The following is a 137,465-nucleotide window of genomic DNA, read 5'->3' as shown; positions in this document are numbered from 1 at the left end:
TGATTATTGCTATAGTCTCCGCAGGTTCCTACATCTTTTATCTCTTCTTTATATATATTTCAGAATGATATAAATTCTCCGCTACGAGCCCCGCTGCGCGAGCACAAAAGAGGAGTTGCAGGCAGGCCCGAGAGAAAGGGAGGATAAAAAAAAGAAAAAAAACCCACAAGAGAAAATTAATAAAGCACTTGCGAAAGGGAGGGGGCGGCTCGCTGGGAGAGCGCGTAGCGCAGGGCTCCCCAAAGCACATCAAAGCCTGACTCTGAAATTAGCCCAACTGTTGGGAATGCAAAGCAGGGGCTTCTCCCACTGGGCTGCGGATTGAGAGCCCCCTCGGGCCGCGAGGCACTGACATTTGTATTTATCCAGCCCAGAAGCTCCGTCGTGGAGCTTTTCAAAGGGCACCGCTGGGACCCAGCAGGCCACCGCCCCAGCACGGCAAACGCTGCGCTTTTAATTACTGCTCCGCAGCGGCACATGTGCCCGACCCCCACGCTAATTCTTGTTGCAATTACAGCGATCTAATTGAGTTTATTCACTCTCCGCCGCTTTTGTGCCTTTCTTCCTCGCGCTCCCCGCCGGTGAGAGCTGCGGCCTCCCTTGATCCGCTCGGCGTAGCGGGGCGACGCCGGAGCACGTCCCCTCGGGGTCCCGCCGGCCGCTCCGCGCTCAGCGCCTGGCTCGGAGAGGCAAGTCTGCGCTCTTGTAGGAAAATTACTTCCAATTAGCAGGGAAACGAGGCCGCGGAGGCTGCGAGCAGGCGCACGGGGACGCGGGGCGGCGCAGCCCAGGTCCCGCAGCCGAACCTTCGGGCTCCCCGGGGACGGGGTCCCGGTGCGGCGGCCGCCCCGGCACAGCCTGGAGGAGGGCGCCGCGGGGAAGGGGCCCCGTGCGCCCCGCCGCCCTCCCGCGAGCCGCCACACGCCCGTGGGAGCCGGCAGCAAGCCGGGCGGCTCTGCGGTGCCCGGAGCCCTGCCCGGGCATCGGCGCCGTGCAGCCCCGCGAGCGCAGCCCGCGCCGGGCCGGCGGGTCCGGAGGAGACGGCCCCGCTCCGCTCCGCTCCGCTCAACCCCCTTCGACTAACGGCACCGACAAAACGCGCCGACGCTCGCGCGGCCGGAGGAAGAGGAGACCTTCTGCAGGGGAAACCGCACCAGCTCATCCCCGAGGGACGCACCCACACCGCTGGGCTTGGCGAGGACCCCGGCGAGCTCGGCACAGGGCCGCCGCGGGGCAGGGGTGGGAATTAGCTCTCATTTCAGTCCACTTTTGTTGTAAATAAACTATAATCACTTCAAACCTTTCGCTTAATCAGAAAAGGATGTTAAACTTTGAGCAAACACTCGGCAGGCTTGTCTTACGGCTGGATTAGAGATACTAAATGCCAACGATACTTGCGTTCTTTAATCTGTCCTGCAGCTGCATTATTAAAACAAACACATTTGCAGCTCTGCAAAAAAACCTAAATGAAAACAAAAGATGAGATTGAAGCTTTCCCAGGGGCAATATCTGAAATCTGAACAATTTAAGATCTACGTTTAGTCTTCATCTTTTGAACCAAATAATGGAGGGAAATGACACGTAATAAAATTAACCACTGGAATTAGCGGTGCATTCTTTAACGGAGCCAGGTTAAAACCCCGGGGCCGCGTTCGGGTGCTCGCCCCCCGCTGAGACCGCCGCCTCCGGAGCTCGGCACCACCGCTGGGAGCAGCACCCGGGCCTCGCTGCACGTCTGGTTTTCTGTCAAGAGCGCCAATAGGCTTTGATATTACAAGGATGCAAATCTTTTGCAATAACCAGTGTTTTTAACTTGGAGCTCCAACTTCTGGAATGCAGTGAATGAGCCCAGAGAGACTCTCTGGAGAACATGAAACTCTTGCTTTTACTTGAAAAAAGGATTCGAGGGTCTAGCTTCCTTGGTGGCAGAGAAAAGCCTGAAAACACGACCCCCAAGGAGCCGGGGCACGGCGGGGTGTGAAGAGAAGCACGTATTCATCCTCCTTTCCCAAAGTCGGGTCTGGAGCGCTCACGGCAGCAGCTAGACCCGGACACCCGGGGGAAGCCGACGGGAGGGTTGCAGCCCGGCTGGGCTACGAGCGCGGGGCCGGAGCTCTGGCTGCTGCCCCGGGTGCCTCGGGGCGACGAGGACGGAGGCGGCACCGCGGGCGCGGGAACTGGACCGCCGAGGCGCTGCCCCGAGCCCGGCCGGCTGCAGAGGGCCCGGGACGGCGGCCGGGTCCTGCCCTCGGAGCGGGCACCGGCCCTCCCGGCCGCCCCTTCCTCCCGGGGCGAGTTTAAAGGCGCCCAAGGAAAACGCCGGCTCCGCGAGGCTGGGACGTGCCGCTGCCGAGAGCGGTGCCAGCCAGCAGTTTATTTTCCACATTAATTTTGGTTATGGGTTCTTACACGATTATGAAGTCCAGCTCTCACAAGGGAAACTTCCCCACACGCACACACAGGACAAGTCAGATTGACCTCAAGTCGTTCTTTCCAGTTGTTCTTTCCTAAATTTCTTGTGGAGTCTTGGCTGGATGTGAGTTGTCTCAGACACAATTCCCCTGTCATAAATAATTTTCCACCTCTTTTTTCTGTCTCAACCATCCTGCTCCCCTGGGGTCAGTGGAAATTTCCCCCTTTTATTAGGTTAGACTAGTTGGCCCTGAGAAGCGCTCTGCGCTCTTGGCATCATTGTCTGCACTAGCCAAATCCTCGGCCACCTCCCTCCCGCTAGCACAAAAGCTGGACTTTCTAACCCCGGCTGGGGCCGTATAATGAAGCTTACGGCTGGGTGTCGGATGCCCCCAAACAGCTTCCCTTGCAAGGGGCTGCGGGCTCGGAGCCCTGCTCAGGGAACACCTGAGCCCGTCATCAGCTTGAAGCACCCGCACGAACCTCCCGGGAGCTCACGAGCCTGGTGCACCAGCTCTGCTCTGAAAATGCGTGGATTAAGGCTCATGCCTCAAGTCAAATACGTACTAAAAACCCCTGCTGCACTTAGACATTACCGAAGGGTTATTACACGTTTCAGCCAAAACTCGCTCTTTTTCTAATGCCTTTCCCGTTCAGGAGCCATTTGCTGTACTTTTCTAGCAGCAGGGCCAGGGTGTATGTGACTGAGGCTGCCAGACACCGGGCGATGCGACCAACGTCTGCCACATGTGGACACGTCCTCCTGCTACTTGGCACTAGGCTGTTCCTCCTCGCAGCATCCTTCACGCAGGCTGCGTCTCCAAACCACTTCACAGGGCAGACGAATGCGAAGCGTGGGCACGAAGCCACGCGGGGAGGAGAGGCTCCCGTTGAGCTCCGCAGAGCGCGGGGCGGGAGGGCACGTCCAGCCCCCGGGCTCCTCCTCGGGCGCGCTCATGCCCACGCAAGAACCCAGGCAGACGGCGCCGACGCAGCCCCCCGAGGGCTGGCAAACAGCCCCGAGGCCTTGCCGGACCCCGGCCCGCGCGTCGCTGGCGGGGCGAGCCGAGGCGGCTGCCTGCCGAGCGGCGAGCCGCGGCCCGCGGGTGCTTCCCCCCCCCCCCCGTTTGCACCAGGCGCCCCGTCCCCACCTCCGTGGGCTGCAGCTGGGGCCTTTCGGCAGCCACGGGGACGAGTCGGCGCCTCGGGTGCAGACCAGGCTCCCGCGCGCTTTGCAGGGCAGGGGAGCTCCGTCTCGTAGAATCAGCAAGGTCGGAAGGGACCTCTGGAGACCATCTAGTCCGACCTCCTGCTCAGCAGAGTCAACTAGAGCATGGCAGACAGAAGCCTCTGCCCCTCCCGCGATGGCTGGTTTGGATTCAGACCTCGGGGGTGTTCAGGAAAGCTTGAGGCAATTCTTATATAGAGGGTAAAAAAAAGCATTGGGGAAAAGAAAAATAAGATCACCCGATGGAGCTGTGCTGGCCAACATTAGCAACCCACCAGCAGGGGACGGGGAGCCGCGGGCCGACAGCCCGCGCCTGCAGCCGCCCCGACCTCGGCCCCCGCCGGTCCTCGCTTTGCTCCGAGCCGCTGGCACGACACATCATTCGCGAAGCGGCGAGAGCACGAGCAGCAGGGCCCCGCCAAGCTTAAAGCACTCTTCGCCTGACAGAACGAGAGTTATTTTAACAGGAGTATCCGAAGCGGAGACCCCGCGTCCCGGACGGCTTTGCAGAGCAGGCGATGAGCGGAGCTCGCGAGCGCGCTTTCTTCCCAGCCAGCGCACGCCGCCAGCGTGCTTCCCTCCGCCCCAAAACGGGGGCGTCTGGTCTGGGCGACCCACGAGCCGTTCCAGCAGCGCGCTCGGAGACGGGGGTAACGCGGTCCCAGGAGGTTCCCCTCGGAGCCGCGGCCTCGCCGCGGGCTCCTTCCCCACGGAGCCGAGCGGGGCTGCCGGAGACGGCCCGGCTCCCTCTGCAGCCGGGCAGGTGCCTCCTCGGGGCACCCACCTGACTTCTCCGGGGGTCAAGCGCAGCGGGTGGGAGCCGACAGCCCTTCCGGGGCCGCCACCTAAAGCGCCACCTGAATCCAGCTGACGCTGGAGGAGTTGCCTTCATCAGCTTAGCGGTGCATTTCTCCCTTTCTCCTCTCTTTGCCCCACGCCTGCCATGCGGGAAGAGCCCCGGTGAGCTGCCATGCACCATCCGGGAGAGTGGGGCTGCACCAGGGCCCCAGGACAGAGAAACACAGCAAGAGCTGCCAACTGCTCTGTAAACAAGAGCCACAGCTGCCTCTGCTTCCTTCCTGCCACCCACTACAACCTGGTTATTGCCAGGACCCAAAGTCAGTGGAAACATATGATGGGTTGCAACCTTGCAACAGGAATATTTTTCACATGCAAAAGCCAGTGCTTATTTGCAGCTATGCTGCCCTGCAACTCTGTGGCCCACACACTGCTATGTTTTTGCATGCAGAGACCAAGGAGACCAGATGATCTGTTTCTGACAACTCAGAAATGACCTGTTGACACTAGAATTTTTTGCTTTGCTTCCTTGTCTGGGCCAAATTCAGCCAGCGGGCTATTTGTGTTTGTTTCTCCCATAGTTTAGAATGCCAATTGCTTGCATATTATTTTTGTTTGGAATTTCATGTCAGTTCAGTATGCTACTGAAATGTATCCTCCCCACAGACGAAGGCTGTTGGGAAACCACAGGCTTCGTGAAATTCAAAATTGGTAAGCAACAAAATTATGAAACCACAGGAAACCAAATGAGCAATTCCTGCAATTCCTGCTTTTCCCCTTCAACTCCTCCTTTGCTTTCAGAAAAAAAAAAAAAAAAAAAAGCGCATTAAATGGGATGTTAGCAAATGCTTCTTGTCCTCCAGTAGGATCTCTGGTTTTCCAAGTGCGAAGTGGGTGCCGAGAGGGATTGAGGGGAACAGCCAGAGAGGATAACACTTACTCATGCTGAAGGAAGGACAACACAAAGTGTAGAGTTGAGGTGTGTGTGGGGGGAAATAAATAAAATCAGGATGAGTGAGAAAAGGGTGACAAGAGACCCCTGTGCCTGCAGCAGGCAGCAACGTTTGCAACCTGCTAGCATGAGGGCAGGCACCAAAGTAGGAGGCACGTGGTGCGGGGGGAGCCCGGCAGCCTGCAGAGCTCGACTTGTTGCTCTGTTTTATGGGCCTGATACTTTGCTTTGCTGTTAGCACTGCTGCGAAAACACAACTAAATACTACTGCTCTGCCTGGTTACTTGCTGTTTGCATTTCCCCCCAGGACGCAGGACACAGCAGCAAGCAATGCTCAACACCAACCATCCACCTGGCCTTAAGCAAGTCACTGGACCTTGCTGTCAGATGGAGACATTGGTCCTTCCCCGCCTCCCGGGGAGAAAGCTCCCCGTTTTGACATTAGCCACCGTGACAGGAACCAGGCCCGAGGACGCGTAGCATAGTTCACAGCCCGCTCTCTCCTAGAGTGCCACCTCACCTCTCAATGTGGAGACCTGGAGTCCCTCACCCTCTGCCTCTCCCAACCATCTTTCCATCACAAGTGTAATTATATACTGTGAGGCAGGAGCGCTAGCTAATGTGATTCTGACTATGGTTGTGCTTCTCTACTGAAATTTGGTTTGCATTTGACTGTTGACATGTTTATGGGGTGATGATGCTGGGGCAATGGCCCGCGTGGGTAATTGAGAGACATCAGCATTTTTTCCTGTTTGAAGAACACACAGCCATTTGCACGCATAGCCAGAAGCTGGATGTTGTGGTACGACTGAATCCAGGACTCCGTTATGCTCCAAGGCATGATTCCCCACAGCTTCACAAGAGCAGCACCCGGAGCAGCCTCAGACCTTTTCAACATCAAGGTGCAGCTCCCATCTGGCTTTGGAAAAAGCCAGCAACAGTCAGCACCTCACAAGTAGCAAATCAGGAGGCCAGCTGTCTTAGTCCTTATCCTTCACCTTGCTTTGGAGAGGAAGGCAGCGGGGTCTGTGATGAGGTTAAGCAGGACTGCAAGTGGCCATGCATCTTCTCTGGACTCTGGGACTTGAGGGAGGTAGGACATTGCCCACTTCCACATCCTGGCTTGCGGACCAGTGCTTTATCCTTTCTGGACAGATCTAGTTCATTTCTTGAACTTTGTCAGCCACCTCCAGGCCCAGGAGCCCTCCCAGAGCAACTGCAAAGGGGAAGGGGCAGTGGCACCAGAGCCAGCAGCCAGGCTTGAGCCCCTTGCCCAGCTGGGCGCAGATAACTGCCATCCCACATGGAAGGCACCAGCACAACAGCAAGGACTGGGGGGAAGCAGCTGGAGGAAGTGATTTTGCAGGGATATGCAGTTACATCTGTTAGGAAAAGCTCCTTTCATTGATGGCTGCTCATGAGAAGAGGCAGGTCAGAGGCACCTTGCTGCCCAAGGCAGGGAGCTTCGGCCCTGAGGCTTTTGGAAACACAAATTTATGAAATATGCTATTACCAGAAAACCTGACTGTACAAGTACACTGGATTTGTGCTTCTGTGCCTCTGCCCTCAGACAGCCTGGCAGAAACTCGGGAACCAGAGCGCCTGGGTACACACAGAGCCCCTAGTTTGTACTTAACCACGCCGGGGAAGAGGCAGGCAGAGCTCCAAGCCGGATGACTGCTGTTACCTGAGCGGTAGGGAATGCTCAGAGCCGAGGGCAGCGCAGCTACAGCGTTACGGCTGCCGAGAGCGGAGCAGGCGCCACCGACCCGCTGCCGCCGGGAGCCCAAGGAGGGGAACTCGATATCGCCGCTGCAAGAGGCAGCGGTGCCGAAAGCCGCTGACCCGGGGGTCAGGAGACCTGGGCTCCGTTTCCCCCGCCGTCGCCCCGGCGGAGCCGTTTCCGCCCGGAGCCTCCCCTCTCCGGGCCGGGCCGGGCCAGGACGCGGCTCCGGGAGCTGCCGGGACACCCCGAGCCTGCTCCGCGGAGCAGCCGCCCACCTCCCGCGGCCGCCAGCGCGGGCCGCGACGCCAGCACCCCGCGGGCGCTCCTCCCACGGCTGCTTTAGCAGGATGCCCCCGTGTCTCGGGTGAGCTCAGTCTCCAGTGCTCCCTCAAGAAATGTCGAGGGACAGAGCAGAAATGATGCTTTTCAATAACAAGGAAATACTCCTGAATGAAACCAGATCTGTTTATTTTGAGTTCACTGTTGCAAGTCATTGCACAGAGAACTTGGTCCTGCAGGATGGGTCCAACATGCATGTGAACCACATGAGGCATAGGTTTGATCCAGTGCAGAAACATTCTGAATTTGCTTTTTTTGAATCTAATTTCTTATTGAAACAATGTGGTTCGCATGAAGGTTTTGATGTTTTGATTTAAAACCACACATCTAATTTTAAATGTTTAAGACTTATAAATATTACAGTAATTTGGATGCAGCCAAAGAAGATCTCATGCAAGAAACAGATAAATCAGTACCTCATTTACATGTTTAACATGTGCCACATTTTATTCACTATCCTCCTTGGATGGGACTCAAAGGGACTCTCCAAAGAATTTGCCCCCACATCCCTGCTTCATCCCAAGATAGAAACAATTCCACTTTGGAAAAAAAGAAAAAACAGCTTTTATCACATGTCAGTAAATAAGTTGTCCATTAAATACATTTGCTCACCTTATTTTTCCCCTTTTGTCATTTGCTAAGATAGGGAAAGGCGCATCGTTTAACACACCTGTGCATCCCCTGCTCTCAGCACTCACCTCCATCCCCTGCGAAGGAAGTACAATCTAGTTTAACCTCTTGCAGGCTTTTCACCAGAACTGCCCATTTGCACCTGCTTTCACACCTGCCTGAGGCTATCCAGTAATTACTAAAACATTAACTAACTTCCTCCATCCCACCAGCCAGAAGAGCTGTTGTCCCGTGCACAAGGGTTAATCTCAGTCAATTAATTCAACCACTCCAGCTGTGAAAATGAAACGTGCCCCAATTACTGTCTCTCCTCCTATGGTGCAAGAGTAAGATCTCATTAGCACTTGAGTACAACCAAGAATGCACTAATGGGGGTGTTAGATGTGTTAATGGAAAACATTTGCCTTCATCCTTTGGCAAATCAAGCTGTTTTCACCGAGTAAATGTGGAATTTGATCTGGAGAAGTCTGCACGCAGCTGCGCAGCCAGGCTTTACGGACACAGAGTCTTAAAAAAAAAAAAAAAAAAAGCACTGAGAAGGCACACTAATCCAGACTCACTCAGCACCCCCTTATTTCCCCACTTTGGGGCCCTGACTAGCACTACTGGATTTTTGCAAGGCACAGAGACCTGAGCTTTGAGCCACGTCATCTGTTGATGCAAGCCAACACAGAGCTCTCAGCCTTACCAGAGCAGCACCTTTTAACATGAGCTGAAGATCAGGCTGATCCAAGAAGAGATCTACATTTAGAAAAAGCTATTATAAGTAACACAGTTTTGGCAATGTCAGTATTTTACCACACAAAGCAGGTGCAAGAACACCTGCAACTGATGGAGTATCACTAGAGAAGTTGGTAGGAATACACTTTAATAAGCTTAAAGACTTTTTCCAGAGCAATACAGCAGACAGGGCAGTGGTTCAGTGAATGCAGAAGCACCCCACAGAGCCTGAGAAGGGCTGCATGATGCCAGGTAACACAGCAACATTAACCCCTGCTCTTAACAAGCCCCAGTGTTCTCACACTGTGAAAAACGGTGGTTTTCCACAAATCAACTTATTTCCAGATGTGGAGCACAACTGTGTCAGCTCCAGAGCGCTGTGCAAAGTGGGGACCTGAGCACAGCAGAGGAGCCAGCAGGGAGACAAGAGAAATCCTCTGGCAGGGACAGAGGAATCACAAGGAAGCAAGAAATACAAGAAACAAGTAAGTCTCTTTATCCTAACAAGACAGCTCAAAAGCTTCTCATATCAGATAAACCAGAGTACACATCATCAAGTAGGCAAAAAAGAAGCAATCAAAGATTTTTCTAAGGTTCAGGAGAAATAGCTGAATTTTTAGCTATATATTCAAAGAATTAGCTATAAACAATTTCCAACACAGAGCATGCCTTACCTCATACCTACTCCCGGCACAGACACCTCAACACTGCTGAGCCTTCCAGGCACAGGACTGCTGCAGGCACCATCCTTCCACCCAGACACAGGGAACACTGCCTGTGTGTGTGGGGGGGGGTAATTCATATAGAGCCCCTCCTGTTTTGCATTTAAGGCTAACGATGCTCACGAGAACTTAGGGCTAATGCAAAGAGATGATGGTTAATCCCCCCGCACTGAGGTGAAGGGGTGTCCCGGCCGGGCTCTGGGGCGGGCAGATGCCATGCGACTCCGGAGCGCATGCTAGCTGGGAGCCGTGCACCAGGGCTGGCAACCTTGTGCGAGGAATGAGGCAGGGAAGTGGTCTGGTGTTGCAAAGGGATCAGGAGAGCTATGAGTACGCTCCCAGGCCTGCTCCTCAGGCTTGCTGAAAGTCTCTGAGCTCAGTTTCTGGATATCTATTTCCAAAATTCTGCATCTTTGCATTTCGTTAAGGTTACAGAACTACAGTGTGTTAAATCTCTCATGCGCAGAGCTGCCGGCAGCACAGGGGGACGCGGCAGGGCACGGCCACATGCATGGGCACTGACCGGGGAGCAGACGGCATGGCTTTCCACCGAGCCTTTGTAAAAGGGTAAAAGTTGGCCCAGTGCAGACATGCATTAGAAATAAATGAAGCAGGAGAGACGAAGAAGCTATCTTTTAACTTTTATTAACATTTTGGGAGGGATATGGGCCAGTATAGCTCTCGTTTTTACTGACGGAGGTGCCGCTGAGCGCTGCGCTCCCCGCTGCAGGGCGCAGCGGGCAGGGCACGGGAGCAGCACCGTGCCCTTGGCGCCTGCTTAATGGGGATCCTGGAGCCTCCACCAGACAGATACTGTTTATTTAGTTTGGCAAGGAAATCCACTTTTCTTTCAGCGTGTTTACTGATGTATGAATCAGCGCTGGCACGGAGAGCCGGGACTCAAGGGGGTACGCAAGCAAGGGCGCGTACGTCAGGCAGCGCAGCGGGCGCTGCAGCGGTGAGACCATCCCGTCGCTTCCCATCAGCGAAAGCACCAGCCCGCGGCGCGTGAGATGCTGCCCGGCCCCAGCCCCGGCAAGAAACCGTCGTGAGGTGTTGAGACCTGCAGACAACGCGGATGGCACCGGGGCGGAGGCGACCGCCGGCACGGAGAGGCCGCCGAGCCGGAGCGACCGGCCGGGATGCGCCCTGGAGCATCCCAACCCGGCAGGCGCGGAGGACCCCAAGCAGCCGGCGCCGCCGGAGCTGGCAGCGTGGACGCGGACCCGTTCCGCCCTGTTCTGCACGCCTTCGCTCGCGCAGGCGTCTCACCCCGCCACTCCCTGCTGAGCTTTTCCAGCTACAAAACCCGGCAATTCTCATTCAAGATTAATAGACATTCAGTCACTGTTCTTCAGAACTCGAGGGTTTTTCTTTCATTTGATCCTGGTGCATAAAAATCTCCTTCAGGGAAATTTCCAGCAAAATTATTTACCTAAGAGGTTTGCCTGTAAATCCCAGCAGAAGCATTCTTTTTATTAAATGGTGGAACTGCTGGGAGAGTTTGCAATGTGAGTTTCACTTTGAGTACAAAGCTCAGCTTGACCTTGATTATGGAGCTGTCCCTGCTGCTTCCTTAAACACAAAAATAATAATAAAAAGCAGATTTACTTAATGTCACTGTGGAGTTGATGGAGCTAATATCAGTGTCTATGCTAATATCTTAAGTGTAATAAATAATAGTAGTTATTGTATGTAGTGGACACAATGCCACGAGAGCAGGTAAAACTGCAGCTGGGACATTTTGCCCTGGTAGCTTTTGCCCTGGGCCCTCGGCTGCCTGGCAAGGTCTCGAGAGGCTTCACCACCCGTGTCCGGCAGAAGCAGTGTCCCAAGAGGTCTCCAGCCAAGCTGGTGCAGGAGTCGGGTGCTCTGCGGGAGATTTTAGCCAGGAGCCACGAGTGCAGTGCTGAGGACCCACGGGTGCAGCACCCCGGACCCACAGACACGACGCCGCCGGCCCTTGGTGCAGCACCCAGGCGCGGCGGGCGCAGCCCCGGCCGTGCCGGCGCGGGCCGCCCTGCGCGCGGTGCGGCTCAGCGCGGCGGGGCCGCCGGGGCTGAGCCGGCCCACAGCAGCTGAGGATGCTCCGACTCCGAGTCCACCGTCGCTGCGCGCCCGGGGGAGCTTTGCGCAAGGCAATCTGCTGGGAGGATTTGCACATAAGTCGCAGGGTTTAACTGAAATCCAATTTGCCGGAGAGGAGTGTTGGTTTAGATTAGGGAAGAACAATTCGCTCCTGGAGCTGTTTTGCAACCAGGGAGTGAAGCAGTGCGTAGGAGGGGCAGAGGAGAGGGCAAAGGCCTGAGCATAGCGGGGCTTTCCCTGCCCACAACGGGGATTTTGTTGGGAATTCACAAAGCCTGAATGAAAACAAATGTAAAAACGATAGGTACATTTGCAATCTATTACCACACGAGCTTTATGAAACCCTAAACTCGCTGGCACGGGCAGGGAGATGGTGGCTTCCAAAATATTTTTTTCTTAACTGAGAAAGTTACTTCAGACCAAGCCGGTTCTCATGCCGGCGCTCTTGGACGAGGCCTCGCTCTGCATCGGAGCGGCAGTCGTCTAAGGAAAACGAGCCCCGCGCTGCACGCTGGAGCCGGGTGGAGGGCGGAGGGAGCGGGGTAAGGCCGTGTCGCTCCCCCGCCGTGTCGCCGCGCCGTGCCCTCGCCGTCCTGGGCGGCCGCGCTGCTTGTTCTCCGAAGGGGAGCAAAAGCTGCGTCTTTGGCGTGGAGTCCACCCCGCTGAACCCCAGTGCTCCGGCGCGGGGCACGAAAGCGCGAGAGCTTCTCGAAGAAGGCGTTGCCAGAGAGGGTTTCTTTAGGCGTTATAAAATATTCTCCCCAGTCTCATTCTCAGATGCCACTGAACCATTTCAGGTGATGCTTGCCAGCAAAAGAAACAAAATGCATTGACGTAAAATGCATCCTGAGGCCGGCACGCGGTCTAGAAAACGTCCACCCGGTTGGCTTGTGTTTGGCAAATTCAAAAGCTGCTGCTTGTAGCTGGTTATAACATGTTTGGCCGCCGTAACACTGGCCTAAATACAGTGGATTTCCTATTGTAAGAGCTAAGGAAGGATTTTGAATTTTCTAGTTCTAGAAATAGAGTAGAAATAAATAGAAGATAGAAGAAAAATTGCCCCGCGCAGGAAGAGGGACGCCAGCTTCCCCGGCGGCCGCCGCGGCCCGGGGTCCCCGCTCGCGCGGTGCCCGGGCGGCGTCTCCTCCGCGGCGCGCCGAGGATCCCCGCCCGGGAGACCTCGCGGCACGCGAAGCTCGCGGGGCAGCCGGCAGCCGCCCTCCCCGCCGCGGCTCTCGCCGAACCCCTGGCCCGGGCCGAGGGCTGGGTGCTCCAGGCGCCCGGAGAGCCGGAGCTGCCGGAGCTGCGACGTCCACTGGTCCCTGTTCTCCTCTATTCACGTCATTTTGCAGTCTTCACCGGTGCAAAACCCAGAACTCTTCAGGCACGTTAGGTCGTTCACAGTTGTGTTCGGGGCTGTCCTCAGCCCCGAGCTGGGTGGAGAACGTGGATGGGGTGAATTTCTGCCATGAGTGACCTGCCGCAAGCACTGCAATTTGCTTTGCCTCCTGGGCACAAGCCTGTATCAGGTTCCTAAGGATGCTACCTGCCCGTGCATGAGCTTTTTATGGATGTACTCACACCCAAAAATTTGACCCTCAAATCCTGTGCAATGCACATGAATTTTGAAGGGAGAAATATTGGGCTTTATTCCTTAAAGGAAAATAAATGTGATTTCAGAATAAATCAATAGAACATGACTTTGCTCTGTGGAATAAGCCAAGTGGAGACATGGAAAAATAAACTCCTTCTGACAACTCCTGCTGAAAGACTCTCATCTAGCCGGGTCATGGGATCAACAGCAAGCATGGCAGCCACTTGAACTCTGGCAGCAAGCCCTTCGTGGCTCTGACAGATGTTTCTGGCACGAGCCCACGAGGACGCGCTGTTGATCGCTTCTGGTATTGACAGCATTTGCTCCCGGGCAGAAACAGCGGCAGCGTGCCGCACCGGGACACGCGCCCCGCAGCGGGGCAGGTGCCACCACCGCGGGCCACCGCCTGGCCGGTTCTGGATGGGGACAACGTCCGGGACCCCCGCGTGGGAGCAGGAAGCCGCGGAGGCGACGGGCTGCGCTGGACGTGGGCACGCGCAGCTCGGGCTCCGCAGCGCCGGCCGGCACGGTGCAAGCGCCGGGACAGTCTCCAAAGGCACCTGGGCATGTCCCCGCCGAGTCCCAGCAGCCCCAGGCTCCCCTGCCTTTCTCGGAAATGCATGCGGATTCCCCGGGAAGGCCGCGGCTCAGCCAGCGGAGCTGCCGGCAGCACCTCGAGGTGAAACGCTCCCGGGGGAGGCTCGGCTTCTCCATCGCCCCTCCGCCGGCCGACGACGCTCCCGTTACGGAGAGGAGAGCAGTCGGGGAAGGCTGGCGGGACAAAGTCCCTGCTGCGAGCTCCAAAGGTGGCACCTGGAGTGCCGGTAAAGTCTCTAAATGGAAGAAATTCTCATTTAACTTGGTTCACTTGCTATAATGATTCTTCACTGTGGGCCATATTAAACACTTCAGCGATTTTTGTCTCTAAAACCCTCTTGCAGGGATTGTGATGAAAGGTATATTTATTGTACTTCAGCTGGGAAAGTTGTTTCAGATGTTTCCAATTCATCAACCAGTTCAGACATCTGTTCCTGGTTGGGGCAGAAAAGCTTAACTTGCACACGCAAAGAACCCGTTCATTTTGGAGATTTTTTTTTTTTTTTATGGCGAGCTTTCTAATCCCAACAAGTTGTCGGATAGCGCTAACGGCCAGGTAACGCTCGGCACGAGCCACTCCGGCGGCTGGAGGCTCCGCGGGAGCCCGGCGCATCCCGCCAGGTGCCCAGCGGCTCCAGCCTGGCTGAGCGCCGGGGCAGGTTCGCGCCCTGGGGCCTCCAGGACCAGGCGCGGGGCTTCACGTTTTGGCGTGGTTATGAGTCAGGATATATCTAAAATATTTAGAAATTTTCCATTAGGGGAAATAAAACATTAGAAAAAAAATTTTTTTTGGGGGGGGGAACTTAAACTAAATGTTTAGTTGAGGCCAAAAAAATCAATCATTTTGTTTTGGTTACAATTTTTCAATAAATATAGTCTGTTCCACTCTACCAAAAAAGGGAAGTGAGGTCACATTGAATAAATAAAAAAAAAATCAAAATGATTCATTCAGAAAATATCAAAACAGGATGTTTGATAGTGTCAAAGCTCTATTTCCAGATTTCTTGCAAAGTTGTTTTGGTCGAAGCGACCAGGTGGCGGGCGGACGAGGTCCCCGCGGTGCCGGCGTTCCCCTCCGGCGGGCGGCAATCCCAGCCGCTCCGTGGCCGCGGCACGGCAGAGCGCTGCCGCACGTCCTCGGAGCCGCAGGCGAGGCAGGCACTGCGTCTTTGGATCCCCCCCGGATCCAAACGGGATCCCCCTTGCCCCCCAAACCCCTTGACGGATGCCAGCCGGGGATCCGTGGCCAGCGCGCAATCTCATTAGCACCTGCAGCTCCCGCTGCTTATCGGATCGGGATGCTTTGCATTTTTAGCGCGCGGCCGCCCGGGTTCGCAGCCGCCGGCAGACCGCAGCGTCCCTGGGAGCGCGCGGATCGACGGGCCGGCTTGCGGGGGCGTCAGGGAAATGGCAACAACGCCTGCGCCAGCGCCTCCGGGCCCATCTCCCCCCAGCGTCCCAGCTGGCGGTTAAAACCCGAGCAGTCTGCTTTTGCACTAGTTATCAGATTTGCCTGTGCTCTGCCAGCCGTACTTGCAAACTGAATGGGAATCAAAACAGTCCCGCTGCAAAGCGGGACAGGAAGGGCAGTGCCGCTCGCTCAGCTGGCGGAGGAGCTGAAGTGCGTCCCGAGGAGCGGAGCTGCCGTGCTGCGCACTCTCTGCGCCGCGCGCCCTCCGCGCCGTGCACCCTCCACCGTGCACCCTCCATCGCGCACCCTCCGCGCCGTGCACCCTCCACCGTGCACCCTCCACCGTGCACCCTCCACCGCGCGCCCTCCGCGCCGTGCACCCTCCACCGTGCACCCTCCACCGTGCACCCTCCACCGCGCGCCCTCCGCGCCGTGCACCCTCCACCGTGCACCCTCCACTGTGCACCCTCCACCGCGCGCCCTCCGCGCCGTGCACCCTCCACCATTCACCCGCCGCCGTGCACCCTCAGCGCCACGCACCCATGCATGCTTCTGGCCCTGCAGCCCTCGTGGCTTGTGGCACGAGGACAGAGCCACCGGGGCCACTCTTGGCCCTGCAGCGCCGGGCAGCGCTTGCCGAAGCCGCTGCTGTGCTTCCAATTAGCCCACATCTGCTCCAGCTACACTCGCCTCCAGCCCCCACCTCGAGTGCCTGCAAGTGATTTCATGCAGTAATAACAGAAATCACGAAACCTGAAATGAATCTAAACAAAAGGAATCATTCAAATTACCCTTAACCCTTTGAAGACCAGGCCCTGCCCTGAGCATGGAGGCTCAGGTTAGACGGGCTCCATGGCCTGGATGCACCATGGCCTGCTGGTTGCCCAGTCGCTCCGGCCGACTCAGCGCGGGAGCAGTGGTGCTGGGCATGGATTCACAGATGCACGGATGCGCGGATTCACGGATGCGCGGATTCACGGATGCGCGGCGCAGCGCTGCACACGGGGGAAGGTGCCCAGCCTCCTCACTCTGCGTGCAGCAAACCTGGCCTCCGCTTTGCGGCGCAGGCCCAGCATCCCGTCCTGACACTGCACTTCATTTCCTGCAGGGCTTTGCTGCTGGCAGGAACAGGTATTTTCTACCTTGGAAAAGCTGCTGCGGTGCCTGCTCCTTTGCTTCCGCCGTGCTCTGTCGTATGCACTGTTAGAAGACCTCATTTCCCCGGAAAGTGGTGCGTGCTGGGGCTGGGCGTGCTCCCGCGCATTTCGCACGGCGCTTCTGCTGCAGGCCGGCGCTGGCCCCTCTGGACGGGCGGCCGGAGCGTTTCTGCCGTTCTCGAGAGCAGCAGGCAGGAAGACGGCGCAGCCGGCGGTGGGCTGCCGGAGGCGCGGGAGCTGCCTCCAGCCCGCGGCGCTCGGCGCTGACCGCACCGTCGCCAAGAGCCGCTGCGGACTCGGCGGCGCCGGGACCTGCCTCGGGGCGCCCGCGGAAGCGGCACGGCCGAGAGCAGCCGCCCACTCTGCAGTTCCCCTTCTGCAGCCCTGCAGACCCACCGATAAATGAGTAAATAATGAAGCTTTTTCTTTTCTTTGGGAACCCACCGGCCTCTTTCCGCCAGCCGGGTTCCGCGGCATCGCCGCGGGCTGCCGCGGTGACCCCCGCGCGGGAGGTTAATGCCGGTGGTTGTGGTTAGCAGTCACCCACCAGCTGGAGGCTTCTGACACCGCTAACGAGGCCCACGTGTGCGAGCGGGGGACGCAGCGCGCCGCAGCGCCGGGATTTCCGGCGCTCGGGGCTGCCGGAAGCGCTCTGGCACGGCGAGGCGGCGCGAGCCCTCGGGTTCGTCCCGACCCCGCGGCCCGGCCCGGCCCGGGCGGCTCGGCCGAAGCTCCCCGCTCGGCGGAGCAGCGGCCCGGCGGCCGGTTTTGCCGGCTGCTTCCCGCCCCCGGCGCAGGCGCACGCCGGCGGCGCGCATCCCGCGGTGGCCCGGATCCCGGCGCCCGGCGCGCGGTCGGTTTTGCCCCGTTTCTGTGCTGCCCGCTTGCACGGTCCCGAATGATCCCCCCCCGGAGAACGGCCCTGGCGCGCGGCGCCGGCAGGGAGAGCGAGGCGCCAGCGTTCCCCGGCCGGCACGGCGACCGCAGCCGCAGTTGCTCGTCCGACTTTGTCCGCGCGGGAATACCGATCCTACGTGAGCGCCCGACCTCCTTCAGGAAGGAGAAGGGGGCACTGAAAGTGCTGCGATCCAGAAGATCAGCATCCGCCTCTCCGGAGAGACGAGGGAAGGCAGAAGAGATCCCTGGAGCCGGGTGGGAGGAGGAGGGAGGCGTGCTGCGGATGAAGGCGCTTCCCGAGGATCGGGGCACGTCCCCATGTATTTGCAGAGCCTGTGCTCAGCTCTGTCAATCAAATAAATTGCTCTGAACGCAGAACATTGAGGACGTAGTTTTACAAGCGCTGCAGCGCTTTGAGGAGCTGTACAGCTGAAGAAATGCCATTTTCGCAGCAGTAGTATCACATTTTACATCACACTGTCACAGTTATTTTGCAGGGGGATCTACACTCCTTTTCCTCTGCTGTCACAGTAAATGTGTTTTTCACTTTCTTACCATGCTTAAAAATAGCATTAAGTTTTTGCTGATCACATGATTAAAAAAAAAAGCTAATTGAATGATGCAGGGAGTAAAAACATGTGGCACAGTAAAAACAAATTAGGTTCGCATATGTTTTGTGTAACCCTCAAGACTTGTCTGTATTAGATATCAGTAATGAAAAGAATATTAAACTCTAACACACATATGCTTAGGAATTCAAAGAGGAACAATGTATTTGCGTTGGATGCTCCTGAACGGAAAATGCCCACAAATAAACCTTTTTTTCTTAGCTCTGGAAAAAAAAACCCCCACCCCAGCCACCCTTTCCTGCACGGGTCAGGGAGGGCTGCGCCGCAGCGGGCGCGCGGTGACCCTCCCCGGCGAGGGGCTGCGAGGGCCTTCGCTGCCAGCCGCAGCTGCAGCTTTGCAGCGTAGGTCGGAAAGGGGGGGCGGGCGGTGCGAGAGGGAGGAAGAGCTGGAAAACGTTAGGGAAAGGCAGCAGAGACTCCAGAGGGGGAGCAGAGGCAGCTGAGAAAAACAACAAACAGTCTTAGAGGGATATGAGCATTTTAACGAGAATTCCTTTAATTTAATCACAATAGGATTCACCAAGAGAAGCAAGAAACAGAAAGCTTCACCCCAGCCCCGGCCCAAGAAAGTCTTTATTCGCCGGCCAGCGCTCCCGAGCCGAGCCCCGCTCGGCGCAGCTTTCCCAGGGCCGCGGGGTCGGCACGCTCGTCCCGGCTCCCGGCGGGGGCAGTGGGAGCTCCCGTCCCGCGCCGGCGCTCCCGCACCCACGCTCGTGCATTGGCACCCCCACGCTCGTGCTCCCGCACCCACGCTCCTGCATCGGCACCCCCACGCTCGTGCTCCCGCACCCACGCTCGTGCATTGGCACCCCCACGCTCGTGCTCCCGCACCCATGCTCGTGCTCCCGCACCCACGCTCGTGCCCTGGTGCACCCGCGTTTGTGCTCCCGCACCCACACTCCTGCATCGGCACTCCCGCACCCGCGCTCCCGCACCACCACTCCTGACCGCTTCGGCTGCAGCAGCGGGGCCAAGTCCGAGGCACGGGAGCGATGTGGCCGGCGCCTCCCTTGCCCTGCCCTGCCCATAAAATAAACTCCTCGGGCTTTTACGTAGAAGCAGCATTTTACGGCCCCTGGGCTCAGCCGTGGCGCAAGGGAGCCCCGGGCAGACAGCACGAATGACATGTCCTAAGCGGTGTTTTTAAAAGCTCGAGGCAAGCTTGTAAAGGTTTTATCTGCATCGGAGGCTGCAGTGAATAAAGGATCTTTGCTGCCTCCCTCCAGGAGCCTGTCCCAGGTCACTGCGCCGGGAGCGGCGGCCGCGCGCCCGAGAGCAAGGCACCTCACGGCACCGCTGGCCCGGGAGATGCCCCGTGCCCGGGAAAATGGGCAGCTTTGCTTCCGCAAAGCATTATAGCAGTGTGTTATTTCACATTTCACCAACTTGCATTCAGAGCGGCTCGGGAAGGGCCTCTGGCCGCCCGCGGGCTGTTTCACGGTGCCGCACGCGCGGCCGCTCCGGCGAGAGCACGTCCCGCCTGTGCCGCGGCCCCCTCCACGCAAAGCGAAGCGCTGGCGTTTCCCAGCGCCCTTCCCGCGGCTCCGCAGGGTGATTGCACCAAGCTAATCCCGGGCAACGGCTGGGCCTTTGTCTGCCCAGAGCTGAGCCAGGATATTATGGCTGGAAAAGCTTCCTTCCGCATGCAAGCTGTGTGAGCACAACCTGCTAAAATAGCTGCTTGAACAAGCACACGGGGCCGGCGCCCTTTCCACCGGCACCACCCTGCTACGACGCCAACATTCCCACGCGGGCGCTGGGAGCCCTCTCGGAGCGAGCGCAGCGGCCGCCGCGCCGCCCACCCGGGCTCCCCGCAGGGCGCCGCAGGATCCCGGAGGGCTCCGAGGGGCCGGCCGCGAGCGGGGGGCTGCCCCGTGCCCACGGGAGGGGCGCTGGGCTCCGAAGGAGGGTCCCTTCCCGAGCGCCCGCGAAGCGCAGGCGTCCCTCGGACGGGCTTCGGAGCCCACGTTGTTTTCATCCGCATGTGCTGTTAAAAAGGAAAAAAAATGTCCCCGGGGCTCCGGGGTGCAGGCTGCTGCCAGCTCGCCGCCACGCAGCCTCCCTTCCCAGGAGGAAGGAAGGAAAATCTCCCTAAGGAAAATAACTCCTTTGCAGGAGCAGCTCCTAACGGGGTCACCTCGTGCCTGCGAAGCTCAGCATGCAGCTCACCGCGGGGCACAGCCGATCCCCCCGCGAGCCCGGGAAAGCGCCGCCTCTCCCTGCCTGCACCAAATCCAGCTGTGCCCATCTCTGCCTGAGCTGGTGGAAAAGGTGGAGGCAGAGCAGGGAGGGCGAAGACAAGGAGGTGCCTCTCGACCCGGCCCGTCATCCCCCCGGGAGCGTGCCGCTGGCAGCCGCGGCAGCGGCCGGCGAGCTCGGGGAGCTGCATGGCACGCTGCCGCCCAGGCTACGCCAGGAACTGCCCTGCGGCGCGGTGTCAGGCCCTAATTGCAAACACGGCCGGGCGCTCCGCGCAGCGGTGCCGCGGCCGGCGGCAGCGGCGACCCGAGCCCGGCACTGCCCAGCTCCGGGCGCCTCCCGGGCAGCGCCCGCGGGCGGCGGGAGAGGCCGGGGCGAGCGTCCTGCTGCTGCGCGGGGGGGGGGGCTCTTCCCAGAACTTCCCCTAGGAGAGACTCACCAGTTAATTAATCCTGGAGTTTCTAAGCAGAGACATATTTATGAGCCTTGCAAGAGGCTGGGGCCCTCAGAGATGTTCCTTTATTCTTCCTCCAGCTCAGCTGAAGGAAACCAGAAGGGGAAAGAGCAACCGAGCCACGAAAGCATGGAAGATGAATTTTGGGCTGGTGATGGGGAAAAAAAACGCCCGGCTCGCCTGGGCGGCAGTGGTGGCCAGTGACAGCTCCTGGCCCTTTCCTTTGCCTCCTCGTCCTTCGCACCAGGCGCAGCGCAGCAGCCGCTGGAGGCAGGTAGCTGCCATGCAGAGCACACACGTGGGATGCCTCCAGCACACTGCGCCGGCCGGCTCCTCGGGCTGCAGGCACGCGGGATGCCTCCAGCACACTGCGCCGTGCCGGCTCCTCGGGCTGCAGGCACGTGGGATGCCTCCAGCACACTGCGCCAGCCGGCTCCTCGGGCTGCAGGCACGTGGGATGCCTCCAGCACACTGCGCCGGCCGGCTCCTCGGGCTGCAGGCACGTGGGATGCCTCCAGCACACTGCGCCGGCCGGCTCCTCGGGCTGCAGGCACATGGGATGCCTCCAGCACACTGCGCCGTGCCGGCTCCTCGGGCTGCAGGCACATGGGATGCCTCCAGCACACTGCGCTGTGCCGGCTCCTCGGGCTGCAGGCACGTGGGATGCCTCCAGCACACCGCGCTGTGCCGGCTCCTCGGGCTGCAGGCACGTGGGATGCCTCCAGCACACTGCGCCGGCCGGCTCCTCGGGCTGCAGGCACGTGGGATGCCTCCAGCACACTGCGCCGGCCGGCTCCTCGGGCTGCAGGCACGTGGGATGCCTCCAGCACACTGCGCCGGCCGGCTCCTCGGGCTGCAGGCACGTGGGATGCCTCCAGCACACTGCGCCGGCCGGCTCCTCGGGCTGCAGGCACGTGGGATGCCTCCAGCACACTGCGCCGGCCGGCTCCTCGGGCTGCAGGCACGTGGGATGCCTCCAGCACACTGCGCCGGCCGGCTCCTCGGGCTGCAGGCACGTGGGATGTCTCCAGCACACTGCGCCGTGCCGGCTCCTCGGCTGCAGGCACGTGGGATGCCTCCAGCACACTGCGCCGGCCGGCTCCTCGGGCTGCAGGCACGTGGGATGCCTCCAGCACACCGCGCTGTGCCGGCTCCTCGGGCTGCAGGCACGTGGGATGCCTCCAGCACACTGCGCCGTGCCGGCTCCTCGGGCTGCAGGCACGTGGGATGCCTCCAGCACACTGCGCCGTGCCGGCTCCTCGGGCTGCAGGCACGTGGGATGCCTCCAGCACACTGCGCTGTGCCGGCTCCTCGGCTGCAGGCACGTGGGATGCCTCCAGCACACTGCGCCGTGCCGGCTCCTCGGGCTGCAGGCACGTGGGATGCCTCCAGCACACCGTGCCGTGCCGGCTCCTCGGCTGCAGGCACGTGGGATGCCTCCAGCACACCGTGCCGTGCCGGCTCCTCGGGCTGCAGGCACGTGGGATGCCTCCAGCACACTGCGCCGGCCGGCTCCTCGGGCTGCAGGCACGTGGGATGCCCCCGGCACGCTGCGCCGTGCCGGCTCCTCGGGCTGCAGCAGCAGCCGGCGAAGCCATTGCTCTCCAGACCTCTCCGCTCCCTGAGCCCCATCCCATCGCCATGGGGCAGCAATGGGCTGCCCCGACCCCACTGCTCCATCCTGAACAGGGGCAGGTTCATGCCTGGCCTCTTCACTCTGCTCAGCTGCAGTCTGGCCTCTCCAACCCATGCTCAGGCACATTTACGTGCATTTGCAGCTCTTCAAACTGCATCATAAATGGACTTTTACACAGTGAAGGTGTTAAACTAGCTTGTGCTTCCTTATGCTTCCCATGTGCAGACTCTGAACACCAATGAGCAAGACTCATCGCTCAGGAGCCTGTTTTTCTTTACCAAAAGAATCTAATGAGCTCTTCTTTGAAGAGACTTGGGACATCATTGTAAGCTAGTATGAATTGCCATTGATCTCTTGAAGCCAGGGGAGCACAGTCAGTGCAGCAATGCTGATTGCATTAGCCAAGAAACTGATGGGAAATCAAGAGCAGCATAAACATCCACCGTGCTTTTGCTGGGCTTCCCTGCTACATCACGAGTGGCCTAGAAAGTGCCTGATGGGGACACGCAGATGTCTCCCTGGGCAGAGCACATCTTTTCTAGGGTAAGGGCTTGAACAGAGCTCTATTCTGCTTTATCCCTTTCTTGGGAGCGAGCTCCTTACGACATTCCCTGTCTTTCTACAATTACTGGTTTATCTATCCACCTCAAATGATGCTTCCTCTGCTTTGCTGAGCATCTTGGCCAATAGCAGCAGAGAAATGTGGCCACCACATGTTGGCAGCAATTGAATCCTGGGCACATTTTTTTCTCTGCACAGCCTTTAAGCTGTGGGAACCATTTCAAAGGAAACCGTTCCCCCTATAACATGCTTGTGATCTGAAGATGTCTATTTAGATGGCAGCCCGGCATTAATTTAGCAATTCACTACAGAGTTTGGCGTGATGTTTAAAGCACTAAAATAAATTGTGGTGAAGTCGTTTCCCTCAAACCACATTGTGTGGTTTACATTATTTGTCAACCTTAAGTACAACTGGCATGTTTGTATCACTCATGCAAAGCCCCATTGTGCCGCTCTCAAAGGGGGAGGAATCCGCGGAGAAAGGGGGCCAAGTTCCTGCCCCACGTCCCTGGGAGATCTGCCCCCGGGGCGCCAGCCCAGCCGGCTGGAGCGCAGCCTGGGCTTTCCTCTGGATGATGGGTGTTAAGTGCAGGCTCATATAGGTTATATTACAAAGGGCAGTTTTAATCAAATGCAGATTTGTACTTTCTGCCTGCAGTGCCTGAAACCCACTGAACTACAGTCGTTTAGGCACGCACACACAGGCGCGCACAGAGGCAGCGCGCCGCGGCAGCGCGGGCTGCGTCGGGCTGGCGGGCACTGGGCGGACGGCTCCGGGCGAGCGGTCGCGGCCGCTCGCACCCCGCAGCCGCCGGCTGCCGCGCCGGCTCCTCGCCCACCCCTGCGAGCCCCCCGCATCCCTCTTCCTGCAGCTGCGGACGCCTGCGGACACACACCCGTCCTGGGTGCGCGGGAGCAGACGTGGGCACCTGGGGCGTTTTCCCCGCAGTGCGGCACAGCACCGCGTGCTGTCGGCGAGCAGAAGCTCGTCAGCTGCGCTGCTGCAGAGCTGTCTCCTGCCTGAATTGCAAGAGGCACCCGATTTTCTGGAAATTGAACTCAGACAATAAGAAACTCCGCGGCTCGCAAGAGCCGTTGGTGAGTGCTCGAGCCATGTACATGTTCGTGCTTTCATTGGATGGCAGCAGAACCTCCCCTGCTCACGCTAGAATTCAAAGGGACGGAGCAGAAGCCGGGCCGAGCCGCGCAGACATCTGGAAGCGCCGGCTGCAGCCCGCGAGCGCAGCCGCCCTCCCGTCGCCAGCTGCGCGGCGCTGGCAGCAGGCAGGGCGAGCAGCGCCCAGGTCGGCTGCGCGGCGTTCAGCCTTGGCAGCTGAAGCGTTGCCTAGTGCAAACACATCAGCACAAAAGCTCCCGGCCGCAGCATCAAATAATTGTGGCATTTTTCTGCCGTAAGGATTAGCGTTCCTGCTAACCTTGCAACCCTTCGCTGAACTCCTGACACCCCCCGAAACGCCGCACGGCCGCCAAGGGATTAGCGTGTCTGTGGCGCAGCCTGTGCTCGCTTTGTGCAGCGCCGGCGAGGGAGGAATCCTGCGGCATCAGCCCGTGCGTCCCCCGCGACGGGAGCTGCCGGCTCCGCGGCCCCGGGCGCCGGCCCCGCTGCGGGCGGCGAGGCCGGAGCCGGGCTCGCGCCGGCGGCCCGCGGGTCCGGGCTGCCCGCGGCGCGGGGAGCAGCGTGCGCCCCGCGAGGGGGAGCAGGGCGCGGAGCCGGGGGGCCAGGCGGACCCCGGCCCCTTCCCGCTCCCGCCGAGCTCGCCCCGCGCTGCCGCCTCGGCGCCTCTCCCCTGCCGCTCCGGGGCCAGACCGCCCGAAGCCGGATGAGTGTGTTCGTAACCATGAATGTTGCAGAAACTCAATAAAAATTTAACGGAAATACGGAGCCGTGAAGGGAAGCGCTGGGCATGTCGTGCCGGCTCCGCAATGCCCGCGGCCAGGGCTTCCTGGGACGGAGCCGGGTAACGGCCGGTTCCCGCGGTCCCGGCCCGTGGAGCGGGCGGCGAGGCGTGCGGCGCAGCACGAGGCTGGATCTCTCAGGGAGCAGGACGTCGGGTTTTCAAGACCTCAGTGTCGCAGATCCACAGCCCAGGCAGAGGCTGAGACGCGAAGATGCAGGAGAGGAAGAAGACACTAAAGTAAATCCAAGATTTGTGCCTGTGGGTCCCAGGAGGGCCCTGCAGTGCCATAAATGACAACACATCCTGTCATCCGAAGCCCCGTGTTCAGGGAAAACAAGGGAAAAAAGCAGAACGCCTCTCCAGCCCGGCGCCGCTGCGTCGGGAGGGCGCGTGGCGCACCGGAGCCGAGCCCAGCGCCCTCCGGATGCGCCCGGCTTGGCCGGCCCAGCCAGCAAACACGAGGCGCCCGCTCACCGCCCGGCCGAACTCCTCCAGCAAGGATACAGAGAAGTCTCCATCGCGGACGGAGGAGTCAGTCTGGGGCATTCACTCCGGCGAAGGCTTGAGCAGGCTCTTCGGCACCCTGCGGAGGGGTGGCTGGGTTCGGGCTTCTCTCTTACAGACCTGCCTGGAGAGGAATCGCCGTGGCCCGACCCAGGTCCGGACCACGAAGCCCGGCAGGACGCCTACGAGCCTGCTCTCTGGCAGGGCACTCGGGAGCATTTGGTAGCCAGCACTTGCTTGTTGTTACTGCTGTGCAATGGGATTTCATGGTAGTTTTTCATCAGCTTTGCATGTTTGATCATATGAACAGGGGCTGAATTTCCCTACAAGTGAGAGCACTCTGGCAGCCCGAGGTCCGCTGGGGTTTTAGAGGAAAGATGTCCGTTCTCATCCAGAAGCTCACTGTATTCCTGGTGCTTGAGGGGGTTGGAATTTGGCTGCTCTTTTCTGATGTCGTGTGAGAGACACTGCTTCTTCCCCTGCCCTGGGGCAGTGCAGGTGGCCACGCGTGGGACAAGAGCCCTTGCAAAGTACGCTCCTCCAAACCCAGGCGGTCGGAAGAGCAAATACGCACGACGGGACGGAAGGTCACCGGAGCCCCAGCGCGTTTGGCCAAAGCTGGGCCGTGTCGGCTGCTGGGTGACGCCACCTTCTGCAGCGCCGGGCCGGGCCGGGCCGGGGTGGCGTAGCGGCTTTTCCGCCAGGCGATCCCTTCGGATCGCCGGTGAGCGAGCGGAGGAGGTGGCGAGGAGCCCGGGTTGCTATTCCGATTGCTGCGCGGGGAATCGCCCGGCCGGGAAGCCCGCAGCCCCGGGCTCATCGCCCGAGTGCTGCAGCGGGTCAGGACGGCTTCCCCAGGCGACTCCCTTGCAGGGAAGATCCCAAGGTCCCGGCTGGGTGTCCCGCCCGGGAGGAGAAGCAGTCTGTCCCCGGCACAGCAGTCCGATGCGTCGCATCCCACCTGGCTCAGCGTGAGTGACGGCTAGTGGCGATGCCGGAGCCGGTTGCCATGATTTTTTCGTGAAAACATTGAACAATTCTGGATTTGTCCATGTGGAACAAGAAAAATTTTGAAATCTTGAACTTCTTTGAGGGCTTAGAGGCAATTTCCCACCCAGTTGCAGCCACCAGTCTGGTCAGGGTGTGTTTGAAGCAGCCCCAGCAGGAGCTGAGCTGAGCAGAGCTGGTCCCAGCTGGATGCCACTCTCCACCAGAAGCGCCGTGGTCAGGGGTCATGTTTCTTCAGAAAAAATATCTTCAATAGCTCAGGAAGTCAGTGTCTGCTAACAATGAGAGCTTTGGACTGATTCAATAGATGCTCATTTTAATTGTAAAATGCCAGAAATGAGAAATGTGCCATCCAGTGATTCTTTTTCCCTCGGGAAAGTCGCTGGCCATTTTTGTTAGTTTTACAAATGATGGGACCGCGCACTTCTGCGAACACTTTGTACGAGGCTTGCACAAGCCCGCTCTCACAAACCGTGTCTGCGGCGGCACCCGGAGCCGCGGGAAGGGCAGCGGCGGGAGGGCCCGGGCGGCGCGGGCAGCCGGGCCGGCGGCACCGCGCGGCTCCCGGCGGCACCCGGCCTTGTGCTGCACGCTCTCCGGGGGGCTTGGGAAGGGTCTGAAAGCTCCTCCGTCCCTCCAGCGTCTCTTAAACAAGACAGGAGGCAGAGCGGAGGCAGGAGGAGGAGGAGGAGAGGCAAGGTGGGAGGAAGGCAGGCGGGGAGAGGGCGCAGGGGAGCCTGCACCCGGCGAGCGCTGAGCCGCCCGGCAGAGCCGGCCGAGCAGGGAGCCTTTCTGCTTCCCCCAAGAAGGCTGCTCGGACGAGGCCGTGTTCTGCTACAAATTTTAGTGACTTCTCATAGGGAAATAATTTGCAAAAGGGAAAAAAAAACTTATTTTGGAGACTTTTGCACTTCAGCATTTCATATCTCCTTTCATGTTGAGCATTATTTGGGTTTTTGCTTACGTGTGATGAGCCAGCTGTAATTCTGCATAGTGTACCATGACCTGGCATGATATGACATAATGCAAGAGCTGAGACAGCCTCTTATTTCTGTTTCGGTTTGGAGGATATTTTAAACTTTATGTTATCCAGGAAATTGCTAAAATATTTGTCTCCATTCCAAGCCAGAATGAAAACAATTTTTGAAGTGTCAAAAGTTCCCGTGAAACAAGTAGCGAGCTGCTCCAGCTCCGTCACTGAGCGTGGCCGTCGGGGAGCCCCAGCACGGCGGGAGGGCGGCAGCCGGCGGCGCTCCCTCCCCGTGCCCGCGGCAGCTGCACACATGCTGCGTTGCAGCAGCAGGGCTGCAGGAGTGCCGCTGGTGTGCCGTTTGGCACAGTGCAGCAGTGCACTGCGATGCACGGGGTGAAAGCACTGCCTGGGGCGGCACGTTGCGGTGCACGGGGTGAGAGCACCCTGCGGGGCAGCACATGGGGGTGCCGGGGCAAGAGCAGCATGCGGGGTGGCACATTGCAGTGCATGGGGTAAGAGCACAGTGCGGGGCAGCACATGGGGATGCCCGGGGCGAGAGCACCGTGTGGGGCAGCACATGGAGATGCCCGGGGCGAGAGCACCGTGCGGGGCAGCACATGGGGATGCCCGGGGCGAGAGCACCGTGTGGGGCAGCACATGGAGATGCCCGGGGCGAGAGCACCGCGCGGGCTGGCACATGGGGATGCCCGGGGCGAGAGCACCGTGCGGGGCAGCACATGGGGATGCCCGGGGCGAGAGCACCGCGCGGGGCAGCACATGGGGATGCCCAGGGCGAGAGCACCGTGTGGGGCAGCACATGGAGATGCCCGGGGTGAGAGCACCGTGCGGGCTGGCACACTGTGGCGGTCTGGGCTACAGTTTCGTGCATCAGCAAAGCAACAAAATCAAGACTGTGAAAAGCGACGCCTTCCTCTTCGTGCGCGGGGAATCTCGTACTCTGCGCGGGGTGGTCCCTGGGGCCCCGGCAGCGCCGTGCCCCGTGCGCGGTTGCTGGTGTGCAGCTGCTTCCCGGGGCGGCTGGCGGGGCCCGCGCGAGGCCGCAGCGGCCAGCCCAGCTGGGACACCCCAGCACCGCCCGCTTCGCACGGGAAGGGCTGTGACTTTTAGCAAAACCCATTTTGAAGCTGACTGGAGCCTGCTGGAGCAAATGAGTTGCAGTTTCTGATGGCCACTTGTTTCTGCTTTAACCCTGGGAAAGCAACTGGGCTGCAAATGTTTACCTTATGAGGTAAACCATCAATATCCTTGAAACTTTGATTAAAAAAAAAAATACTGGACTAGAGCATCTTGTGTTTTGGGTTTTTTTTCTCCGATTCGTTTCACAATATGCCAGAAGCATGGCTTGTGTTAGGGCTTTGGCAGGGGCTTTTATCATGATGGATATAGTGAAGGATAGAAAAGAAGTTTGGTTATCAGAGGATGCCAGAACTTGACTTCCTAACACATACATTCAATAATGCAAAAGTTCACCTTTAACGGTCTCCTCAGAGCAAATCCTAGTCATCACAAAATCCACAGAGATCAATTAAATTACATTTTCATAGTGGAGAACTCATTCCGGGGCCAGGTGCAGCAGTGAAAGTATGTTCTCTCGCAGACAAAAGCAGCCGCATCTCCCATCGAGGCGCCGAGCGTTGCCGCGTGCAAACCGCGACCGGCACCGGAGCGGGGCCTCCGCGGGCAGCGGCACCGCGCGAGGCGGCTCGCTCGTGGCGGCTCTTGGGGACGCTGCAGTCGCTGCTGCCCAGCTCTCCCTGCTCGCAAAAGAAAAGGCGTCTGCAAGGAAGAGCGCGTCGCGCGCGGCCCGCGGCGGCCGCCGAGCACCGAAGGGTTCGCCCGGGGCGCCCGGGCGGCTCCTGCCTCGGGGCGCAAAGCCGCCGTGCGCCGCAGGCAGAGCCGCGGCCCTTCCCGCCCGGCTTCCCGCCGCGCCGGCTGCCCTGGCCCACGCAGGAGCCCCGCAGGGCGGGAACGAGATGCTCCTTTCCTGCTGCCTTGCAACAGGATCCGGCTCCGACCTGCCCTTCGCCCCTCCGGCAACGCCGCGGCCGGCGGCGCGAGCACCGGAGCGGAGCCCCGGGCACGCTGAGGCTCGGCACGGCGTTCGCGCTGCTCCTGGATTTCACAGCCCGCCTTTCGAGCCTCGCGGGCAGCGATGCGCTCGCAGCGGGCGGGAGCGGGGGCGGGCGGGAGCGCGCCGCGCACCGAGGCTCCGCTGTCCCGCGGCCGTGCCGGGGCGAGCGGCAGCGCTGCGCCGGGCCCCGCGCGCCCCGCGCGCTGCGCCGCGATTCCCCGGGGAGCGCCGGGGCCCCGCGGCGGCCGCCGCTCGCCGCGCCCTGCCTGCCGTCTCTTTCCCAAGCCGCGCACGATCCCGTCCGCTGCTTCACACTGTCATCCTGAAGATATGTAAAATATGCACGAATACTTTCCGTAGCGACGCAGACAGCTAAAGCGGACGGCGTGTGCAGCCAGCGGCACGGCAGGAGCAGCGGGGGCCACTCCCAGCCTGATCCCGGCACGGGCGGCATGGCCGCGGCACAGCCCCGGCACGGCCCCGGCACGGGCAGCTCGGCCCCGGCCCCGCACGGCCCCGGCCCCAGCCCCACGCGGGCTGCCACGCAGCGCCCGCGGGTGCATGCAGCGCGATGAGCGCGTGGGAAACGGAGAAAGAAAGGAAGAAAAAGCGAGGCATACGGGGAGGGGTGGGAAGGGCCTGGCCGCAGGCGCCGCGTGGGGAGCCGCGGCCGAGCCCCCGCGCGTCCCTCCTCGTCCCGCCCCGGCGCCGGCTCCATCCCTGCCCCGCGCTCGCCCCCGCGCTCGCCCCGGGGCTGATTCGCGCTCTCCGCCCGGCTGCAGCGCCCGGCTCGGACACCCAAAAGCTCCGGCGGCTTCAGCTCCTTGCAGGGCGCCGCCCCGGGATGCGCACGTCCCGCACACGCGTCCCGCACACGCGTCCCGCCGGCGGCAGCCTGCCCGGGGCCCCGAGGGGCCGCGCAGCCGTAACCCCGCTCCCCCCGCGCAGCCGCCACGCAGCCCGGCCACACGACGCCGGCCCGGCCCGGCGGCGGTTCCCGCTCTCGCCACCGCAGCGGGTGCCGTGCAGGGACGGGGACCCCCGCCGCGGCCAGCGGCCTCCGCGGCTCTGCTCGCCCCGCGGGTTCGGCTGGGCGGTGGGGAGGGCAGTGCCATTTCCAGGCCAAGCTGCAGCTTTTTTACCTCCAGCCGTTTCAGGGTTTATAGCTATTGTGTTTTTTGTGTCTCTGTGTGTGTGTTGCAAGATTTTATATTAGGAAAAAAAGTGCTTTTTCTTTTTTTTCCCCTTTTCTCAATGCCCTGGGAAATGTCATCCAGAAGGAATGTTCCCAAGAGCAGTTCATGGTGGAGAGGAGAATGGGCTGGAGCGGCGGCCGCGGTCCCAGCCCGCCGCGGGAGCTGCTCCCGGCGGCCCGCGGAGCCCTGCCGCCCCGTGCCCTCGCGCCTGTGCCGCTGGCTCCCCCAGCCCCGGGGCCTGTCATCGTTTAAGCTCCTCTTTAGCAGTGTCCCAGAGCAATTTGCTCCCCCAGAACAGCGAAGCGCCCCGGGGCGAGCGCCCTCCCTCTCCGTCTCCCTCGCCCCCGCCGTGCCGGCGCCGCAGGAGCAGATTCCTGCTGGCGGGGAGCAAGGAGCCCCTCCGGCCGCCGGCCGCGTTCGGGGCTCCTGTTCTGGCCTGTGGACCAGAGGCTGCTTGGTGCTGAGCGGGAAGACCTGGCAGCGGGTGAACACGGCACGGGAGACGCGGGCTTCTGCGGGGGTTGTTGGACAGCTGGAGCATGAGCCGGGAGAGCCCAGCACATCCCAGGCAGGGCCACGGGGCGCGGCGGGGAGGAGCAGAGGTGTTATGCATGGGAAGAAGAAGAGAAAAATTGCACATTAAAAGGCAGGAGGGGAAAAAAAAAGAGAAAAGTGGCCTTTTCAGTGGGCTAATTAACTGCATTTTTCCCTCTGGAATGAGATGTTGCCTAACAGGGCAGGTTCTCTGCTCCTTGCCCTGAAGTGCCGCCGCGGCTGGGCACGATCGGGAGGGCGGCGCGGGGCGGGGGCGCGGGGCGGCCGCCGCTGCAGGCGGCCTCGGGCCGCTCACGTGGCCTCGGCATGCAGGGAAAGGCTCCTGCAGGGCACCCGGGCGTGCGCGCGACTCCGGCGCCGCGAGCAGCCAGGCGCTGCCCCGGCCCCCGGCCCCACACAGCAGCCGCTCCCTGCACTGCACCACAGACCGATTCCAGGATTTGCAGCATAAGGGAAAAGGCTCTGGGCGTGAGCATCCACGTTCACCAGCGGGTTTGCAGGGTCGCACTCCAGAAGACTATGCCTGGTGTGTGGGGCAAGAAGGAGGAAAGAAACCAAGTTGGTGGCGGAGAGAAGGACAGAGAAGGTGTCCTTGCAAACCCGCTGGGCTGGTGGGCTCTTACAGGCAGAAGAAAACTGATAAAATCAGAGATAGCCAGCAGAGGGCAATGCAGAGGGCAATGCACAGAGCGATGCACGGAGCGATGCACGGAGCGATGCGCCGAGTGATGCTCAGGGCAATGCACAGAGCAATGTGCAGAGCAACGCGCAGGGCAGCGCACAGAGTGATGCACAGAGAGATGCTCAGGGCAATGCACACAGCAATGTGCAGAGCAAAGCACAGAGCGATGCACAAGGCAGCGCTCAGGGCAATGTACGGAGCAATGCACAGGGCAACCACAGGGCATGGGGCAGGCGCCTGGCTGTGGCTGTCGCCAGCAGTGGTGACAGTAACACCCTGTAAAAATCCAGCTCCAGGAACAGGTACAATGGGAGAAAAGTAACACAGAGAAGGCCTCACTGCCACGCTGTGCCTCCGTTGTGTCCGCAGGCACCCGGAGCATCCTCATCCCAAGAGGACGCTCGCAAGACACCGGTGAAGCAGCCGCTGGCTTCGGCCGCTCGTCCTCCCTCCTCCCCAGCATGAGAAATTCGGTAGGAAAAGATCTGCAGGAAGAGTTGCAGAGGCTCCTGCTCTGCGAGGCTGCCGTGCTGCCGGGCTCGCTGCTGGCTTGCCTCAAGGAGCCTCTGAGATCCGTCCCGCTGTGATCCGTAACAATATTGGGATTAAATTAGCTTCCCTGAGTTGCAGAGGGGTCAGTGTGAGGCCCCCCGGTTAATCCAGCCGGCCAAAGAGCACAGGATCCTCCCTGCACCGGGAAAGGAAAACAACGGGGTCTGTTTGCAATCCGCGGAGCTAATTCAAACAGCATTCCTCAAACAACGGGGAAGAGGGCTGGCGGAGCCGGCGAGCGGGAGAGCAGCGCTTCCCGACGTGCCCCGAGCATCCCTCCTCGGGAAGAGGCAGGAGCCTGCGAGGGGCCCGGGGGGCCGCGGCGGGTCGAGTCTGGCACGGGCGCCGGCGCTGCCGGCTCGCCTGCCCAGTGCGACTGGTGCAACTGGGGCAGAGGCTCAGGCACCGCTGGGCGCTTGGGAGAGCCGTGCTGTGGGCACCAAGGACTGCAGGTGTCCGGTGGTATTAAAAGCGACTCAAAGCGCGCGGAGCCCCCGGGCCGGGCGGCGGGCAGCACGGCACGTGCCGGGGCAGCGCGAGAGCCCCGCTGGGGTGGACGGGGCGGGCGGCCCCACCGCCTCCGTCGCTCTGCGCTGCCCCGCGTCGTGCTCCCCCAGCTCTGGGGCGCCTCACCGTCCCCTCCCTGGGCACGTGCCCTGGCATGATGCCGGCTCTGGAGATGCTCCGACTGATGCCGCGGGGTCCCTGCCTCTCCCGCCCCTCCCGGAGCAGCGTCCCTGCCGTGGGCCCCACGGGGCGCCCGGCACCGAGCGGCACCAGCCCCGTGCTGGGGCCCCATCACCTGGAGACGGGAGCACCAGCTCTGCGCTGCGCCGGGCATGGGACCGGCTGCGGGTCCCACGCGGAGGCTTTTTGATCTTGTGTGAGTAAAGCGTGGGCTCGGCCCTGGCACCTGCCCGGCGGCGGCAGGAGGCTCCGGCGGCAGCTCTGCTCCCCGCGCAGAGCAGCCCGGTGCTGCAGAGACCGTGGAGTTCTTGTCCTGTCGTGCAAGAGGGAAACAGGCTGTTTAGGATTAATTTAGGCTCAGCCTTGACAGCCATTAGCTGGCGGAAAACAAAACAGTAAATGAGCTGCCTGTCAGAAGGGGAAGAAATGTGGGACTCGATGCTGGATTTATTGTGGAGGGTGTTAAGGCAGGATTTAGCATGATTTACTGTGCTCTGCAGCGGCACCTTGCAAGTGCGGGGAGCTGGCGAGCCCCTCCGGCCGCCGCAGCCAGATGCGCGGCCGCGCCGTGCCCGGCAGCCCGGGCGCCACCGTCTCGGGCTGCTCCCTTGAGCTCCGGCTGCTCCACGCGGAAACTCGTCTAGTGCTGTCAGCTGGCGTGGCAGCGCTCCGAGAAAGGTCACGGAGAAAACGCCCCGGCTAGCCAGTGCGAGCCTGAAAACGTAAGATCTTCCTGTTTGTGAGATTTACAGTGTTACGATCAATTAAGTGATTTTGTCCCGGAGCGACATTTGATGGTAGTTACAAATCCTGTAACAGAAAGTAAAAAATCCCAAATATAAATAGAAAGGAACTTCGGTATGGAGAAGAACAAGAGCGACCGCCTAGCGTCTGTCTGGTATTCCAAACAGACTCGCTAACGCTCTTGCGAGATAGCAGTGATCTCAGAAGGTATCATTTACAAGTCGGAAACTGGGGACATTTAACAAGGTGCCAAAGAAAACTCGGGCTGAATAAAACTTCTGTGTACATGTGCATTAACACAAGCACGGCGCAAGGGAGAAGCTGCAGAAGCGTGAGTTTTCCTTCTTGCCTGTTTTGGGTTATTTTGCACATTTGTGTCGCCTGCTGCCTGCACCCGAGCGCTGCGCAAGGCGGTGGCGGCGGCGAGGAGCTGCAGGCTGCACCGGCGGGCTGCGCGGCACGGCAGAGCGCGGCACAGCACGGCACGGCGCGGGACGGCGTGGGACGGCACGGCACGGCCCGGCGCGGCACGGCGTGGCATGGGTGCCCATCCCGGTCCCGCGCGGGAGCCCCGAGCGCCGCCGCCGCCCGCCAGCCCCCCGCGCCGGGCCGCCGCCACGTGCGAAGGGCGAGCGGGCAGCGGGGCTCGGCGCTGCGTCCCCGCTCCGGCGCCCGGCGGGGCTCTCTCCAAACCGCCTCCTCGCAGGGAGCGGGGACGCTGCCGGCTCCCGCAGCCCGCTGCCACGGGCCCGCGGGACGCCCGGCACAGGCGGGGAGGCCGGGCAGGCTCGGCGGCGCGGCCCGCGCCGGGGCCGGTCCTCCCCGCGCCGGCGCCGGGCGGCCCGCGGGCGCTGCTCCCGCCCGGCCCCACGCCGCCCCGAGCGGGTACCAGCCCTTGGCCTCGCCGCCGCGATCCTGCTTCCCTTCGCGTGAGCGTTTCCTCCCGCTGCGCAGCCAGAGGCTGAAAAATAACCAGGCTTTAAAGCTCCTCGCCTTGGTGTCTTCCCCCCTCCAGAGGATAATAAGCTGCTTTTAATATTTGACATGTTTATTAACAGATGCAGTTGTGACAGCTGATGACTTCATATGCCAGTTACCACTGAAATGTTAGTAATAACTTGAAATTAACAGTCATAAATAAAGGAGACTACAAAGCAAACTAGATGTTGTGTCACTCTGCAGTAACTTACTGAGACCCTGTTGGCTCTGGATGCAACGCTGGAAGGTCCTTTGTGCAGCTCCAGTCCGGGTTTTGCAACAGCCACAATATTTTGGCTGGATATTGTCTTAGGAGGTGGTACTAGTGGGGTGGAATTCCCTCATGCAGGAGTTTGCACTGGATGCCTTTACAAAGCTGGATACTCTGGTAATAATAATAATAAAAGCCCCTACTCGCTGAATGGGGATGGAGTTGACGGCACTGAAACCAGGATTTATTAATGTGCAAATTGCTCTGATATGATCACATACTTTCTGCTTTGCATACGCAGGGAGCAGCGTGGGCTGATGGAGCGTGAACCAGCCCGGGCGATCTTTACGAGCTGAAATCCTGCACCTCGCAGAAGGGTTCGTTTCACTGCGCAAAGCCTGCGGAGCTCTTAGAAACCTGCCGTAGGAGACAAGTGAACAAAATCCCCAGACCCAAATGCACCAGACTTCTCCATAAACTCGCCATGAACGCATTTTTTATTTTTTTTGACAGAAATGTGCATGTAACTTTCTCTGGAGGAACCGAGGATTTTTGTAGTTTGGTCTCGTAGCATTTTAAAACTGAGACACCAGTAGAGTCTTTTCGGCAGGGATGAGTGAGTGACGAGGCGGAGGTAAGGGTTTCCGAACGCGCGCTTGCTCAGACGGAGCACCCGCACCGCGGGCTGCTCGCGAGGCAGGCGAGCCCCGCCGGCGCCGGGGGCGTCCCCGTCCCGTCCCCGTCCCGTCCCCGAGGGGAGCGGCGCTGCCCGGCGCCGGGGGAGCCCGGCCCGGCCGGCTCCCGCAGCGGGCGCGGGCGGCTGCTCCGCGGTGCTCTGCGCCCGTGGGACCCGTCGCCGGTGCGGGACGCCGAGCGCGGCGCAGCCGGCGGAGGCACGGTGCCACCGGCGCGCGGGAGAGCCCGCGGCTGCAGAGCGGCCACCTCGGTGCGGTCGTGGTCGCGGTCGCGGTCCAGCCTCCCCCCGGGGATGGCACCCGCGCGGCGGGGACGGCGCGGTGACGGCCGGCAGCCTCCGTGGCTGCAACCAGGCGCTGTGCTGGCGCGTGGGGCAGCGCTGCCACGTCTCGCGCGGGGGCTCGGGCTCCTTTCCGGGGAGGCGCGGGGCTCCGCTCGCCTCTGCCGCCTCCGGAGGTCTGGAGCAAGGGGAAGGCTCGGATTAGCTCCTATGTGCATATTAGCCCAAACCGTCCTCCGCACCGGCCATGCTGGGACGGCAGCATGACCCAAAAGGCGGGCGTTTGGGGAGCTTTCGTCCCTGGATTCCCATGGTGTCGCATGGGCTCGGGCTGCTGCGTGCCTTTGCGCTGACTCTCGGGAGGAGGGACGGCTGATGCAGCCTGGGTTCGTAGTGCGGGCAGAAGCACGCGCTGCATGGCACGGCATGGCAGGGACGGAGCCTTGCCCTGGACCAGCGCAGAAAGCCCTCTAACCTGGAGGCCCGTGCTCTACGGACAGTGCTGAGCAGCGCTCTTGTGGTGGCACCGTTCGTGCTGGGCTCTCCAGGGCTCGCCGCTGGGTCCCTCTGTACCGATGCTGCCTCAGCAGCATCCTTCTGGCTGGCGGCAGGAGCTGCTGCGAGCCCAAGAGGCACAGGACAAACCTGGGTGCAGCTCAGCTGGCACCCATGCCTGCTCTGGAGAAGACTCGGACTGTCCCTGCCCACTGCCTTCCACTAACTGACTTCCCTGTCCCGCCCAAAACTGAGGTTTATTTTTCCCAGTTGTGTTTTTCCTTCTGCTCCTGAAAACAGTACCGTTCTCTGGGGCTCTGCACGGCTCAGGTTTCCGAGGCAGTGGTGTTCTGAGGGGAGAGCCAGCGCACTGGCAACCCTTGCAGGAATCTCGCACTTGGCAGATGCTTCCTTTGCACATGACTACAGCGCTGTGTGGAGAGTCCCAGGTGCTGTTTGGGGCATTAGCCCCCTGCTTCATCTCCACCTTTGGCTGGGGAAGCAGATCAGCACAGTGGCTTGCTGCTCACTGGGCTCCTGTGAGATATTTTTTGCTTGTGAAAAGCATGCATTCAAAGCTAGTTGTATGACATTGCCCTTGTTTGGACGCATTTATGCTGAACTGAGAGGAGAACCGCACATTGCCCAGAACAGGTGCATGCTTCGGTGGGAGGATGCTCTGACTTTGCACTTGACCACTGTGGTCCTGTGCTCTCAGGTCTCAGGGAGTGGTGCTTGCACCCCAGCACAGCGTGCATCAGCGCTGCGTCTCTCCCCAGAAGTCTGTTGGACACTTCGTTGCATGGCAATGTGACCTTCAAGGGTTGTTTAGAAGCTCTTTTGATGGAAGAGCTGCATTCTTGGTCCCACCTGCTCCTACTTTGGTCTGAAACTTGGTCTGGTCTGAAATCACTGGTCTGCAATCTGATTTGTTTGCTACTGCAAGCAAAAATCTCCCAGTAAAAACTCCCTGAGCTTTTACGAGGCAGAAGCACGAGGACTCCGGGGGGGGGGGGGGGGTGGCAGCGACGCTGTCGGTCCCGGCGGTGCTTGGAGGAGCTTCTGTGCAGCGGGCAGCCGGCGGCTGAGCTGTGCCGGGCCCGGACGCTCCGTGTCCGGGAGCAGCCTGGCAGCGCCCGGCCGGGACGTGCTTCCCCCACAGACCTGAGGAGCAGCCGTGCAGAAGCCGGTAGAAGGAGTCAGACCTCAGCAATGCTGCGGAGAGCTCTGCTGACGGATTGCTTTTTATTATTTTATTTTTTCAGTGAAGTTTATGGGTTAGGGATTTTGCAGAACTTGGCACTCAGATATCATATCAAATGAAGACCTTCTGGTTCAGAAATTTGACTTAATGCAGTCTTCTTTTACTGCTTCAGGGATTAAGCAGAACAAAGTGGCTCTGCATGTGCGTGCAGGAGATGCTTGCTGGCCGGCAGGGCGGGAGACACCCTAGGCAGTGGTGACGACCAGGCACGCACGCATGGGACGTGCTCCTACGCAGCACAGCAGCACTCTCTCTGCTTTACCGGCAGAGAAAACACCCCTTAGAAAGCACTGCTCTTGGAAAGATAGGGAGATGTCCCCAGTGAGCATTAGAAACTCGGCAGCAGCTTCTGCACGGGGCTGGGGCCACCTCGTGCCTCCTCGGTCTCTCCCTCCCCATCCTAAGCTGATGCATGAGAGATGCATCCGTGGGCTCCTTCTTTTCCGTAAGGTTCCTATTCCATCTGAAAGGATGCTGAGCCGTGCTCCTGGAGCCGCTCGGCCCCTGCCCAGGGCAGGGCTGCCCGGGAGGTATAAAATGAGATGCCGAACGCACCCCCTGCCCGGGAGTGTAGGGCTGGAGGTGGGTCCCGTCCAGGGGCCACCCGGGGAGCAACTGGCCGCTTCTTGTTAGCAACTCTTCCCCGATGCCTCCTCCTCCTCCTCCTCTTGCCCCAGATCTTAGGCCACAGGCTTGCGGAAAGGGTATACAAAGCTTGGGGAATATGCAAAACCTTGTCTTGTCTTTGTTCCTGCCTGCAAACAGCTTTGTGGGTATAGGTGGGAGTTTTCACTAGACCAGTAAATTTTAAACAAACACTGCAAAAATTAATGGCAAGCAAATTCTGACTGTTTTGTTGCAGGAGCCGATGTCGTGCAGCTGCTCTAAACACTGTGTTTGCACTGGCAGCCATGTGGGGCTGTGCAGCAAATCATTCACACGCCAGAATCAGAGCAGCCTAAGCTTGAAATACGCTGCAGCAAGGGGATGTGAGGAATTGAAAACAAAATTGGAAAAATGAATAGTTATGGAATCTGATCTCCTTGCATAAAAACAGGCTGCCAAGGTGAAATTCATCAGATAGAGGGATGCAATTCAAGTTATTTCTCCAGCCCTAGCTCCTGGAGACTCACATTCCCCAGGATTAACAGCTGATGGCTCTGGGCAGCCAACCTGGATTACCAAGTGCCCTTCATGGGGCTGTTATTGCTGCTGCTGCGATCGGACTTTGTCCTGCCTCCAGTCCTCACCCAAGCATCTGGTCCTTCTCTCCTGGCTTCAGTAAACCTTTGGAGAGCCCGTTTACATTACTGATAGCTTGATACATTGGGCAAGAGGCAATATATCAGCAATTTAGTTATTGTGGATTAGGTCTCAAATATCCCAGAGATACAATGTTGGTCTGTCTCACCTTGTGTGTAGGAGGACTAATGGTAAATTATCTGGATGGTTTACATTTTCTGGTTTGCATTGGAGCTCCCAAGGACCAATTTATCCTGATTGAATTGCAAACAAGGCTTACTGTCATCTCAGATGCAGGGGCCAGGTCTCTCTATAAATGAATTCAGAGCAATCCAGGTTACCCCAAATTCTTCCTGTCAATGGGATAATGGCATAAATCCTGCTGTTTAGACTGGAAATTGTTTGCAGCAACCTGAGCTTGACTGATGGCCTCAATAGTGTAAGAACCATAATCTGTGTCCGAGGTGAGGGTAGGAAGAGCTAGAAACCCAACTCCCGCTGCAGCCTCTGCCGTGGGCATGGCGTGGACACAGGCGCCGCGCGGGTGAGTTGCAGGGGAGGTTTTGAAACATGGGAAATCTGCTAGTGGCCGATCTTGGCACTGGCTTTTCATTGCCTGGGATGCCGGTAGATTTGCTGTGTGAGTGGGCAGCTGTTGCTGGAGGACCAGGCTCCCTCTGGGCTTGAGTGCAAGGAAATAGTAGGGGAGAAGCATTTGTTCACACGGTCTGGGTTCATGGGCTCTGATTTTCCCAGCGTACTCCCCTGCCCCTTGCGCTGAACAAGCCCTGAGACACGGGGATACGTAGCTGAGGCATAAACTTCATGCTGGCTCTTGGCACGCTGGGGAAGTATTTGCTCCCTCAGACGATTCCTGCTGCTGTCTCTACAGAAAACAAAGTTTGCCTCAACTGTGAGTGTTGTGTAAATACTGAAGAACCGGAGCAGGTTCAGCGTGTACTTCCTGAGAGTGCACGCTTTACCGGGAAGCCTGCTGCAATTAAAGCACGAAGCTCCCTCCAGCTCTGCTAGCTCTAAGCACTAATTTGGGGGAATGTAGGCTGTGCTGCACTGCTGCGGCGCTGCTCGGGCTGGTCAGCAGCGCCCGGGCTGCGCGCGGGAACCCCGCTGTGCTCCGGCCTCTGTGCCCGGCTTCGCGGGCGCCCGCCGCGAGACCCTCCGGCGTGCAGGTCCGTGCACAGGCGCAGGGGCCGCGGGGAGAGGCTGCGCCCACCCGAGTCCCACCTTGAGCACTTGGTCGTGTTTGCAGAGCAGCTTGCAGCAAACAGACTTGGAAGCGCAGGACAAGTTGGTGTTTACACAAGTGACTAATTATTTATTTGAAAACCCTCTGGGTGATGCCGTGGGATGTGACGACGAGCGTGTGGAGAGCACGGTGCAAAGCCGCTGGGCTGGGAGGGGGACGGCAGCGCGTGGCGGAGCCTCGCCAGCGCGCCCAGCCCGCAGCGCCTGCACGCAGCTCAGCCTCGGAGACGTGTGCCCTTGCAAGGTGCCGGCAACACATGGGCCACGTCTTCCTCCAGCAGCAGCTTCGAGGAGCCACCAACCTGCTGCTGCTGTTAGGAATTGCCCTTCCCCTACGTGTATTTTGCTGCTGGTTGCAACCTCCCTGCAGCTTCTGCTGGGGCAGAGACAGCTTCTCCTGGCCCCTTGCCGGACACCCTTGTGCCCACGGTGTCCCAGTGCCTCTGCGGGAGATGACAGCAACGGGCTATCGTGTTGCGGGCTCCTTGCAGCCTCAGGGAACAGGTAGTCTGCAAACCAGCAGCTGCATTTAAAGAGCTTTTATAACGCACGTGCGGCTGCAGTGGCTCTCGGAGCTGCAGGAGGTGCTGGCGGCAGAGCTGCAGCGCGCGGCCCCGGGGCTGCAGGTGCGTGAGCGCGGCGGGGAGCAGCGCGCCGCGAGGCAGGCGGCTGCACGGGGCCGCGGCGCTCTGCCCTCCCCTCGGCGGGCACGAGGACCCTCGCGGGAGCGGGGTGCATGCGCCCGCCCTCCGGGAGCCCCGGCCCCCGGCGCCCCGCAGCCAGCGTCCCTCCAGCACCACCTGCACCGGCCGTCTGGGCGTCGGCGGCTGCGTAGCTGCTGTGACCGGATTAGGACCATTTTCCTTCCGTTTGCTCTCCCAGAGCGAACGTTGCTGCCTGTGTTCCCACACAACGGCAGCAGCCGGGCGCTGGAGCCGCCCCGGGGGGTCTGCCGCCGGCGGGACCGGGCTCCGCGGGAAGCGCCGGCCCTTCCCAGCCGCTCCCCGGGAACGGGGCGGCAGCGGCGAGGAGCTGCCGGGGAGCAGCGAGGCGGCGTTTCGGCCGGCCCCATCCCTTTCCGGAGGCTCCGTCCCCTGGCGCGATTGCCCTGCCGCCAGCCCCGGCGCTGCTGCCGGAGGGGCAACAGCTCGCGGGCTCGGCAGTCCGGGAGGCGCCTGCCCGGCGGCGAGCGGAGGCCGCCCGCTCGCTTAAGCGAGTTACGGCTCTAACTGCGCGCAGCATCAGCAGATGGCAAAACTGCATCACACGCTTCCGCAGGAAAATCGTGCGAGAGTTGCTGTTGAGCAGAGCAGCGACTTGCGAACGGGCCGTCTCCTCCGCATGGCCCCACGTGCTGCTGCTCCCGTTTCAGCCCAGGGCTTTTGTGCTCCCTCGCTGCAGCGCCCAACCGAGCCCTCGCAGGAACGGTGCAAAGCAGCATTTGTTTTCTGGTCAGGTTAACGTTCTGCTTTTCCTTTCCAGTTCCTGTGCATGCACATGGACACGACACGCAGCTAGCGCTTGTGGCCCAAGCCCCCAGGTGGGACCAGACCCACACTCCTGCGCTCCTTATGGGGTTGACTGCAGAATCACGTTACCCGCTACCTAAGCTGTCTGTGGCTGACCTTATAGTTTGCGGATATGGTCCTGCACCAGGCTTCGCGCACAGACATTCAGTCCTGATTGAGCCCAAGGCTTACTAGCAGAAGCAGACCGAGATCCCCAGCTGCGGACTGGACCCCTGACCGCCCTGCAACATCGGGGCTGCAGCGCTGCAGAGTTACTATGCAGCTTGGACTCTTTGTGGCGGTGGTTTTTCTAAGCTCCATGGATCTAACAGGCAGCAGCAAAGTGCTCAAGGGCAAGAGGCAAAGACGAAGTACGTATGAAATGCTTTTCTCCTCTATCTCACACTCTGTATCAATAGCACGGCGTGAATTTAGCTAAGGCACAGAGCTGGCCAGAGCCACCCAGGGCCCAGCAAGGCCAGCGTGCTCCCCTTCCCCGCTCTCACGTTAAAGACACACGCGAGCTGATCCTGCAGGCGGTTCCCTGTGCCCTGACAGCAATAACCCCACGGTTATAGCTGGGAAGGGCACAGGATGGTTAGGAGCCGCGCCAAAGGCTGGGGCGCTCGGCCGGGAACGGCCGACGCTCCCCGGCGCTCGGGCGAGCCGGGAATCGCAGCCGGGCAGTTCGCTCCTCGGAGCGGAGCCGGGGCCGGCTTCTCCTCTTCCCACAGCACGGGGGCTCACCTCGACCCTCGCGCCGCCCTGCCGCCCCGCGGACACGGGCGCTGCCGCACACGCTGCTGCCCGGCCTTCGCCGGCGCTGCGGCGGGGAGCCCCGGCGGCAGGAGCCAGCTGCGCCCCGGCGCGGCACAACCGCCTCCACTCGTGCACCCCCAAGACGAGAGAAAGAGAGCGACAGCAAGAGAGAAAGCAAGAAAACAAGCAGAAGCACGCGCGCGTCTCCAGGCGCTGCTCGCTGGCCCAGCGGCGCTCCCAGCCCTTCCTCCCACGCTCACCATCGGCCAGCCCCGCAGCCCCGCTCCCGCTTTTACGGCCTCAGCGGGGCCAGCTGGGCGCCCGCCCTTGGCTCGTGCTCCGGCTCCAGCCCTTAGCCCAACTCCAGCCCTTATCCCGGGACAGCGCTCGCCCCACACCCCCCAAGGGGAAGCAGCCCAGCCCAGCCCAGCCCAGCCCTGCCCGGCCACTAGGGCAGGAGGCAGAGCCAAACTGCAGAGCACAGCACAGCTGACAGTGCCTGCTTCCAGGGGGTCAAAAGGCAGGTTTTAGTCATCCCCAGCAGCTGGGGTGTTCCCTGGCCCGCTGCACTCAGTGACTAATGCAGGCAACCTGTGTTGATCAGCTCAAGTGCTGCCACATGGGTTTGCCTTCATTTACGCAAGCTGGTTGCATTAAAACCAGTTTAAACTAAGTTTTATGGAAATCATCTTATATTAAAACTGTGAGTGTTGAGTGTGGTGAGAAGAGTGGAAACTGGTGTTGTGGCCCCGTGATGCACCGTGCGCAGGGATGCGGCAGGGCTGCTGGTGCCGGCACGCTGTGGGCCATGGCGCACACCTGCCGAGGGGCTGCTGGCCAGCACCGAGCATCCGCATCAGCTCTGCTTTCTCTTTCATTTTCTGAGGCTGGAGCCGCCTCCGTGCCCTCGGCAGGACCCTGCGCAGCCCCAGCCGCATCACTGCCGAGCAAGCGCGGGAGCCGCTGGGATTTCGGATTGCCGTGGGAGGGAGAGGGAAGTTTTCCTGCCTCTCGGTCTGGCACGTGAATGCTCTGGAGCTCCATGCTTGCTTTTGAAGGCTAGTAAACACAGCATTCAAAACAACACACAGGCAGCCCTTCCGTAAACGAGGACGCTGCTTGCATAATAAACTAATAAAAATAACCTGCATTCTAGCCTGCAAAGAACGCTATTGCTTTCAAAACAAGCAGCGTTTTGTGTGATAATTGAAAGCAGAAAATTCTCAAGACACGGGATTGAGTATTTTTCTTGGACTGAAGCTAGACGCTGAGAACACATCTCTATTTTGAGAGCAGCGAAATCTCCGATGTTGCCAGGCACGATTAACGTAAGAGGGGACACCGCGCGACCTAACCGGGGCCGCTCGCTGCAGCCCCGCGCGAGTCCCTGCTCGGGAGCTGCCCCAGTGCGTGCCCGCAGCTCGGCCGGGAGCGGGACCCGCCGAGGTTCTGGCCGGGCTGCGAGGGGTGCGGAGGAAGCAGGGCGGCTGCAGGAGCGAGACCGGGTTGCGCGTGCCCCGGTCCTGCCGGGGGTCCCCAGCACGTCGCCGTTGCCCGGGTGCAGGCGCCTGCGGGGGCGAGCGGAGGCGGGTTGTGATTTGTGGCCGCTTTTGGATCCCGGCGCTGATTGCTGCCGTGGTCCCGGCGCCGGGGCACGCGCTGCTCACCGCCCCGGCTCTCTCTTGCCGTTCCAGTTAGCGCTGAGCTCAGCCAGGGCTGCGCGAGAGGCTGCGACCTGTGCTCCGAGTTCAACGGGTGCCTGAGATGTTCCCCCAAGCTCTTCATCCTGCTGGAGAGGAACGACATCCGACAGATCGGGATTTGCCTGCCATCTTGTCCACTGGGATACTTTGGCCTTCGCAATACGGACATGAACAAGTGCATCAGTGAGTACCGGGGCCGGGAGGGAGAGGCAGGGCTCTGCTCGGGGCGCCAGTGCCTTGGGGCAGCGTGTGCCGCCCTGCTCGGGCAGGAGGAAATGCCGTCATTACGTCAAGGGGAGGAGACGGTGCTGAGCGCCCCAGGGATCCACCCGGGGAATGATCCCCGCAGGACGGCTCCCGGCGGCGATGCTCGCGCGCGCGCTGCCGTCGGCACGGCTGTGCCGGGGCTGGGGTGAGCAGGGCACCGCCTGGGAGGCGGAGGAGGAGGGTGCTCCAAGGAGCCTCCGTCTCCCCCGCTGCCCGCTGATAGCTCCTGCCAAACCAAGGTCAAGAAGAGCGGTAAAATTAATTCATCTAGGCTTGGGAAAGCTCATATAAATTGCCAGCAGAGAGGGAGAAATTGCAGGATATTGGCCTATCCGTGACATGAAAAACCTATTGATTAGGTTTAGCTCGGTTGGTTAGAGCACGGTGCTAATAATGCCAAAGTCAGGGGTTCAATCCCCGTATGGGCCAGTTGTTTCCCTGCAGAGCAGGGGGGTTGGACTAGACGAGCTCCAGAGGTCCCTTCCAACCTTACTGATTCTATGATTTCTGTCCTGCTCCCCTGTTTGGGGGGCAGGCTTAGCTCGGTTGGTTAGAGCGTGGTGCTGCTAATGCCAAGGTCGTGGGTTCAAGCCCCGTATGGGCTATGCTGAGGGTTGGACTAGATGATCTCCCGAGGTCCCTTCCAACCTTACCATTCTACGACCTATGATGTACACTGCCTGTACATCAGCCCCTCCGGGCAGCTCCCGACTGCTGCGTTGGGCTCGGTCTCAGACAACCCCTGCGATGTCCGTGCTGCCGGCACGGCTGGTCGTCCCGCAGAGCAGAGTGCCAGCAGCAAAGTCGCAAGGGCTGGCTTTCCCTCTAGCAATATGCTCCCACCTTGCAGATACCCTGAGGACATGACTATCTTGCGGGGCGTTTGGGTAGCTCTGTTACCAGACTGCCAGGCTGGCATCCTCTTTCTTCAGGAGGAAGCAGGAGGGAAATCTGAAGAATTACTTGCACAAGTACCTTTTCTTCTGTCTTCTGCCCGTTCCCTGTAAATAAGCAGCTGCCTGAAAGGGATCCTTGGCCTGGAGCTGCCTCTTTCAGCCAGAGCACCAGAAAGGAAGCTGGACATGGAAAAATACGATCATTTCCCTGGCAGCTTCACGCAAACCACCCTCATGGCCAGCTTTCCAGCTAACTCAGTTTCTTTGCAGCCTATACTGAAGCTGCAGCTGAAGGAGTTGATACCGGCCTTTGTTCTTTGCACTTTTCTGCTTTGGCTGACTGATGCTCAAGCTGAACACCAGCCCAAACCCTTTCCACCCTGCCTGATTTCGATCTGGCGGTGGCTGCTGTTGGCTCTGAGAGCTGCAGCACAGTGGCTCTGCCCTGCACCCGGGAACAGTGCAAAGAAAACTGACTTCTAAGTAGCACAAGTCAGCCTGGCAGGACATTCAGAGACTCGCCTGGCTGTTTGCAGACCCCTTGGAGCCAGGAGCGAGCTCTAGTTAGCTGTCAAGGGTGTCCCGAGCCTTTTGGGGTTAGCTCCACCTGCTCCTCGCCTGCCGGACTCGGGTCTGCACGCAGGTGCCTGGGCTCAGCTCGGCGTCGCGGCCTCGCTCCGTACGCAGCACGCGGTAGCCTGGCCTGCCAGCTGGTTTGCTCACATCAGACTATGTGATGGCTTTGTTTTTTCTTCCCAGAATGCAAAATTGAGAACTGTGAGTCCTGTTTCAGCCGAAACTTTTGCACAAAATGTAAGGAAGGTTTGTATTTGCACAAAGGGAGATGCTACGTCACGTGCCCCGAAGGCTACTCGGCTGCCAACGGCACCATGGAGTGCGGCAGTCCTGGTAAGCAACGCTCGGGCGGCTGTCACCCACCTTTCTACGCGCGTTTTGGGCCCTGTAGCACCTCTAGGCCCCCGCCTGTTCTGTCTGTAAGGAGGCAGTCACTTGTTTGCATTTTTCTGCTTGCGCTCTTAGTCTTTTCTCCGGGCAGTCGAGGAGTGTAGCATGCCGTCTGTGGTGCGAGCGGCGGTCTGGCCAGCAGAAACGTGCCTGACCCCCTTCTCCAGTACCTGCTCTGCAGAACAGCGGAAAGGGGAACTGTTCGCTCGCTCTTCAGCGTGCAACTGTTGTTTGCACGCACAAAAGCCTTCAGACCTCTCCGCCGCACGGCGCTAGGTTTGCCGTTGCAGCGTAAGACGCAGTTTCCGTGCGGCCGCCCCAAAGGGGCACGGGGGGTCGGAGGCTGCCAGCCTGCCCTCCAGCCCCGTCTCGCGGCAGCGTGCTCGGGGCGATGGCCCGCGGAGCCCCAGCGCCCGGGAGCCGCGAGGGCAGCACCGCACCCGTGACTCGGGGGCTCCGCGTGCGCTAGGGAGGAGGGTGTCTCGCAAACTGAAGAAGCTGCTGGGGAAAGGCGCGCCTCCTCCGAGCGTGACGCGGGGAGGGATGCGGGAGGGCCACGGCGGTGCGGAGGGGCTCCCGGCGGTACCGGGCGGCGGCGGCGGAGGGAGGATGACGCCCGGCCCCTCCCGTGATCCGGCAGCGCAGTGTGAGATGAGCGAGTGGGGCCCCTGGGGGCCCTGCTCCAAGAAGAGGAAGCTGTGCGGCTTCAAGAAGGGCAACGAGGATCGGACGCGGAGGATCCTGCAGGCCCCCGCCGGGGACGCGTCCCTGTGTCCCGCCACCACGGAGGTGCGCAGATGCACCGTGCAGAAGAGCCAGTGCCCCGAAGGTGAGCGATGCTCCGGGGCGGGCGCGGGGCAAGGAGGCGGCGGGGGGCAGCTTGAGGACGAGCGTGGCGTGGCCAGGCTCTCACGAGGCGCACGAGGGTTGCAGTCGGGGCGACTGTTTTGAGGGAAGCTGGTTCTGAGCAGCGACGAAGGGGGAAGGGGAGCGCTGCGCGCCGTGCTGCGGGGCTCGCTGTGCAGCAGCAAAGCGCAGGTCTCAGTTCTGCTCGAGACTGAGAAGCACACAGCTGGCCCCAGATTTGGGCTTTCTGCCCCGTTTAAATTTAGGCAACAGCTCTACATATAAGTAAGTCTGGCAGCGGGCCTGCTGTTCCGCCACCTCCCCGTCCTCGCAGAGGAGGTGTGCGTGCCCGTAGCATGCCCCTCGAGCGCAGGCAGGAGCCCGCGCGGCAGCCGGCCGCCGTGCCGGCTGGCGGGGCGAGCGCGTCCCTTCTGCTGCAGAGCCTCACTGCTGCCCTTTGCTCGACTGCAGGGAAAAGAAAGAAAAAAGAGGAGCAAGGAAGGCAAGACAACGCGAATGGAAGCAGAAATCGGAAAGACACCAAAGATGCTAAGTCTGGCACCAGGAAGAGGAAGAGCAAGCAGAGGGGGGCTGCGCTCCTCGCGACGCCTGCTAGCCCTACCCAATAGCTGCCCCTTTACGTCGCCCGAGGGCAAGACTTCGTTGCTGCTATGTATATGAAAGCTTTATTGAACCGGAGCACTGCTACACAGCACGTACACATGTTCAGACAGACAGACATCTATCCCAGACGCGCTCACAGACCCGGCAGGAACCACGCCCGCAGGTACTTGGGGAGGCTGCAGACGCGCAGCGCGGGGCCGCCCGGGCAGCCCTCCGCCACGGGGCTGCGGGGGGACGCGCCGGTCCCGCGGGACGCCGCGCGGCAGAGGCGCGGGGTGGGTCAGAGCCAAGAGCACGGGCGCGAGGACTCGCGACAGAGTGCCTCGCTCAAGATCAGCCGCGCAGCCCCGGCACAGAGCGGCTCCCGCCAGGCGGACGAGGCTGGAATTGAATTTCTGCGCTTCCAAATCACGGAGTCCTGCAAAGGCGGCGGCCTCGTTCTCTTCCCCCCATCCTTTATTTTGTGTTTTAAGCTGTATGACTTTATCATTGAGAATACATGTTAAACGTTTGTGATAAGAGGTCAGTGGTATCTGCCCTGAATCTGCTTCAAAGGGTTATTTCAAATTAAAAAAACAAAAAACAAAATGACAACCAGCTTCCTGAGCGTGTGGTTCATGCCTTGGCCCCTATGGAGGCTGGTGTCCCACCGGACAGAGACTCGCTTGTGGAGGAGAAACTCTCAAAAGCTTTAAGAAAATCCCAGAAAACGTTGCCAGCTGCATTGTAGCCACAAATCAGCCATAATTCACTCTCAGAATCCCAGCTGTGTTCCAATAAGCCCCCTGAGGAATTTCCCATTAAAGGATCCAGTTAACATGCAGCAAATTGAGAAAATGAGAGGTTACAACAAACCACAGGTTGCTTAAACATTGCGACTTTGCCTGTGCAGTCACAGCTACCAGGCGCCGTTCCTGGGCTCGGGACACACTCGTCCATCTGTCCAGGCACCACTCAAATGCATGGTAGGAGGGGATGAAGCGGGAGGGGGAAGGCACAGTTCAGGCTCTGCAGAGGAAACACAAACTTTCACGTTTGATAGAAACTACTAGTCTCCGTGTCACCAACCGGAATTTCCTGATCCAGCACAAACGCTCCTTCTCGGCAAGAACTGATGCCTGGGCAGAGGAACCAGGATGAAGACTGGGCTGGACAGAGAATTAGTGAGCCTGGAGTGGAGCACACACTCCACGCTGCCTTTTTTCACATATATCCTTGACAGTGTAATGAGGTGGCATATTGCTCAGTTTCCCTTATATTTCAAAAAGAGCTTCCGTGATATAAATATCTGCATACGTTTAATTCCTTTAAAGTTCAGCAAAAAATCTCTGATCTCGAGAAACAGAGCCGGTGAGCTGCTGTGGTTCCCACGGGTGAGCTGCTGGAATTCCTGGCTCCCGGGAAGGCAACGACTCCAAGGCTAAGCTTGGGGAATGAAGTTAGCACTCTGCTTGCTTCTGTACCACCTTCGCTGCCTCGTGGTTATGGCAGAGGGCAGGAAGAGCCGGGAGCACGCTGAGCACCTGCGGGAGACAGCTCCCCGGGCGTGCGGCGTGCACGACCCCTCGGTCTGAGAATTTGCCTTCCCCTGCTAGGCCAGGGCTGGGGCTCTTCTACGGGGGGTGCGCGTCCTAGTGCGCTTACGGAGAATTCAGACCGTTACAATTCTAGCAAAAGACAGCAAAACCCTTTCCTTGCCCCGTTCACTTTGCTGCTATTTTGGCTTAGTTCAGCATGTGGGAGCTGCATAGCTGTTTCAGCTCCAGAGCTGTACCAAGCTCTCCGTGACTGCTTTGCTGGAAGCAAAGCCTTTCAGCCCATCATCCACTTTATGTTTAAGTAAACAAGAAGCCGTTATATCTTTTAAAGGGGATTCCATTTCAGCACAATGATAAACGACCAGCATACCAAGCAGAGAGAGAAAGAGGCTCTTAAAAGTCATCCTTCGAATTGTTTATGGATCATGTTCAGACGATTCCTGAAGGCCTCCCAGTTGAAAGATCAGATCTCACTTTATTTTCTAGCCTCAGCTAGCCTGTGAGATAAGTATTTTGTTTGTGTCATGGCATTGCATGTAACCAGAATATTTTTTCCCTTCTGCTATTTAGCAGCAATAATGAGTAACCCTTTCATGAACCTCAGCTTGCTAATTCATACACTACTCCTTCTTCCCTCCTGCTTCAGTATCTCAATCCAGTTCTCAACAAGGATTAAAGAGAAGAGAGAGTGCATTAGCAATGTTTTATACTACTAAGGTTCTGCCAACTGACTGGATTCCCTACAGTAACTCATGTCAATATTAGCATAAATATTTCAAAACTAAACTACCTATAATAAATCAACACAACATATTTTAAAGAACATGCTAGAGTTTTTAGAAAAACTGAGCTTCTCCTTTCTGTTGTACCCTTTTCCCTTCTTTCTTCCTTTTCATAGCACAACAGGGAAAAAAGGGAGAAGGGCAAAGGAAAGTTTAAAATGTATATTAAGAAAATCCAAGATTTTTAAGTAAGGTTGCTTTTAAAATGAAATAGTTTTAGAAAAATTAGGAGGAAAATATTTTAAAAAAATCAAATTTCTTCCTCTTCTTCTTTCAATCAGCTTGAGAATTGTGCTTATTTCCACTCCCAGAGAGCTGGTTTGTTTACGAATTTAGAAGCATTTTGTCTTTAATCAACTTGATTTGCATGCTGGGCTCAACAGTCCAAACTTGAGACTTCCTTACATGGGTTAATGTCATTTCAACTCACATGCACATGAATGCTCTCTTTCAGCCCACCAAATAAAATCTGTTGTGGTGTTCTCTCCATGGCATCACTGTAAAATATGCTTCTTTAAATAAATGGGTTTGCTGAGTAAGTTTTGTTTGCTTTATTCACCAAAACTGGGGTCAAATCCCAACTGATGAAAAACCATCTGGAGAGTAGGAAAGTCTCTTCTAGTGTAATTTGTCTACTCACTGCCATCCAGAAGTTAAATGTACCTGTATAGATCTCGGCATAGAAATATTACTGCTGCTGGATTCTGCATGGGTTCACATTCTATAATCTGACTACCTATTTGTGGAATTGGACAAATAGTTGCTAGATACATAGACAGCTAGATAGATAAATCCATCATGAGAAACTCATTTGCACAGAATATGCTTTTATTTATCCTGTTGAACAAACTGATGTTTACCCACTGGAGAGATTTCTACCCTAAATTTGCAGGATAGTTTCCAGGTAGTTTACTTAGATTTCGGTAATTCTTTCTGCATAATGGGTAGAAAAGGGCAAGGCATATTAACAGCTTACAGTCATGGGTTTGGAACTGTTTAATTTCTATCTCATTTGCTGAGATTTAGGAGCTGAGACAGACAAATTTCACCAAACACATTGGTTGTAGTATGTTCTTACCCTCTCTGTATAATATAAATCCATATTTTTCATCAGCTACAGTCAAATTAAATGTGTGCACACACACTCCTCAAGCAATAATTTACTAGCCCTATACTTCCACGGAGAAAGAGATAATGTATATACTTATTAGCTCATGTTTATGTTAAAATGATTTCTTACTCAGAAGAAATCTTCACTTTGATTACAGGCAACACAGTAGTATAGCGAAACAGGTCATTCTTACTACTATTATTTGGATAATATTGTCTGAAAACATGAGAGGAGATATTTTATATTAAGTCAATAGTCTTCAGAGAAAGAAGTGTTAGGGCTAACCCTTAAAAAAATCTACTAAAATTACAAAAAATCATATATATATAACAATTCACTATAAATAAATCACTCCAATGGCATTTCTACACATGATAATGTATTATAACCAACTGAATGCCAAACTATAGTTTGGATGGAGCAGTTTGCCAGAATCTCTATGATTTTTGAAGAGCAGCAGGATCTTAGTGAAGAAAACCAGACAGCCAGGTAGATAATATATTGTTACTTACAGCAAAAGCAAAAATGGCTGGTTAGAATCTTGTCTGCCATTCATCATTGACATGGCCTGCAAAAGGCCACAGGAAATCGAAGGACACACAAGCCTAAAATATATGGTGCAGCACGTACTGTGTACAGCTTCCTAGAAAAGAAGTCACCTTTCATGACTATTAAAATCATATCACAAAGGTAAAATATTTATACATAAGTGCTTTAACTTACAGATTCCTAATGACCATTTAAGTCCCATAAGAGATGTGCAGCACTGGTGCAACTTGATGGAGCAATGCAGGAGGCTCTATAATCATGAGAGAACCGCACTGGATGAGTGTGACCAGCTCCTTTATTTCCGAGGGCTCAGTTTGGACGTGCACTGAGCAGCCTGGCTGGTCAATGTCCTTTTTTACCTTCCTGTCTTTTTTCATAGAATCACAGAATCAGTAAGGTTGGAAGGGACCTCTGGAGATCATCTAGTTCAACCTCCCTGCTCAAGCAGGGTCACCTAGAGCATGTTAGACAGGGCTGCGTCCAGGTGGGCCTTGAAGGTCTCCAGAGAAGGAGACTCCACAACCTCTCTGGGCAACCTGCTCCAGTGCTCCGTCACTCTCACAGTGGAGAAATTCCCCCTCACGGTCAGGCGGAACTTCCTGTGCTTCAGTTTCTGCCCATTGCCTCTTGTCCTGTCACATGGGACAACTGAAAAAAGTTTGTCCGTGTCCCCTTGACACCCTCCCTTCAGGTGCTTGTACACATTGATAAGATACTTATACACATTGATTTTTACTTGACTGCAGTGTTCTTCTTTCCTTCCTTCATCTAGCTTTCTCGTGTTGCTTTTAGTTGCAGTTTTGGGAAATCTAAATCCAAGGCAATGAGATTTGGGAATGCTTTTTTTTCTTCTGTTAAGCAGTCATCAAACTTAATCGAGTCTTTTACCAAGGAGCCCTGCCTCCCACTCTTGTAAGCTTTATCCCTGAAAACCAGTTCCTGAGGAACTGAGTTGCCAAAACAATTGTGGTGATAAATGATCTGAGGTATCTTCTGTCAGTGCTTTGGAAGATTTTGAGGCTAGCTATGAAACCCAGTTCGGTCTTTGTACTCTGCAGGGAACCACTGCAACAGGGAGAGTAAGATGGCTGATGTTGCCTATTAAAATAAAACAAAGTAGCTCAATACCACACTGAAAATTTGCTCTGAGTACAAGTCCAGTCTTGTTCTGAAGTCTTGGAAATTTATTTTTCCTTCATTTAATTGACAAAATCTGTGGCTCATACAAGGAAGATGGTCCTTGCCAAAAATCAAGCATCACTACTTTTTAATAATACAATGGGAATAACCCCTCAGAACATATGTAATTATGGCAATGAGTCATTTTGATGGCATCACATAACCACATTCACTGGGATTTTGACAAGGAAGAGGCCACATAAAATTCAAAATGATTACAGCTCAACAACGGTTGGGCTCGTCTTGTCAATGAAACTAAGACAGTTTGGCAGCTTGATGGGCCTGGTGTGTATTGCTAAGCCCCCTGTCCTGTCTGGTATGCAATAAGGACAACATACCACTGTAGCCAATTTAAAAAGAAAAAAAAGCAAGTTAAAAATTTAAATGGACGTATGCATTTACAGAAGAACACAAAATTTGTGAATTGTGCATCAATGTATAATTAGTTTAGTAAAGTATCTGATTCATGTTATCAGATGTACAAGTCCAGCAACCACAGCTACAGAGACACTACAAGTTAAATAGTAAGTTAGCCTCAGTAATGTCATTTTGGTTAGGAAAAACTTCAGTCGGAGGAAAGTGCAGCTGAATGAATTTATTGTAATTTGAATACAATTCCCATATGTGTATACCAGTATATATCTCTTCTTACAGTAGAAAATACAGGATTGTAGTGTATTCTGATTTGTATGACAGGGCCATATGCAAGTCTGGAGAAAGTGGCGCTAACATGTCAGTGTCAAAGCTTTCAAACTGGAAATTCAATGTATCAGCTCAGACTCAATTCCAATAAAAGTTCTCTACAACATAACCTAATGTCTAAAGTCAGCTATTTCTATTCTTTCAAAGAAAGAGACAGTAATTTTCTGGATGCATTCCAAAATATTTTGTTAACAATAAAAAGAGTGTTTTCTTAAGGAAAAGGGAAAGAAAGAGTGGGGGAGAATAGGGCAAGTATTACTCAACTATTTAGTCTAAAATTTGAAAATCAAAAGGATCTTCTGACAGATTGATATCAACTCTAATAGAAAACACACTTCTCCTGGGAAAACTCTTCCACATAAGCCTCAAGTCTGATAGCTTAAAACAATTATCTACAATTTGGAATTATTTTTTTATGCCCACATCAATGTGTATTTTTGAAATGCCCAAGGCATAGATAATTCTATTAAGAGAGAAAACAGAAATCCTAGGCTTAACAAAAACAGACTGAAAATTCAAGACTGCCATCTTACAAAACATCTTGTAAGTCCTGGCTAATTAGGACAACTTTGTATGACAAGGACTTAGAACTGATCTAAAAGAAAAATGCTGAAAATCATTCAAAGAACAAAATCTCAGAAGTTTTCTTATTGTTCTGGACTTAAAAGAGCTTTGGCAGAGCTGAGGGGAAATTGAACAACTAGTGACTAATCTAATGCTAATCAGTATTTAGAAAAGACAGACCAGACTTTCATTTTGGGGAACGATTCCCCAGTGTGTGTGGCAGTCTGGCCTCAGCCCAATCTCTGGTATAAATTATCACAGTTTCAGTGCAGCTCTGCTCACTTCCCCTAGGTGAGGATCTTTCCAACATCTACTATAATCTGGCAGTAACATGAATGTAGACTTAGACTTCGGATGCACCATTTGCCGAAACTGGATTATTGCGCTGTCTGTGCTATTCTTTATTCCTTGTGCCTGCAGAAGGAGCCGGTGTTATTATTCCTGGTGTTCATGGGCCATCGCCAGCAGCCCAGGCAGAGCCCCGGGCCTGTAAGCGCCGCACAGCACGGCCCTGCCGCAGACGGGATCCAGAGCTCCCAGCCGCATCCCGGTGCCGGCAGACAGGGCATTAACACCGCATCCCAAGCGATTCCCGTTATCCCCCTGTGAGACGATGGGAACCGCTCTGCCAGCGCCCGGGCTCCTGTCCGGGAACCAGGGCCTGCCCTGCCGGCGCCCCGGGCCGGCGGCGGCCCCCAGGCCTCGGGCAGGGCGCTCCGGGCCTCGCCACGAGGCCGCAGCCGGGAAAAGCCCGGGCTCGGGCTCGGGCTCGGGCCCCGGCCCCGCCGCCGCCCCCGGGCCCTGCCGCGCCGCCGGGGTGGGGGTGGGGGGGGGGGGGCACGTTGCTATGGCGATGCGGATCCCGGTGCGCCACGCGTTGCCATGGCGCCCGCCCGTGCCGCGCGGCCGGAAGTCAGCAGCCGTCGGAAGTACGCAAGGCCTCCGACGCCGGAAGTGCGTGTGCGCCGCCGCGGGGTGCTGCGCGGCGCGGTTCCGTTCGGCTCCCGGTCCCGCTGCCGCCATGGTGAAGCCTCGCTACAAGGGCCGCAGCTCGGTCAACCCGTCCCGCGCCAGCACCAACCCCGGTAGGTGCGGGATCGGGGGCGGGGCGGGGGCCCGCCGCGCCGGCCGCGCCTGACGCTGCCTTGTCTCCGCAGATCGCGTGGCGGGCGCGGGCGGACACAACATGCGGGACCGAGCCACCATCCGGCGCCTCAACATGTACCGGCAGAAGGAGCGGAGGTGAGCGCGGCGGGCCCGCGCCGCGGCGGTGGGCGGCGAGGCCCTGGGCCGCCGCCTCCCGCGCGCCCCGCGGGGCCGACAGCTGTGGTGGCTCGGGGAGGCGCCTGTTGGGCGGAGCGGAGCCTCCGCCCGGTGCTCCCGGTGATGCCGCGACCGAGGGAGCTCCGTCCTGGACCCCAAACGCACCAGCGATGCGTATCGGGGAATGCAGCTGGGAAACACATGGAACAACAGCTGATACGATCTCACTGGAATGTCACGAAACCAAAAATGCCTAGTATGCGTGTGTTTAAAACTGCAGCATAACGCAAACATGCTAAGCCCTGAAACGTCTGAAAAGCTTGGGTTCCATCTGGCTCTTTTAGTGAGAGGCACTGGTTCAGTCCACTTGAGAGTCTTTGTCTCTGGAGCAATTACCAGCTTATAAACGTGCATCTCTGCCATGTTGTAGGTGCCGTGGGGTTTCTGAGGATGCTGGTTCAGATTAAGAGTTCTGTTTTATTTTGCCAGATTTCACTTTGTTTTGATAGAAGACTGGGAAGTACATACTTATTTTTAAAAAACATAAATTCAAGACAGGTCTCAACCTGGAAATTTATCTTATGATCCTTGTTCTGCCAAGCAGATGGGTACAGCTAATTTTAAAGAGTTCCATGTGAGCCTGTGAGCTGTTTACTAGAAAATATTACTTTGTTACTTTTTGCACTGTCAGTAGGCCATTAATGGAGAAAAAAAAGTCTTCATGAAGTTATGCTTTGGTCAAGCTCAAGTTGGACTTGGAAGTTTTATTGAATTTGGCTGTAAGTGCCATCTGGTTTCTTAGATGGTTTGTAGGGAAATTAGAATAGTGTTTCTCTTTGTCCATCACATGGTAATTTTTATTCTTTGTCTTACAATGCCTTACATGCACTTTTATATCCCCAGGTAGATCTTATAAATGTGCACTGTTGTTTGTACTTAGTGGTGCTTTTGGGGGGCAGGGAGGGGAGAAGAACAGAGTTCAAAATAGGAAAACTTCTAATGAGGTGGTTTCATAGGCATTGCTCCATGGTTTGGCACAGTGGAGGAAACAAACAAACAAAAAAAAGCGGGGGGGAGGGGGGGGAGGGAGGAGGAGAGAGAGAAAAAAAGAAATGTCAGTGTAGGATAATTCATAGTCTTCTCGGTGAAGTGATAGCATGAAATACCTTCCAGTCTGACTTTGAGCCAATGAAGAGTGATTCCTTCCCATTGTAGTAATCAGTTCTTTTGAGAAGAAAGACTCACCGAGACAACATACGACAGTAGGTATGTGCTTCTCATTGATATGGCTTTATTGCCAAACTTACCACTTCTGTGCAAACACAAAGACTTGGATGCACCCGGAGCAAATGGAACATGGGTCTTTAAGCCTGGATGCTTTCTAAGAGTAGGTGGCAGAGAAGAGAGTGGATGAAGTGGCAGATTGGGGTACTGGTTGCTAAGGAGGCTGTGGCACGCTGGGTAAGAATAGTTCTGGCATGGTAACCTCATTCTATACACTAGTTCACTCCATTTCTCCTGTTCCAGTGTTTAAATTACTCTACTCTACAGGTGGTACTGTTGCTGGTAGCAATTCCAGGGGTACGTTTCTAGATTAATGGGGCTTTGCGGGTTTTTTTGGAGGGACTTCTGGTCTAGTGAACAAAATTTGCTAGAAGGATGGGTGATGCCCTTGAGCATTTACATGTGTTCTCATTTGTCGCTTAGAAACAAACGTGGTAAAGTGATTAAGCCTCTACAGTATCAGTCAACAGTGGCACCAGGCACCGTTGCGAGAGTGGAACCAAATATTAAATGGTTTGGTGAGTTTTTCAATGTTCAGACTTGACAAGCTTAAAGACTTGAACTGTGTGTTCGGAGGGGGTGTTTATATCAGCGTCCTGGTCTCAGTGCCATGTTGGACAGATACTGCAGATAAAGGAGCCTTGCTGTAGGCTGGGGTACAGGATAACATAAGTTAATGGGATGTGTAGTATATTTTGCATGTACTTGTGGTGTTTGATTTCTGCATACTGTTTAAAGTGTGTTTGTTTTGTCTACTTTGGTTGTTTCTGTGAATTTGGGTTTGCCCATATATATATATATATATATGTGTGTGTGTGTGTGTGTGTGTGTGTGTGTATGTTGTGGCTTATGTATGTTATGTACAGTATATATCCTCTATATTTTTTTTGTCACTGGTATTTTTAATTCCAGATGGAGCACTGATATTTTATTAGTGTACCCTTGATCTTTAAAGCAGTTATCACAGGGAGTGGTGCTGTGCAATATATCTATATCTATATGTATGTGTGTATATATATATATATATATTTTTTTTTTTACATGCAGGAAATACTCGTGTGATCAAGCAGTCATCCCTACAGAAGTTTCAAGAAGAGATGGAAACTGTCATGAAAGATCCTTACAGAGTAGTGATGAAGCAAAGCAAGTTGCCAATGTCCCTCTTCCATGATCGAATCAAACCTCATGTGTGTGTCGTTCATCTGTGTAGGGTGAAGGCTGGATTATAAGCATGAGCTGTCATGAATATTATTTATCTATGGAGATTATGCTGCAGATATTCAGTCTCTTTGATATGCTCTGCAAGTAGAGGGATGATTTAGGGCAAATCACTACTTTTTCTGGATGTGGAAGGATGTTTCTGAGCCTGTCAGTTGGACAGCAAATGTAAAGGCAAAGAAACAGTGTATTAGTTCCCTGTAGTTTGTGAGATCTGTATTATTTATTAGGAATTCTCATTTTCTCTTAGGAAATTTATCTTCTAACATTTTAAGGTTAGAGTGCCAGCTTAGAATGACTGCAGCAGCTTGCCACATCATGTTCCAATGTTTATAATAGCTCATGTCATACATAGACCTTTCTTTGAGCTAACTTCACCCTGCTAATGCTTTTGCATGATGAATTTCAACTCCAATATGTACTTTTTATCTTGAGTCAAAAATTCTTCTGTGTGCGAACATCATTGCAAGTAGATCAAGTTTGTTAACACTAGGATTCTTTTGTGATGCCTGAACTATTATTTTGGACTCTCACTAGATGTTTTTCATATGGAAGCTTTCCAGGTTTATGTAATAACATTCTTCCTTAATTTAGGTAACCTTTTTATCAGAGACTAAAATGTGCATTACAAAAACAAACAACTTCTTTTAGCTCAAATTATATGCACTTCCAAGAAGAGTTGGCATTCATTACTGGCATTAAAACCTACAATTTTGATTATAATTATCCTTGACAAAAAATCTGTGAATTTGGCGAGATTTGTGCACTTGTTAGAAGAACAAGAAATGATCAAAGATAGCAGCTAAATTTTAGCCTTAATTACATTTGACGATATTTATGGTGAAAGAACTGAAGCATAGTTCTTTGGCAAGTGTGATGTGTTTTGTTGCTTGTTAAATATCCACTTAGTTTCACAGAGATTAAGTTGGAAAATTCAAACATTGTTAGGAAAGTGCCTATAACTCTCGTCAGAGGTTGCAGAGTAGCACTGTACTAAGGTCTTGTACACTGCATGTTGTGAGAGTTGGTGGAAAAATAAATAAAATATATATTTTACTAACTTGTCTTTTTTAGACCTCCAGAGTTCACATTCTTGACACAGAAACATTTGAAACAACATTTGGCCCCAGATCGCAGAGGAAGAAACCAACTCTTTCTGCAAGTGATGTGCAGTCTCTGCTGGAGAATGCAGAAGCCTCATCAGAAACTTACGATCAGGACAAGGACCGAGACCTCGTGACAGAAGACAGTGGTGTAAGGTAAATAGCAAGAAGTTATTTATTGCTTGCGCTTCTGAACATACAGCTTTATCTTTATTCCAAAAAGGGAGGGGGAAAAAAAAAAGCTGATACCTATGCTAATCCACTTTCAGGGATGAAGCGCAAGAAGAAATATTTAAGAAGGGACAGTCCAAAAGAATCTGGGGTGAGCTCTACAAGGTAAGCACCACTTACAATTTCTAACAGACATGCATCTACTTTTGCATTTATTAAGTCACATGCTTCAGCACCATGTTGGAAGCTTTACATAGCAATAATCAGAAAAGATCTGAAAACCCTTAATTGATAGATCTTGCTTGTTTTAGGGAACCTCTGATACAACTGAATTTGTTTTCAAAGTTGGCTGGAAGAATTAAGATTTTCTTCCTGCAGAAATATTTCAAGTGTGTAACTCCCTTACTGTTTTCCTGTGAGCCTAATTGAACTGGTTGACTTGAAACAATACTTTTTTTTTTTTTTTTTTAATATTGGTCTGTTACTAAGATGATAAAACAACTATAACAGAGAAAAAAAAAAGCTGTAGAAGGTGATGGAGATGCTGCTTGACTGACTTCATTCTGGAGCTCTTGACCCAGTGGGATAAATATCCACAAAAATATGTAATCTAGAAAGAGAGTGGCCTAAGTCTCTCTAGGATTCTTGGGGCTTCACCACAAATAAACCAATGAGATGTTTTTAGCCTAAAGAAACTTAAGGACACCTGGCAAGTTGACAGGGTTTTCTCTGGAAGGCTCTGATCCTTGGTTGCCCTTGAGCCACCCCGACTACCAGAGGAATGGAGACCAAGAATGAACTAGGGTTGTAAGAGCACAGTTTGCATGCAGTCAGTAAATGCATGTAGATGGGAAATTGCTTGACTCCTTGCTCTAAATCTCTATATGTAGCTTAAAACCTTCCCATTTAGATCTAAAAGTGCTAGGAATGATAGAACAAAACAGATTTCAGTAAGGCACTTCCAAAAGTGCAGGAAATAGCTGTGAAACAAATTCACTTGGCTTGAAGCATGTCATAAAATGACAGCTCCCTGCTGTAGATGCTTAGTGGACTAACAGCAGGTTCCTGCTTGTTTGTGTGTTTCATATTGATCCAGAAAACACTTTTTATATCATGATCCTTTATGAAATGGCAGAATTGAATTGCTGTGAAATGGGTGGAAAACACTGTTTTTTGTCTACTGAAGTAATTAACTTTCCCCTCTCGGTGCAATTTTTACTTTCCCAAGTGCTATAAGCATCCACCTAGTGCATAAGAACAAGTAAACACTGTTTAGCCTGGATTTGGGAGAGTGTAGCAAAAAAGAAAGTGGGAGATCGGTGGATATTAGTCTGAGCTTTACTGGTCTGTGGAGAAGTAACAGTTGTTCATCATGGATACAAAGTTTTTAGCTTAATGTCATCTTTTAGCAAATCATTAATTTTCTTTCTGGAGATGCAGATTTCTTACTTTCTGTAATGTTTTTTCCTTCTGTGTTATTTTTCAGGTGATAGATTCATCAGATGTTGTTGTGCAAGTTCTTGATGCCAGGGATCCCATGGGTACTCGCTCCCCTCATGTGGAAGCCTACCTTAAAAAGGAAAAACACTGGAAACATCTCATTTTTGTCCTCAACAAATGTGATCTTATTCCTACTTGGGCTACAGTAAGTTCCGTCTGTTCCTGCCTGTTATGCCTTGGACTTCTTGTTCCTTCTGTAGCCTCTATTTTAATTTTGCCAGTCCTCGTGCTGCTTTGAGGGCATAATGTAACAGTGGGTCAATGGGAACTTTCTGCTTGCCTGCTATAAAAGTAACAATTACAGTGTAAATCTGTCCAAGTTTAGCTCAGTGAAACAGCAGTTGCCAGCCACAAATTCTCTACTTCCTCTGTCTGGATTTAACCATTCAGCTGATGTCTCCACAGTACGGAAAAAGTTAGTTCTCTTAAGATCCATATCCACCACAGCTGGTCTGTTTTATATTGTTAAACTAATTAGTTTTAGCTAGTAGTGAAGGCGTTTTGGGGAAATTTTGTCTTTTATAAAAACAGTAAGTCAGTGCCTTTAGCTGTTTGGTTGGTGAAATGCTTCAAAGGTTCTTACGTAGTAATTTTCATAGCCAGTTGCATTCAAGACCTATGTGAAGATCAGGATCCCTAACTCGTGTTTTCCTCTTCAGAAGCGCTGGGTTGCTGTCCTCTCTCAGGAGTATCCAACACTTGCTTTTCATGCCAGTCTCACAAACCCTTTTGGCAAAGGAGCCTTCATACAGCTTTTAAGGCAGTTTGGAAAGGTACAGAACTTTGTGGTGGTGTGTGGCTATTTTACAGTTAAGTATTTTTTGTTAGTGAGTGATTCCCTCTACAATGCTCCCTTTGATGGAGAGCAAATGGAAAATATTTCTTGCTGAAATATGTTCAAAATTTTTGTCAAACTGACCAGATCTAGTAAGACTTACTTTGACCACAAATCTCTTGTCTGGGTTTCTTTTGGAAGAGTATCCTGTTGGTGCTTCTAAATAACACTCAAATATCTAAAACTAGTCTGAAATATGTCCCTTTCTTCATGTCTTGCATGTATTCTGTTAAGATATTTTTCCTTTTAAATGTCTTCATCTTTTTGAGAGAGACATTTTGTTGCCTTGGTTAGATTATTTGCTGTTTTCAGCTTCTGTTTTTATTTGCTTGCTTTTTCAACCTAAATAGCTTCTAGCTTGAGGCATCCACAAGTAATTTTACAGGAACAAAGAATGCAAGGGATTCACTTTTCCCTTTTGAAATAGGGGTCTGCAAATATTTTCTTAAACACTTGGAGTTCTTCAGCGATTTATTAGTTATACCCTTATACCTTTCTCCTAATAGAAAGGAGCTGATCTCATTTTTTTTGATCTGGTAAACTTTGAAGCTGCTTTTGTTTCCATTATAATGAGGATAAGAACTGCTCAGTTGTTGTAGGTTTTAGAACTTTAAGAGTAAATCTGCCTTTCTCTGAGTTATTTAAAATATATTATTTCCTAACAGTTGCACTCTGACAAGAAACAGATCAGTGTGGGTTTCATTGGTTATCCAAATGTTGGCAAAAGCTCGGTGATCAATACATTGCGATCTAAGAAGGTTTGCAGTGTGGCTCCCATTGCAGGTGAAACAAAGGTAGGAAAAAATCTCTATATTTGAGATAAAAATTAATTCTGAAGTGCATTGCAGAAGGCAGAATTTATATAAAAGTAGTTGATGTTGCTCAATGACGTTTTCAAGGCCAACACTTGATCTATACAAGCTTTGTGACCTGGGATCTGAGGAATGGCTGATCATCAAGCAGTGCTCTGGAGCACTGCTACTGGAAACTTTCTTATGTCTGCCAGTTTCCCAGTATTGGAGTGCTGTGATTTGGATGCTCAGCGCCCCTGAATCAGTGTCTGTGCTTCTCAGAATCAAATGATTGGATGTGTTTGTGCTGTCAGGCTCAGTCAGTGCTAGTTTTCCAACTGTATTCTTTAAGAATGTGACAGTAAGAAAGAAGGAAGAAGTTACGGAAACATTCTTTTATAGCCTGTTCCCTTTGCTTATAAATGTAACTGAAGTTAAAGATCAGGGAAGAAGAAAAGCTCTGAATATCAAAGTCTGTCAAGAATGTAATTTCCTCATCTTGGTCGTGTGAGTTAATGTTTTGATACATTACGTGTAACATTAGCTGATACAGAAGCAGCAAGGTGCAATATATGTTGATTAGCTAACAAATATGCTAAGGTTTATGATGTTTCTGTGTGTAATAGTAAGTTCCTAAGAAGATTCCTGAATGTTGTTACCAGTCATTTAAAAAGCAGAACTAATGGCTATGAATGGAAGCAGTAGCATGGAGACTGTTGATCTTTCAGGTGTGGCAATACATTACGTTGATGCGGCGGATTTTTCTCATTGACTGCCCGGGTGTAGTTTATCCATCTGGAGACACAGAAACCGACATTGTACTGAAGGGAGTGGTACGTAGCCACACTAAATGCTGGGAAGTGTTTATGGTTGTCAGTATCATGGGTTCCAAGAAACTAGTACACACTTTTGCCTTCAGAAGTAGCAGCTTTGGAATTATTATTTATTGCAAACTTTAGAAAGGGGGTGTCTACCAGAGCAGAAATTGTCTTTATATAGCTCTCCAAGAGCCTGAACAGTCTGTACAATTGTTCTTTTTACAAAGAGGGGAAGTTTAAAACTTATTAAGATGAATCAGGTTAGTAGTCTGTGTGAAGGAGAATGGCAGCACCTGAGCCTTACGTCATCTCCCTGAATTGCTTTCTAGTGCAGAAAATGTCCTGCGTTTGTGTAAAAAATCATCTTCCTTTCCTAAACTGAAGTTATCTGAAAGAATGGTGGCAGTGATGAAAGAATGGAAACTGAATTCTCATCACAGAGGCTTGCTTAAAGCATTTGAGCTTTTGTACAAAGATCCATTTTGATGTTCCAAAGGGCTGACTTTCTGCCATTTTTTTGAGGTTCAAGTTGAAAAGATTAAGAGCCCTGAAGACCATATTAGTGCAGTACTGGAAAGAGCGAAACCAGAGTACATCAGAAAGACATACAAAATTGATTTCTGGAAGGATACTGAAGACTTCCTTGAGAAGCTTGCTTCTAGAACTGGAAAGCTACTGAAGGTGAGACAACTTTTTGCATTTGCAGTTTGGAAGAGTATGTTGGGCTGTGTTCCAGCACTGAACCTGGGAACTATGAGGAGATACAGAGATGGTATATTTGGCCCTGCAAATGTGGACAGAAATTATTATTAGGTTCTTTCAGGGTGGTGAACCTGATGTGCAAACAGTGAGCAAGATGGTTCTCAATGACTGGCAGAGGGGCAGAATTCCTTTCTTTGTGAAGCCACCTAATGCGGATGCAGGTCCCCAGGTGAGAACGTGATGCAAATGCATATCCTTGTTCCTGCAAATAGAGATCTGTCTTTCTGTTGCATTTCTGTTTCTGTTGTCTTTCTGTTTAAGTCTTCATAGTATTTACTATTGTAACTTGGGCTGTACACGTCTCAAGCTCTGCTTTAATCTGATGATTCAGGTGACGCTCACTTGAATTTGGTAAATGCAGGGAGTACCAGGTAGCAGTGTTCTGTTTTACACCAAGCTGTCTTACAGTCATCTAACTAGCAGAAATGTCAGTAATTGTCACAGCATTTGGAGTGTTAGGCTTTTTCCAGAGAGATAAAATGGAAATTGCTCTCATGAGAATCCACTGCTAGAGAATACTGTTTTGCAATAATGTCAAACACAAGTTTGCTATTGCATTTCATGCCATACAGCCTGATGTGCTGTACAGCAACTGAATGGGGATTACTTTTATGATTATTCTGGAGTCATTAAAATTTCTTGATTTGTTTCTAACACTTGAGGGGGAGAAAAGAGCCCAGTTTTTATTAATTGCCTTTTTTACCATTGGCTGTCTTCCAGGGATTGTTTGTATGTGCAGTCATACCCATATCCCTCTGACCCTTAATGTATTTTCTGGAGTTATTTATAATGCTTTCAGACTTTCTGTGCCTTCTTCCCCACACCAAGGAATGAAGTAGAATGAAAACAGCTAGGATAGATAAAGGCTGGTACCATTTTGTAAGATTTTATATTTGAAGGCACTACTTGCTAACAAATCAACTTTCTGCCCTTTCTTATTTCTTTTCTCAGAGGCTACTGCTTTTTTTTCTTTTTTTTTTTCTTTTTTTTTTTAAAAAAAAGGTCCAAGATACAAGAGGGATAATGCAAAGTAATAGGGAGATGCTGGGTCAGATTTGTTTTTGGATAATATATCCATTACACCCTTTCTTGCAGCCTCCTGCATTGGGAGCAGCAATGACATCAAGCCAAGATAACAATGAGGAGGAAATCTCTGAGCCAGTAGTATCAATTGTGGAGCCAGCAGAAGAGAAAAACAATACAAACACTGAAATTAAGCAACTTATGTCACATGTCCGGCAGAATTTTGGGAGGATTAATGTGGCTCCTCAGTTCTCAGAAGATGACTTGGTTCCTGTAGATGTGTCAGGCTTTGATGAAATGGACAGTGATTCTTCTGCAGAGGAGGAGCAGGAAGAGGAGGAGGAGAAGGAAAATGAGCAACATCAAGACTCTGCAGTTGAGGAGGAATCACAGTCAGCTGTACAAGATGCCAGGGAGAGCTCTAAGGCAGTTATTAAGGCTTTGGAGGAAAAGATTGCAAAATGCAAAAAATTTCTGGATAAAGCCAAAGCCAAGAGATTCTCAGCAATAAGGTATCTGATTCTGCTCAGTGACTCAAGTATTCCACGGGAAAAAATGGATAACGTGGTTCTGCTTTATTTGCATTCTGTTCATGATTTGCTAGACTGGTTCCTCTGTGTTAGGATTGCTACAATATCTCTAGTTTAGCTATAAATATTGGGAATATTGGAAATTTGGCTAAGGAACAGATTTTTTTTTCTTGTTTAATATTATTTTAAGTTTTCTATTTGCCATCGTAACCAGAAATGTTCTTACCTTTGGAAAGCTGCCTCTTAGGCTATGGATTAGAAACATGTTGGTACTCCGTGTAGCAATAGCATTTCCTTGGATCTCTCTTTTTTGAGTTCATTCTTGTAGAATATCAGTCTTAATATTAATCTTGGATATGCCACTTTGGTCTCCATACACGTATGTGTGTATCCTAGCTGATACACCAGGCTCAGTTTTGGCAGAGCTCACTCCTCAGCTTTGAGGAGAAAATTATCACAGGCAAGTGTTGTATTTTGTCCCTTTGTGCGCTGCACAAGTCCACTAACTGTAGAGGTGAGATGACTGGAGTATGTTTCTGAGATGCAAAGGCTGTGGCTTTCCTGACAGGCTATTAGGATGTGTTGGAGGCTGACGGTTTCTAAGAGATGGTTGCATTTTGGACTGTGACATTGTTTCATTGCTTATTTTATCTCTTATAGAATCCCCAAACAGCTGAGCGAAAAAGTATTCGCAAAATCTGAGCAGAAGTCTGAAGAAGCCAAAGAAAATGAAGACAGAGGTAAACCAAAAGACTGAGATATATTTCAAATCTACATTTGGAAGTCTTGAGAGCAAAAGAAGAGAGGGAGTTGAAGAGATAAAGTTCATTAGTTTCTGACTGAAAGTTCTTTCCCTACTTCTATGATTCTAAATCTGTCCATCAGCTAACCTAAAGGCTTCTTGGTAATCTTTCAGAAGCCTTTTTGTAGAATATCTGTCTATACAGTAAGATAGTATGTCACTCTGCCAGTGAATGAAGGTAAAGCAAAGGCAAATGTTGAATTCCCAGCAGAATGGTGTAACTAGCAGAGTGCAGTCTGAGCAGCTTCTGTTCCACGTGGTGTAATGTTCTGCAGAAGGTGGAGTGGGAGGGTTTAACAATGTTATAAAAGCATGGAGATACTTCAGGTGATGGATTTTACTGTGATGACTTTCAAAAGTCTGTTCTCAGTTTTGAAGCCTGATTAAAGGCAAAGTAATGTGGGAGAACCTTATTCTGACAGTACGAAAGTAAGAAGCTTTCCTAGACTTGCACGGGGTTTTAAACAGCCTGCTGCTGAAGAGTAGCTTTCATAGTAATAAATGAGTGATTCTCTTGTAAGGAACATGCATGCTCTTTTGGTAGAAACTATTATAAAGTGACCAAAGCAATGCTTTGCTAAGTAGACAGGATGGTGACACAACCTCCAGTCTCAAGTTCTGCAAACAGAAGAGGATTTTGGAATATGCTAAAGTATGTGATCTGTGCTGTTTGTAGGCTGCACAGAGAAGAGAAGAAAAAGAAAAGCGGAAGAGGAGGAGGAGGAGGAAGATGACCATTCGGGTAAACAGCCCAGCAAGAAACTTACATCCAAAGAAGTGAGTGTGACCTCTTGTAGTACAAAAAAACAAGAGGAGGAGTAGAGCTAGCTTTCTTCTACATAGATTGCCTGTAATCACTCAAGAGCTTCAAGACTTAGCACTGGTAGGAGGGGGGAGGACAGGGCCTGTAGGTGTGGTAGGGTGAATGGGAAGACAGGATAGCCTGCTTCTGACATGAGATGTGACATTAGTGTGTTCCAACTGAGCGTGTTTCCAAGGCAGACACAAGAGTCCAGTGGGTATCTATTACAGCAGGAGTGTTGCAATGGAGAAGTCTTTCTACATAACTGTTCTGCTTTCAGTCTTAGCTTGTCCACTGATGCTGGTAAGAAAATAAGGGGCTAAAAGCTGGGAGACTGGAGGATCTGGATCTAGATAGGCAACAGTCAGTGGCTATTCAGTTCTGGCTACAAAGAAAGCTGCTACTATTTCCTGTTCATGTTAGTCAAGTCTGAACAACTCTCTTTGGTGCAACTTAAATACTAAGCCAGATAGTGTACTTATAGGACTTTGAAAGTGAGTTGTAAGCATACCTTGTACAGCAGGTTTCTCTTAGAGAATTGCTATGAATTGCTAAAACTGTCAAAGAGGAAGGGAATAGTGGAGTCATGGTATATGCTCTGTTGAAGACTTGCGTGACCGCGCACATCAGCTTGCTTCCTGTATTTTGTTTGTTATTTTTGAAAAGATGGAAGCATATCCTCCTTTTTAACAATCTATTAGCTGGAGGAGATTCCATATAGATGCCCATATGTTAGATACAATTTCATACCAAATTTCACTTAAAGTACTTAATGTACACTGAATACCCATTGAAAGAATGCAGACAAATTCAGGCAATGGATAATGTGGATTTGCTAATGAGTTTTGTTTGTATTTGCAGAGGAGAAGAGCTGAGAGGCAGCAGCGCTCCAAGAAAGTTGGAGTCCGGTATTATGAAACTCACAACGTGAAAAATAAGAATAAGAACAAGAAAAAAAATGGCTTGGAGGGACAAAGATCAAAGCACAAGAAATACAAGCATAAGCAATAACTGCTGGTTCTATTAAATTTTACATAAAACAGCTCTAGTTTGCAGTGACTTTTTTTATATAAAACTTGTAGTTCCCATTTAAAGCCTAGTTTCATTTGTCTGTCTTGTTCCCTGGAGTAGAATCGCCCTCGGTTTCTAAATCATCTCAAGTTCTTTACGCAAATAGAAATCATGGTATTTCAACATCACTATCTAAGGTCAACATACATTGCACTGCCAAAGCAACCTGAGGTATTCTTTAGCAGACAGGGTAACGAGGCTGTTCAGATCTATTTTTACCTTCCCTGAAAAGTAGTTTTTACTGAGATGTTCATATGACTACAGAGAATCTTCCCAACATCTGCTTTGTATGTATATAACAAACCAGTTATACAGGTACCTCAAGGAAAAATTTCATTTGCTTGTGTTGAGAAATGATGCTTGGAGTGGCATCGTACCTCTTTGTTTCAGTCCTAATTATTAAGCACAGAAAGCATTTTTAGTATTGCTCAGCTTACTACTATTTTGACAAAGGCTTTTGATGTAAACTTACACATACTCACAGGAAACATCCTCTAAGCAACTTCCGTCCAAAGATTACCTGTAATTTGATTAACAGTGAATGTGACAACTATATAGTATTAATCCTAAAAAAAATCCTATTTTATTTAATTTTGAAGTGTTGAACAGTGTTCCTATTACCAGGTACCTGAGCTTCAGGCATACTGATACTAAAATAAAGTTTCACAGCAGCCTTCTATCCTCTATCAACATATGTACTTACATACTAAAACTGAAGTTGTAAGCCCATGCCTGCTTATTGCAATGTGGAGCCAGAGGTATCTTGCTTGCAAGTTCCATCTCTAAATTATATATCCTTAGCAGTGATAAGGGCAGCGGGTTTGCACTGAGAGGTGTAAAGATTATGGTCAGTTTTTGCCTTTGTTAAGTAGTATGTGAAGAACATCAGACAGCAGGATAAAGGGCCCAAGTAAGAAAAAGCAACTAATAAAAGGACAGCAATTTTCTGTTACACAACAAAGGCCAGTTTTATCCTCCTGTCTCAAAAAATACATTTGACTCAGATAAAAATAAAGCAAGCTGGATTGTTTGTATACAATATAACTAGATGTGCTTCTTAATGACACATCTTAATGAATTCAGACCTACCTTTTTGCTATCTGAATACTTGGTTCTAAAATGAATATATAAAGGATATTTGTTCTCACTCTCCTATTAATTATAGGCATTTCATAATTGTTTCTGAAATTTATACAACATCTTAAAATAAGAATTTTGGACAGAGGCTTGCATGAGAAAAAAGGTTTATTAGCATATTGCTTTGATAATATGTAGCATATTATCAGCAGGTATACCTCCCCGACGGGTTCACCATTTAAGAGGCTGAATGCTGAGATGGCACTGAAAGGGAGAATTAATAAAAATACACTTCCTTCAGTTACCGGTAAGTGAAAATTCAGGGTTGTTTTATGCAGACAGATCTGTTTCACTAATTGCAAACTTCTTGCTTTGACAGTTCTTTTGAGCACTGCTGGCAGGACAAGAAGAAATCTACTTATTTGGTGCAATGATGCCTTCAAGTTGGGCCTGAAAACAAATGAGACAGTAAGTTAAATTAGCCTCAATCTAAAAAATAAACCCACATTGCTGAAAAGTGATAAATTGTGTTATATATTCAAAGCAAGGAGCTGACGGATGCTGCAATACTTCAAGAGAAGCGGGCCAGGGTTTTTTTCCCCTGGTCATTTCATTTCTTACTACATGTTTTATAAATTAACTTTTCGTTCTTGGCATGCACACTTGTTGCATTCTGAGAAGAAAAGAGCTGGCCTTGGTTCCATACAATGAAAGACTAATTTTATAATGTAAAGCATTGAAAAGGAAATTAAATAAAAGCTGTTGAAACAGTGGTCTGAGTTCTCTGATTTCAGGCTGGACTATGTTTGCTAAATTAAATATTTGGCTCTTTAGGGCTTGGAACACAAGCTCTGACTCTGGGACAAAAGGAACTGGAAACAGCAAGATTTTTAAGTTACTGAGACAACTTGACGCCCAATTAGTAGATTGATCACTGAGCTACCAATGTTTAGGGAGCTTTTAGTGTATGAAGCTTTCAGGACTCGCAGATTGTCCTCTCCCTATACCTGCCATTAAAATAAAATAAAACAGTGGTGTATACACAGCTGTTACATATTCACAGACATATTCATAGAATCATAAGGTTGGAAGGGACCTCTGGAGGTCATCTAGTCCAACCCTCAGCATAGCCCATAGGGGGACTGAACCCACAGCCTTGGCACTAGCAGCACCACGCTCTAACCAACTGAGCTAAACCTGCCATTTTAAAATATTTCTAGTTCAAAGAAGAAACACAGATTCAGTGGCAAAATACCTTTAATCTAACAGTTACTCCACTTTATGTCCTAAAACAGTTCAAGATGGCTTGAAAATGTTAATGGTTTAGACAAGAAAAGCTGTAAGAATGTTAAAGATGAGGAGAGCAGGTGAGTATAAAGTAAATTGCTAGACAGAAAGGTTTCTGTTTCTGATCATGTTTTTTCTTTACTCAAAAGCTGAGTTTTTTTTTCCCCTAAATGCAAAGAAATTGTTTTTGTCAAACTGAAGGTGACCTGGCTGCTGAATAAATAGTAGCATGCACAAAGTTACTCCTGTCCTGTGCAAGTCGGTTAGTGATACAGGCAAGAGCATCATAGGACAAATTGCTTCACCACATTTGTTAGCAACCCAACAGGTGAATAGGACAAATACTTTTACCTGCAATATAGTAATCACACTTTAAATGTCTAGAAGCTTAGAAACGAAGTTGATAATGTGTGCTTGCCCTTGGGAGTTGCTATTGCCTGTAGCTCTGTTATGTGAGATGGAGATCGGAAGTTTTGAGAAAATAGGACACTGGTGCCACCATGTTTCCCTGGTGGATTTGACCCCACGACTAAATAGTTTTATTAAAACAATACATAATAAATTAAATCCATACTACCAATGCATATCTGGTTCTCTTTTAACTATTCTGGACTGTATTAGAAGTTGAAACTGTCTTTAAATGTGTAACAAATACATTTATTCAAGAGCTCCTCAAACATGTTGCCAGTGTGCCTGTGATCCATAAATACAAATAGCAGATCAGCAATTGATAATTCATCATTTGCTGTCCAGCCCAAATAGTTAAAATCTGCTACAGATGTCCACCATATATCAAATGACTGATGTCTTACGATGAGGACTAGCATCCATAAGGGAAGAAAGAGAATGCTACTTCTCCTACAGAGATGAGAATAAATATAAGCCACAGACTAATCTTGTGCATCTTTTTTAAGTTACCCCTCTATCTGGGGTTGGAAAAATGGTAACCTACCTTGTTTATAAATCAAGGAAAGTAGAATATTAAATTACAGTACATAAATACACAAGACTATAATCTTTAAAGACTTATTTTTCTGGTGTAGTGTGTAACCACAGGAACCCTCCAAAGTACAGGGCTTAGGCACCCTCTCAGTAATTGATGCCTGAGGTTTAGTTAGCACAGTCTATCTCATATAAGCTCAGAGGAAAGAATAGAAGAAAAAAATCTCTATTGGATTAATACATAATAGTTCTTTTTAGAAAATATTTAATTTTAAATGGTGTCTCTTCTTATCAAGGAGTAAACTTGGCTGTTGTGGCCAACAGCAAAGAAACAAAACATTTTCTTTTCTGCATTTGCCTTTATTGGGTTTTTTGTAGCTGAAAAAGGGTGCCAACTACAACAATCTTAAAATTAAGTTATGTATAAATGGATTCCTGGGGCATCAGTCAAGTTTGAAGTCGCTGTACTTGGGGTTCATCTGCATGCATCTGCTCTGACCTAGCTAACTGACCATAACGATTTAGCTTTATGCAAACAAAATGTGATTTCCCTGTGGCAAAACTGTATATGACTAGAACCCAATGAATCTGACCTGCTGTTTTGCAACTACTGAAAAAAAAAAAACTAAGTAGAAAGTTATTTTTACATGTTGTTATTCACCAAATGAGAAGTTTCCCATGCCAATGTTTGGAATCAATCTTTACTAACCTTCAGCTGCTGATTTGTTCGTTTCAGGAACTGGACCTCTTCAGTGTGCTTCTTTTCCTCTGTCTGTCGCCTTTCATTTTCACGTTTTTCAATAGCTTCACATTTAGCTTTCTGTTCGTTCACTTGCTTTTCCAGCTCCCGCTTTTCTTCTTCTAGCTCTGCAATCTTGGAAAAGAGTACAGATCTCTCAAATTTTCTTTGTTAATAAGCAATTTCCAATTAAGATAGGATCAAATTGTATGTTGTACAGTACTAGAGGGACAGCAGATAAATTTTTGGACTACAATTAAGCCCTAGAGAAAGAGTAAAGTAGTTTGGTGATCTTTACTGCCATCCAGTGGAAATAGAAATAACTGATTTTATATAAAATTTGGTATATAAAATCCTTATGCTGTATCGTATGCAGAAAGCTACCTTACGGGGTTAACGGCCCAGCTTACTCTTTTTTCCATGTCAGATTTGCCTTGCTCAGCTTGTAGCGCCTTCCGCATGCCAAAGGCAACGCTGCTCTCGTACAGAGTCTGATAAGCAGCAATCGTCATTTGGATTTCATCTCGGACTCGAAGCAGCAACAGCCCTCGCTCCGCACAGTTAATCGTCGTTTCGCGGATCAATTCATCTTTAAACAACAGGTACAAAAACACAGTTCAGGCAGTCGCTACATTTGTTCGGGAAGGCTGGATACCCGCAGGGCCCACAGCTTGTTGCGTTTTACCCCTTCCCTGCAGCATAAGGGTGCTATGGATTTACCGGAGACAGCTGTGATTTCTTTTTAATCGTTATGTTGCGGGTAGAGCATCGAGTGCTAGCGAAAACAGGAGGGGCATGGCGGAATTTGCGGTGAACTGTGCGAGTCCGGGGGCGCGGGGCAGTTCGCAGCGCCCTGCGGGGCGCGGGGCGCGGGGCGCGGGGCGCGGGGCAGCTCGCGCTGAGGTGCGGGGCCCGGGCGGCCGTACCGAAGCACTGCGAGTAGAGCTCGCGGCGCACGGGGCAGATGCCGGTCTCCCGCGCCTGCCGCTGCTGCAGCCGCAGGTCCAGCTGCTCCTGCAGGCGCACCACGTCGGCGCGGGTGCTGGGCGCGGCCGACACCTCCTGCACCCACAGCCGGCCCTCCTCCGACCACTCCCTGCACCGCAAAGCACGGCCGTCAGCGGCGGCGCCGGGCCCGCGGCCCGCCCGCCGCCCGCCGCCCGCCGCCCCTCACCGCGGCGGCAGGATGGCGTTCAGCACCTCCCGCGCCGGCTGCGCGGGCTCGGCGGCCGTGCCGGGCCGCGGCGGCGGCGGCGGCGGCAGGCCCGCCTTGGGCGGACGCGGCGGCGGGGCCGAGGCGCTGCCGCCGCCGCCCGGCCGGGGCCCGCGCCGCTCCCCGCGGCGGCTGACCAGCACCGGCGGCTCGTAGCGCAGCAGCGAGTCCGGCGGCGGGATCATGGCGGCCGCTCGCCGCGCGCGCCGCCGTCGCCATGGCGACCGCGCCTCGCCGGGGGCGGGGCGAGCGCGCTGCGCCTGCGCGGCAGGGGCGGGCGGGGCCGCGCCGGCCCCGCCCCCGCGCCAGGAAAAGTCCTTCCGGGTGGCGGCGCCCGAGCCGGAAGCGGCGCGAGCTTCCCTTCGCGCGGCGGCGGCGGCGCCATGGAGGCGGCGGGGGCTGAGCGGCGGCGGGAGCGGGAGCGGCGGCGCCGGGCCGCGGTGAAGGCCGAGAAGCGGAGCCCGCGGCGCTCCGGCTCCCGCTCCGCGCGGGGCAGCCAGTCGCCGCCGGCCGAGGAGCGGCGGGGCCCGGCAGGGCCGCACCGGGGCGGCCGCGGCAGGAGCAGCAGGTAGGGCCGCCCGGGCGGCGCCGCGGCAGCAGCCCCCCGCTTTGCTCCCTTGCGCTCACGCCCTTCTCGCTGTCTTTAAAGATCGCCCAAAAGGAAGGAGAAAGCGTCGGGCAGGAGAAGCAAGTCCCCCCGGAGCCGGAGGAGCCGCAGCCCCCATCACGCCGTGGTCAAAGTCAAGCAGGTAAATCGGCTCGGTGTTACCGGGAGGGCCTGACCCTGCCGGCGGGTCCGCGTGGCCGGTGCTCCCGGGGAGCCCTTGCTAGAGCCCCATGTGCTGTGTGGCTTTGCAGAGAGAGAGCCTGCTCCTGCTGAATTCACCTGCAGAAGGTATGAGAAGTAACTCCTGACTTACTTGATTATTGTAATATGTGATCTTAAGGGAAAAAAGCATTTTAGTGAGTCAATATCTATTGCTGTCTACTTCAAGAGCTGTGCTAAGCACTTCAGTGTTCACATGGGTTTGTTGTGAATGCAACCTTTGTCACTTGTGTAGACTGTTCCTGCAAGCTGCTTCTTATGGCCAGACTACTGCTGATATCTGAAAGTCAAGTAGAAGCTCTGTTAGCTTTCAGCTGTCTCTTCTAGCATCTTATTGTGTGGAAGAATAGTGTGTGTCTCTATTTTTTGAACTTGTGTTACTCATTGTAGTAGCAGGAATCCAAATAGTTCAGTAAGGAAATAGCTTAATACAAGACATCAGAGTCTTTGTTTTTTGCATGTTAGGTTTGATTTTGTTTTTCTTTAAAGTAGATTTCCTGCTCTCTAATTCTAGTTCAATATAGGTTACTATAAGAAATTATTCATTACAGGAACGAGATGATCATCCTCATAGAGGAAATGAGGAACGAAAGCAGAGAAATCCATCAGAACAAGAACACAGGCGAGATAGAAGTGGTGAGAGAGATAGACACAGAGATCACTCGGATAGAAGGAAAAATCCTAATGAAAGGTCTGGAGGCCGAGGCCATGAGCGAGAAAGGGATGTTCAGAACATCCGTGAGCAGCAAGCAGAGAGGGAATTTTATAATGAGAGAAGACGAGAACATCGGCAGAAGAACGAAGTGAGTGGTATTAACCAGAATCCAGAACTCGGGCAATCTGATAATAAGCCTAAAGATAAAGATCCTGTAAAAAAAGAAAAGCCAAGCTTTGAACTGTCTGGTGCGCTTCTGGAGGATGCCAACACTTTCCGAGGGGTCGTGATTAAGTACAGCGAGCCCCCAGAAGCTCGGATTCCAAAGAAACGATGGCGCCTCTATCCTTTTAAAAATGATGAGTTTCTCCCAGTCATGTACATTCACAGACAGAGCGCATATCTCCTAGGCCGGCATCGGAGAATAGCAGATATTCCTATTGACCATCCCTCCTGCTCAAAGCAACATGCTGTCTTTCAGTATCGGTAAGTATTATTTTCTGTACTTGCTGGTGAAACAGGATTATCCCAAAACTGGTTTTGGGGGCGGGGGCAAGGCAGCATTTAGAAGTAGCAGTTTGGTATAAAGATCTCCTGTTAGAGATAGTAGCCGTATGTAACTTCTAGCTGTACGCTCTCTTAGCACTAATCAAATAATTTCTTCTGTTTAACCACAAGCAGTCTTGTTGTAAGACAAATAATAGGATTTTAATTTAATTTAATCCTAATAGTAGGATTAACTTTAGAATTGGATATATATCTGAATTAGAATAAACACTTACAGGTGTAATTGTCAGTAAAAATATTTCAAGGACTATTTTTTCGTTTTGTCTTTTGCAACAAAGTTTGCTGCTATCCTTTTGAAGCAGCAGGGGTTGTATGCTGCTGATCTCTTACGGAACAGCCATTTGTTCTGTCTTATAAATTACTCTATTATATCACCATAACTTTTAGAAGGTGATGCAGTCTAGAAGAGATTCTGATAATTTCAGACAGTGGATCAGAAATGGATGCTCTGATAGAGACTCTCCTTACTCTCATCATGCTTGCTTAATTTTCTGAAAATACAGAATATGTTGAGAACTCCATCTGCTTTTGGAGTGGCTGTATAAATGGGAATTTTATCTTTCTCTGCTATGATTGAAATAGTGCTTTTTGTTTTACCAGGCTTGTGGAGTACACCCGTGCTGATGGTACAGTTGGCCGCAGAGTACGGCCTTATATAATTGACCTTGGTTCTGGCAACGGTACTTTTCTGAATAACCAGCGGATTGAACCTCAACGTTATTATGAACTGAAAGAAAAGGATGTGTTAAAATTTGGGTTCAGTAGCAGGGAATACGTTCTTCTCCACGAATCTTCAGATAAATCCGAGGCAAATGCAAAGGACGATGATGAGGAGGAGGAGAAGGAGGAAGAATCTGACAGTTAACAGATCAGGAGGAAAGTAGAGGGGATTTAAAAAATAAATCTTTCCAGTAGAACATGCATTGGGATGTAAACATTGGAGCATCGAAGCACTGATGCCTCTTATTGCCTTAAAGTCATTCTTCTGTTGCTGGTCTGTTCTTGTTGCTTATTTTGGGGACTCACTCATCTCTGATAGTTCTGCTTATCAGGAAATCCAGCTTTTTCTGAGCTCATTTCCCCTGACAAAGAGAAAAGAGCACCTGGATGTAATGGTGCTGGAAATTTTCAACAAATGTTGAAAGACTGTCCTCTTCTAGTAAATGATGTAAAACACAGTGGGCATATTTTAAAGTTATTTTTATGAACTGTTTTGTCATAACCCTTTGAAAATGCTACTTAACTGAAAAATTAGGTAGAAACTAGCCCGATATATTTTTCTCTTATTTGGTAGGATTTGCCAAATTTATATGCCAATTAAGAAACCTAGACAGGAGAATCTACCAACTTTAACTACTAAAGAGGCAGAAAAGTTGCAAAATCCCTCTAGTATTTGTATGTTTAGGGTAGTTAGTTTGCATTATAACTCTTCAGGGATGGGCATTTTACCAGAATACCTTGCAATTTACAGGTATTATAGTTTTAAATGAATGAAAGGAAATGCTTCCTGGGACTTTAGGTTGTGAACTGCAGGTTTGGAGGTTGAGGTCTAAGTCAGTATATGCCCGGTATATGTCAAACCTAGATACCAAAATTGTTATTGGATATTGAGTATCCTGTTCTAAAGCAGAGTCCTTTATTTCTTTTTTTGATAACACTGCAGCCCTATAGATAATTTCTCCTTGTTTCTATTACATGTAGATACCTGTTATGTGATGATATGTTTTCAACAGTTTGCACTATTTAAATTTTCTTTATATAAAAAGTTATACTGTGATTTGTTTGAAGTATTCTTTTCTCCTGTAAAAGAAAACACACTTCAGGAGTGGGGGGGAAGAATTCTACTTAATGAAAGTACTTATGTTATGCATATTTTTGGATGTCTCTTTCCTGTTCTTTGCTCTATGATAAAAGAAATGTAACAGTTTTCACTTCCTTTACTAACTTTGCCTAGATGTTTGCTCTGTGGTCACATACGCTATTCATACATGCTGTGTATATACTTTGTGTATACATATGTTACATATTGTATACACAGACTGAAACATTTATGGTGTAAATATGGGACATTATTGTAGGGTTTTCAAACAGTAGGTAGAAGAATGTGTTTTGAATAGGAGGGACTCATTTATATATACCATAGGGATTTTTAAATAAAGAATTTATAAATTTAGCCCTAAGTAATTTTAGTTGTAATATTTTTCTAGTGTCCCTCTTTTTTTCCCTTTATATTCCCTGACATAGATGCACTGTATTTTTTTGAAAAACTCACAAAGATAAGGGAGAGATGCTGATACTGAAGGTATAAATTATTGTAGTTTTTATGCTTAGCAAAGAAGTTCAGCAGTTGAAATAGATTTAACAAAAGTTCTTCTACAATAACTCATGGAACTTGTTACTGAAGAATTTTTCTTTAGTAAAAGCAGGACTAGGTGGACATAGTGATATCTGTTACCTTACAAGTGATATTACTGTAACTGCTTCAGCAGAACATCCTGTGTCTATACACTTGAAAATTGTGGTGTGTGTGTTTGCACCATGTGTGCTCCAGCACTGAGTAGCCCTTCACCCCTCAGACTAGGCAACACCTGTGACTTTTTTCCCTACAGCACCAATAGGCATCAGTTTCTGGTGCTGTGTCTCTTGTGCTATAGTGCATGTTACCAGAGTACTTGTATTTGGGTTTTAAGGACACCAAAGAAATTCAAAAATGACTGACTTGTATGCTTCAGATGCTATGAGGTTTGGAGGGATGTGTGGAGAAACCAGAGTGTACCTTTGGTTGCTTAGTGCGGTGTTCAGGTCACATGCTCTTGAGTGCAGGCATGCTCACCTGAGAAACATGAAATACTCGTGGGGTTTAAGCCAAATCTCATCAGTGTCACAAAAGGGGCAGATTAGTGCATAGAGTACTACTTATTTCAGAGCATGTAAGCAACACAATTTAGACTAATCTAACTAGCAGTGGCTTTAACCTAGTTTTTAAAAAAATGATCAGATTAGACAAAAAAGCTTGTGAATTGTGTGGGGCTATTCTAGTAAATGGTAAGAGGACTTGTTTTCAATGGGTTATTTTTTCACAAAGGGGAGATACAGAGCTGAAATGGGTATAGCAGTGATGTAAAGGGGTGAAAAAAGGCTCAGGCTTATTCAATTTTTGTACACTTCCTAGCTGTGTGGCTGAACTGTGACCCTCTTAGGAAATGGTCTTAGCTAGTTTGAAGTTGTTTCTGGTTCAGTCCCTGGGCTGGAAAAATGTAAGTGACTACTACAATGTACTGTACCTATTTTGTGAATTAATCGTTTCAAATCTGATTATGTATAATAGCACAAAGATGATCTTGATTTTGCTGTACTGTTTTTATTACTTGTCTGACACCAGGGAAAATGGGCTGCTTCTGGTGGAATTCAAGGACCTGTGGTACCCCAGCGTCAAGCGGGGATGAAGACCAAAGAGCCTCTTCAGCACATAAGCTAAGGGTCTCGGTTTATTGCCTCGCGCTCAGTGCAGTGTCTCCTGCTCCCGAGGATACTCGTGTTCTCCCCCTGCCTGCGCGTCGGCGTCCTGCGCAGCAGCGGTTATCGAAGAACGTGCAGCTGGGGCGCGGGCGTCGGGCCGAGGCTCCTCGCAGACCGGGCTGGAGGATCCGTTAGAGTCGCTTCTTGGCGGCCTGGCGCTGACCCGTGAACGAGCCTTGTCCCAGCCGGGGCCTTCGTCCAGCAGTGCCGGCACCGCCCGGCCTCTTCCAAGCGCGTCTTGGGTGGCTGCAGTTCAAGTATCGTTTCGTGCAGTATTTGTCTAATTTTTACCGACTGGAATCGAATCTTTTCTCTGTGGGAAGCGGCCCGGGGTTCTCCTCTGACCCGGGTCCGAGCCTGGCCCACGTCCCGCAGTGGACGCACCCGCTTTGGCGGGATCTGGCGACGGGGCCGGGGCGCTGCTCGAGGCCGGTGCTCAGGGCCAGGGTGCTGCTCGGGCCGGGCCAGGCCGGGCCGGTGCTCGAGGCCGGTGCTCGGGGCCGGACCGGGCTGTGGTGGTGCTCGGGGCCGGGGCGCTGCTCGGGGCCGGGCCGGACCGGGCTGTGGTGGTGCTCGGGGCCGGGGCGCTGCTCGGGGCCGGGCCGGTGCTCGGGGCCGGTGCTCGGGGCCGGACCGGGCTGTGGTGGTGCTCGGGGCCGGGGCGCTGCTCGGGGCCGGGCCGGACCGGGCTGTGGTGGTGCTCGGGGCCGGGGCGCTGCTCGGGGCCGGGCCGGACCGGGCTGCGGTGGTGCTCGGGGCCGGGGCGCTGCTCGGGGCCGGGCCGGGCCGGTGCTTGGGGCCGGTGCTCGGGGCCGGGCCGGTGCTCGGGGCCGGTGCTCGGGGCCAGGCCGGGCCGGTGCTCGGGGCCGGTGCTCGGGGCCGGGCCGGGCCGGTGCTCGGGGCCGGTGCTCGGGGCCGGTGCTCGGGGCCGGCCCCGTCCGCGGGGGGCGGGGGGGGGCGGTGCTGCGGCGCGGCGCGGCCCGGTCCGTTCCCTTCCGGGCCGTTCCGGGCGGCGCGGGCGCGGGGGCGGCGTTCCGGGCCGCGGCGTTCCGGGCCGCGGGGGGGCGGTGTTGCGGGCCGTACCGGTCCGCGCCGTTCCGCGCAGTTCCGGTCCGGGCGGCGCGGGCGCGGCGGCGCCGTTCCGTTCAGTTCCGGGCCGCTCCGCGCCGCTCCGTGCCGCGCGGGCGCTGCCGCTGCCGGTGCCGGTGCCGGTGCCGGCGGCGCGGGCCGGGCCGGGCCTCAGCGCTGCCCCCGGCGGCGCGGCGCGGCAGCGCAGCCGCGCCCGCCCGCCCGCCCCGCGCAGGCCGGCGCCGCCATGGCCGCGCTGCACGCCAAGGCCGGCGGCCCCCCGCAGATCCCCGACACCCGCCGCGAGCTCGCCGAGCTGGTGAAGCGCAAGCAGGAGCTGGCAGTGAGCGGCGGGGCCGGGCCGGGCCGGGCCGGGCGGCGGGGGGAGGCGGCGGCGGGGCCGGGGCCGGGGCCGGGACCGGGATCGGCCCGTCCCGCGCTCCACGCTCCGCGCTTGTGCCCGGCAGGAGACGCTGGCCAACCTGGAGCGGCAGATCTACGCCTTCGAGGGCAGCTACCTGGAGGACACGCAGATGTACGGGAACATCATCCGCGGCTGGGACCGCTACCTCACCAACCAGAAGTGAGTGCGCGGCCCGCCCGCCCGCCCGCCCGCCCGCCGGGCGCCGCCGCCCGCGCTGCCACGCGCTCCCGCGCTCTCTCTTTCAGAAACTCCAACAGCAAAAACGACCGGAGGAACCGCAAGTTCAAGGAGGCCGAGCGGCTCTTCAGCAAGTCCTCCGTCACCTCGGCCGCGGTGAGTGCCCCCGAGCGCCCGCCGGCCGCGGCGCGGGGAGGCTGCAGGGGGTCGCCCGGCCGTGCTGCCCCGAGTGGGTCGCCCGGTCTCGCCAGCCCGGGGCAGGAATCGCCCGGCCGTGCTGCCCCGAGCGGGTCGCCCGGTCTCGCCAGCCCCGGGCAGGAATCGCCCGGCCGCGCTGCCCTGAGCGGGTCGCCCGGTCTCGCCAGCCCCGGGGCAGGAATCGCCCGGCCGCGCTGCCCCGAGCGGGTCGCCCGGTCTCGCCAGCCCCGGGGCAGGAATCGCCCGGCCGCGCTGCCCCGAGCGGGTCGCCCGGTCTCGCCAGCCCGGGGCAGGAATCGCCCAGCCGCGCTGCCCCGAGCGGGTCGCCCGGTCTCGCCAGCCCCGGGGCAGGAATCGCCCGGCCGCGCTGCCCCGAGCGGGTCGCCCGGTCTCGCCAGCCCGGGGCAGGAATCGCCCGGCCGCGCTGTCCCGAGCGGGTCGCCCGGTCTCGCCAGCCCGGGGCAGGAATCGCCCGGCCGCGCTGTCCCGAGCGGGTCGCCCGGTCTCGCCAGCCCGGGGCAGGAATCGCCCGGCCGCGCTGCCCCGAGCGGGTCGCCCGGTCTCGCCAGCCCCGGGCAGGAATTGCCCGGCCGCGCTGCCCCGAGCGGGTCGCCCGGTCTCGCCAGCCCCGGGGCAGGAATCGCCCGGCCGCGCTGCCCCGAGCGGGTCGCCCGGTCTCGCCAGCCCCGGGGCAGGAATCGCCCAGCCGCGCTGCCCCGAGCGGGTCGCCCGGTCTCGCCAGCCCCGGGGCAGGAATCGCCCGGCCGCGCTGCCCCGAGCGGGTCGCCCGGTCTCGCCAGCCCCGGGGCAGGAATCGCCCAGCTGCGCTGCCCTGAGTGGGTTGCCAGGCCGCACTGCCCCGAGGGAATCCCCCAGCCAAGCTGCCCTGAGGGGATCACCCAGTTTCCCTGGCCCCAAGGTGGGAATTGCCTGGCTGCGCTGCCCCGAGCAGATCTCCCAGCTGCGCTGCCCCGAGGGATTCACCCAGTCTCGCCAGCCCTGTGGGAATCGTCCAGCCGCCCTGCTTTGAGCGGATCTCCCAGCTGCCCAGCCCCGAGGGAATCATCCACCCGCGCTGCCCTGAGCAGATCACCCAGCCTCACCAGCCCCGAGGGAATCATCCGGCCGTGCTGCTGCAAGCTGCTTGGCAGTGGCTCCACCTGGAGCAAAGCCCAGCATGGCTGTTCCCTCCCCACACCTAATACCAGCGTGATCTCTATACTGTATCGGGTATCATGGTGGATGCTGCAGCTGTTGCAGGACCAGTTTTCCATTTAAACATTTTTATCTCTTCCTCTCCGCAGCATCTTAACTTTCATCTTGCAATCTTTTTCAGAAAACATTTTTTCCTAGTGTCGGGAGAGGTGAAAGGTAACCACAGTCAAGAAACACCTATACCATATACTTCTGTCACTGCTGTCCGCTTTGTCTCTTTCTTTTTGCTCCTAACTCCCACTTTTGCTTCACCCTATTGGTGTGGGGTTGTAAGTTCTTTGAAGCAAAGGCCTGGTGTGTCTTTCTCTGTGAGGTGATTTCCCTTTACTGGATGCTTGAAAAAAAGTAAGTGAATTGCTGCTTTCATTAAGTCCCTTTTGATTTTCTAGGCGGTCAGTGCATTAGCTGGAGTTCAAGACCAGCTCATTGAGAAGCGTAAGTCACTTTTTCATTTTGCTCTGAACACAACTACTTTGGAAAGAATTAACCTTCTGAATCCACTGTGTACTTGCCATTCCATTAGAGCACTCCCCTTTTGGGCACCAGCATCTGGTCCTCTTAGATGAGCTTCAGAGTACTCCCAACGTGTGCTCTAGCTATAAAAGTCAAGAAAGGGGCCCTATGAGAAACATTACAAGTAAAGCTGAGCTTTCTTTCTTGATAAGTGTTTATCTTTAGTATATATTTCAAGGATTCATTGTGTATAAAGCATGTTTAAATGGAACTGATGCTTTTTGGTATCTAGAGAAGCTGAAGCAATGCATTTTTTTGTTTGTATGTCTTTCAGTAAGTGATTATGAGAGAAGTTGAGTGCTCCACATTCAGATACCCTGCAGTCTGTTGCAAGCTCTGTTCAGCTCTCTCCTGAATCGGTCTTGCTCTCACTGAGACATTGAAACTGTTATGTGCTGATCAGAGAGCAGTGCTGGGTTTCCAGTGCTTGAAGCTGAAAACTTTAGTTCTCATATATTTTTTTTTCTCCTAGTGCTTTGAGAATATTAGCCACTTCTGTTCAGGCTTTTTTAAAAAAATGTAGTTGATATCAAATCAGATGCAATTCTAGTGTGCCTCAGTCACTGAGGAGGTAGCTTGCTGTGATTCAGACATATTTTTCGGGTTGTCTTATTTACTTCTTGGTGTTGTATGGCTCAGCATGCACTGGCTGCCCGATGCACCTTTCCTGGAGGTTGCTCTGTTTGCTTAGGGCCTGGGATGTGAGCTGCAGAGAAGTAACCATTGTGCTCCTCTGTGTTTGTTGTGCTCTAGGGGAGCCAGGCAGTGGGACAGAAAGTGACACTTCTCCAGACTTCCACAATCAAGAGAATGAGCCTAACCAGGAGGATGCTGAAGAGCTGGATGGATCTGTGCAGGGGGTGAAACCCCAGAAAGCTGCTTCCTCTACTTCCTCTGGCAGTCACCACAGCAGCCACAAAAAAAGGAAGAACAAAAATCGACACAGGTTAGTGGTACCAGCAGCCTTCTTGTTCATGCCTTCTGAATGGCTAGTTGTTGTTGAATTGACCTTATTATGCCACAGGAACTAGTAATTTGCTAGAGTAATGAGCAGCTCAGGCTACCTCTTTGTGGTGGTAATTTCTCTTGTTTTTAAGTTATATGCATCCTGTAGTATTCATCAGGATCCCATTGCTCCCATTACATCAAGGAGGAGAAGGTATGCAAAAACAGCTAAAACAAGCTGTCTGCACAGGTACTAATTCCAGCTCTGATACAGCTAGACTTGTGACTGGGCCTGTCTATCAAGAAGGATAAAACGTTTTCCTTCCACAGAAAAAGATAATAGGCCTAACTTCCTGTGCTTGCTTGTTGATTTCTGCAGAACTCAGTAACATAGGAATATTAGTACTTTGGGGAAGGAAGGTGAAAAAGCAAATCAGAATATTTGGGGCATTATGGACACCCTCAATATTTTCACTGAGAGTTCAACTCCAAATCCTTTCTATTTGTTGTCCTAATCTGAGTCTCTTTCCCTTTAGTTTATGAGATTTGTTTTGTTTGTCAAAAACCTTAAGGTATGTCTCTAAGGTGTGGTACAGCCTAGCAGGCTGGTGGCTTGGGCATCAGAAGGAATCTAACTGTTTTTTACAGGGGCATTCCCTCTGGGCTAACATAACCTACTTCTTTCCTTGTCTCAGCACTCTGCAGTAAGAGCTAGCTCATCTAAAAAGTATGATAATGTGCTGTGGAGATATGCCCTTAGAAATAGAAATACCTGGAAATGTGTGCTTTTGGAAAGAAGAGACAGAAACTTACTTTAGAACTATGTCTCTCTGGAAATGATTGCTGTAACTGATACCTAAAATTTATTAGAAGTAAAGGAGATCAAAAAAATCAAATATTACTTCTACCTGGAGCTTGTTGGCTCTGCGTATGGACAGGTTTCCCTCTCTGAGAGAACTTTCCATACACTTTCAGGAAAGAGAAATGTTTTAAAGAGCAGTGCTCTTTAAACATTGCTGTGGGAAAAGTCAGTTGGGAGATACAGAGGTAGGTAAAGTGCTTGCAAACTGTTAAACTACCTTTTCTCCCTAATTAGGTTTTGAGTCATTAGCATGTCTTTAATTCTTAGATCAGGATTTTCTTCCTGCAGTCTTAATTGGGCAATCATCCTAAAATATTGGATGTCCTCTTTGATTCCTCATAAACTAGGAATCCTAAGCAGTTTAAAACTTTTTTTTTTTAATTATTTTTTTGCCTGTAGATAATTGGAAAGAAGTTCAGGGATAACACAAAAAATTACCTCTGTAAGCAAATTCAGAAAAACAGTCTCTAAAACTAAAGTACAGCAGAAGAAAATTGTTTTTTCAGATGAATTAGAAATTATTATTTTATATGCATATATGGACAACACACAACTGTTTTTGTCCATAAATGCAACACCACTGCGACTGTGCTACAAATGCTGTAAATAATATACATTCTTTTGCTCCATTACCTAACCCAAACTTTGGCAACAGGAGTTAGGAAGAAACTACCCTACTGAAAGGTTTATGTTGCTTTGGGGTTTCTTGTACATTCCTTCCACTGAAGCAGCTGATGCTGGCTACTGTTGGAGACAGAATATTGGACATGAGGAGCCCTGATCTGATCTGGTATGGCAATTATTATCATCCTAAGAGATGCATCAGACAAATATAAATTACGGAAAGGCTTTTGCAATTAATAACTTACTATTCTGTAATGTTTAACATGGCCAGATAACGAAGGTAACCAAGTCTGTCTTTAATAAAAACACTATTAAAATTGTGATTGCTCGTACAGACTGTCCCCTAAATTTCAGCAAAAAAAAAAAAAAAAATAGAATGTTTGATTTTATCTAGGTTAAAAAAAAAAAGTCCTCATCAACTGAAAGTGTAACTAAATGCTTTAAAATGCTTTGCAGCCTGAAGTGCTCTTTAGAAACAGACCTGTGTCTGTTCCTTGAATATCATGTAATGGAGGTGGGGGTTGGAGGTGAAGAAATCTTGGAGGTTTCTTTTATGGCAGTTCTCGTTCAGAAGCTCTTCTATTTGCTTGCATAACGCTGGGTTCTGCTCGCCTAGTACTGAAGAATTGGAAGGTACTGGAAATGGACACCTTGAAGGTGCACCGACTCTACTTGTAAATAGCTTAGGCATTTCTGCTTGATACATGACCAAGCAGCAGTGTTGAAAGATGGCCTCAGAGTGGGCAGAACTCTGCGTATGCAGTTTTGTTTCTAGTTAAAGCAGACAATCAGATGGAAGTTAATGTTCTGGTTGAAGTCATCCTCAGTTCCCTCTGGGACTGCAAAAAGGCCAAAATGATTATTTTCTATGATGTGTTCAGCTACTTCAATGGCCAGAAATTACAGGAGGAAACACTACTGCTTCCTCCTACAAGTTCAGTGATGAAAAGCTACTGAGTTACAGATGTTTTGATGATAAATCCTAAGAAATACGGTGGTTAGCTTTCAGGAAGAACTGTTTCTAAAGACAGTGCTGTGGGATCAGTGTGAATGCCAAGACAACCTACGGGAATGTAACTGAACTGTAATTAGATTCAGCCAATTCACCATGTTATCTTTTTTGCTTTCTAAATGAAGCGAGTGTAAGAGAATGTGTGTGTGTGCGTGTATTATGAGACTATTTGAATGCATAGTTAGCCACACAGTTTTATGGTTGTCTCCGCCTTTGAACAAGCTTTGCTTTGCCATAATAATCTACACAAAGCCACTGCTTTCTGACCACCCATTTGTTTTTGCAAGCAAATCATTTTTTCCTCTGCCTGTGAGCTAGTGTGCACTTTCAAGTACTTGATAGCTTTCTTTTTCTGCACATAAAATTCCCTCCATAAAACCACTCTGCCTGTGTTTTAACACTTTTTTTTTTGATGTTGTTTTTTTCCCAGAAATCAAATTGGGGAGGGGGACTCTAGATTGCCAAATCTGGAGTGCTTTTTTGTGCCCAATTCTGGTTAAGATATTTTGAGAACTTTATGGCATTTGAACACTGGCTTTATTTTTCTTTTTCTTTTTTTTTTTAGTAATCTCGCTAGGGTGGCTAATCAACTAATTTATTTAATTCATTAGTATATTAATTTCTATTGCTTTCTTCCTTTCAAATGCTGCCCCTCAGCCCGTCTGGCATGTTTGATTATGACTTTGAGTAAGTTTGACTTGAATTAGTACTTGTGCTGTGTTGTTAGTGTGTAGACACCAATGTGCCTTTTGAGACCTTTCTAACCCATAGTTTATCTGTTTAATTGTAGGTATGTATATTAGGTTAGGCTGGGAAGTTTTTTTTAAAAACAGAAAAGCGTGATGGAGGTAACATTTCATTTAATAACTTCAGCAAAATTAAATTAACTTCACTCTTCTTTACCTCTCTATTCCATTTTAAAATAGATAAACTTTTTAACTTTAAAACTTAGTTAAATTCTGATTCTTCTGGCTTTGCTTCATAAGGAGATTAGTGTAGATTTGGATATTTCCTTCTGGAAAAATGTAATAAACTCAGTACCCTTGACTTCTATAATTCCTGTCAGCTCAAACTCCTATCTCTATTCCAAGTAAATAATCGTTACCACTATGTCTGAATAATTACCTATGGCATAGTTATACATCTAACAAATTAACATAGAGCATGCATATTTAACTTTATATTTCTTTACGCTGCGTAACTTCCCTGTGATTTCTATTATGAACCCCTGTTAACTCCTTTTTTTGAGTGGGTGGAATACGCATTTTGGCAAAGAATAAAGAATCCACTCTCTCTCCTTGCTGCTCCTTGTCCAGTAATACTGGGACAGCGATTTGGCTCAGCTGAATTGAGAATGTGGATTGAATTAACCAAATAGTCTTTGTTGTAGCCTGTGCCATATGCAGTAGCTGGTTCTTTGAACTCCAGTGTTGGTTTAATGTATTGAAATGGACGTTTCTCTTATCTTTCCAACCACAGGATTGATCTCAAGTTAAACAAAAAGCCAAGAGCCGTAAGTATCAGTGCTCTGTCATTGTTTTCATTGCTCATCCATACACTTGAGTGGCTGACTGACTCCTAATCTTAAAAAGCCTACTTCTGCTTTAAGTTCTTATTTTAATGTTTGAGGAATATCTTGGTATGAAATAAGCATTGTCTTGTGGATTTAATAAATAAGCCCAGGTAGGCTTGTTACGAAGCTAGGTCACAGTTAGAAGCCCCTTGCACTTTTTATGGAAAAAAAAAGCTGTTTTCTGTTCTTCTGTCTTGTCATGATCTGGAATATTAAAAGTACCTGGTTCTGGATGATGCGTTCCTGAGCTAAGGTTTTTGAAGGGTCCTGTCTTTAAAATGCTAAACTAAAACAAAACAAAACAAACAAAAAAACCCACAAAACTCTTTTCTGTTTGCCTGCAACTAATGGTGCATAGAAATGAGAGAAGACTGAGAAACCCAGCTCTGCAAGCAGAGTTGGAAGTAGAAGGGTGTTAATGTGTCTGTCCTTTCCTTTCTCTGCAGGACTATTAGACTCATCAGTGCTGAAGCTTCTGGGATTTAGGTCTACACGAATCCCCACGGAGAAAAATGCTGGTTGACTGAATGAGCGTGATGGCAGCTCTCTGGTCGAGTGTCTGCATATGGGAGTGGTTCACTCTAAAGAACTCAGATAGGGGGAGACATAGTCTTGGACCATGTACTTTGCATCACTTTCAAATCACCTGAGTTGCAGGAAGACTTATGGTATAGTAGTAGTAGTCATGGGTTCCTGAGTATTCTGTGCTTCCAGCTCAGTTGGGAATTTCCTACAATTGTCTGATCTTGCTGCTGACACCCGTGTCATCTGTAATAACTATGGAGAGCGATTTCCTTTTCCACTGGAATTGGGGTATGATTCAATATGTCCCATCTACATTTTAAGACTGTTAGATTACTTTTGATATTGCTATTTAGCTGTGTGGTTTTCATTTTGTTTTTTGTTTGTTTGTTTGTTTTTCTTTTATCCAAAGTGTATAGTTCATAATTTGGTTTTTGGTTTGTTTGTTTTAATCCATATAGAGAAGAAGGTTCTTCATTTTGTGGAACAACCCATTTGAATTCTTATTCAAGCAAAAAAGGTGATTAACCCTTTTCTCTAATTTTATTTTAAATAGTAACCCTTTAAAGTTTGTGTAGTACTTTTAGATACAGGGAAGGCTGAGCTCAAAGCCATCTTGCTCTTCGCTGTCCTTGAGGTTGAGTGAATTCTCTTTTTAATACAAACCTCTGTCACTTGTACATAAACAATAAAAGTTGCATCTTTGGCTCTCTTCTCACATTTTGTTCAGTCTAAAACTTTGACTCTTAGTGCTTTTAATTCTTCATCTGCTCTGTGAAGTTCTGAGAGTTCTGTGGAATTCTCCCACTTTCACATAGTAGCTGCTCCTAGCCTGTCTTACAATTCTTTGTGCTTTTGTTCCTCTGGTAGACATAACACCGAGTCCTTGGAAGGATTGCTAGGCACTAATCTCCAACTCTGTCCAGCTAATCCTGCTTCAAGGTAGAACTTGGATGTAAGTCAGTTCTTGCTGATACTGGCAGAATGCCTATAGATAAGAGATGTGCAGTGTTGATTGCCACTGGAAAAGTACACAGAGAAATGAGTGTTGGGTGTTTTTCACAGTAGCTAGGCCAAGATTTCAGTGTTGATGTTGAAATAGGCTGCACTTTGAGAAAAGTGGTATCTTATAAACATTGCCAATGAAGAGACTACTATGGGAGGTGTATCACCTGCCTTACACCCCGAGTACTTGCACAGGCATTTGGCATAGCTGAGTGCTAAATTTGGTCTGTTATACCTTTGCTGTCCTCGTCTCCATTTTTTTTATTATTATTAGTTTTCCCTCCCCTTTGGCTCCTTGCAGCTCAGTAAGTTCTGTCTTTGCCCTTGGTAGTAGGGTCTTGACCATCAGCCTCCCCCTGCCCCAGCCCCAGGTCCCTCCATGCAAGCACCTGCTCAGTGTAGAGTAGTACCTGAGACTGGAGGTAAAATCATATGGGAGCAAAGTTCTCCCTTATTTGGTTTTTCAGTTCAGGGATTGAGGCAGCTCTGTATTCTTTCCAGTCAAATTACTCATGGTTGAAGCTGGCTTATCCTTCAGTACACTCCTGGCTGGCACTCTCTTGTCATGGGATGATGGCAGCTTATCTGCGGGGGAGTGTAAGGATGTAATGACTTAAGCGGAAATCAGCCAAGCTGTCCTAGTTTTTTAAGTTACTCCTCTTGAAAGGTTAAATGAGGGGGAGGAAGAGATAGGATATTGTGTACTTCCAGAAAGTCTTGCTATTCCATAGTTCAGGGCGGGGGGGTGGGGGGGAGGGAGGGGAACAACTTAGCTGATGGTTTGTGACTACATGGCCCTGATACAAAAGTAGCTTTTCTTGCACTACTTCCACTTCTGTTCCAAAGCAAGGATTGCAATAGAGCCTGAACTTCTGAGGGTAAGAGTCTTTGCAAGCACCTCTTTGACCCAGAGGAAAGCTGCCATGCATTTTCAGCTGGGGGGGGGGGGGGGGGAATTTACCTGCAGAGCAGCACTGACAACAGGCTCATATAGTGTGGATGCCTATGTTTGCAATTTTTTTTTTTTTTTTCCAGCAGAAGTGTCAGTCAGTGCTGCTTTTCCTTGGCCACTCAGTTGGGGAAGGGGGTACTGCAAGGACAAGGGGAAAATGCAACTTTTCCTGCCTCACAGCAGCTTCTGTCACTAAAAGACAAGAACAGCCTGTTGTCATTGGAACAGTGTCTAATGCTAGCAGCCCGGGGGAGCTAGCGCATTGATCAGATCAGGGTAGAACTCTAAATAGCAGCTGCTTTGTTCATAGGTAAAGGAACCCAATTCTATTAATATAAAGCTTGGCAGCAGCCTGTTGGCTGCCAAGAAACAAGTGAAATGAAAAGGCCAAGTCCTAGCTGCTCCTGTGGGGCCTCCTCTAGCAGAGGAAATAGATTTGCTTGTCCAAGAACTGCTCCCAACTGGTCCGTGGCTCCAACCTCCTTGTGGTGCTATTGTAGTTAGTGAGGAAGGCAGCATGCTGGGGTCACTGCGCAGCTCAGGGACATACACACCATCACCTACAAAAGCCTTAGGAGACCAACTCTGGCAGTTCTCTCTTAAAACTGCTTTTTTTTTTTTTTTTTTTTTTTTTTTTTTTTTTTTCCCTCTTCTTCCTTCTTCAAGAACCTGAGTGACTAGAGGACTAAAGTTCTCCAAGCTATTTAGTGACTGGCTCAGGATACTGGAGGCTGAGAGCTGCACAGGCTTTTACCTGAATTTTAGTAAAAGCTAAGACTGGAAATAAACCAAATCAAAAAGTCCTTTGCTTGCAGACAATACCTCCAAAGCCAAGCAAATGCAGTGTGGCAGAATTGCAACTGTCTTTGCACTCCTTAAAGGTAGAGCAGGAGAAATGCACTAATCCCCTTTGCAACCTCGTCACCAAGAAGCTTAGGCAGGAGCTTACAGATTCCCACCCAAATGGCCTCACGGCAGCCAAGAGCTTGAAACGCGCAAGCAGACAGTGCTGCAGGGGCAGCAGCCTTCCCTGGCGCATCCAGCTCGCTGCACGGCAGCGCTGAGCACGTCCGCAGCCTCCTGCCTGCCGCTCGCCTGCAGCTCTGAGCAGGACGAAGGCAGGGGACCGTGCCGGGGGTGGGGGACAGCCCTGCGCCGTGCCCTGGTAAGTGGGCAGAGCTGGAGGGGGAGCAGGAGCCCTCCGTGCGCCCGGGGAGGGCTCTGTGCCGGGATCCAGCCCCCTGCCCTCCCTGCTCCCTTCCACCAGCGCTGCGCACAGCGAGCGAGGTGGGACGACGCTGTCACGCCCCTGCCTCGGTCGCGTGCGGCGGGGCAGCCCGTAGGATCCTCGCTGCGGCCGCTCGGTCTCCCGCGCTCCAGGGCCGCATGGGGCGGCTGCGTGCCCCACCGGTGCCCCAGTGGAGACGGGCCCTGCGTGCCTGGTGCTGGCGGCTCCTGTCCCTCGCGACGATGGCTCTCTCCGGGCTGCTGGTGCTCTGGAGATTGGCGTGGGTTAGTAGTGCCTGTTCATCCTCTTACCAGCTGCATTATCCGAGTCCGAAGTGCAACGTGCGATCCCCAAGCCAGAATTAGAGCCTGGAGCACAAGTGGCATCAGGAGCACTGCGGGGGGGATCGGAGGGGGGGTTCCTGTGTTCAGACCAATATAGAAACATGTCATTTGCGGTGAGGGATGCTCTCACATCACTGTCAGGGTAGTTTCAGCAGCCGGCCAGATGTGAACAGGTCACTGCCCCATCTAGCAGCATCGTTAGCACTGCTATAGGGCAGGGGGTGCTGGACCTTGGGCAGGATCTTTTGGCTCTAAGCAAGACACAGAGCTAGTAAGTCTCTACTCCAGCAAAGAGCAGCTGGGGACTTTTCCCCTGCTCTGCCCTCCCCGAGGGATCTGGCGTTTGAGCCCAGGATCGCTGCAAAGCGCATTCCCAGCCGGAGCAGGGCCACCCCTTCGGGATGCTCTCGGCACAGCGCGGGGGGGGGGGCTGCCCTGCGCTGCTGGGCCTCCGGCACGTCCTGTCTCTGTCCTCGCCTCTCTAGTACCTGCTCATCTTCTACAAGATTTGCTGGGACGTGATCTTCCAGGTCCTGCAAGAGGTAAAGCCCCTCCGTCAGCCTGATGGACCCCCCCTCGCAGGCTGCGCGCTGTGCCTCTCGCGCCCGGCCGCAGCCGTGGCCGGGTGAGCGCGGAGCCCAGGAACACCCAGGGAAACCAGCGAGGTCGGGCAAAGCGGGTGCTGCACGCAGCGCCGGAGCCGCCACCCCTCGCCCCACGGGGCCGCGGCGCCAGGGACCGGCGAGGCACCGACCTGGGCGGAGGGCGTCCGGGGCGTCCTGCAGCGCCACGGCCTCGGCCCCGGCTCCCCCGAGGGGGCCGCGCTCCCGTCCCGCGGCCGGGGCTAGCGCCTGCCTTGCGGGGCCGCTCGGGCACGGGGCTCCTGCTGGTTTGCCCCGGGCCGGGCCAGCGGCCGGGAGCCCGCGCTGCCGGGCAGACGCGTCAGTCGCTGCTGTCGGACGCGGCTTCCAGCTCGGCTCGGCGGTGCTGGCAAGGCTGGAAAGCGCCGGCGAGGAGGACGGCGCCTCGCCTTCCGCGCCCGGCCCGGAGCAGGCAGGTTGGTGCCGGGACCGCGGCCCGGGGCTGGCCGGGGCCGTGCCGCGCCGGCGGCTCAGGCGCCCGCTGCTGTCCCCAGGCCCCGGGGAGCTGCAGGAGCTGCGGGACACCAGCGCGGCCGTCCTGAAGAGGCTGGAGGCGCTGGAGGCCGACATCAGCTTCTTCAGCACCGAGCTGGGTGCCGAGAAGCTGCTGTGGAGCAGCCGGTTCCTGGAGCTGCTGCGGGAGCAGCAAGCACTGGCGGCGCGGGTGAGCGGTGCCGGTGCCGCCCCGGCGCCCCGCCAGCCCGGCCGCGGCCCGTCTCGCCCCCCGCCCCAGATGCGGGAGCGGAGCCGGCAGCAGCGGCCGGACGACGAGCGCCCCGAGCTGCGAGGCGACGCCAACGGCCCAGGCGCCGGCGGGGAGCTGGCAGGTATCGGCCGCGGGAGCCCACGACCCCGGAGCTGGAGGGGGCTGCACCCCCCGTCCCGGGCTCCTGCACAGGCAAAGGCGGCAGGAGCCAGGAGGGGGGCGCGGGGCTGGCGGCACGCGGGGCTCCGGCCGGCACTGGGATGCACTGGGACCCCTTCCCCCGGGAGCCCCGGTGCGGCAGGGACCCCGGCTCGCACGCCGAGCCCGGGGCGGCCGTACCTCCGCGCGCCGCTCCTGCGGCCGCGGGCCCAGGGCGGCCCTGACGCTCGGCAGCATCGCCCTCCCGCTCCGGACGGCGCGGACGGCGGCGTGACACGGACCGGGCTGCGGAGGAGCAAGGCGGGAGCCGCGCCAGGCGGTGCGGGCCCCCGGGGGACGAGGGGCTGCTCGCAGCGTTCATCGGCCGGATCTCTAGGTCTCCCTCAGGGCAGCTCATCCCGCGGGGGGGAGGCGGCGGCGGCGGGCTGCATCCCTGACGGAAGCCGTTTCCAGGGGAAGGCATTGCCCAGCCCCGTCTTGGAGGGAAAGGCGACAGCCCCGCGCAAGCACGCGGCGGGGAGCAGGCTGCCCCGGGCAGCACCTCGGGGTCCGGGACGGACCTTCGCCTCCGCCCGGGGCAGAGGGCTCCTCCCGGCCGCGCGTCCCCGCGGGCTGGGCACGGCTCTCTGCAGCCCGCTCTTACCGCCGCTCTCCCCCACCAGGGACGGGAGTGCCGCCCTGGCGATCACTCTCCTACTCGCCTTTTGCGCCGCTGAAGGACTCCCGTGGCCTGGGCAACCCCGACGCCCGCGCTGCGCCCCGCAGCTTTTCAGGGTCAGCGGCTCTGCAGCCGGCGGAAAACCCCAGGGAAGGCGCGAGCTGAGGCAGCGGCCCGGCGGGGAAAGCGCGGCAGCCCCAGCTCGCCCGCCCGGACCGGCAGCGCGGAAGGGCCCCGCTGCTTCCAAGCGGCATCGCCCGGCGCCGAGGACGTCAGGCACCAAGCAGCCAAACGCCTCTCGGGGAGCTGGACACCCCTGCCAGGCTCCGGACCAGGCAGTCCCAGGACCGCTCCCGCGTCCCTGCACGCACCCGTTTTATCAGCCTCCGGCCCGCAGCGCTCAGCACCAGCCTGGCCCTGCCCCGTCCTGCCCAGTTAGCAGAACTGGAGCCGTTCTCCGAAAACACGAAACTGCTCGAGGCCAGCATGTGCCGGGCTCGGCACGCCGGGCCAGCTCCGCGGGCTACCGCCTGGCCGCCTGCAGCCGCGGCCCGCCGGCCGAGCGCTCGGCTCCCAGCGCCGAGAGCAGCTCGTGCCACGGCCGAGCGCAGCGACCAGCGTGCTCGCGCCTGCGCCGCGCTGGGCGAGCAGGGCGGGAAACAACACCGACGGCACCAGCCTTCCCTGCGAGGCAGCCGGGTCCCCGGGAGTCCGCGCCGGGAGAAAGGGAGGCTGCAGGAGAACCGGCCCCGTCGCTGAACGCCGCGGCCCCCGCGCCGCTACCCCGCACCGCGTCAGCCGTCACCTGCTCTCCCGCAGGCGGGCCGCCGGGCCTGGGCCTGCTGGATCCGACTGAAACGCACGCCGGTCGTCGCCAACGGAGTCCAGCCAGAAGCGTCTTCCTTCTCTTTTGCAGCTTCTTGGGAGCTTCCAGGAGTAAGGTCAGAGCAATCTCCCCTAGCCATCTTTCACAAGCTGGAGAAGCTGTAGCAACGGACAGATTGCAAAACACAAGAGCTACCCTATTTACTTCCCTGTTGGCCAGACAAGTCCCCTTTGTCAGCTTCTCCAAATACATGTTGCAACTCTGATAGCTCCTTTGGTAGTGTTTGATGGGAACTGGTTCTCCTTGGGTGGTGGGCTCAGGGGCTCTTGCCCTAGGAGAACTGCCTGGTAAAGAGCGTGGCACGGCAGGGCAGCCTCTGTCCAGAACGATACGTGCTTAAAGCTGCCAAGAAGGAAGGCTAAAGGCCGAACCGGCCGTACCAGACACACCTGAGCAGCCAACGCAAACCAGCCCCTGCCCTGTGCAAAACACTGTGCTAACACACTCCATTAATCCCTAGCACCTTTGCTGGCCGCTGCCCTGGTCTCAGGAGGTTTGTGTGCTGTTCCCACTCTGCTCTGGACTGCCCATGAGGCCGTCACCTCCTCGGCCTCTGCTCCTGCCTCTATAAAATAAGGACCACAACTACCCCCCCCGTCTCGCTTACTTAGCCTTATATTTTACTGTGCAAACACTATTCAGCAGTATATGTCCAAACCCAGCACTGTGAAGGACCCCAATCCTAGTAGATCACAGAGGAAACATTTTTGGAAGAGTGGTGTGCAGGAGCAAGCCAGGCTTCACACCTCGAGGGGTCGAGGCCGTGCTGCAACAAGGGCTTACCTGTGCCTGCCTGTGCCCCTGCCCACGTGCTGGAGAAAGGTTGTTCTGGTGGGCTTTGCTGGAGAATGTAGGCAGTCCACTGTCACCAGCAGCACCAGAGCATGCGGCAGGTGGCACGTGGGAGCCGATGGCACACGTCCTCCCCAGCAATGCTGCCAGCTGCCAGGGACCTGCCAGAGCCTCAAGGAATTGTGCCAAGACAAGTTCCTACTTGGGCCCATGGAGCTCTGGTAAGTGATTGCTAAAGTAAACAGTGGCTTCATTCCACGTTTCTGTCAACACGTGGGAGCCAGTGTGCCTTGCTGAGTCTGGTCCAGATCAGTGTGTGTTGCAGACATGATTCAGTCACGGAAGTGTTTATTGCAAATTTGCAGATAGGCTTGTGTTGTTCAAAGCAGCATGTGGCAGCAGCGCTTCCTGCCTTGGAGATAATCCTGCCTTATGAGAAGGCTATGCAAACCAGCCGCTCCTCGCCAAGGGACATGCAAGCCCTGTTCATCACTGCGCCCCCCGCTCAAAACACGTCCCCAGCCCTGGGCGCACTGCCCTTCCCTGCCAGCCCTGGCACAGCACTGCCTGCTGTTGTCAGTCCCCAGAGCTGTCTTCTCTCTGACTGATGCTTTCTGTGGCACAAGTTTTTACCTGGCACAAGTGCAGAGAGCCCCCCTTGGTTCGTACCTGGAGGTCAGCTGGTGAGCAGAGGATCCCGCTCGTCTTGTCCTGCAGCCATGAGAACTGGTCTCCAGCACAAAGGCTTTTATGGGAATACTTCAGTGCTGTTCTCATCACCGGTGCCGGGCAGACTTGTCTGATGCTGCTTGTGAATTAACCCTGCAACGCTGTGCAACATCTGCCCCGAACCTGGGCCTGCCGCAGTCCCCAGGGACACGTGCGAGCACAGCACCTGCACAGCCCTCACTGCAGTCTTCGCTCCAGCACCCTGGGAGCTGCCCAGGTGTTTGGGACCACAGACAGGCCTCTACAGTGAGCAAGGATTGATTTTCCTAACGTGCCCACACAGCACCCGGCACAGTCAGGGAACTGATGCAATGCAAATAGCAGCCTGACTCACCCTGCACTGATCTGGCTCGTACAAGGTGTTTGAGGTGGGACAACCCCACACTTAGAAATACCAAAATGCTGGAAAATTCAGTGAGATGGAACCTGCAAATGAGCAACTCCCGGGCCTCTGCCACAGCAAAAGCCCTGCCCAGAACTGGCCAACCCCACTTCTGCAGGAATCAAAGTAGCATCTGCTCAGAGGCCCCTTTTTTCCTCCCAAAAAGCAGCAGGCAGCACTGTGCTGCACATCACAGCAGTGCCTGCCATGCCAGCCAGCAGCTTCACAGCAGTGCAGACGAAGCCGTGTTCCTGCTGCGGCTCCGCGCTCTTACAGCCGTCCACAGGGCTGTGCTGGAAATCCCCTGCTAGCCCCATTCTGAAAGTGGTTCGCTGACTGTACCATGGATGAGGTTTGAGAGGTGGGGAGCGAAATCAAACGGCATTAACTACATTCACAGAGCACTTCCTCCCCGCCGAACACAGCCCCATGTGTGGCCAGCCTCCAGCTGCAGCACTCTCACCGAGCTGTCTCCAAATGAGGCAATAGCTGGCTGGCTAGATATGGAAACCTTTCCCCCGGGGCAAACACACCATGCAAATCCTCCTGACCTATTGCTCAACCAGACGCTGTATTTACTCCAAAACATTTGTGCAATGCAGGCCTTCAGGGGAGGGGGAAGGCATTCTCGGCAGCAAGGAAACTAAACACTGCTTTCCGCTCATGGTCTGCGGCTTCACCGCAAGGACTGAACTGGCTGCTGCTCGTATCCATCACTGCAGTAAAGGCTTTAGGTTTGTTTAGGGGTCATGAAGGTTTGCTTAAGGAGCAGCTGAGATAGCAAGAAAGCACTTCTGCTGCCCTGACGTAACTCCTTAAACGAAAACTTTTCCCTAGCCAGCCCTGGCCTTAGGGAGTGCAGGGATATTCAGGACCTAGACCCCACGGCACTAAGGAACTCTGGCGACAGACATACTGAAAAATGTATGGCTAGAGGGGTGAGCATGGACAGGCACCTACAGCACCGGCAGAGCACTGGTTCCTCTGTCTGCGCACACTCTCCTTCCCTCCTGCAGGAGGCAACTCCTGCCCCGGCTGTTTGCTTGCTGTGGTGCAACATTTACTTGGGGGAGATATTTGCTTCCTTCACTTCTTCCCCTTCTATCCTTATCTTGGAAATGGAGAAGATGGGAAGGGAATATTGCTGGCTCCTCCAGAATCCAGTCAAGTCCCTGGGCTCTGAGCCAAGATCCTCCCAACCCTTCACACTCAACACAGTGCTCCTCCCTTCCACATAACACTTGGATGATGTTTGCCAGCCCCTTAACCCCAAAGGGTCCCTCTGTCCTGACAAGGGACAGGGTCTTAGGAAACAAGGAGCGCAACTGACTGAACAGCACCACTCCTCACCCTCCAGAGCACCTTCTCTGTCCCACAGATGTCTGTCCAGCCACAGCTCACCCTGTTTTCCAGCCATATACTTCTGTTGAGAAAGCTGCAGACCTTGCCAGCTAGCTTATGCTGCAAGTGAGACTTGCAACAGCAGCATCTCATGGACACATGGTGCAGAATTACTGCCTTACTGCAGGAGACCTCTTCCTATCTGCATGGAGAGCATCAGCTGCCCTGTCGCTGAGTAGGGTGAAAACAGGAGCTTCACACTGAAGCACCTTCCTTGTAAGGTGGCCTGCCCTGGCAGGGTGAGATCGCAGCACTCTCACACGAGCCAGCACACAACTGCTGCCATTACATAGCAGCCCCTTTCCCACAGCCCAGGCAGGAGCCTCATGTCGGATTCCTGCCCTCTGAAGAGGCCTGCAAATGTTAGAGTTGAGCTAGCCACATCCTGGAAATCCCCTGATGGGAGGGGACTCACAAGTTCAAATTAAAGTTCAGCAGCAAATAAAGGCACAAGGCAGCTCATGCAAGGGAAAGTGCAAGCAAGCCCTCTGGAAACCTGGCTACGGCTCGCTGAGCCCAGACCCTTCGCAAGTCCTGGTGCCTGTTCACCCCCGCGCTGGAGACAGAGGACTGGGTCTGCTACCTTTCTCCTTCACAGCTTGGCACACTGGAACACAACGAAGGGAACAGCCTTCTCTACCCTGACCTTTCCTTTTCCTTTCCTTTTTTTTTTTTTTTTTTTTTTACTATCAGTTTAAAAAACAAACAAACAAAAAAAAAGTCAGTGTTCTATAGCATAGACTTCTCTAAGAAGGTTTTTCCCCTGTCTGCTCTTTCTGCTGTGGTAGGGTCAAAGTAAAGCCTTTCTTTAATGATCCTGAACTACCTTTCCATCTTCTCTTAACACAACTGGGAAAAGCAAAGAGAAGGCGGCTCTTTATTCCAAAATGTATTAATGGACTCCTCATTCCTCTTTGCATGCACTCCCCACTTGCTGGTGGAAGGAGTTTTTCATGGCCTCAGCTTATGTCCCTCCACCCTCCTTCACTGCCTGGCGTTTGCAGGGGGATGTAGCCACACAGACACCCTGCTCCAGCAGAACCAGTGCAGGAGACAGCAAGAATGCCCGCCAGGAAGGAAGAAGCTGGCGATGGATGCTGCTTGCCAGACAAGTTCTGCAGAGCTCACAGCTGTTTGACCAGCTCCCACTGGCCCTGTTGTCCAACAGAAAACAAGCCTTGGTTCAGCACAGGACTTCTCCTCTGCTTTCCTTTGGTTGTGCCCTGGCACTTCTCAGGGGTCTACTCACTCTTCTCCAGCCTGGGAGAACTCGGGAGTTCCCCTTCAAGAAGGGTAGCAATTCCCCACACTGCCGGGGCAGGAAAAGCTGCCCAAGCAGGGGCTAGCCTCCTGCAGGGCTCCATGCAAGTGCTTAACCCTCAGCACAAGGCTGAGAGGCTGAAGACAGCAATCCCACTGCAGTACCATTTTCAACAGGGTGCCCGTGTGTGACCTCTTTAACTTTGATTCAGATTCTTCAGCTGGCAAGATCTAACCTATTTTGGGCAGAAAAGAAATAGAATGCAAACCCACAGCAATCCTGACAGATGCACTAGTGACACCCTGATGCACCCAGGGGAAGCGGTGAGCCACAGGACGTTTCTTGAAATTCCACAATAAGAGCACACCCCAGGACTAGCCCGCGCTTGGAGGGGCTCCGTGAAGTGTCTAAGTGAGCAGGCTGCCTTGACTCAGTGCTGGAAATTGAGGAGAACAACTATGGGCCAGTCACTACACCGAGCAATGAACTGGACCACGAGGATGCTGTCAGTCAGCCACCTGCTCCAGGGCCGGGGGGGTGCACGTTCCCCGGGGCAGAAGCTCTGCATGAGAGAATTTGGGGAGCACCTGCATCTGTGCTGCATTTTCTAGGCAACGCTGCGACACACACAGCAGCAGCAAGGCTGCGGGGACGGCTCTGACCAGATTTGCACCAGATCTCTCCTCCCAGTCCTCTCAGTACAGCACCAGGGCTACCACTGCAAGAGAAAAGGGCCGCTGAGATCACAGCCAAACTAAGCTGACATGAGCTCTTCCATTTCTGGTGACAGTAACATCTGTGCTTCAGCACATATTCCTTTAGCTCTATCAGCTCATGCCTGATACAAAAATAAGAATTCCCCCCCCCAAACACACACACACACACCCTGGAAAAGAAATATTATCTATGAAGATGTCATTTTCCTGGAAGGCCCAGTCTTGAAATCCTGGAACATTTTTTGATCACAACTTTCACTCTTGGTTTAAAAAAAAAAAATGACACAGCCAAAGGACAGTATCGTTTTAGAGAGGCATTAGTTTATGGGCAAGAAAATGCAACAGGCTGTAAGTCGCGTTTAACCAACTCTCACTGCATATCCAACTATTTAATACCGCACAGAGATCCCACTGCAAACAGCAGAAAAGTCTTCATCTGCTTAAAAGGTCTGATCAAACCCATGACACATCACTTGCATCCCAAGATTATAACCACAAAGCCATACAAACTTGCTTCTGTTTCAAAGAATGTCCTCAGAAGGATTTCTCTCCCATAGCTAATAAATAACCTTTCAGCCTGTGAGGTTCAGAAAGCTTCAGATTTGTTTTCTGAGATCAGCCAGCTAGACTAGCACCAGGAGCAGCAGTTTCCCTCGTTTTTGATTAATAGCCTTTGCCCTGTATTAAACTAAGAGCAAAAATTTGAATAAAGACAGTAAAGTTATCAAGTCAGATAAGAACATGCTTTACTGCACTACAGCAGGTGAGAAGGAAAGATTTTTCTACAGAAATGCAAGCATTCGTATTCCTATTGTATTTCCTTCCCTGTTCACAACAAGGCTCTACAGCAACGCCTTGTCATGTTACAGTTAATATACCAACATGCTCAACATAGATGATGCTAAGTATGAAATATATTTTACCACCTCTTCAGTCAACTGGATAAGTTCACCTCTGCTTAAGTTAAAGCTGTAAAAAAGAAACACCTCTATTAGAGTTAATTGGAGAAAGCATGCATTTATTTCCAGATTATACACTGGAAATTGGCCATAAAATTGAAGTAAACTCCCCACTGTTTCTTCCAAAGTAATTGTTATCTTACTGCAAAAATGCAGGATTGAAGTTCCTCTATCCCTATCTTCTTTCCAGCCGTTTTTCCCCTCCCCTCTCAAATGAAACCTCCATGCCAGGAACATCAGCAATCTGCATAGCCACCTCAGAAAATGTGAAATGGCCTAACTTCAGCAATGTTGAATAAACAGCAAGCTAGTAACCGAGTATGTGATTATCTGTTACAGCAATTTTAGAATGTTTTTTGACCCATCATACTACATCAATTAACAAGCCTGTCAAAATCCACCCAGCCTACTGCTGCCATTAGGCTGTGTATAGAGACCTAAGATTGTCAGAGAAACCCCAGGGAGGCAGGATAATTCCTCCAGCTTTCCTGGAAAGCCAGCCAAAACACTGAATGGACTTTCAAAAGCCACTAGAGACCAGATAATTCAAGCTAGCAGTTTTTATTTGTATAACACAAGTTTTCTTTGCCATGGCTTTTACATGGCTGCCTCCATCCAATACATAAACTATATACTCCATAATGATACAGGAAGTTCAGTAAAATGTCAGCTTTTGAGTATAAAATGTTAATCTTTTGATTGCAAGAGAACAAGCATACATAGCATTCTGCCAGAAAAACAAAAAGACCACGCCAAGTAACACAATGGCTAAGTCAAGAACAGTACTAATTAAAAACAGCATCAAGCAGCAAGTTCCTGGACAATAACATTAAAAACCATTTTTCCTGTAATTTACAAATATTCAAAGTATCAGGTTACTTAAAATTAAGAAGCATTTTGCTTACTAACATGAAACATTACAGTTTTGTAATGTATCATAATTAACCAGGTATACAGGTTTCTGTGTCCCTGTGGTTTCTATGGCACATGGTGCCAGTTTGGGTAGGTCACTCCTTGGACAGAGGGAAGAATCGTAATAGACAAAATGGCTCCTGAAGAGTATTTTCAGCAACAGCTGTATTCCACTCTCCCCTTCATAATTTGCCACTCAACAACCTTGGTTTAACCACCTGGACTTACTTAAAAAAACCAAAACAAAAAACCCCACACAGATACAATGTGTATCAACAAATCAACTGCTTCTGGCCTGCAAGTGCAAGAATCTTCTCTGTATTCTAAGCACAATGAAATTCCAGGACCAGAACCAATTACTACCGTAATTGTTTTTGTGTATTTAAAATCTGTTACAGTATCTACAGTAAAAAAACATCTTATAGAGGAACAGGGAATGAAAGGGCAACAGTCTTACCAAATAGGCCTTATTACACATTTTTGGATGCTGTTGTAGCTTGACAAAGCTGAAGGGGACAGAAAAACATTAGTGACAAGGAAGATGAAGCAACAGCTTTTTAGAGAAAAATACTGAGAAATCCTCAGGAACAGTATCAGCAGCAGTCTAGACATGACTACAGCTGTTTCACTGAATGCTCAAAATTATTGCTGTCTGAGGACAAAAGGCACAATATTACAAATCCTCTTTGTCAATGCTATACAGAGAGAGCCTAAGACAAGTTACAAGGCAAGGTCAGTGTTGTAGAGCACTATCAAATGTGGTCATCCACTTCTTCTGACAACTGCCTTTTTTAAACAAATGCAGAATAACTCACATGTAGCTTTGGAGCAGTGTCAGGTCTTTCATCCTGAGAAAGGAAGGATCACACTTCCTAGCTCCTCTTGTTCCTGAGAGTTGTGCAGCCTGACTTAACATTTGTGGTATATATTGAAGGATTACCTCCTCTCAGGAAAGGAAATTCAAGGGGGAGCTTAGGTAAGGAAAGTATCACTGAAGCGCACAGTAAAACCAAATCAGTCTGCTAACCTAGCTTTGTACTAGATTTATAATCCATCATTTTCCACAGATCTGCATGGTCAAATTTAGCAGAGAGGCTTAGTTAAGAGCTAATAACAGACTTGACTATGCATTGCAGCCTTCACAAATAAGCCTCACACCACTGCAGAGGAGCAGCCTTATGCCATTCACAAGCCTTGTAAAGTCTTTCCTCCATATGCCTGATATTACATTAAGCCACCTCAAAGTCAAATGTAGCAGAAGGAGTAAGGCCACATGCAGTTCTGAACTGCAGGAACTTAAGATGTACCAGACTTTCCACTTACCCCCCCCCCATAGAAAACACCCTGCTCTGGAACAGCAGCCCCTTCTGTTGAGCTCCCAAATTCTCTTCAGCATGCTCTGGGGCAGTTGGGACCATAGATAGGGGCAGTCATGACTATACCAAAAATCACTGTAAGCGTATCACATCTGATATCCAGCCTCCAGTTCGAGACTAGTACTTCCAAGGATAAGGAGGAGCCCTCAAAAGGCACCCATGGCAGCTGTAGAGTGTTCTCCATAGGACAAACTGCCCCTCAAGCTTTTGGCATGCCTGGTTCCCTTCAGCATCTGCTCATATACCCGGATTTTGAGACTTGTACGTAAGTATTTCTGCAGCTAGCCTTTGGGGATCCAAAAGCTGAGGGAAACGGCTCATCACAGCATCAACTAAATGGGGATGGAATATGCCACACAGCTTGACATGCACATTGGCCCTCTCCTCTGCAAACTGGTCAGAGAGGGCCCACTGGCAGGAGTCTCCCCCATATGTTGGTCCTGAGGGTCTCTGTACAGATCGAGGATCTCGCACACTGGTAGGTCTTGCCTGAGGAGGAGGCATCTGGTACGGTTCAGACCAGTACTCACGGGAGTGAGGTGAAGGGGTGTTATACTCATTGGGCAGACTGTATTGCCCAGCATTAGCAGGATGTACAGGTACTCCATAGCCTGAGAAAGAATGAAGTGGCCCTGAGTGAGGTATCTCAGGGCCATACTGTAAGAAGCTAGCACCAGAGGAAGTAGATTTATGGGAACCATGCTTGTAAGAGACCAGACCATTTTGCTCCAAGTTGGAAGAATGTGGATAGACAGGTCTCTGCCTACCACAGGTGCAGAGTGCCACCGGCTCAGTGTGGGAATGATCACAGTGACTGGTAGATCTGTAAGGCCACATATCAGACATCTGGTTCTCCAGAGATCCAATGCCTGAGTCAAGATGCTCTTGAGAGATATAAGAGAGAGAGTCCATATGAGGATGCTGGTACCTGTCAGAAGATCTGTGGCTCCCATTATTAGGGAGGACACCACCTGACACAGAGCCTTTGACCTGAAGGGGTACATCACTGGGCTTTGCTTTATGAGTCAAGCTTTTCCTCTCCGCAGAGACCTTCTGCAAAGAGCTTTTATCAGACTCTGTGGGCACAGAGCACAAGAGCTCTGCCTGGGAAGTTTTCTTGCCCTTCTCGTCCTTGGCAGCACTGGTACTTCTGGTAGGAGACAACCTTGCATTGGCTCGGAGTTCATCTGCTAATGAGCGCTGGGGTTGATTGATCCTTTCAGGATGGTAGAATTTACACTTAATTCCATAAGTGCATTTCTTCCCTGCAAGGAAAAGGCAGAGCATGGAATGACCAACTAAAATTTAGTAAATACATGAATTATACTTTGTACAGACACTGCAGTCTTCATGTTTAGAACGCAAGCCTTACCATAAGGGCATTGCTGTTTCTTGTGTTCTGGCACCACAGGTTTCTTTCTGAGAAAGTTATCCAGGCTGGGGCCATGTCTCCCTAAGGGATCATCTGGAGGCATAAACCTAAAGCAAAATATATCTCAGTCAGCAATTCACTTTCTGGCATCATAGTCTCCTTTCTTCTAGAAGTCTCCTACTTCAGCAAAGATTAAAAACTACCTGAAGCCTAAAAAGCCTTCCTACTTTATTGAAGAGATCTCTCCAGTCACCTGGTAAAGACTGGCATGAAGTGCTTCTCTTGAGGCACAGAAGTAGTTCTGTGCTTTGTTTTTGGTCACTGTTTCATGCATGAAGGTAGAACTTGTTGCTGGGCTGCCTGCTAATGATTGTCCTGGGCAGAAATCAAGCCCTGAAGTCTTTCTAGGAACTCCAGTAGAGCTCCTAGCTCCAAACCATGAAGAGCAATTAAGACATTTCCAATTTGTACCTCACAGTCGGGCAGTTCTAGTTACTCTTCCTTCTACAAAAGGATGATCACAATTGCTGTGGGATTTTGTTTATTTTGTTTTTATAGTCTACACCAGGCTTTTGCTCTTTTCACACGTCATATGCTATTGCTTCATTAAAACAAGGTAGCATGCTCACTTGGAACTTTTATAAAGCATAGGAAGAATGGGAACATACTTGTCATTTACAAAGGAGTACATCAACAGACGCTCCTCAATGAACTTCTTCCACTCAGGACGCTCATTCTGCAGGTCTCGATAGGTATCATTAGAAACCACAATGCCATCAGACTCATGTGCCAGTTTCACAATGAATCGATCATCGTAACAGACAACACGCTTGCCTCCAACTCGCCTGGAAGGAGTGAAGACCAGAATTTTCTTCTTTTCAAGGTCACGGAGAATGTACTGGTCTAGAACAAACACAACTGTGAACACGCTTATACAAATGTGCATAGCCCAAAGGTCTCCCCCACTGATAAAGTAACGTTAAAAAAGACACAGAAAATGAAGTAATTTAATCTTTCCGCAACCCAGCCTCTACTCTCAGCTCTTAGAGTCTGCTAGGCTTATCAGAGGTAGATTCCTTGCCTGGGTGCTTGTATAGCACCCAAGCAAATTCAGGAACCACAGAAGCAGCTGCAATACAGCAAGGGTTTTATCCACGTAATTGCATGAATACAGAGTGTTGATTTACATTTATTTGATTAAGACTGCCAAGCTAACATCTCTTCTGGTGCTTTACTATATGCAGAAGTTTCTTTTGAATGGATTAACTTAGTCTCAGCTGTTTGCAAGTTCAGAGCAAATTCCCCACAATATGAATAATTCTAAACATCTCCAACATGCTGAAAGCTAAAGCTTGATGGAAGTTCTGTACAGTCTGCAGTGTCAAATATATTACAGTTAAATACATAGCATGAAGATGAATCACTGAAAGGAGAAAACATCAACTGATGAAAGAACACAAGTTAGGAAGCAAAGACGACTATTATATCCTTTGTTCTCTGAATTATTTCTACTGATCCAGGCAAGAACTTGTTTAGGGGAGAAGTTAATGACTTTAAATGTCATTGGTCAGCACAGTTTATTGGGTCTCCTACTACTCAGATCTTCCATTCACGAGTTAGTAATTAACTAGCCAGAACTCTGCAAGCTTATTAAGTGACAAAGCAGTAGGCCTGAAAAGCTACTTTTAGTTTTCATATTTCCACACCTGTTATAAGTACATCTGGTCGTGGCTGTTCTTTCCTCCAAGACGGCACAAAGACCGTAATATCCTTGTGTCCTCTGTCCCAAAACCACTGTACAGCCAGGAGGATACCTCGGCAGGAGAACACTTCTTTATTTCCATGGCTGCATTGAAGAAGACAATTGTGAAGATTTCAATACTTAGGTAATGTTCACACTAGTCAGACGGAACACTAAGCAAATGGATCCAGCAATTTAGATAACCTTTGGTGATATATTAGAGAAGCAGAATGAGTATTTTGTTAAACTTGTGTAAATAGCACTAAGATCTTCAGAGAGTTACTGTTGCTTTTGGTATCTCAATATCCAAATCCTCAGTTGGGGGAGGAGGGGAGGGAATAATCACGACTCTTTCAACTGCTGACATCCAGACTCTTTTCCATCAGTTCTACACTCCGGGTTTTTTGCCTTGAGTACAACATACCCTTGAACTTCCTTTGTCCTACTCTGCTAGCTAGCGCCAGTAGCTAGCCTCTGGGTATGTGAACTGCATCTTCACTGGGTGGTTTCGCTAGTAAAGTTATTTTGACAATTTAATGAAAGCAAGACATTTTATGCACTCTTACTTCAAATACTGCGTTGAGGACAGATGCTTCTTCATTATATTATGGTCCAGAGAGTCAGTTACAAGTGCACTATTTTCATGAAATGGCAATCAGTGCTGAATATCTTAATGGCAGTTGGGATCAAGGGAAAGAAAAGTTTGTGTCAGAAGCTACCTTCTAATACAAATGTTGCTTCTGAAGTCACATCCATACGTTTCCAGAAACTTCTAAATTTCTAAAAGAAAACTGTCTATCCCTTTTAATGAGTTCTAGTATTAAGTGTTATTAGCTCCTCTGCAAACAACGGTTCTGGTCAACTTTCTATATGAAGGATCTAAGCGCCTGCATTTCAGGAGAAAGTACAAAGGTAAGATCAATTATGCTGAAGATTCAAAGTGATCTCAATTCAGTAAGATTTTCCCACCTGGGCACAATCCCCTTCCCAAATCTTACTCTTCCCATGTACACTCAAATGGAGCTTCAAATCCCAGCACCATTTAGCATGCCAACAAACAGATGCAACAGCCTGGTGCTGAAGGTAACACCACCTAACCTTAAAGGACACCTGTATAAGCCACTGGGGAGCCAACAAAATAAGAGATACTACAAAGCATGAGATGTAATAATACCAGTTAGGGTATCGCAATGAATGCTTGTGGATCTTAAAGTTATTAAACCTCGTAAGGAAGGTTTCTTGGGTAGAAAATATTTGGAAGCCTAAACAGGACACAAGTGCTTAGTTACAACTCCACCCATTTGTATCAAGTTCCAGTAGTAAAAAGGACACATTACAACCAGAAACCATAGCTTGGGGACACAGAGAATCAGTCCTGAAGGCTGTGCAAATCCTTAGTCAAACGCAGTGCTGTGAGCACACCTACCAACCTCAAGGCAGCCCAGGGCAATATAGGGAACACAGGCAAGCACCCTACGCTTAGATACGGACCAAAGGGCCGCACAAGAGGAAGAAACAGGATGTCTGAAGCACAGAAGGGAAGGGAGGGAAAGGAGAACATAGGTAATTGGGCGAAGAGTTGTGAGAAGAAAGCATCATATAGTACAGGGAGCAAAGCAGGTTGCAGATTGGTTTAGAGCAGGGAAGATGTTCTGCAATCAGACAAGAAAATTGCCTCTGTACGTGGAGACTTGAGAGATGGTGGGTTACACTCACCCCGAGCACCAGTGAGACACTGCAGAAGCGTAACAGCAAAGCTGGAGCGCAGAGGTGGGAGGGTGAAGCCTCTTCGTACCACGTAGGAAAGGGAAAAGAGCAGAGCAGACGTAACCACGGCTCCTACCCGGTATCACACTGCTGCTACCGAGCCCCACTCTCAGCCATTTCGCAAGAATGTTTCAAAGGCAATAGTTTTTGAAACTTAATTGTTTTTCCTGATAGACTTAAATTTATGTTCTTCCCTTAGTGAAAGGTCAAACCTCTTACGCGATCACGAAAGATGCTAAAAGCAGTAGGTATTAAAGGGAGCGAAAGGAAAAAACAGTTACAGTGCTATGCATTTGGATAAAAAGCATACTGTATTAGCATCCTAATAATAGGTTAAAAGCAAATAAATATTTCCCAAACCTAGGAACACTTACTGACACTTCTTTGCTGTTAAAACAAAGAAATAATAGATCTAATATGTTATGCCACTGTCACCTGTTTGTACCACGTGAATTCTATTAAAGCAAATTCACAAGAATTCTTAAATATAACCCAGATTTGCATATGCAAAATATACTTCCTAGGTGAAATAAGATCTGTATTTTCCTCCACCACCTCTAAAGTAACCAAATTCAGCACTTTTATTGTCTGAAGGGCTTAAAAACCAAACTCAACCTACAATCCATGCTCTACTTCCAAAAGCCAGAAAGATGCTTCTGATACTAAAACCAAGCATAAAGTATTTACTGAAACAGATTGCATCCCAGCAGAGACATTTCTAAGTGCTGTTACTGCTAGTACAATTCTACCATCAAAAAGATACTTTACTTCTCCTCTTCTCGGCCTCACCCTTCACTGAAATAGTTAAAATTGGAGAGATGCACCAAAAGAATGCTCCTACAAAAACTACGCATTGCAATGAAACTAACACCTAAAGAGACACTTAAAGTACCTCAGTAAGAACCCCAGAGTAGAAAAAGGCTGACACGAACAATCAGAAGTAGTATGTTCAAAAAAGACATCTTCCAACTTCAGATTTCATTTTTGCTCTAGACAGGCAGACAGTAATCAGTCTTTTAAAAATCAAATGAGAAATAAGCAGAGGTTAAGAGATTTTCTTTTTTTCTTTTTCTTTTTTTTTTTTTTTTTTTTTTTATTTCCTTCCTCTAAGTCCCTGCTACTGATCCAGAATGTACAGAAAGTAGCTAATTGGACTGATCTGATTTGGCAGCAACCAAGAAAAAATTCCCTTAGAAGGAAGTAAAAGCTAATTTCCACTACGATTTGCATATGTTTGTCAAGAGTTGTTCAGGGAGGCTGCTGTACACACTGCAAATGAATCAGCAGGGAACATCACACCATCAATACAGGAAGTTTCAGAATGGAATTCCCCTTCTGGCAAATTGCTTAAAAAAGTCAGACTGCTTTTCTAATGTCAAAATCTGTTCTATCTGCAACATTACTGCTGCCTCTCCTGCCCAGAGTCACATTTGCTGTAATCTCTCCTGCACTGTATGAGGCAATTTTCATGGGTAAGTGGCTACGTAAGTCTCACTGTTCTTATCTAAGGTATGATTCTTGCAGTGAAGTTTACTTACCAGCCCATATTTATAACAAGATACTTGCTGAAGTGGCCACAACTGCTGAAGGACTGCAACAGCAAGGAGGAACTGGACTCTCCTGAGGTCTTCCAAGTTAAATTTTTTACCCTCTGACTCTCCTCTACTACCAGTCTCAGAATTTCACATTTGTACCGGGACTCTCGTGACCTCAGTCTGTCATACAGCAGGCTGCATCCCCAGCTTTTCTCCATCCTATTCTGCCATCAGCTATGCCAAATAGAAAAGTCACCTGCAGCCACACCTGCCAACAGGTCTCCATTAAGCACTTTCTTCTGCCTTCGACAGTCGTGTTCATAACAGCTGCGTGCACCCACAGCCAAAAGCTGAAAGTAGGGTCCACGTGGGCTCCAAACCTACAAATACTGGACCTCGAGACTGCAGCTGCTCCAAGAATGTTAGAGTTCTCTGTGCCCCAAATCACTGCTCCAACACAAGTGGCTTCATAGGCCTTTTTTTGGTTACAGCATCTGACAAAACCTGCTCTTTCAATACCGGAAAACCCGAGATGCTGAGCGTGAGTCACGGCCCTGCCCGTGCGCACAGCTGCCAGAAATGGCACAACTGGACATTCTGGACACCGCAGACCCGAGGCCCCCTTTGGTACATCATCCCTTCTCTATTCGGCACAAAAAATAACAAAAATGGAAGAGTCACAACCTGGAGGCTGGTCTCCAACACAGGAGACTGCTCCATATTGCAAAGCCTTCTCTAATTAACCCTGCAATTATTTATTGAGCAATTTCCTGCTACGGAAACTTACATAAAACCATTAGGTAAGAGGACATCAGCCTTCCAGTTATCCTGCTCACAAGCCAGAAAGCAGCTGTAAAATTCACCATTTCCGACGAAGCGCACCTGCGCTGGGCACCGACACGTCCCGGCAAGGGGGACGGGCCGGGCCGGGCCGGGCCGGGGCGGCGGCGCGCGCAGGCGCCAGGCTCGGACCTTCCCCGCGGGCCGGGCCGGGCCGGGCCGGGGGCGGCGGACCTTCCCCGCGGGCCGGGCCGGGCCGGGCCGGGGGCGGCGGCTGGGGACCGCTGCCGGCCCCGCGCGGGGCCCCGCCCGAGGGAAGCGGCGCGGCCCGGGCCGCGGCCGCCCTACCTCATGGCCACGTTGCTGCCGTCGATGACGATGGGCCTCAGGTTGTCGCCGCGCTCCTCCTCCGCGGGCGGCGGGGCCGCGGGCGGGCGCTTGGCCGCTCCCCCGCGCGGCACCAGCGGCGCCTCGGCGGGCTGCGGCGCGGCGTCGGCGGGCTCCGGCGCGGCCGGGCCGTGCTTCACCAGCTCCCCGAGCACGGCGTTGGTGTCGGCGCGCAGGCCGAGCTTCTGCAGCGCGGCGTGCACCTCCTCGCACGAGTAGCCCAGCTTGCGGAAGAAGTCCACCTTGAGCTGCATCTCCAGGCCGTCGGCGGGCGCCGCCGGGGGCTCCGCGGCGCTCATGCTGCCGCCGCAGCGCGGCGCCGGGCGCTCGGCGGCCGCCTCAGCGCGGCCGGGGAAGCCCGGCGGGGCGGAGACGCTGCCCGCGCTCATGGCGGCGCTGGCGGGACGCGCGGCGCTCCGGCGCGGCGCGGACCTGCGGGGCAGCGCGCAGGTGAGGGCCCCGCGGGGCGGGCGCGGCGGGGCGCGGCGGCGGCGGCGCCCGCCCCGGCCCCGGCCCCTTCCCCTCGCCGCCCCCGGCCCCGCGCCCGGCCCCGCTGCTCACCGCGCCGCCGCGCCGCCGCCGCCGCCGCGCCTCCATGGGGCCGGGGCCGCCCGCGCCGCCGCCGCTTTATACCGCGGCCCGGGCAGCGCCGCGCCAGGGCGGAAGGGCAGCGCGGGCGGGGAGGAGCCGCCGCCGCCGCCGCCGCGCCCCGCCCGGGGCCCCGCGCGCAGCGGGCGGAGCGCGGCCGGCAGGGGCGGAGCGGGGCCGGGCCGGGCCGAGCGGGGCCGGGCCGGGCCGGGCCGGGCCGCCGGCCGCGCCGCGGGGCTGTCAGTGGGGCGGGCCCGGCACCTCCCCTCAGGCCTGTCCCGGGCCCCATCGCCTCTCCTGGAGCCCATCGCCTCCCCTCGGGCCTGTCCCGGCCCCATCGCCTCTCCTGGAGCCCATCGACTCCCCTCGGGCCTGTCCCCGGCCCCATCGCCTCTCCTGGAGCCCATCGCCTCCCCTCGGGCCTGTCCCCGGCCCCATCGCCTCTCCTGGAGCCCATCGCCTCCCCTCGGGCCTGTCCCCGGCCCCATCGCCTCTCCTGGAGCCCATCGCCTCCCCTCGGGCCTGTCCCCGGCCCCATCGCCTCTCCTGGAGCCCATCGCCTCCCCTCGGGCCTGTCCCCGGCCCCATCGCCTCTCCTGGAGCCCGTCGCCTCCCCTCGGGCCTGTCCCCGGCCCCATCGCCTCTCCTGGAGCCCGTCGCCTCCCCTCGGGCCTGTCCCCGGCCCCATCGCCTCTCCTGGAGCCCGTCGCCTCCCCTCGGGCCTGTCCCCGGCCCCATCGCCTCTCCTGGAGCCCGTCGCCTCCCCTCGGGCCTGTCCCCGGCCCCATCGCCTCTCCTGGAGCCCGTCGCCTCCCCTCGGGCCTGTCCCCGGCCCCATCGCCTCTCCTGGAGCCCGTCGCCTCCCCTCCGGCCTGTCCCCGGCCCCATCGCCTCTCCTGGAGCCCATCGCCTCCCCTCAGGCCTGTCCCGGGCCCCATCGCCTCCCCTCAGGCCTGTCCCGGGCCCCATCGCCTCCCCTAGAGCCCATCGCCTCCCCTCAGGCCTGTCCCGGGCCCCATCGCCTCCCCTAGAGCCCATCGCCTCCCCTCAGGCCTGTCCCGGGCCCCATCGCCTCCCCTAGAGCCCATCGCCTCCCCTCAGGCCTGTCCCGGGCCCCATCGCCTCCCCTAGAGCCCATCGCCTCCCCTCAGGCCTGTCCCGGGCCCCATCGCCTCTCCTGGAGCCCATCGCCTCCCCTCAGGCCTGTCCCCGGCCCCATCGCCTCTCCTGGAGCCCATCGCCTCCCCTCGGGCCTGTCCCCGGCCCCATCGCCTCTCCTGGAGCCCATCGCCTCCCCTCGGGCCTGTCCCCGGCCCCATCGCCTCCCCTGGAGCCCATCGCCTCCCCTCGGGCCTGTCCCGGGCCCCATCGCCTCTCCTGGAGCCCATCGCCTCCCCTCGGGCCTGTCCCGGCCCCATCGCCTCTCCTGGAGCCCATCGCCTCCCCTCGGGCCTGTCCCGGCCCCATCGCCTCTCCTGGAGCCCATCGCCTCCCCTCGGGCCTGTCCCGTCCCCATCGCCTCTCCTGGAGCCCATCGCCTCCCCTCGGGCCTGTCCCGGCCCCATCGCCTCTCCTGGAGCCCATCGCCTCCCCTCGGGCCTGTCCCGGCCCCATCGCCTCTTCTGGAGCCCATCGCCTCCCCTCGGGCCTGTCCCGGCCCCATCGCCTCTCCTGGAGCCCATCGCCTCCCCTCGGGCCTGTCCCGGCCCCATCGCCTCTTCTGGAGCCCATCGCCTCCCCTCGGGTCTGTCCCCGGCCCCATCGTCTCTTCTGGAGCCCATCGCCTCCCCTCGGGCCTGTCCCGGCCCCATCGCCTCCCCTGGAGCCCATAGCCTCCCCTCGGGCCTGTCCCGGCCCCATCGCCTCCCCTGGAGCCCATCGCCTCCCCTCGGGCCTGTCCCCGGCCCCATCGCCTCTCCTGGAGCCCATCGCCTCCCCTCGGGCCTGTCCCCGGCCCCATCGCCTCCCCTGGAGCCCATCGCCTCCCCTCGGGCCTGTCCCCGGCCCCATCGCCTCTCCTGGAGCCCATCGCCTCCCCTCGGGCCTGTCCCCGGCCCCATCGCCTCTCCTGGAGCCCATCGCCTCCCCTCGGGCCTGTCCCCTCACCTCCCCTCGGGCCTGTCCCCGGCCCCATCGCCTCTCCTGGAGCCCATCGCCTCCCCTCGGGCCTGTCCCGGCCCCATCGCCTCTCCTGGAGCCCATCGCCTCCCCTCGGGCCTGTCCCGGCCCCATCGCCTCTCCTGGAGCCCATCGCCTCCCCTCGGGCCTGTCCCCGGCCCCATCGCCTCTCCTGGAGCCCATCGCCTCCCCTCGGGCCTGTCCCGTCCCCATCGCCTCTCCTGGAGCCCATCGCCTCCCCTCGGGCCTGTCCCGGCCCCATCGCCTCTCCTGGAGCCCATCGCCTCCCCTCGGGCCTGTCCCGGCCCCATCGCCTCTCCTGGAGCCCATCGCCTCCCCTCGGGCCTGTCCCCGGCCCCATCGCCTCTCCTGGAGCCCATCGCCTCCCCTCGGGCCTGTCCCCGGCCCCATCGCCTCTCCTGGAGCCCATCGCCTCCCCTCGGGCCTGTCCCGGGCCCCATCGCCTCTCCTGGAGCCCATCGCCTCCCCTCGGGCCTGTCCCGGCCCCATCGCCTCCCCTAGAGCCCATCGCCTCCCCTCGGGCCTGTCCCGGCCCCATCGCCTCTCCTGGAGCCCATCGCCTCCCCTCGGGCCTGTCCCCGGCCCCATCGCCTCTCCTGGAGCCCATCGCCTCCCCTCGGGCCTGTCCCCGGCCCCATCGCCTCTCCTGGAGCCCATCGCCTCCCCTCGGGCCTGTCCCCGGCCCCATCGCCTCTCCTGGAGCCCATCGCCTCCCCTCGGGCCTGTCCCGGGCCCCATCGCCTCTCCTGGAGCCCATCGCCTCCCCTCGGGCCTGTCCCCTCACCTCCCCTCGGGCCTGTCCCCGGCCCCATCGCCTCTCCTGGAGCCCATCGCCTCCCCTCGGGCCTGTCCCGGCCCCATCGCCTCTCCTGGAGCTCATCGCCTCCCCTCGGGCCTGTCCCGGCCCCATCGCCTCTCCTGGAGCCCATCGCCTCCCCTCGGGCCTGTCCCCGGCCCCATCGCCTCTCCTGGAGCCCATCGCCTCCCCTCGGGCCTGTCCCGTCCCCATCGCCTCTCCTGGAGCCCATCGCCTCCCCTCGGGCCTGTCCCGGCCCCATCGCCTCTCCTGGAGCCCATCGCCTCCCCTCGGGCCTGTCCCGGCCCCATCGCCTCTCCTGGAGCCCATCGCCTCCCCTCGGGCCTGTCCCCGGCCCCATCGCCTCTCCTGGAGCCCATCGCCTCCCCTCGGGCCTGTCCCCGGCCCCATCGCCTCTCCTGGAGCCCATCGCCTCCCCTCGGGCCTGTCCCCGGCCCCATCGCCTCTCCTGGAGCCCATCGCCTCCCCTCGGGCCTGTCCCGGCCCCATCGCCTCTCCTGGAGCCCATCGCCTCCCCTCGGGCCTGTCCCGGCCCCATCGCCTCTCCTGGAGCCCATCGCCTCCCCTCGGGCCTGTCCCCGGCCCCATCGCCTCTCCTGGAGCCCATCGCCTCCCCTCGGGCCTGTCACCTCCCCTTGGGCCATCCCCGGCCCCACGTCCCAGCCCCCTGCCCCATGGCGCGGCAGGGCAGCGGTGCCGCCCTTTCCCTGCGGTCCCCCTTGGTCCCCTCCCCGCCCTGGCTGAGGTCCCCTCCTCGCGGAACCGTCCTTGTCTGCAAACACCTGGTTTTTATGCAAATCGTTTTGCAATAAGGGCAGATTTGCCCCAACAAGCGTGCTCGTTAGGTAAATTCATTCATCTCCTTCCTGGTTTCCTTTAACGACAGCCTTTACTCTCGATTTTGTTATCAGCTGGCTGCTGCAGGTCGGCTTGACTGACTCGGGATTGCAAAGTGGAGCAAGAGACACGGTAAAAACCTGAGTTTGCAAATGCAGATAAATGCCCGGATCAAAGAGATCGATGTGGAGCAGTTGGCTTTCTCAGATAAGTTTCCAGCTTGTCCTCGCTTGTTACTAGTTCTGAGGTTAAAAACATTAAAAAGGTATTTTTCAGAGAGACTCCGATCCTGGCCTTTCTTACCTCCTCCCACCAGCACGTGTTCAGCTGAAGTTTTAATCAGAGGTGCATGTCACGTGGTAATTGAACCCCAGAACTCCTGCCTGTGTGATGGGTGCTTTCTGAAGGCGAATGTGAGTGCTGACCTGCACGGGCTGTAAGGCAGCGTCCAGCACGCTGAGCCTCACCGAGACCCAGCTTTGACCTAACCACTGTCGGCAAAACGTCCCTCCCTCCCGGCCTCCTGCGCCTGCACAGGAAACCTGCAAGCTGAAACTGGAAAGGGAGGCAAATGAGACGGAGGTCAGGGAATGGCTGGCTGTAAAAATTTCAAGTGCAAGGACAACCTTGAGGTCATGCTGGAGTAATTGAAAGTGCACGGATAATGTTTAAGCTAAACCTAAGCTACAGTCAGCTTTAGAGAAACAGATGACGTGAGTGTACGGCCACAAGTTTCTGGCCGATCCGTGCTGGTGTTGTGTGCATTTTTATGTGCTTTATGAATTTGGAGCTCCAACAATTGGCACTCGGATGCAACACGCATTAGGACCGAAGCCAGCTGTGTCCACGGCAGCTGTAGCTCGGATACCTGAGACGCACGGACACTGCGCAGCGGTGTCGGGGCTGACGGCAGCAGGTCTGCCGCGCAGCTGGGGCGGCCCGTCCTGTGCGAGCAGCGCCCAGCGCCTGCACACGCTGCACACCGTAAGCAAGAGTTCCTCTGACACAGGTCTGTCCGACCGCTTTGATGCTTACATGTGATGCATGTGGTCATGATTCAGTTGGAGGTTTAGCAAACAGAGCTTTTAGAGGACACGGTAAATAGCAGACAGGAAGTGTGTATCAACTACCAGAACCTATCCCCCAACTATTTGCTAAAACCACCACGACAGACTGCACACAGCTGCGGGAAAGCTAACATTTCACAATGCACAAAGTTGTGCAGCTCTGTCTTTTGATTAATCATCCCCAAACATTTTAATGAAGGTAGTTGCAAATTTGCTTCCCTGAGGCCACGTACCAGAGCCCAACTTAAGAGCAAGGGAACTCTCCCATTTACAGGAATACATTTGCATTCATCTTCCTTGTGGTTACCCTGAAACAATCATTTTTTCTTGTCTCTGGCCATGTCTGAAACCGCACTGTGTACTCAACAGTAACACACACACAGAGGCTAGATTCAGATCAGAGATTATATCCATAGTCAGTACTTAAGTAGGTGCTTTCCCAGCTCCTCTTTCCTTTGGAATCTACTCCAGTCAGCATGATTCTAGCATTTGTTTGTGTGCTGTTGCTTCCAGCTAGACTATTGCACCAGAAAGTATGACCACAGATGTGCTTTTTATAGGAAATAACCCAAGTAAGATCCACAAAACTGGATCTTTTGATTTATGCAAAGCAGTGGCAGCAGTTGCATGCTGTCTTTTTTGATTTGGTAAAAAGGAAAAACCATGAGAAAAAAAGAATACATTGGCTTCTCCAGCCTAAAAGTCAAAAGGGGTTACAAGCTGGCCACACCCCAAAAATCTTAGTGGCTCCTTTTGATTCTTTTTTCACATTTGCAAACTCTCGTGGAGGGAAAGCTTGCTTCAATTGTTTGGCATTGGGAGGACTGTTATTGAGGCTTCAGCCTCTGAGGATACCAAGACTTCTAGAACAAAGCCGCTGCTCCTCGGATCGCTGGTGCATAGAGGGCCCTACATCACACGAGAGACTTCATCTGTTTCTTCAGGAGAGGCTACAAAGGCTTCTCTGCCTAGAGAAAGTGTTTGAAGCAGCTGTCCTGCAACGCCTCCTCCTCTCCTGCTTGTGAGAAAGGCTTGTATGGCTTCCCAGTTCCAAAGTAAGAAACTCTCTTTTGCTTAATATGTGTGATTTGAAAGTAAAACGACCCATCCCAGAATACAGCATAAAGAAATAGGTCAGACGTACGTTCCTGTCGAGAGCAGGCTGCCCGCACAAGGAGAGGGCAGTCCCTCCGGGATTCCTGGACGCGCTATTTCTGTGCCACTTAAGCAATGCTTCTGTCTCGGTTCCATCGCTAGATGTCTGCACTCACAGGAAGGCGCTATGGAAATCCCCTCCGCAGAGCACACGTGTGCGGGGCCTTTCCTGAGAGGGAACTTGCGAGAGCAAAAGGGGAGGGCAGTGGGCAGGCAAAGCCGGACGCCAGACCACAAGCCCTGCCGAGTCACTCCGGTCTCGTTATCCAGGGCAGCCAGTAGTGTGCTTCGTGCTGCTGGAGGGGCACGTTCCTGAATCAGTGCTTCCAGTAGGCACTGACAGAAATGAAAGTATCCAGAGGAACGAGGGACAGGCTTGGTGGCTGGTAAAGGCAAGCGCGTAGCCCTGTCCCGGTGGTGGACTCAGTCCTCACAGGCCCCCATGTCCTTCTGGGACCTTTCTGACTCAAGGTAAAGCAGCACTTTTCTCCAGCCTGGTTTCTTGCTCGTGAAGAAGGAGTCCTGTAAAATCTTGACATAGTGTTTTTCTAGGGATTTTTCTAGCGATTACCACGCCCCGTCCCAGATTCTGAAGGGAGAGCTCATCCTCTGGCAAAGCCTTTCATCTCCCACTCGCACATCTTACACACTCGCAATAGATGGTATGCAAGGTCTTGCTATCTGCTGGCAGGGAAGAAGCCAACCTCATGCCAGCTCCTTATGAAGCGATGCCAACACTACACAGCTACTGCTAACTAGCCTCAGTCAGAAGCCTCATCAGCAAAGTGGCCCCGGACCTAGTTTGTCTGCCTGCAGAAACTCGAGACAGCAAATTCCGATCTAACTTTTGAAAATGGGCTAATTAAACCTCATTTATGAATGCTTATATGGGAACACTTATGTTAATTAAGGACAATTTAAATGACTACGTATTTAGTAGCAGTTGGGAGTAAATTAAACTGAATTAAGGGCACTAATTCTGAACGAGAGTTTTATGCAGAATCTTAATGCTCGTTAATGCACTTTAGAGTTAGTTAGTTCTAGCTAACTTGCCTAAGCCTCCTGTGCAGACAAGCCCTCAGCAGTTAGGGAAGGGTACACGCAGAGTTTGTTCAGCGCTTGCACTCATTCTGCAGACTCTGTGAGAGGGGAAGGGGCAGAGAGGCTTAAAACTTGGTCTGGCTGCCTTGGGATTTCTGCGTTCTCCACAGCTTTGGGGTCCTAAATCCTCTGTTGATCTGTGGAGCAGGAAACGGCACAGACTGCAGTGGCACCGGTGAACGCTCCGCTGCACAAGCACACAAACCAGTCGTGCCGCAGGGACCCCTCGAGGTCTGCCTGCGGCGTTCGCGCTCCTCACTTCGGGCCTTCTCCGACTCAGCCAGGTTGGGATATTCACTAAGGGGGTCTAGTCAGTGCAAACAGGCTAAAAGTACATCTGTTCCTTGTGTCGGTGTTCTCACTCAGGAACAGAGTGGCCATAGTTTACCGTAGCTACAACTCAGTAGTCAAACTTCAAATAAACGAATGACTTAATGGCCTGTCTCACTGTATTTATCAAAATGTGTTTCTGTGTCAAGAGAACAACACGAGGTTAACTGAATCCTCACATCACCTGTGTCAAGAAGATGGCAGAGCTGCACTTGGATTTTCTTTAGAGCAGTATAATTTATTGCATAGTGCTCTGCACATCCAGGAATTAAAGGAAAATGAGTGATGATTTATGCCCTTTCTTTGGAAGAGGGTCACCGTGCCTTATGAGAAAAGCTGAACAATAATGCTGGAAGCAAAGCTTAGCAATATCTCTTTACAGCAGTCTTCTTTTATGGCTGCAACCACTCATATTTATGGAGCTGCTCACTGAGAGACCATCTGCTTCTCTTGCTTGCTCCAGTAAAGACATCTCTGATGCCAGCATCATCGCTGATTGCCAGAGTGAAAACCTGATCAGCTGACACTCAGCTCCCATTTGGAAGTATGCCCAGTGGAGGCACAAGAGGGAAGTTCACTCCCTTTCGCAGGCCAGCTTCATTCCTGCGTGCGTGCATTAAACAAGGCAGCCAGAAGCCTTAGCCTCCCGACCCTGGCGTTACATGCCACGGCCATCGTGATTCAAAAGGAGCAAAGGTAGCTCAAGTCTCCCTGGAGATAAGGCAGCTATAGGAAGGGAGTACCAAAGGAAAAGCTAAACAGGAATTTGCAAAACTTACTGACTTATATTTTGAGCCTGTGTCCACAATACTTGTTATACTGCTAGCTGTCTTCAGGCTCCAGTGCAGCCTTCATCCAAGACTATGAGATCCTTTGCAGCTGCAGAGAAGTAAACTGACTGTTCTCTGAAATACTCTCTCTCTTGAATTTGTTTCCTGGCTTTTAAGCAGCTCTTTGTAAGCACTCTGTGCAGTAACTTACTTCCCGTGTAGCCGGAGGGCTCCTTGCAGAGCCAACCTGTTCCAGAGACAAGCACTTGCTGTCGAGCTAAGAGTGCACGTGAGAAGTTACTCCAGAGGAACTACACCAGCTTAATTCATTTGGCTGTCACTGCGACTGCCTGTATTCCACAGCCTTTGCCACTGCTCAGAGCAAGTAGACTTGACCTCTACCTTTGGTCTTAGTGAGTGGCAGTATTAAGTTAAAGGAGGATGGGCTTGTTTTCTCAGTGACAGATGGGTCAGGAACACACTACTTTTTTTTTTTTTTTTTTTTTTTTTTTTAATTGAGCTTTCTCCAAGGGCTTGAGCTGTCCCTTCAAGGTCTTCTTGCCCCCATAAATCTATGTTATTGTTGAGCACTGAATGGACTGAGACAGAAGAAGCTTTAACATTGCCCAGGCGCTCTCAGTTGCAGCATGGACTGCTCTCCATGCATGTGTGACCTAAGACTGGTCAGGAATGGTGGACTGAGCTACCTCACAAGAGGTGGAATGAATCCACCTCATCTGTCCTCGCAAATCCCTAAGCCCCATCTTAGGACCTTAAGGCTGTGCAGCTCTGAGAGTGTTTCCTGAAGTCCACCCTGAAACATAAAATTGCATAACCAACAAAACATTGCACAAGCCACAGTTGATACCAGGCTAATTCCCAGGAAGCACCATTAACTGTCCCTATTGTTGGCCATGCTGGCAGGAGGAAAATGGCCTGGGTGGGCCTGGAAAGTGATTCAGCCACATCCCTGTGCCAAGGGCAGGGAGGGTTGCTCTGCTGCCCCTGCCCGGGCAGGCTAGTGATCTGGATGATTCCACCCTGCTACGATCAACTTGCTCCAGCAAATGTGTTTAACAGAAGTACCTGGAGCTTTTGCGTCTCAGGAAGCCCCTCGGCTGGAAAGTTCAGCTGTCAGCTTCTCCAGAAACATCCCCCTGTCTGCTCAATCCAAGTTCTGTTTAGAGCAGCACTTGGGGCTGTGGATTTGCTGTACTCTGAGATGCCCAGGAGCTTTTACTGCTTCAGAGCTAAAAGAATAACATAACTGAGTTGAACAAACATTTCATGGTATTAACATGAGATGTTTAAATAGACAGTCACAGAATATTTTATCCCATCCAGAGCAATGTGAAAAGCTGAGGATTTATGCCTATTGCTGAGTAAACAGCTCCTGAGGAGTCGCATCCATCTGGGAAGTGGATTTTTCTTTATTCTAAGGAATTGGAAGCACAGCATGCCTGAGATAACTGAGCAGAGTGGGGAGTTCTCCTACATTTGCTCTCAGAGAAGCCTGGTTTGAAAAATGGCAGAAGATCCTACAGAGTAAATCTAGTCAGAGGACAAGAGCCGTAGAGCTCAACAGCGCATAAGCTCTCAAGCATGCAGAGGGGAGACAGCAGAGCCTGCGGAAGAGCTGGCTCAAGACGTCCCTCGCTGCCGCAGGGAGATGGGAGAAGCACTTGTTCTGCTCCATGTCCTGGATGTTGCAGGGAGGAGACAGAGCCTCCGTGTCCCCCCAGTGCAAGATCCCTGCAGCTCCCGAGGAAGAGCCCTGGTGCCACTTGCAGCCCAGTGTCAGCGTGTCTATCACATGGCTCGGCGCGTGGGCGGGTTGCAGCATGGGGCCCCAGCTGTGTGCGTGGGCTGGAGCGAGCCGGGTCAGCAACGATGGCTTCGCAGAGAGGATCTGAGACAGGGCTCATGGCTGTTAGTCATCTGCAGGCAAGTCTTTGGGATTGCTGGAAACGGAGCAAAAAATAGTAGTGTCAAACACTTCCTGAGCAATTGGACACACATCCCTGTGTTGTCTGCTCTGTGGTTCCAGCACTGAGAACAGGAACGTCTCCATGAGTCACGGAGATGTGCTCTCACCTGGCAGCTCCCAGTGCCAGGGAGTTGGGAAAGGGATATTCTTGAGAGCCAAGCCCGGGCCCATGAAAATCCTGCGTCCGTGCCAGCTGCCTCGGACAGGTCAGTTCCGAACCGCTTCACATGCTGGTGGTATCTCAATGCAGCGAGACTATTACAGGGAAGAGTGACTGCCCTCCTGAGAATAACTTCAGGTATGCCCAGGCTGGAGTATCTGCTCTGCATGCAGAGGGTCAGAGAAGAAAATCACCGGTCCTCCCCTTACAAGGCCTGCTGAAATCTAAAGGCCCAAATGGGTTAATTCTTCAATAGAAGTTTTAGGATCTCTTGCAGCACATACAGTTGTCCTGAAAACTTCTGGACACAGACTCTGTCTCACCTGACTTCCCCATGGATCTAACTCTCCTATTAGAGCAGCAAGAGAAGATCCTCTGCCCTGCCAGGCACTGAGTTCAAACGCACATTGCCCAGTGCTGGTCGGGAAACTCATTTCCTCCTTCTGCTGGCAGGGAGCAGAGGGGTCAGTGGCTTTCCCCAGACGCAGGGCTGGGAACTGCCACCTGGGCTGCGCTGATGCCTGCCTACGCAATGCGGGACATAGGTGGCTGCCCTAGAGCCCTCCCGCAAGACGGATGTGTGTCACCAGGGGCAGAAAGACAAACAGACTGTACAGCTCTGCTCTCTGTGAGTCCCATGATGTCAGTGGCGGCCAGAGCCATTCGGTTTGCCTATCTGATATGACTCAGTTTGTGTCAGCATGGCAGCCTGCGGATCCGGCAGGCAGGGTCCAAGAGGCGGTTTCCTACCTACTCCGGCTAAAAGCAGAGGTGTAACTGGCCTACGTATTTGTGGCAATGCTCATTTCCAGCTTTTGGCAGATGGCCATGAGTGAGGATGAGGATTGAGCCATCCGGATCAGAGCGAAGGCTGTGTTTCACACACGTCTTAGCAATTGTGTGATGCATGCAATGCAGAAGTGCAAACGCGGCTGGCCTCTCCCTCCACTTAGGCTTGTTTCAGAATAGGCTGTCTCCGTGGGGCAAGACTGCTTTCGCTACCTTTGGCTGGGGATTTCCCCAGTGCAAGGAGTGCCGTGCCAGAGCAGAGCCGGAGCAGCCTCACACGCTGTCTGCTCAGGGCGCTGCACGCTCTTAGCTCCTGGGGACTGTCGTGCTGCTGCAGTGGCTGGGGCACTGGAGCGTCCTCCTGGCACAGCGCGGGTCTCAGGATGCTGTGGCCAGCTGCTTGGGCCGCCTCCACATCCCACTCTGCCCAGCACCAGTTCTGGTCTGCTTAGTGCAGCTGATGCACAGCAGTGGGAGAGCACAGCCAGGCCCCAGCCAGTCTTTCCACTTCTACACAACAGTGAACAGAAGTGATCCGTTTGTTACAAAACAGCTTGTGGAGTGGAAGACTCAAGAGACGCAATAATGCAGGAACAGAATGCAGGAGCTGAGGTCTATTTGTCAGACTATTTCAGTGCAAACCTTTGCAAACCTTTTACGTCCCCCCAAGTCACAGGACTCTGATTCACATCTGACACCAAGTAAGATGCAAAAGAAATGGTTGCATTTTTAGTTTTGCTCTTTGGGACGAGTTACCAGTTCTCTAATAACGTGATTTGTTTTCTTGACCTTCCACCTAGAGAACTGAACAGGGTTTTACAATTTAATCCAAACTTTCTGATTGTTCCCACTTTGTGGAATGAGAATTTGGGATGAAAAGACTGATCTGATATAGAGAGTAGATTGTTGATAGGCTAATGCTCTGTTAAGGCCATCTTCCAGCCATGCTAATAAAGGCATGTTGCATTTCTGTTTTTTTTTTCTGTCAAAATATGAAGTGTTCCCATTGACTTATACTCTTGAATTCTGTGTACAGTAAATACCAACAACTTTTGATTGCTTAAAATAAAAGATAAATCCATGTGCCTGTTTGCTCTCATGCCTGTTTGCAGATTTCATGGAGCAGAACATTCTTCTCCTCCTCCTTCCTGAGCTAAGCACAGCATTTCTATGAAGCATTTCTTTTCTCTACAAGAGGTGACTGCATTTTAGTAGAAAATGTGTTTTCATGAAAACAGAGGTGTAGCTTTTAGTTGCAGTTAGGTTTGTGTTAGCAGCGACTCTGCACATCAATGTGGTGTTGAAGTGAAAACCTGTACATGCAATAGTTCATTTCTAGTATGTGGAGAGAGAGGTTCTGCAAAAGTAAGAATTATTAACAGTAGCAACCCCATGATCTCTTTCTGACTCCTTGCTTGGATAAGACCCCAGTTTCCTTAATCTAAGGAGGCATCGTGCCTTGCTAGCAGTCTCCATTTCTGGATGTTGCAGCCATTGCATACTTTGGGCTACGTGCACCCAAAATCCTCCTGGAGCAGGAATAGAAGAAGATTTTCAAAGACAAAAATCTCTGCAAGGCTCTTCCCCCCTGCAGGGGGAAGCAAGCTCTGCCCTGGCAGGGTTTCAGCTCCTTGAGGAGTTACAGGGTTCCAGTAACCGGGTTTGTGCTCATAGCCTCCCACCTAGAGGACTAACTCAGGTGTTGCAATCCAAGCCAAATTTCCTCATGTTTCGACAAAGCAGTGACTCATACCTTATGATGGAAAATGATGTAATCTGGATGACAGAGTCTAAACACACACACACCCACTCCCTGTCCCTAAACTGCTGACATCCTAATGACAGCATCTGCTGGTCATATCCCAGCCTCTGTCATAACAAAATCCGTGTCTCTTCCTTTGGGACCTCCGCATGATGCAGCCACTTCTGCGGAAAAGCCGGCTTTTATTTTTCGGCCAGCCCCGATGGACGCGGCTCGTGGGCAGCCCACCCACCAGCCCCCCACGGCGGAGACGGCCTCGCGCTCCCACGCAGGTGCCCCAGGTAACGCGGGGTCGCCCCAGAGCCGCTGCGGGGCCGCGCAGGGTGCCGGCCCCACGCGCGGGAGCGCGGCCGGCGGCGGGCGCGGGTGTCTCTGCTGCTCCACGATCGGCACCGCTGCCCGGACCGGCCCCGCCGCGGCTCCAACACCGCGGGGAAATCCTCTCCCGGGGGTCCCGTCCCGCGCTCCTCCCGGGAGAGCTAAGCCAAACGAGCCGCCCCGTCGCAGACCCCGGCGGGAGCTCGCCTTTCTGCAAAGGCCAGAGCCGCGCTCGGGCTCACCCCAGCCTCGCAGCTGGTCCGGGGCTCGTGCTATTTGCGGACGAGTCCTGCAGCTCTGCGCTTCAGAGGCCAGGCAAGCCCACGAGAAACCACGCTTCCACGAGAGCCCTGGCCCTGGATCCGTGTCCCGGGAGCGCGCACCCTACCAGCAGACCAGCCGACACGGCTCAGCCTGCAAAGCGCGCATCTATCTCCTTGCGAGCCGCGCTCCTTTCTGCCCCTCGCATCCCACATCACCACTCTCCTGTGCTGCAGGAGATGTTCGTGCTGTTCTGACATCACATTTTTATGTGTTAAACTCTACTTGTGGTTTTTCTAACTCTTCTTTCTTCTGCCTCCCTCAGCAGCTAGTGATTAAAAGTTTGTCCATTTGTTGATCTTTTCCTGCATTTCATGGAAGATTCTCTTCATACATTACTAGCGCTGTTCTTGACAAAACTACGCTTTCAAGAAAAATAAAAGACCTCTTACTTTTGCCAGCAGCATCTACTGTGATCTTTTACTGCCTAAGGCAGTAAGACTGACCAGAGGATTGATCGAACTGATCCATCTATGGTCTTGTTACTGCCAGCAGTCTAGGTGGGGGCTGAACTGCTTCACAGGTTGGGTTCACGGCCTGGGCAGTGAAATGGGATCTGAGATCCCCAAAGGAATTTCCTTGTGTAGTTTGAATCCAGCCGTGTTTGGGAGGCGACATCCCCTCCTGCTGTCAGGCAGTGCTGGCTGGTCTGCAGTGCTGGCGCATTGCTGCTGAGCATCGTTGCAGCAGAGCAGGCCCAGTGCTACCACGAAACTTTATCAATGGGATGACACAGTCTGATGCTAAGGCCCTTCTGAACGATGCTTAGGGCAAAGCGGCAAATATTAATTCATTTAATATGACTTTAAAAAATAAATCTGTGCTAATAACCTGTTGCAGCTTAAGGCATTTAGACAATTCTCAATCTTTCTGTAATTCTTTTTGTAATAATAATTAAACAACCTTTAAAATGGCCATGGGTGGAAAAATTAAGTAAAGTGGAATAGTAATTCAGCAGCTGCTAAAGAATATTGAAAATCAAGAAGAAAACTTGTTGTTAAGGTATGGGGGAAAAAAAGAAGTGAAACAATCAGTTGTGAAGCTGGAAGTTTGTTCTTCATTTGCACTGATTTCCGGGTCCTGTTTGGCAGAGCAAACACGGGAGCACTAAGAAAACAGCAGATAAATGAACAAACCTCAGCTGGACGAGCTTCTTTTTGCCTAGCGCGTCTCACGGCCAGAAGCAAGGAAACCCTTTGCATTAAGGACCGCATCTCCCTCCGCGAGAGGGGGCAGCAAGGCTGGAGGCACAGCTGGAGACACGGCCTCCTTGGGTGCCTTACCGGCGGCACCGGGGCCTCGGCCTCGGCCAGGCCGGGCAGAAAGCCCGGTTCACCCTGCGAGCAGAGCTGCCGCCGCTCCAGCACTGCCCAGCCGCCAGCACAGCCTCCCCGCCGGTATCGCTGCTCTGCAGCCTTGCGTTGGATTTCATCCCTTACAATACATGGGATTTATCTCCCTCGCTTTCATGTGCCTTTTAGGAAACACCACTTTTTAATCTCATTTCTGCTGCTTTTTATCATCACAAAGAGTTTTTACTGAAGTGAGAAAGCGTCTGTTTCTGCAGGCCAGAGCGGCGTGGGTAATTTCAATATAAAACAAAAAAGGCGGTTTTCAAAATTAAAATTTTATGTGTGGCATTTTCTCATTTAATGGAATGCACAAAGATGGGCAAAGCCAATTAACAGGAGGTTGAGACTCAATGCTCAGCAAAATTAAACAACGGGACTCTGCAAGAGGAATGATTGGTTCAAAGGGAGCAGGCGAAAGAGACAGAGGAGGAGGGGAAGCAAGGCTGCTCTCAGGAATTTGCCTCCTCAAAAAGCCCCAAATCTGAACATATCTGCGTCCTACTTTGCGTTCCTCAGACAGGCTTCAGAGCCCCCTGGACTCTGCATAATGGAAACCCTGATGAATAGCAAAGACCGTGTTTGGGGATTTCGGCTTCGGGGAGGAGACGGGAAAGTCTTAGATCAGCACTTGGATGCTGCAGGCAGCGGGAGACCGGCTCCCTAATGCCGCTGCCTCGTGTGGGCACCGTGCGGCAGCTCACCGGGGGGATGCAGGGACGAGTCCTCCGGGAGACCCCTCGGGAAAGTGCTGCTTCCTTGGACCTCTTCCCAGATTATCCTCTGCTTCAAAATCCCCCTCCCACCAAGAACAGAACGAGCGTCAGCGGAGGAGAACCTGGAGACAAAGCGGAGACGAAGGTGGAGCAAGAGCAGGGCTGCGCAGCAGCGACGCGCCATTGCCCGGGCGACCGCGACGCTCCAGCCCGCCGGCACAGCCGTGATTAGCCACGCCGTTACTGTCACCGTGGGGGCCCCAGCTCACCCACCTGGAGCAGGAGGAAGAGGTGGAATTAAGGCAAATCACTCCTGTTATCAGCCTGGGGGCTGTGCCTGCAGAGTTCAAGATTTCTAGACCGGGGAGCAAGTCAGCATTAGCCTCTGATTGCTGCAATCACTGTGAAATGGGGATGGAGCTTATTTGCCTATTTTGCACATAATTTGCAGGGCGAAAGACTGTATTCTTTAAGGTGGAAAGAGAGTGACCCTGTTGTCTCACTGTTCCCTTAAAAGTCTCCTAAGCATCGCTGAACTTAGAAAAGACCACTGCAGACTCCAGCCCCGCCTTCTCCGTCCATGGTGAAGCTTCTCCTCCGCTGGAACTGCAGGGCAGGATAAACACCAGGGGTTCACGGACACGTTTAACCAGCAATTTAGCCTTGCTGGGCCAGAGCAGGGGCTGTGACTCCTGCTTTGCTGCATTGTACGAATGAGCAAGTCATGCCTTTATCTCAGGCATCCCTCCCACTGCCAGAGAGGCAGAGATCACAGCGGGAAAGAGCCCCCGTTCCTGGCTAATCAAACACGGAGCAGCATTAGTTACTGCGCTTCCAGCTCTAGTTTCCATAGAGCATCCGGTAGTGGAGGCAACACTCAGCTTTCAGCAAGGCTCAGCAGCAGTTCAGCCCCGGGAGGATCTTGCTCCTGCTCAGAGTAACTCAGAGCTCTGCCTGAAGCTCAGTGGCCGCCGAAGAGGACAAGCTCCTCCAAGGGATGCGCTGAAGAGCTATTTGGCGAACCAGCATGTATAGCGGCAGCCTGGGCACACGGAGGTCGTGAGAGCTTTACACCCACGTGATGTGGGATCTAGCAGAGCTAATACACCCCTGTTTGGGCCCCAGAGTATTTACGGTCAGTGTGGCCGTGCCAGGGAAAGGCAGAGAGCGCGGCCAGGTGAGCTGGAGCGCTGGTTTGGGGGCAGAAGGCAGCTCACCGGCAGCTCTCGCCAGGAGCCGCGCTGGGCAGTCCCCGCGCTGCCACGGGCGGTGGGGAGCAGCCAAGACGCGCCGTGCCGGAGCCCAGGCCGCGGAGCCACGCACTTCGTACGTCTCGGGAATGAGAGTGCTCCCTGCAAGGAGTCGGGAGGGCAAGCCTGGGGAGGAGAGGAACCAGCCGCCGAAGCAGGCGGTCTGCGCCGGGGTGACTCGCGTCTGCCAATTCGCTCTCAGCTCGAGTCCGAAGCGAGTCAGCGCGGCTCTTCCAGCCTCGGCGGGGGACACGCAGGCGGGCGAAGATGAGCGCACCGGCCCCGTCCGTCTTGCTCGCCCCTCAGCACTGACTCCGGTGCTCGTCCTCCTAATTGCAGCCAAACTGCCTGTGTGGCGGAAGGTGGCGGCGGGCGATGAGGCGCCCCGGGCAGGGAGACGGGACGCGAAAGGGGAGAGGAGACGCGTTGTTTTAATACCCCATTCAGCTGCTTTTCTAGAGCAATTCCTTTCACATGAGAACAGCACAGAGAGCATTATCAACACGGGTTCCCACCTGCAATAAGAAAGTTGCCTAAAGTTTTAGTTAACTTTCTAATCTGCTTACAACTCTCCTGCTCCTTACTGCGGCCCTTCTGCCAGCCCCGAGCGTCACCCCCGGCCACCCGGGAGCAGCCCAGCGAGAGCCGCCGGCGCGGCAGCAAGGGCTTGGCGAGCGGGATTGAACGGCCCCGCCGGAGACCATGAACCCACCCAGGGACCCCCATGCGTCTCCGTCGAGGAGAAGCAGAAAAACAGGAAAAGCAGACAGGCCAGCCCCCCAGCTCCCCGGCCCGCCGCTGCGCCGGCCCCTCGCCCTTCGCCGCAGCCGGCTGCGGGGCAGCAGCTGCCGGGCGGCTACAACGCGCCCTGATTCCACCGCCAGCGGGAGCAGTCTGGCCAGGTTCACTCTCCTATATAAGCAGTTTGAGGGCAATTTCATTTTCAGGATATTGATTTGAATTTCACAGTGTTTGAAAAACACTGGAAAACAGATTTTAATCTCTTTAAGCCTTAGGGGTTTTCTTTTAAATAAATTTCTTTATATAGAAACTGACGATTTTTGGCTAAATACGAGCTGACTGTACTGCTGCAGGACCAGTAACTTTTCAGGATGGCGATGGGGGCAGAGACCGCACGGTCAGGCGCACCCGGGATTTCTCGGGTCCGTGTCCACAGCAGGTGACAAGGAGCTTTGCTGTCTTGCTGCAGGAAGCGGAAGGAAAGCAAAGCAAAGGGGAGGCGTGGGGCCGGGGCCGGCGGCCCCCGAGCCCGCGGCGGCCGAGCAGCGCCGGCGAAGGCAGCTCCGGCGCGCGGGGCCGGCACGGAGCGCGCCGGCGTGCCCCGCGGCGGACACCCCGCCGGGGAGAGCGGCCGGGCACCCGCGGCGGGAGGCGGGCGAGACGCCGGCCTCGTTTTGTGCCTCTCCGGGGTAATCGCCGCTCCGCCACCGCTTCTGGCCCGAACCCGCCACGGTCGTTCGCGCTGACGAGCGCTTTGGGAAGGGGCGGGAGGCACGAGCCAAGCAGCAGCGGCTGGGCGGCAGCGCGCGGCGGCTGCCCGCTCCACCGCGCCGTGCCGCCCGGCAGGCCGGACACGCGCCGGGGACTTATTTTTAAGCAGAGCAGTGTCTTTACTTCCGTCTTAACGAGCAGAGAGTTGTAGCTCCATGGGGAGCGAGCCGAGGGCCCTGGGCATTGCACGAGAGGGCTGGAGCAGAACCGCTGAGTACGCACGCGCCTCGCCGAGAAACGGTGAAATAAATCACGCGAGCAGCAGCCAGCCTCTGCCTCTCGCTGTCCTTCGACAACTGAGTGATGAATTTGCTGGGTTCATCGGCCGTTCACCAGTTGCCTGGAGGTGGTGGCTGTATTTCTCAGCCAGTTACTGCAATTTATCACTTCACCTTATAAACTTTTCTGGGAGAAGGAGTTTCCTCTACATCTGAAGGCAGCAACATGCTGATAGCTAGACGATACCTTTCAGAGAAAGCAGCTTTTGGGGAGAATTTTCCTCTCTGAATTTCCAGTCTGTTGGAAGGGGCGAACAGCAGGATTCTGCATTTCGGAGGCAGCGGTGGGAGGGGAGGGCTTGGCCCTCGGCCGCAAGTCGGTCACCCCTGGCCCCGACCCTATCAGCTCTGTCCTGGCGCATCTTTCTGCCTATGCCTACCTCTTGCTGCCCTCCAGCTCTGTACGCTTGGAGATGCCAAAGCGACCAAGATGAACATTTTCAAGCGGAGATGGGAGGAGCGGGTTGCGATTCCACTGCAATCTGCCCAGCTCTTTAGTCTGAGGGAGCTTGACTGATTAGTTTTACTGAGAACGTGATAATTAAAAGGTTTGGCTGAGAGTCCTGGAAACGGTGACAAAGTGCAGTAACTCTGCTAATGAGCCAGACACACTTTAAACACTAATTCCTTTTATGATGAGAGTGCTGTTGCCATTCAGATTAAGTATTTATCTGCTTGTTTAATACAGATCAATAAACTAATAACACTTCGATAGAAGTGACATTTGTGGAACTCTGGCATCATTTACAAGTCATGTTTTAAAGTCTTCTCTAATGAGCAATATTGACTTTGCACAAACCAGGCAGTGCAACGAAAGCAATGAACCCAAGCAGAATATCCTCTAAAAGCTTCCCCAGATTGGCAGGCCTGGCGAGCGCCTCTGCTTCGGCTTTCCAGGCTCCCTCCCCCCCCTTTGGCAGGGGCAGGCCGGCAAGGGCAGCGGAGCAGGATCTCAGCAGGAGCGGGAGCCTGAGCCGAGCTCCAGTGTGGGCTGAGCTGATGCTGAAACGGGCTGGTAACGCTTTGACTTGTTTTCTGCCAACTCAGTGCTCTTTGCAGGAGCTAGAGGAGTTATTCCAACAGCCTTTTTTCATTTTGCTGCTATTGTTTTGAGCCAGTGGGTCGGGAAGTCCTTGGAAAATAGCTCTTGCCTGCCTGGATGAAGCAAGACTTGGCACAGCCCAGTCTGGTGTCACAAGCAAAGTCAGCTTCTGGAGAGGAAAGTGCAAGAGAAAGGGAATTTTAGTAACTGGGAAGGACCTCAGGGTGCCCTCTGGTCCCGCTCCCTAGGCCAGGCCTTGTCTGCCCCATCTTGGACCGAGGCTTTTGGGCCTGTTCCTGAAAAGACCGGGGGAAGCAGATTGCAGCTGCATCCTGCAAGTGCAGCAGCCTCGCTTTCTGGAGCCGTGCCTTCCAAGTGTCCTAGAAAGGGTACCCAGAAGAAATCATTTCCTGAAGGATCGGCCTTTATGTACTCCAGGCATGTTCTAATTTGCTGAATATTTCAGGTTGTTGTGTTTGGTAGCTTTTTTAACTCCTCAAAAGTGGGAAGACAAACTTCTCAATCTATTGTCTTGGGCTGTTTTGCATCTGTTACCCCCATGGCTGCAATCCCAGTGCTGGAGGCACCATATGGCTTGCACTGTTATTAGAAAAGAAGCACACACACAAATAAAGAGCAGCAGGACTGAAAAAAAAATCGTTCTGAAATTAAATATTCACCTTGTTGCTAACTGCAGACTAAATGACTAAGCGAGAGGGACTGGGTTCCTCATTGCAGTGGTTAGAGTTGTATTTATTTCTCTTGTAGAGAAGTCCTGAGATATTTCTGTATTGTGTTTGATTTTAAAACATAGGGGTTACTTCCACCCTCAGTGCAACACAAGACTTCCTACTATTGCTAATGAGAGTTGTACAAACATAGGAGTAGTAAAAAAGGCCCTAAACAGTACTTAAATTTTTCATGATACGGAAAATAAGAGTGTCCCTGAGGAAGCTGCGTCTGTTAAGTGTCAGCATGGTGGAAATTATTTGTTCACATAACAAACCTGCAATTAGATAGCTACCTTGCTCAGTTGCCTGTCATTTTGCAGCAGAGCATGCCTTAGCCCAGTGTATCATGGTGTAATACATGCCTCCTGGAACCCACCTTCGATTTCCCTGGCTACAGATGGGCACGGTCTAAAGGGAACATGCGGGACACTGGTCTGCCCGGGGGCTGGAGCCCCTTGCAGGCCCTGCCATGCGGGGAGGCGTGGGCCGCGGCCGCAGGACCTCGCTGGAGGTGGGACCTCGCCGCGGCAGGGCCCGTTGATGCCACTGGAGCTGCAGAGCTGTGAGGCTTTGTCCCGAGTTCCCACCCGCTCACCCAGCACTGTGCTGTCACTCTATGCAGCAGAGGGAGGCGAGGAGCTGCAAAAGCTATTTTCCAACCCAATGAACACAAAATATCCATATGTGTTTGTGCCTGTGTGAGCCATGCTCCAAGGCTAATTGGCCAACTTTCTGCTTTCCTTTGGTGCCCTCCAGAAGGGGAGGAGAAAGGAGGTAGGAAAGGCTTTCGTGGTGCAAGGACAAAAGATACCTGCTCTCCCTAATGCAGCGGCTCCTGACAGGTAGTTTTCCATCCCTGCAGTGAGGAGCTGGCTGCTGACACACATGGCTCAGCGTACGCTCCAGTTAAAAACTACAAACCAGCTCGCTCTTGTCACAGAATCAGCATCTCTGTGGCCCAGCCCGTTCACTGTGCTCCCTCGCTTTGTGGTCAGCATACATCTTTCTCTATGCTTTGGGCTGAATGCTTGAGCAGACCTGGGTTCGACAACCAGAAGGTGTCACCTGGAGGATGCTTCCCGCTAATGAGCTCTCTGAGGGTTTCTGCTCTCACCTTTCTCGCTCTTCCCGTGCCGGCAGCCTGGCCGGCACCGCCCCGGCGCAGGGGCTCGCAAAGCAGCGCCTGCCACCGCGCAGCACTGCTCGGCGCTCGCAAGGAGAATTCGATGTGGAGCTTGCTGCGAGCTAAAATCTGGTGTTAAAGGGTCTTCCTTCCGCATTAGAGTTGAACTGCAGAGCGTGTTAGAAATGAGCCATGCATGGTGGATTTGGGAGGGGAGGGCGCGCAGGAATGAGCAAGCGCCAGTCGCGTATGCCACTCTCCACCTGGGCCAGCAGATCGTGGGATCCGGCGGTCCCTTCCCTCACCTGGCCTGAGCTTTCCCGGCCCTGGCGCTGGTGGTCCCCAGGTGAACAGTCCTGAACTCGTGCAAAATGCAGAGAAGCTGCCCGGAGATGCCCAGACCTCACAAGCCCATGGTGGTCTGTGAAAATGGCATCAAATCTGCCATAATTTTCCTTATAAAACAACAGATTTCACATTTAAATAATGTGTGCCTTTCTCCCTCCTCGGAGAGGGCCTCGCTACCCCGTCCTCCTGGGTGGACATTTGCATGGTGGTACGTGAGAGAAGTCACCTAGCAATGCAGCTGCCAGCACTGAACAGACCTAGAAACAGAAACTATGTTATTCAGGAGCTGTGCTGGTGCTGTTATCCATTCCCTTTGAAGAGAGAAAATAATGCACCCTCCCTTGTATCCTTTTGATAGCAAACAAAAGGAAATTGCTCCTAATGGCATCCGCGGCCGCAGGCTGCTGCTCTGCCTCGGCGCAGCCCCCTCTCCACTCCTCGGTGCGGGGAGCCGACGTGCGGGCTCTGGCAATGGCCTGTCCCACGGCAGGGACGGCGCCTCGGCACCCGCCGCGCTCAGGGTGCATCGTCGCACCATCTCCTAAGCAGCTTTGCTGGGCTGCGCAGCGCAGGGCTCTGGTCTGAGTTCTGGCTTCCCTTTACTTTGTTTTATCCCTCTGCACGGAGCTTTCTTCCCAAGACCCATCACTGTCTTTCATCTCAGAATATTGGTGTAAATATTGCATGATTCTGCTTCAGTCTCCAGGAGACCCAGACGTTCGATTGATTAGCTCTTAACAAGAAGTTCAGGAACTCTGCAAAGTGCATGAAATAATAAACTTGTTCCAGCATGAAGTTTCTCCGTCCAGGATCAAATTCAGGGTTAATTCATTATTCCTGACAGCTACTGCAAGAGACAGAGCAGTTAAGTAAACTAATTGTAGGGTGGGTTCTGCTTGAGCTGAAGTCACCAGGTCACATGCAATTAATATCCAAATCAATCCGACACAGAAAGCAGTAACACGCTTCTCATATTTGTGGGCTGCGTGGAGCCGGCGAGCAGGATTGACCGGATTGCCAGACCCCGGCACCCGGGGGCCTGGGCGCTCCTGAGGGAGCCTCGCCGGCTGCTTCTGCGCTCCGGAGCCGGCGCTGCCCCGGCACCCGCGGGCCTGGGCGCTCCTGAGGGAGCCTCGCCGGCTGCTTCTGCGCTCCGGAGCCGGCGCTGCCCCGGCACCGGGGGGCCTGGGCGCTCCTGAGGGAGCCTCGCCGGCTGCTTCTGCGCTCCGGAGCCAGCGCTGCCCCGGTACCGGGGGCCTGGGCGCTCCTGAGGGAGCCTCGCCGGCTGCTTCTGCGCTCCGGAGCCGGCGCTGCCCCGGCACCCGCGGGCCTGGGCGCTCCTGAGGGAGCCTCGCCGGCTGCTTCTGCGCTCCGGAGCCGGTGCTGCCCCGGCACCGGGGGCCTGGGCGCTCCTGAGGGAGCCTCGCCGGCTGCTTCTGCGCTCCGGAGCCGGCGCTGCCCCGGTACCAGGGGCCTGGGCGCTCCTGAGGGAGCCTCGCCGGCTGCTTCTGCGCTCCGGAGCCGGCGCTGCCCCGGTACCGGGGGGCCTGGGTGCTCCTGAGGGAGCCTCGCCGGCTGCTTCTGCGCTCCGGAGCCAGCGCTGCCCCGGTACCGGGGGGCCTGGGTGCTCCTGAGGGAGCCTCGCCGGCTGCTTCTGCGCTCCGGAGCCAGCGCTGCCCCGGTACCGGGGGCCTGGGCGCTCCTGAGGGAGCCTCGCCGGCTGCTTCTGCGCTCCGGAGCCGGCGCTGCCCCGGCACCGGGGGGCCTGGGCGCTCCTGAGGGAGCCTCGCCGGCTGCTTCTGCGCTCCGGAGCCGGCGCTGCCCCGGCACCCGGGGGCCTGGGCGCTCCTGAGGGAGCCTCGCCGGCTGCTTCTGCGCTCCGGAGCCGGCGCTGCCCCGGCACCCGCGGGCCTGGGCGCTCCTGAGGGAGCCTCGCCGGCTGCTTCTGCGCTCCGGAGCCGGCGCTGCCCCAGCACCGGGGGGCCTGGGCGCTCCTGAGGGAGCCTCGCCGGCTGCTTCTGCGCTCCGGAGCCGGCGCTGCCCCGGTACCGGGGGGCCTGGGCGCTCCTGAGGGAGCCTCGCCGGCTGCTTCTGCGCTCCGGAGCCGGCGCTGCCCCAGCACCGGGGGGCCTGGGCGCTCCTGAGGGAGCCTCGCCGGCTGCTTCCGCGCTCCGGAGCCGGCGCTGCCCCGGTACCGGGGGGCCTGGGCGCTCCTGAGGGAGCCTCGCCGGCTGCTTCTGCACTCCGGAGCCGGCGCTGCCCCGGCACCCGCGGGCCTGGGCGCTCCTGAGGGAGCCTCGCCGGCTGCTTCTGCGCTCCGGAGCCGGCGCTGCCCCGGCACCGGGGGCCTGGGCGCTCCTGAGGGAGCCTCGCCGGCTGCTTCTGCGCTCCGGAGCCGGCGCTGCCCCGGTACCGGGGGCCTGGGCGCTCCTGAGGGAGCCTCGCCGGCTGCTTCTGCGCTCCGGAGCCGGCGCTGCCCCGGCAGCCGCGGGCCTGGGCGCTCCTGAGGGAGCCTCGCCGGCTGCTTCTGCGCTCCGGAGCCGGTGCTGCCCCGGTACCGGGGGCCTGGGCGCTCCTGAGGGAGCCTCGCCGGCTGCTTCTGCGCTCCGGAGCCGGCGCTGCCCCGGTACCGGGGGGCCTGGGCGCTCCTGAGGGAGCCTCGCCGGCTGCTTCTGCGCTCCGGAGCCGGCGCTGCCCCGGTACCGGGGGGCCTGGGCGCTCCTGAGGGAGCCTCGCCGGCTGCTTCTGCGCTCTGGAGCCGGCGCTGCCCCGGCACCCGCGGGCCTGGGCGCTCCTGAGGGAGCCTCGCCGGCTGCTTCTGCGCTCTGGAGCCGGCGCTGCCCCGGTACCGGGGGCCTGGGCGCTCCTGAGGGAGCCTCGCCGGCTGCTTCTGCGCTCCGGAGCCGGCGCTGCCCCGGTACCGGGGGCCTGGGTGCTCCTGAGGGAGCCTCGCCGGCTGCTTCTGCGCTCCGGAGCCGGCGCTGCCCCGGCACCCGCGGGCCTGGGCGCTCCTGAGGGAGCCTCGCCGGCTGCTTCTGCGCTCCGGAGCCGGCGCTGCCCCGGTACCGGGGGGCCTGGGCGCTCCTGAGGGAGCCTCGCCGGCTGCTTCTGCGCTCCGGAGCCGGCGCTGCCCCGGTACCAGGGGCCTGGGCGCTCCTGAGGGAGCCTCGCCGGCTGCTTCTGCGCTCCGGAGCCGGCGCTGCCCCGGTACCGGGGGGCCTGGGCGCTCCTGAGGGAGCCTCGCCGGCTGCTTCTGTGCTCCGGAGCCGGCGCTGCCCCGGTACCAGGGGCCTGGGCGCTCCTGAGGGAGCCTCGCCGGCTGCTTCTGCGCTCCGGAGCCGGCGCTGCCCCGGTACCGGGGGCCTGGGCGCTCCTGAGGGAGCCTCGCCGGCTGCTTCTGCGCTCCGGAGCCGGCGCTGCCCCGGTACCGGGGGGCCTGGGCGCTCCTGAGGGAGCCTCGCCGGCTGCTTCTGCGCTCCGGAGCCGGCGCTGCCCCGGCAGCCGCGGGCCTGGGCGCTCCTGAGGGAGCCTCGCCGGCTGCTTCTGCGCTCCGGAGCCGGCGCTGCCCCGGTACCGGGGGCCTGGGCGCTCCTGAGGGAGCCTCGCCGGCTGCTTCTGCGCTCCGGAGCCGGCGCTGCCCCGGTACCAGGGGCCTGGGCGCTCCTGAGGGAGCCTCGCCGGCTGCTTCTGCGCTCTGGAGCCGGCGCTGCCCCGGTACCGGGGGGCCTGGGCGCTCCTGAGGGAGCCTCGCCGGCTGCTTCTGCGCTCCGGAGCCGGCGCTGCCCCGGCACCGGGGGGCCTGGGCGCTCCTGAGGGAGCCTCGCCGGCTGCTTCTGCGCTCTGGAGCCGGCGCTGCCCCGGTACCGGGGGGCCTGGGCGCTCCTGAGGGAGCCTCGCCGGCTGCTTCTGCGCTCCGGAGCCGGCGCTGCCCCGGCACCGGGGGGCCTGGGCGCTCCTGAGGGAGCCTCGCCGGCTGCTTCTGCGCTCCGGAGCCGGCGCTGCCCCGGTACCGGGGGGCCTGGGCGCTCCTGAGGGAGCCTCGCCGGCTGCTTCTGCGCTCCGGAGCCGGCGCTGCCCCGGTACCGGGGGGCCTGGGCGCTCCTGAGGGAGCCTCGCCGGCTGCTTCTGTGCTCCGGAGCCGGCGCTGCCGCGGTACCGGGGGCCTGGGCGCTCCTGAGGGAGCCTCGCCGGCTGCTTCTGCGCTCCGGAGCCGGCGCTGCCCCGGCACCGGGGGGCCTGGGCGCTCCTGAGGGAGCCTCGCCGGCTG

At 53.8% G+C, this 137,465-nt stretch overlaps 7 protein-coding genes across 10 annotated transcripts in view; 4 read left to right on the top strand and 3 right to left on the bottom strand.

The window, feature by feature from the left end:
- The first annotated feature begins 34,973 nt into the window (after window positions 1-34,973).
- Window positions 34,974-48,214, top strand: RSPO1 (R-spondin 1). Its single transcript, XM_062594119.1, has 8 exons — window positions 34,974-35,028; window positions 35,153-35,228; window positions 35,365-35,485; window positions 41,577-41,973; window positions 44,056-44,247; window positions 45,987-46,136; window positions 46,834-47,022; window positions 47,511-48,214. Exons 4-8 carry the CDS (start codon window positions 41,880-41,882, stop codon window positions 47,666-47,668), a joined length of 783 nt encoding a protein of 260 aa, XP_062450103.1. The 5' UTR covers window positions 34,974-35,028; window positions 35,153-35,228; window positions 35,365-35,485; window positions 41,577-41,879; the 3' UTR covers window positions 47,669-48,214.
- Window positions 48,215-55,058: 6,844 nt separating this feature from the next.
- GNL2 (G protein nucleolar 2) lies at window positions 55,059-68,032 on the top strand. Of its 2 annotated transcripts, none has more exons than XM_062594130.1 (16): window positions 55,059-55,173; window positions 55,246-55,330; window positions 57,059-57,153; window positions 57,683-57,822; window positions 58,928-59,112; window positions 59,226-59,292; window positions 60,614-60,772; window positions 61,290-61,400; window positions 62,128-62,256; window positions 62,982-63,086; window positions 63,594-63,752; window positions 63,895-64,002; window positions 64,929-65,368; window positions 66,047-66,126; window positions 66,865-66,965; window positions 67,852-68,032. In XM_062594130.1, exons 1-16 carry the CDS (start codon window positions 55,110-55,112, stop codon window positions 67,999-68,001), a joined length of 2,178 nt encoding a protein of 725 aa, XP_062450114.1. In that variant the 5' UTR covers window positions 55,059-55,109; the 3' UTR covers window positions 68,002-68,032. The 2 variants fall into 2 exon arrangements, with proteins under 2 accessions (XP_062450114.1, XP_062450113.1); XM_062594129.1 differs by having other exon boundaries at window positions 61,287-61,400.
- Window positions 68,033-69,288: 1,256 nt separating this feature from the next.
- On the bottom strand, window positions 69,289-73,504 carry DNALI1 (dynein axonemal light intermediate chain 1). Its single transcript, XM_062594127.1, has 5 exons — window positions 73,281-73,504; window positions 73,033-73,202; window positions 72,517-72,695; window positions 72,077-72,241; window positions 69,289-69,588 (listed from the first exon to the last, which is right to left on the bottom strand). Exons 1-5 carry the CDS (start codon window positions 73,502-73,504, stop codon window positions 69,553-69,555), a joined length of 774 nt encoding a protein of 257 aa, XP_062450111.1. The 3' UTR covers window positions 69,289-69,552.
- A 198-nt stretch (window positions 73,505-73,702) lies between these two features.
- SNIP1 (Smad nuclear interacting protein 1) lies at window positions 73,703-78,712 on the top strand. The gene is made up of 4 exons (XM_062594283.1): window positions 73,703-73,887; window positions 73,969-74,068; window positions 74,697-75,286; window positions 75,968-78,712. Exons 1-4 carry the CDS (start codon window positions 73,703-73,705, stop codon window positions 76,230-76,232), a joined length of 1,140 nt encoding a protein of 379 aa, XP_062450267.1. The 3' UTR covers window positions 76,233-78,712.
- A 1,464-nt stretch (window positions 78,713-80,176) lies between these two features.
- Window positions 80,177-88,737, top strand: MEAF6 (MYST/Esa1 associated factor 6). Of its 3 annotated transcripts, XR_009960638.1 has the most exons (8): window positions 80,177-80,297; window positions 80,422-80,537; window positions 80,624-80,711; window positions 82,358-82,403; window positions 83,235-83,427; window positions 86,715-86,772; window positions 87,404-87,437; window positions 87,944-88,737. XR_009960638.1 is itself a non-coding variant. In XM_062594278.1 (7 exons), the coding sequence occupies exons 1-7, from the start codon at window positions 80,202-80,204 to the stop codon at window positions 87,950-87,952; spliced, it is 582 nt and encodes a 193-aa protein (XP_062450262.1). In that variant the 5' UTR covers window positions 80,177-80,201; the 3' UTR covers window positions 87,953-88,737. The 3 variants fall into 3 exon arrangements, 2 of the variants coding, with proteins under 2 accessions (XP_062450262.1, XP_062450261.1); XM_062594278.1 differs by lacking the exon at window positions 86,715-86,772; XM_062594277.1 differs by lacking the exons at window positions 86,715-86,772; window positions 87,944-88,737 and having other exon boundaries at window positions 87,404-87,603.
- A 12,646-nt stretch (window positions 88,738-101,383) lies between these two features.
- Window positions 101,384-111,097, bottom strand: ZC3H12A (zinc finger CCCH-type containing 12A). The gene is made up of 5 exons (XM_062594109.1): window positions 110,670-111,097; window positions 106,205-106,344; window positions 105,167-105,401; window positions 104,499-104,605; window positions 101,384-104,391 (listed from the first exon to the last, which is right to left on the bottom strand). The coding sequence occupies exons 1-5, from the start codon at window positions 111,095-111,097 to the stop codon at window positions 103,364-103,366; spliced, it is 1,938 nt and encodes a 645-aa protein (XP_062450093.1). The 3' UTR covers window positions 101,384-103,363.
- Window positions 111,098-127,435: 16,338 nt separating this feature from the next.
- Window positions 127,436-137,465, bottom strand: part of LOC134150157 (basic proline-rich protein-like) — a 10,437-nt gene continuing 407 nt past the window's right edge. Inside the window, exons 1-4 of the mRNA XM_062593759.1 lie at window positions 136,773-137,465; window positions 134,738-136,668; window positions 128,245-128,512; window positions 127,436-127,520 (exon numbers count right to left, since the gene is read on the bottom strand). The exon at window positions 136,773-137,465 is cut by the window's right edge and continues 407 nt beyond it. Coding sequence (XP_062449743.1) covers window positions 127,436-127,520; window positions 128,245-128,512; window positions 134,738-136,668; window positions 136,773-137,465 — 2,977 coding nt within the window. The remainder of the gene's footprint in view (window positions 127,521-128,244; window positions 128,513-134,737; window positions 136,669-136,772) is intronic.

This window comes from Rhea pennata, chromosome 23 (genome assembly GCF_028389875.1).
Source record: "Rhea pennata isolate bPtePen1 chromosome 23, bPtePen1.pri, whole genome shotgun sequence".
Taxonomy (NCBI): domain Eukaryota; kingdom Metazoa; phylum Chordata; class Aves; order Rheiformes; family Rheidae; genus Rhea; species Rhea pennata.
The sequence above is the reverse complement of the archived record's forward strand: the minus strand, read 5'-3'. Positions and strand labels throughout refer to the sequence as shown.

Bases quoted from the DNA above. Each gene is read 5' to 3' on its own strand.
- SNIP1 (XM_062594283.1), top strand. From the start codon at position 73,703: ATGGAGGCGGCGGGGGCTGAGCGGCGGCGGGAGCGGGAGCGGCGGCGC. The intron at 73,888-73,968 runs GTAGGGCCGCCC...CTGTCTTTAAAG, and splicing joins GGCCGCGGCAGGAGCAGCAG to ATCGCCCAAAAGGAAGGAGA. The intron at 74,069-74,696 runs GTAAATCGGCTC...TATTCATTACAG, and splicing joins CCGTGGTCAAAGTCAAGCAG to GAACGAGATGATCATCCTCA.
- ZC3H12A (XM_062594109.1), bottom strand. From the start codon at position 111,097: ATGAGCGCGGGCAGCGTCTCCGCCCCGCCGGGCTTCCCCGGCCGCGCT. The intron at 105,402-106,204 runs GTGTGGAAATAT...TGTTTGTTCTAG, and splicing joins ACCAGATGTACTTATAACAG to ACCAGTACATTCTCCGTGAC. The intron at 104,392-104,498 runs GTAAGGCTTGCG...TTTTCCTTGCAG, and splicing joins GAAACAGCAATGCCCTTATG to GGAAGAAATGCACTTATGGA.
- GNL2 (XM_062594129.1), top strand. From the start codon at position 55,110: ATGGTGAAGCCTCGCTACAAGGGCCGCAGCTCGGTCAACCCGTCCCGC. The intron at 64,003-64,928 runs GTGAGAACGTGA...CCTTTCTTGCAG, and splicing joins ATGCGGATGCAGGTCCCCAG to CCTCCTGCATTGGGAGCAGC. The intron at 65,369-66,046 runs GTATCTGATTCT...TATCTCTTATAG, and splicing joins AAGAGATTCTCAGCAATAAG to AATCCCCAAACAGCTGAGCG.
- RSPO1 (XM_062594119.1), top strand. From the start codon at position 41,880: ATGCAGCTTGGACTCTTTGTGGCGGTGGTTTTTCTAAGCTCCATGGAT. The intron at 44,248-45,986 runs GTGAGTACCGGG...TTTTCTTCCCAG, and splicing joins GGACATGAACAAGTGCATCA to AATGCAAAATTGAGAACTGT. The intron at 46,137-46,833 runs GTAAGCAACGCT...GTGATCCGGCAG, and splicing joins CATGGAGTGCGGCAGTCCTG to CGCAGTGTGAGATGAGCGAG.
- MEAF6 (XM_062594277.1), top strand. From the start codon at position 80,202: ATGGCCGCGCTGCACGCCAAGGCCGGCGGCCCCCCGCAGATCCCCGAC. The intron at 80,298-80,421 runs GTGAGCGGCGGG...TGTGCCCGGCAG, and splicing joins AGCGCAAGCAGGAGCTGGCA to GAGACGCTGGCCAACCTGGA. The intron at 80,712-82,357 runs GTGAGTGCCCCC...TTGATTTTCTAG, and splicing joins CCTCCGTCACCTCGGCCGCG to GCGGTCAGTGCATTAGCTGG.
- DNALI1 (XM_062594127.1), bottom strand. From the start codon at position 73,504: ATGATCCCGCCGCCGGACTCGCTGCTGCGCTACGAGCCGCCGGTGCTG. The intron at 73,203-73,280 runs GTGAGGGGCGGC...TTTGCGGTGCAG, and splicing joins AACGCCATCCTGCCGCCGCG to GGAGTGGTCGGAGGAGGGCC. The intron at 72,242-72,516 runs GTAAGCTGGGCC...CTCTTTTCCAAG, and splicing joins AATCTGACATGGAAAAAAGA to ATTGCAGAGCTAGAAGAAGA.